The 144,179-nt window shown below is 42.0% G+C and overlaps 1 long non-coding RNA gene across 2 annotated transcripts; it reads right to left on the bottom strand.

Moving 5' to 3' along the window:
- Nucleotides 1-87,916: 87,916 nt before the first annotated feature.
- On the bottom strand, nucleotides 87,917-142,763 carry LOC120369668. 2 transcript variants are annotated; one of them, XR_005583313.1, is made up of 3 exons: nucleotides 142,662-142,763; nucleotides 92,699-92,781; nucleotides 87,917-88,039 (listed from the first exon to the last, which is right to left on the bottom strand). It is a non-coding gene; the product is annotated as an uncharacterized LOC120369668 (long non-coding RNA). The 2 variants fall into 2 exon arrangements; XR_005583312.1 differs by lacking the exon at nucleotides 142,662-142,763 and adding an exon at nucleotides 101,505-101,620.
- Nucleotides 142,764-144,179: the final 1,416 nt, after the last annotated feature.

Below are 144,179 nucleotides of genomic sequence, written 5' to 3'. Positions count from 1 at the left end.
TTTTCTCTCTTATTAGATTTACTCTGTCTATACTCCATCATATATGCACAAGTGATTCAAGTTATTACCATGTTTTACTCCAGCTAAGGCAGCAGAGTCAATGCAGTTCTGGGAGAATTAACTGACATCTATTCCTTACTGTGCATCATCCACAAAGTTGTTGACTGTATTCCACTGGTTACAACAGTGCAACCCTAGTGAAAAAAGTGGTGTTGCACAGGTATAACTGAGGGCAGAATGTGGCCTGCATTTACTAGTGATGATGAGCAAGCAGCAAAGAATCCAAGAGGAATAAGCACCCCATCTCAGCTCCCAGGATGAGTTAGCAGGGCTAATAGGTAAAGGAAGGGGAAAAAATCAGCACAGGATATCTGTCAACAAATCATTCACACACACACACACACACACACACACACACACACACACAGAGCCTCGTGACTTCATTTTTACAGGATAGAACCACATTTTAAACTTTGCTGATGATACTCAGGTTTGGCCTACACACAGAACTTGCATTGATATCTCATTATTTTGATGGGAGCTGGCATGTATCCATGCACATATTTGTTTCCATCAATAGATATCTCGACTTAAATGTATATAATTATTCTGGTTCAAAACTGGCGCAACTCTATTTTAGTGAAAAATAAAAATCAATGTAGGGGCAGTGTATTTGCGTCCCCGTGAACAGGGCTGCCCAGAGGATTCAGGGGGCCTGAGGCAAAGCAATTTCGGGGGGCCCTTCCATAAAAAAAAAGTTGCAAAACTATAGAACACTATATTCTCATGGGGACCCCTGTGGGGCCCAAGGTCTGGGGCAAATTGCCCCACTTGCTCTCCCCCTCCCTCCAGGTGGCCTTGCCCATGAAGAATGTTGGAATGACATACATTCATTTCTATTGATGTTATATATCTCTGTCACTACTATCTATGGGTTTGATGGTTATTGTATTGCTGGCAAACAAGTGTGTAAGGATTAAATCCTGCAAGACCCAAAACAATGTTCGGATACAGAATTCAACTACCTGATGCTCAAATGGACAATACCAGGAATCCACTGTATAAATATTACGTCCAGCTCCCCGCAGGAGAAATACAGGTGCAGGAGCCCTGCTTGAAACTTTTAGGATATCTTTGGATGAGAACTTTCAAACAAAGGACTTTTGAATGGATAAAAAAAAAGGCAGCCTGTGACCTGAGGGAACATACTGACAAGGGGGTCAGACAGAGAGGCAGCACTTACAAGGGCAAAGTTGCCTTGTCCAGCCCCAATATCTGGGGGGTGGGGGGGGTTGCCTGGGTTAAGGATACTAGCAATAAAAAGCTAAGTAGAGGTAAAACAAAAAGCTAAATATGCCTGTAGCGGGGTGATCACCTGCTCCTGCTCCTGCCCGGGAGGGCTTAAAACAGCCCTGGGAGAGGGCTGGGGCAGGGGAAAAGCTGGGCTGATTGGCAGAGCAGCCGCAGCTGGGGCCATGCCCCAAACGGAGTACAGCTGGCCCTTATAAAAGGGCTGTAAGCCAGGGGCTGAAAGAGTCTCCCTCTAGCTGAGGAGGGAGATGGACCTAGCTGCCTGAGGGTACTGGAGTGAAGCAGGGCTGGGGAAAAGCCAGAGGAGCTGGGGAGCTCTGGGCCAGCAACTCCCCAGGCTGTAGGGCCTTGTACAAGGCCCCTGGACGTACTGGGTTGCAGGGAAAGGCAGCAGGTCAAAAGCCGCCTTGCCTATGATGACTGGCTTATACAGACTGCAGTCAGCCCCAGTGAAATGGGGCTAGATGGTGACTGGCAGTAGCCCATAGGCTGAGGCTAGGTGGGGATAGAGGGTGGGGGTTCCCTGGGGAGGGAGATCCAGATCTGTGGGGTATTGCCTGGAGGGGCAGCACCCCAGGTAAAAGGACCCCGGTGTCCTGGGAAGGACATGGGGGCCAGCGACAGCAGGACACCAGCCTGCAGAGGGCACTCTGCACTGAAAAGAGCTAATTCCCTGAGACAACCAGCAGGTGGCACCGCAGATGTGAGTCCTGCCCCATTACAATGCCTATTGTCTTGCCTCTACTAAGCTTTATATTTCCAGTATAAGTAGAAACAAAGATCAGAGGCCTGGCTCACTCTTCAACCATAGCAATCCCACTTCCAGTTTAATAAACCAGTGAGAAGTCCTCCCACTGTTACACAACACTGCACGAGTCACTGCAGCACTGACCCACCCGTTTATCTATCTGAGCACTACAGTGCTAGGATCAGTGTGGTCACCCTGCAGCCAAGTGGCTCCAGAAAACCTACTTGGGTCAGAATTGTACTCAATTGTCTTTTATGACTGGCAAAGGAAGGAATGAGTTTGAGTGACATTTCAGTCATCTCCATGAGCCAACCACTCACATCCAATTGTAAGGCCCAGGGGAGGTAGGAAAAGGAAAGGGCTCATCTCGGTGCAAAGACCCCCATCTATGAAATTCATTAGGTTCAGTTCTCAGCCCTTTGAAAATCTACATTCTCCTTCCTGTTAACCTTATATCTATCTTTACCCTTACACACATCATTTTAAGCTGATGTTACTCAGCTGCTTGGACCTTTGACACTGTACAGACTCCTCCCTTTTTGCCATAAGCTCATGTGAATTAGTGTCTGTCTCTCATATTCCATCAATACATTGCTAACTGTTTGTATAACACACGCATCTGGAGGTGCCAAACAAGATCAGGGCCTGAGAGCACCAGTCGTTGTACTAACACTAGTAAAACAAGACACAGTCCCTGTCCCAATCTAAATAGACAAAACAAAGGTTGGAAAAAGGACGTGTAACTGTCAAATAAATGTCCTGGAGATGTAAGCGCTTCCCCTGGGCAAAAGGGGTACCTCATACACAACTGTGTCATAACCCTCACCCTCATCAATTCAAAGCACCTATTTGTCTCCTCTTTTTGACTATTACACCCCTTCTCTTCCTTCATATACATTTACCTCCTCTCTAATACCAAATGTTTAATATTTACCATTCACATCCTCCCACATTCACTACTGAAACATCCTCTCTTTTGGCACTCTCAAACCTCTGCTCACTAGTTGTCAATGTATGCATCTTGTCATATGTACCAAGGAATATGACATCATCTCCACTCACGCCAATTCATTTCAGGAACTAATTCAAAGTTCCATCATTTTCAGAACTTCGCATGGATTTCTTCTGCCCTCTCTCTGCTCTTACCTAGGTTTACTTCCTTCTCTGCTCCATCCATTAATCTAACAAGTGCTTGCCTCTCCCCACCACTGGAACAGGGACCACCATTTCATTGATCTTCATCTTTAAGATCTCATTTTAAAACAATTGGTTTCTCCCTTGCCTATTCTTTTACACCAACATTTTCAAAACTGGGTGCTTACAGTTAGTCAATCCATATAGAAATGCCTAAATCGGTGGCCTGATTTTCAACACAGCTAAGCACCCAGCATCTCTCACAGTATGATAGAAGATTAGGGTTGGAAGAGACCTCAGGAGGTCATCTAGTCCAACTCCCTGCTCAAAGCAGGAACAGCCAACACCAACTAAATCATCCCAGCCAGGGCTTTGTCAAGCCAGGCCTTAAAAACCTCTAAGAATGGAGATTCCACCACTTCCCTATGTAACTGATTCCAGTGCTTCACCACCCTCCTAGTGAAATAGTTTTACCTAATATCCAACCTAGACCTCCCACACTGCAACTTGAGACTATTTCTCCTTGTTGTGTCATCACCACCATTGAGAACAGCCTAGCTCCATCTTCTTTGGAACCCCCTTTCAGGTAGTTGATGGCTGCTATCAAATCCCCGCGCTCTCTTCTCTTCTGCAGACTAAATAAGTCCAGTTCCCTCAGCCTCTCCTCATAAGTCATGTGCCCCAGATCCCTAGTCATTTTCATTGCCCTCCACTGGACTGTCTCCAATTTGTCCATCCTTTCTGTAGTGCGGAGTCCAAACTGGACACAATACTCCAGATGTGGCCTCACCAGTGCTGAATAGAGGGGAATAATCACTTCCCTCGATCTGCTAGCAATGCTCTTACTAATGCAACCCAATATGCCCTTAGCCTTCTTGGCAACAAGGGTTCACTGTTGACTCATATCCAGATTCTAGTCCAATGTAATCCCCATGTCCTTTTCTGCAGAACTGCCGATTAGCCAGTCAGTCTCTAGCCTGTAGCAGTGCATGGGATTCTTCCGTCCTAAGTGCAGGACTCTGCACTTGGCCTTGTTGAACCTCAGATTTCTTTTGGTCCAATCCTCCAATTTGTTTAGGTCACTGTGGACTTATACCTACCTCTCCCCCAGCTTAGTATCATCCGTGAACTTGCTGAGGGTGCAATCTATCCCATCATCCAGATCATTAATGAAGATATTGAACAAAACTGGCCCCAGGACCAACCCCGGGGCACTCCTCTTGATACCGGCTGACAACTAGACATCGAGCCATTGATCACTACCCATTGAGCCCAAAGTTCTAGCCAGCTTTCTATCCACTTTATAGTCCATTCATCCAATCAATACTTCTTTAACTTTTTGGCAAGAATACCATGGGAGACCGTATCAAAAGCTTTTCTAAAGTCAAGGTATATCACATCCACCACTTTCCCCATATCCATAGAAGGCATCTCACCATAGAAGGCAATCAGGTTGGTCAGACTTGCTCTTGGTGAATCCATGTTGACTGTTCCTGATCACCTTCCTCTCCGCCAAGTGCTTCAAAATGGATTCCTTGAGGACCTGAGCCACGATTTTTCCAGGGACTGAGGTGAGGCTGACTGGTCTATGGATTCCCCTTCTTCCCTTTTTTAAAGATGGGCACTATATTTGCCTTTTTCCAATCGTCCAGGACCTCCCCCTATCACCATGAGTTTTCAGAGATAATAGCAAATGGCTCTGCAATCATATCAGCCAACTCTCTCAGCACCCTCAGATACATTGCATCCGGCCCAATGGACTTGTGCATGCCCAGCTTTTCTAAATAGTCCTTAACCTGTTCTTTCAGTACTGAGGCTGCTTACTTCCTCTCCACACTGTGCTGTCCAGTGCACCAGTCTGCGAGCCGACCTTGTCTGTGAAGACTGAGGCAAAAAAAGCATTGAGTACTTCAGCTTTTTCCACATCATCTATCACTAGGTTGCCTCCCCCATTCAGTAAGGGTTCCATGCTTTCCCTGACCTTCTTCTTGTTACTAACGTATCCGTATAAACCCTTCTTGTTACCCTTCACATTCCTTGCTAGCTGCAACTCCAGTTGTGCTTTGGCCTTCTTGATTACACCCCTGCATGCTCAAGCAATATCTTTATTCTCCTCCCTAGTCATCTGTCCAAGTTTCCACTTCTTGTAAGCTTTCTTTGTGTTTAAGCTCACTGAAGATTTCTCTGTTAAGCCAAGCTGGTTGCCTGCCAGATTTGCTATTCTTTCTGCACATGAGGATGGTTTGTTCCTGCGCCCTCAATAAGGCTTCTTTAAAATACAGCCTCATGAGATGCTGTCATAGGCTTCATCTCTAGAGTGCCCTCTTTGGGTGTTTATGGATGCTTCCTTTGTCGCCAGCAGCTCTCTCCTGCAGTGAGTAGGAGGTCACTATCGAATCAGTCTGAAGAGGGCAGTCTCCCTCCAGCTACAAGTATCAGGGAGATGGTTCATTTCACTCTTCTGGGATTAACAGTAGTCCAAATGAAAAGGCAAAATTGAGTAGTCCCACAGTCCACAAAAAAGTCCAGGGTCATCCCACTCCTGTTACAGGGGAAACAGGTCAGTAGTCTCTGAGGCAGGGCTATGTGTCTAAGGGAGCCCAGGCCAAACTTTCTGTGCTCTAAAGAAGAGAAAAAACAAAGTGAAGACAGTCTCTATACTAATCCAGAGGGACCAGGCAACAAAGGATCTTCAGCAACTTTCCTAACCAGCAATCCCTGGTCTGTGATTTATATCTGTCACCACTGAGTGTCATCACTTGTGAGCTTGGATCCCTTCTTGGAAGGAGCCACCCTTCTCCAGGTCCAGCAGGACTCACAGGTATACCAGGTTAGAGCTGATTGTGCCCAAAGGAGCTCTTTATCCCCTTCCTGCCTGGCATGAGAACCTGTCCCACCACACCACTTCTGTAGATGCCTAAATATGGCTTGAGGAGCTTAACATTAGTCACTCATTTTTTAAAATCTTGATTTTGGTTTGCTCTTGCTTATTGGCTTTATAGATATTTATTAACTACAGAATGCTATCAATGTCTTTAGATCACGTTACGTGGCTGATGCCCTACGCTGTCTTTGCTTCTTATGCTATAGCTATTTAGTTTTGTAATGCTTTTTGATATAGGGCTTGCATGAATACAAAATTCTTTTAAATAGTCACCGACTGGCACAAAAGGAAAAAAGAACAGACATCTCTATAGTATTTGTTTGACTTAAAAGCTGATTTATATTATTCCAAAAATATAAATAATATGTATGTGCACAGTCTAAATAACTTCCTGTTTTCCCCCCTGACTAATGCTGTTTGACAAACATTTTTAAATGTTCTACAAACACAAAAATCTGAGTCAGAGTTCTAGCAGAAAGTAAAGATAGTAACTCTGCTGGGGTTCTCCGAGACCTAATAACCATTTCCCTGGTTAACAAGATGCCATCTTGTACTGTACCTTGCAGTATATAGCATTTTATAGATGCTTACTTTTAAGACAACTACAGTATAAAAAGGTATGACGTGACCATTGAGTTATCTTCCTTTTTAAACACGCTAACCCAGGCTGGGGAGTTTCCAGCAAAACCCCCACATTTTCAGTCTTGTTATTTTCATATTTACTATGCAGCTCATGAGTACTGTTGTATTAGATAAAGGTTTGTGAACCATTGTGTAAGTGGCTCCCATTCAAGTGAATTACACATTTCCTATCAATAACCGTGCAGAAGCAAAATAGGTTCAGAAATAATGAATACATTTGCACAATGGCATTCTCGCCAGTCTTGGGCTTCTCACAACTGTACATTTTCCCCATGAGTACAGACAAGATTGCACTGTCATTATAATAGGTAATCATTAGATTTATCTTTTATATAATTTGCAGCATCTTATAGTATTAGATGTGCATTTATGTAGCCTCATTACTGCCAGGAGTCCTCTTTAACTGAGATGATAAGTAAATAAAGTAGAAATTATACACCAACAAGAACCTGGAATATGTTGTTTTACTGTCTGAGAGCTCCCTTCAGCAAAGCTAATCTGCACAGCAGTTACCATTATTTCTACCTCAATGAGCATTTCCTAATTGCTGTGTTATTGCTTGTGAAGAAAATATATTATTAAAGTCCACAATTTATGACTTGTTGCACATCTACACACGGGAGAAAAAAAACCCTTTCATTTCATCAGACCTTAATAGGTTTCGAATGGGGTGATCAGCTGAGGTTATTTTCCTCTTGAAGATCTGTTCATTACCGTTTCATAATGTCAATGTCTCCTTCTAACAGTCAAGATGCATTCATAATTTATTCAGAAACCTGAAGATATTATTAAACCAAATCTATTTAATTCTCTGTGAATCAGCTCAAGCCTATTTTGGTAGCTATTTGTAATGAAGAACAATTATAAATCCAAGGGAATTAGTACCCCTTTTAGTTGTTAATGTTCTATACCCTATTGTTGATTTGCTGCCAGATAATGATCCATAGAGCATTTGAAATGTGTATTAATATTATCTTTACAGATGCAATAATATTTAGTGGAGGATCAAGTTTTGATGAACCCCTCTTTTGCACTAGTTAAAGCTCTACATTAGGGTAGTCAATTATTTTGGGTCAAGGTCCAAATTTCTTGGTCAAGGTATAATCAAGGTCCAGACTCCAGAGAAACATTTTTCACACTACAGTAACAATAATGATAATAAATAAAAAGATTTGGGGGTCTGTTCAAAAGCGTCTGGCAGTCTGGATTCCGCCTACGGTCCATCTATTGACTACCATTGCTCTACATTGTCAAAAACGTCAGCATTACCGCTTAGCTCTGATGGGACTGCTGAGGAGACTGGGTGACCCTGAAGATTCAGTGACATTCCAAATGGCATAAGGCAGCCATTAAAGTTAAGACATGTTTCAGAGGTTGTTTGCCACTTTTGTATTTATTCAGATATGAACTGCCTGCAGGTAATGGGATGACAGGATGCTCTGCATTATTCTAGTCAGAGCAGTAATGATGGGGGATTTTTTTTTTTAATGGACAACCCAGCATTAAAAGATCCCTAAAGAGATGACCAACTACTGTGCAATTCAGACCAGACTGATACCCCGGCCTGTATTGAACAGTAAGTTTCACTATGAGGCTTCTCATTGTAACCAATAGAACCTCTTGTGGTACAAGATAATAATTGGTGTTCGTAAGGGATCACAATCCATCCTTTTCTGTTGATTACTAATGAATAATGTAGTACATCCATCTTAACAGTGCATATTTGCTATTCTTAAATCATCTTGACTGTGAAGCAAGATCTGAGCACACATAGAAAGAACCAGGTATCAAAAGAAAAACAGGAGCCAGTCCTTGCTTTTAATCTTATTCTTGTTATCTTGAGTGGTTTCTGTCCCTGAGGTAAAGTTTTGGAAGATGAAAGTAGGGCAGGAGTTCAGTAAAATAAAACAATCACAATATATAGTGACCATATTAATACTGAGAATCTCTCCAAATTTTGTGAAATATTTTAGTATATTTCCTATATTCCACAACAGAAATCTCAACTCTTGGGCTTTTTTCAGGATTAAACACACAGCTCCCAGCATAATAAAGTTTTGACAGATTTTGAACTATGAGTCTCATGAATGCTGCAAAACCCAGTGTGACGGTCCACGCCTCTAGGGTCAGGGCCGCAAAGTCTATCCATCACAGTCTATGAAGCAGCCTTTCAGTGCAGGGCAGCACGGCCTAGCAGCCAGAGTCTACAGCGCCACCCTTGGGTGCAGGGCAGCGCGGCCTAGCGGCCAGAGTCTACAGCGCCACCCTTGGGTGCAGGGCAGCGCGGCCTAGCGGCCAGAGTCTACAGCGCCGCCCTTGGGTGCAGGGCAGCACGGCCTAGCGGCCAGAGTCTACAAAGCATTGGGGCGCCCCTTTTGGGGTGGGGCAGACCCAGTAGTGGGGCCTGGGCCCACCTGACTCCACCAGGCCCTGACCCAGGGCCCTAACAGTGGCGTAGTGGCTTGCCACTGACTCAGCGGGGGGAGCCTACCGAAACACATTGAGTTTTCCCCGGTGGGAGGTACCACTCCGTCACCTTCCCTGGGTCACTTCCTACCAGAGTCTGTGTTGGGGTTTCCCATGAGATGTTGGGTCCTCTGTGTTCGGCAGGGCCAGTCATCTCCAAGGTCTCCTCCAGTCACCGGGGTGCAGGTGGGCCGTGGATGGCTTTGATTCCCGGTGCAGTCAGAGGCTGTGGCTGGCCCTCCACAGGCATTTCCCAGGCAGGTCCTTCATCTGCGGCCTCCAGCCCAGAATGAGCTGGCCTCCCTCCCTTTATACTACTAGAGCACTTGGAGCATGCCCAGTCTTGTTAGGGAGGTGGGACTTCCGCTGTCAATACCATGGGCTTAACCCTGTCTGGGCTAGTGCGGGGTAAGCAGACCCCATCACACCCAGCAAATTCAAAACTATTGGTGGAGAAGTAGTGGGAATAGTTTCTTCAGTGCTAGTAGTTTCTTCCAAGAAGACAGACAGACGTGTTTCTCTTATGACCAAAAATGAATGAAGTGTAGAGGTAACAAGCCATCATCTTCAGCAGCACTAAGGTTCAAACCAGGGATCTCCATAGGTGAAAGCAGGAGTATCTACAGCTTGAGCTAAAGGATTAAGTCCTGAACCTGGCAGCTGTGGCAGCCTCATATGCTCTGAGGATCAGGCTGAGGGTATGTCTACACTGCAATTAAAAACCTGCAACTGGCCCATGCCACCTGACTCAGACTCACAGGGCTCAGGGTAAGGGGCTGTTTAATTGAAATGGAGACATTTGGGCTTGAGCTCTAGGACTCTGTGAGGTGGGAGGGTCCCAGAGCCCAGGCTCCAGCCCAAGGTCTAGACCTCAATTAAACAGCCCCTTAACCCAAGCCCACAGCATATGGCACGGCCAGCTGCAGGTGTATTTTTGCAGTGTAGACATACCCATACAGGGAGATACAGAACATGCTGAAGAGTGAGTTCCCTAGACTTTTCATTACATTTTTGATTATGCTATTTTTAAAGACCTTGACGTCAACTGACAAGTCTTGAGCCTCAATACACCAAAGAGTTCACTAAGTCACATTTCTGTATACATTTAAGGAGTGCCCAACAAAAACTCTTTCATTTTCGGACCAAATTCTGTTCCTAAATACAATGGTGTAAGCATGGAGTTACACCCTGGAACAGTGCAGAATTAGACCACCAGATCAACACGTTTTGGAGGGTGGGCCTATAAAACAATTCTTTTCCACCTCCATCACCACCAAGATTTAACAGCTTCCTGTTCATTATGAACACAGCAGTATGCATAGAAGCAGTCTGAAAGATTTTGGGAAGGGTTAGTGAAAGGAATTGTTTAGATTCAATCCAACTTTAACTCACTTATCATATATAAAAGATGTGTTTATGGGAGGGGAATCTTTAGGTTCCAGACCTCCTCCCTCTCCCCACCTTCCTGCTGCAGAAGTGGAGCCCACCTCCTTGCTCCTCTAACTCTAGCAATCGCTTCATACCAATTTACATTTCCTACTGCAAGAAATCCTTAGAAAAGAGCTAGAAACTGACTCAAAACAAAATATGTGAAACCTGAGATTCTCCGTTACAATTCTTGCTCCTCCAGGTGAGTGTGTTTGGGAGGAAGTGGGGGTGTGGAAGGGAAAGGAGAGGAAAGCTGCAGCTCAAAAACCAGCTCTGTCTCTATGCAAGGCAATGTGTGAACAAAAGTACAAGCCCTGCCTGGAATGCAATTTGATCTATTGTGTGTGTGTATATATATGGTCCTATCTGAGTTTTGTATTACTGAAACCTATAGAACATGAAATGGAGCTAACATTATAGAGCATAGTCATTTCTTTCAGAGTGGGTTCCCTGCTAGTCCAATCACAGAACCTCCTCCTTGCATTTCAAATACTGCAAATCAGTAAAGCACCAAGCTCTAAAGAAATAAATAAAACCTTTTTTTAACCTCAGCTTATGCCAAAGCTCACTGCTATACTGCCCCAATGGAAATAATTAGGTTTTGTTTTTAAAGTGGTAAAAGGAAATAGGTTCTCTTAAGTGCAATTAAAACTACACCACATACTGAACCCATTGCTATTGATAAATCTGTTTTGATTGTCAGGTTTTAAATACAAGTTCCTAAGAAAGTATTATTAGTGATTATTACTTCATGTTAATATATTATAGGTAATGTCACAAGAATTCATGAGCTCCCTTGATCTTTAAAAAGAACCTGAGGCAAGCAGAGCACCTCTCCCAAGTAAAGGCTGCATTTATCGCATCATTATGATGCAGTATAAATGAAGCACATAAAAATTATCCGGTATCTTTTTTAACAAGCTAAGTTTCATCCATTAAAAAAATGGACTTACATTTTCTTGGCATATAAATGTGATTTTAAAAACAACAAAAAGCTTACAACTCTTCCACTTTAGCATGTCCTTATAAAAAATAATTCAGAAACTCCTCTGGCATTAATTGTGGGCTTTTTAAGGGTCGATTTGAAGATCAAAGAGAAGCCTTTAAGTATGAAGAAGCCTTTTGTTTGATGATGGTGTGGGCTCAGCATGACATCTACTGTTCTTCTATGTCCTGCTTTTATTTTGAATGTGCGATGATAAACAAAGTGCAGTTACAACAGGAAGATGAGTGAAAAAATCAGTGAGTTTCCAAATCTTACTTGTTACTAGTAGCCTTCTGCTTAGCAATGGAATAAGATTCCTAACCTGTAGCCAAACATTACTTCAGTTTAACCCTCCACTAACCAGCGAGCAGTTCCATTGGGATATTCTCATGACAGGAAATGAATCTGGCAACTTCATGTGATGAATAATGACACATGTATATAACATGGCAACCAAATTTATTTATTCTTTCAACTAGTTATTGCTTCCCCCCCCACCCTGTTCCCCATTGGAATGTGTTAATAATTAAAATGTTCATCTGCAATCTGGCAACAGACACTTGAGCTTGATTTAATTATGGTTTGCTTTGGTTTTGAACCAAAAACAATGGTGATTAAGGAGGCTAGCGGTGCCTCTTCTGCTATAATTCTTGAATCTTTTCTCAAGTTTAATGGGGAGGGAGAGAGAGACAAGGAAGATGAGAGAAAAAGAAATGAATAGCATGGGAAGTAAACAGCATTACTGCTAAAGCAAGCCCTATAATGTGTATATGCAGTTAGTGCTCGAGAAAGACACAAAAGGACAAAAACTGCATGTTTAGAATAATATAAGTGACAAAGAGTCCTATGGCACCTTATAGACTAACAGACGTATTGGAGCATGAGCTTTCGTGGGTGAATACCCACTTCTTCAGACGCATATGGTGGAAATTTCCAGAGGCAGGTATAGATATGCAGGCAAGAATCAGTCTAGAGATAACAAGGTTAGTTCAATCAGGGAGGATGAGGACCTCTTCTAGCAGATGAGGTGTGAACACCAAGGGAGAAGAAACTGCTTTTGTAGCTGGCAAGCCATTCACAGTCTTTGTTTAATCCTGAGCTGATGGTGTCAAATATGCAAATGAACTGAAGCTCAGCAGTTTCTTTTTGGAGTCTAGTCCTGAAGTTTTTTTGCTGCAGGATGGCTACCTTTAAATCCGCTATTGTGTGTCCAGGGAGGTTGAAGTGTTCTCCTACAGATTTCTGTATATTGCCATTCCTAATATCTGACTTGTGTTCATGTATCCTTTTATGAAGGGATTGTCCAGTTTGGCCAATATACATAGCAGAGGGGCATTGCTGGCACACGATGGTGTATATTACATTGGTGGACATGCAGGTGAATGAACTGGTGATGATGTGGCTGATCTAGTTAGATCCTGTGATGGTGTCGCTGGTGTAAAGATGTGGGCAGAGTTGGCATCAAGGTTTGTTGCATGGATTGGTTCCTGAGTTAGAGTGACTATGGTGCGGTGTGTGGTTGCTGGTGAGAATATGCTTAAGGTTGGCGGGTTGTCTGTAGGTGAGGACTGGCCTGCCTTCCAAGGCCTGTGAAAGTGAGGGATCGTTGTCCAGGATGGGTTGTAGATCACTGATGATACATCGGAGAGGTTTTAGCTGAGGACTGTAGGTGATGGCCAGTGGAGTTCTGTTGGTTTCTTTCTTGGGCTTGTCTTGCAGCAGGAGGCTTCTGGGTACACGTCTGGCTCTGTTGATTTGTTTCCTTATATTACAGCTCCAGACTAACATGGTTACCCCTCTGATACTAGAATAATATAGTTAGATCATGGACATGACAAAGATACTGGGGTTATAGGAGCTGAATATTGAGAGATATATAGACTATAAAAAAAGAAACAGGAATGAAAGGGGTAGGAGTACATCAAAAGAAAGATTGTTAGCATCCAAGAAACTGCATGAAGGTGGAACAGGAATCTTTATGGCCAGAAATTGAAAAGAGTAGTAGAAAAACAATTATGGCCAAAATCCTCTCCCCAGAGTCCACCCTGAGTAACTCCACCAGTGAAAACTGTTTCCACTTTTAACAGGGTGGCACCCACCTCTCACAAGTGCCCTCTGGATTAAGTGTGTGTATGCACCTCTCTCAATCTGTGGTGACCCGTCACGGGTTTCTCAGGCAGTTTGGTGACTCAGCCCTCCAGCTGAATCACACAAACTTTATGTGAAACAAACAAAGCAGATCCCTTCCAGGCTATTAGTCCAACAGCAGTCTATTGCAATGCCTCTCAGTCTTTAAGCAGTCTCACAGTCTTTACACAGTCCCAGCCCTGGTATCGGGGCATACCCCCAGGGCTTCTTCCTTGGAGGCAATGGTTTCACCCCCTCCAGGCCCTTCTGGACCCAGCTCTCCAGCTAGGTCACTAAGAAGTCAGGTTCCCTTCTGGGGGTGTATCACAGTTCAGTATTCAGGCCACTTCCCCAGTGGCTAATGTGGGGCAGGGGGGAACCTGGGGCCACCTGCTACTCCAGGTCCCAGCCCATGGACCCTATGAATAGCAGCCACATGCCACTGTGTCCCCTTTAACTCTTCACTATTCTGCTCCAGTTTTCTGGGCCACTTTCCCACACCCCCTGCACCTTCACAAATGCTTCACCATTACTGTAGGGCTTAAGTCTTGCACTCAGTCCCAGCAGCCAGCCAAGACTCCTTCTTGTTCCCTCAGTCCCTGACAGCTACTGCTCTGGCCACTGTACTGCAGTCCTTCAGCCCATTAGACGCACTGCCTTCATCCCTCAGGCTCCATGCAGCAACTGTCTGACTGACTCTGCAGCTCCTTTTATATGGCCCGCCTGTATCCTGATTGGCTACTCCCTGCAGCCACTCTAGGCTGCTTGGAGGATCTCCCTACTCCCCCTTTCTGGGACAGTGTGTGGTAGAACTCTGAGGCCTCCAGCAGGGGGCCTCTGGGCCTAGTACACCCTGTTTCACCACTTATCCCACTCACAAACATTGCTGTATTCTAAAGGAGCGCCAACCACTCAAGAAACAGACCTAAGTATTTTTGTGGACAAGTCAGTGAAAACTTCTGCTTAATAGCTGGCATTGATATTAGGAAAATACAAATATTGAGAAAGAGACAAAGGGATAAAGAACAACAGTGAAAAATGTCATCTAAACTGATGGTACTTTTCTCACCTTAAATATTCTCTTAAATCTTGGTAACTTGATCTAAAAAAGTATGGCAGAAACAAGAGAGGTCCAGGAAACAACAGTGAAAATTATTAGAGGCATGGAAAGATTTTATATGGAGAGGAATTGAAAAGATTAATGGTCAAATTTTCAAAAGTGACTGACTTAGAAGCCTGAGTCCCATTGACTTTCAATTACACTTAGGCGCCTAATGGCCAGATTTTCAAAGGTATTTAGGTTCCCAACATTGTAGACAGATACCTACTGGAATTTTCAAGAGTACCGATGCAGGATAGGTACCTAACTCTCATGGATTTCAATTGTGAAAATCCCACTATGCATCTTTAGACATCTAAATACCTTTAAAAATCTGGCCTTAACTAAGATTTGAAAGTGGGACTTAGATGCTTTTGACAAGTTTATCTTAAGACTATTTATTCTAGAGTAGAGACAAATAAGAGGACACAAGTTACAAATATATAAAGTAATGAATCATATACAGAAGGTAAATTAAATGCTTTAATCTACAATGTTGGATAATACAAGAAATTAACCCAGCTATTGTTTTAAATTATAGAATTTACCTTATGAAAGCTTTCAAGTGTTATGACTTCCCCAGTTTCCCAATGGTGAGGCATATTATTTTAGCCCTCTTTACTTCATTAAATTTTCAAGATTGTTAATTATTCTCTTTCATAACACTTAAGAACACTACTTTTGTTATTACTCTTCCAAATAATTCAGTACAATGATTACAATATATTTACATTACAACAGAGAATTTTTCCTTAAGTGACACAAATGATGTGATTGAAAGGAAAAATGTAAAGGAACATTGTTAAAAGGGAGATGTAAAATGCAGGGCCTGATTCAATAGGGTACAGAGTGATTCCTGGGGTATGCCAAGTGTCCTCATCTCCTACTGATAGATGTGAAAGTTGAAGGTGCTCAGCAGCTTGCAATATCAAGCCCCTGTTTGAAACTAAAACCTACATAAATCTTATCGGGTAGGGGGAAGAAGAGAAATGGAAAACTACCAATCACACCCAGTGGGAATGAATCAGAAGCATACGGAAGAGTAGTAAGAAGTGCTCAAAGGTTCCTAGGAGCTCATCAAATGGATGTACAGGTGCATGTGGAAATTCTGACAAATTTTGATTCAGGACAATTAAAATATTTTATCCAGACTTTTATATTAAAATAAAAGTATACACTATAGTTAATATTTAAAATAGTATATGTAAAATATTAAAATTAAATAAGTGCACAGAATAGATGTTGATCTCTTAATGAGCATCTACTTAATATTTTGTTTTATCCTCATTGTATTTACTGCATACTACTCAAAATCTGCTCTAAAGACAGAATTATTAATTTCCTTATGGCATTTTTCTAAAGACACTCAGCACTGTAGTAGCTGCTTCACAAGCATTAATCAGTCTATCTTCACAACACAGCTGTGAGGTGAGAGAATGGTGTTATCCCCATTTTACATATGGGGAACTGAGGCAAAGTCAGATGTATCCACTAATTTTGGGTGTCCAACTGGAGAGGCCTAGGACCTGAATTTGCAGAGTATTTATCATTATACAGTACTTGATATGTTCAAAAGCACAGCTCCTATTGACTTCAGTTGCAGAGAAGAGTGCTCAGCACTTCCGCAAATCAGACTCCAGGGCCTCACGTTCAGACCCAGAAAAGAACATACAATTAGTAACAATCTATGAAAAGATTGCTCTAAGTGACTTGCCTATTATCACGTAGGATGTCTGAGACAGAGGGGCAGGGCTAGAATCCACTTCTCCAGGGCAGCATTAAATTGCCTTAACTATGACATTGTCCTTTCTCTTCCTGCAATCCGTGCTCATTCACTACACACCTTCCAACTTCTGTAACAAATGAGGCAGCTTCCTTTACTACACAACCCTGATTCATTCCCAGAGCAGGGTCCCGCCTGTTCACTGAATTAGGTCCTCATTCAGAAGCCTCCACTGAGCATTTGCAAAGTGTAATTTTTCAAAGTCTCATAACCTGGGCAGATTTTCATATGGAGGGTGAAAGGCACAAAGCCCACTTCCCCTTAAATTTATAGTCCTGCTCCAAAGCATGGGAGTGGTAGATCAGTTCAAAGAAAAAGCTCACCAGTAATTTTGCCTAGCCTCGTTCTTATAATGGTATTATAATGGAGGTGTTGGGGAGCCTTAATACTAGGAAGCACAGCACTATCCGTCCTGCCTATAGGACAAATATTATCTAGAAATACAATATTGAAAATTAAATGTATACAAATATAAGAGCAAAAGAGAAAAAGCCACGGGGTGACAGTTCTGTATACAGTGCAGCAATAGGAGTGGTCCTCCTACAGGGGCAAAAGAGGCACCTACCTATCTCCATGCAAATCATTTTGAAGGAGATTAGCGTCAATGAAAACTAGAGGAGAGTAACCCACTCATTCTGCCATAAATGTCTCCCTATTTCAGTGAAGCATAAAACACAGAATAAGGAAAGTGATTATGGTGAAAAGATCATTACTAGCCAGCCCTGTGGATAGTATAGCCCCTGAGATTCATATGGGCACCTGCTTCCATGTTAGCTGCATAAAGAACAATTCATCATAAGTGAACATGTAGGAGTGGTGGAGGACTCAGTGGTCATTGCTTGCACTGGAATTTATGATGAAAAAGAAAGTTAATTAAGTTCTGCAGTCAAATGCTTAGGAGAGAAAATTGAAAAGCTCCCAAACGCAATTCCTTGCTAGGGTAGATATTTTTATATTTGCTAATCACTGTTAAAACAGTTAACTTTATCAACAGGGAGAAGTAACCATTTTCTTAAAATTAGTCTTGGAGGAATAAAACTGCATAGAAACAGTTTTGTCATCTGGTGATTTGCATTTCAAAACCAAACAAAAAAACAAAATTTACCAGGCATTGTCTCGACAAAGACCACAGTAACTCCACCACATGTGAAGAGGTTGCTGAAAACAGTGGAGAAAATGGTTAATTTCGTGAAAACACAGTTGGTTTTTTGAAGATATTAAAAAATTTTAAAATGGTACATATCTTACTCCTGGGAGGATTCTGTGTCAAAGCATTAAAAATTCTGCAAAATGTATTAGTCAAAATAATACATATAATCACACCCATTTCAATTGTTTTGGTAAGTTACTTAAACTACAATAAAGAAAAAAGTCACAATAACTATTCAGTATTTCCTAAACACATGAAAGCTAAGTTACAAATACTTGGTAACTAATACCCTGAATTCCAGTTAAAATCTTGGATTTTCATTTAAATTATACTACAGAACACCAAACAGGAGAAAAAAAAGTAGAATGTCATTTTAAATTGCTCAGACTTTCACACATGAAAGTCATACAGTTTTGCTAATCATTGTCCTGGACCTAGCTGGGTACTTTGGGAAGTGCTTGGTTCTGATTGTCCTGACATTTTATTGAGTGCTTGGTAAATGTTTCATTTGCCCTCAAATGCCTTTTTTTTTTTTAATGAGTAAGTAAACTCTAACCTCATTGTGCCACTTTGGCACATGAAAAAAAGTGAGAAAGCACCTAGATCTTCCTAGCTGATTCCCTTACTGTCATTTATAAGGCTTTATGTCACTCTGGCAATGTAGGGGCCTTAAAACTTCTACCAGGGCCGCCCGGGGGCGGAGGGGGAAAGTGGGGCAATTTGCCCCAGGCCCAGGCCCTGCAGGTGCCCCCATGAGAATATAGGGTTCTATAGTATTGCAACTTTTTTTTATGGAAGGGGCCCCAGAAATTGCTTTGCCCCAGGCCCCCTGAATCCTCTGGGCAGCCCTGACTTCTACAGGTTTTTATGCTCCTGAGGGAACTGACTGAGAATGGAAACAGTTAACTAACAATAACTAACAGTTAATTAACAATGTTACTATGAAGTCAGGTTGCTACATTTCTGCCTCAGATAATGAGATCAATTAACCATCAACAGCAACATTAACAAAATGTGGGTCCTTTTTTGTTTTTGTTTTTTTACAAAAGCTATTTTCTTTAACTTAAAAACAAATTTTTCAGTAACATGATACTAATATTTAAGTCAGTGTTTTTTTTTTCAGTTCTCAAGAAGTTACATTTTACTAGGCAGACAGGCTGCTACACTTCTGCCTCGGGGACAGAGCCTTCCTCCCGCATCACAAAAAGACCTACCCTCTTCCACCTCCCTCAAGCCACAGTATCAAGAGAGAAGGACAGAGTCTCTCTTGCTTGTTGGCCAACCCCGCCCCCTGACGGTGATCAACATCTCCCCCAAGGCACGCACGCCCTGTCCCCGCAGTGATTTGTGTATCTGAAGCTGCTCCAGGTACACTGGAACAGACGCGCTGCCCGGGCTGCTGGGGATGAGATGCGTGTCCCCCAACCCCCAGATTTCTTTTGCATTTTTCTGTGCAGGGGGCACAGAAATATGGGGGCCATATGAATTCTGCTCACCACATCAGTGCAGAATTCTGTCAGGAGTAATATATCTACAATAAACTAACAAACATTAGCTCATCACTGTGGGGTTTTTAAAACTGTAATGCAATCTTTTGCATGAAATGATTGACAAATATTTGCAATGCACAGTAAATAATAAAATAAGGCATATTATTATTTATTTGTATTTTAGTAGTGCCAGAAGTCCTAGTCATGAACAAGGACTCACTGTGCTAGACGCTGTAAAAATACAAAACAAAAACCTGGTCCCTGGCCCCTAAGAACTTACAATGGAAGTAGTACTCAGAATTGCCTGCATTAGTTCTTGTTAGTCCTTTTTCAATGAATTCGGGAGAGGGAGAGTAAGGATTTCATTTAATTAATCCAATGTACATATAATAACAAATCTGTCAACCAAACAAGAGACTTTGTTTCATGTGTTCGTCCAAATCTGAGATGAGCTTTAGTGGCTTTTAAAAAACATACTGTTTAATGGGACAAGCAATGCCGCACTGTGTAATGCACAAAAATAAAGACTTTACTGAACCAAAGAGCATACAATCTAAAAGACGAACACACAGAAGCGCAGATGTAGCGGGAAATCCAAAGGTGGGGTGGGATAGTGGGTTATTTGATTTAAGAGGAGTAATAGTTGTTACTGTTGTTTTCAGTAGTGCCCACAATGTGGCAAACATAAAAGGAGGCACAGTCCCTGCTCCAAAGAACTCAATCCATTTAAATTATAACCTAATGTTAAATTATAACCTCTGACAATGGGGAAATCCTCTGGCAGGGGGGATACAGGCTACAGCCATAGGTGCTGGGACTAGGGGTTCTGGGGGAGCTGCCACCATTATATACAGGGTTTACAGTTTGGTTCAACAGCTCTCAACACCCGCACTATACAAATGGTTTCAGCACCCCTGGATACAGCAGGGAAAAGCTGGGCAGCAGGGATCTGCCAGAGCCTTTTCCCACTGCCTCCCCCCTGCTAGAGCCTTTCCCTGCTGCTACATATAGATACACACTGCAGTGAGCGTGGACCCAGCCTGTCTTCAACTATGACTTGTAGCTACATGTACCCTACCTGCTGCTGCACGTGTAGACAGTCTTAGAGCTTGTCTACACAGACCAGCAATGTGCACTACACTGGGTGCGATTTCTACAGGGCACCAATGTGTCATGCACTAACTGGCCCATGTAGACCTTGCCGGCAAGAATTAAAAGTTTCCTAGTGTGTACTAACAGAACTACATTAATGTGCCCAAGGGAATGTCTAGTGCACACCAGCAGGATCTGCATAGGCCAGTTAGTGCGTGACATGCTGCTTCTCTTTAGAAATCACACCCCTCTAGTGCACATTGCTGGGCCACGTAGACAAGTCCTTTTGTAAGACTTTCCCAAGAAATTGTACTTAGTACTTTTGCAGTTTCACACATACAGCAATTTTTCCAGTGATCTTATGAGACTATTAAGGTCATCCATTTGGTGTAAAACACTTCAGATTTTACTAGATAACAAGGAGAAACCTTTGGAAAGACATACTACATAGCATTCATATTAATAAACATACACCAAAAGGACACCACTTTATGAAAAGTGCCAAGTAATTACATGTTTTTGTATTTATTATAACAAGTGGTCTAAATGAATAACAAATAGAAATTATGATGATGTTCCGTCGTTCAGTGCATTTACATGCCCTTTGAGTAATTTAAAATCCAAGTGACACATTCTGACCTGTTTGTCATTGGCAAATTCAACAAGTTAGCTCATAGGCTGCATCTTTATTCATAAATATCAAAACAAAAAAATAACAAACCACCATCATCATGGATGAATAGCCCACACAGCAGGAGAGACACCCTATTCTCCTTTATTGGATCACACCTGCCCACCTCTGCTCCTAGCATAGGACCTTGTGAGCCACTTCCTCTGTGAGATCCCTAGACTATCATCCTCATAAACCTCCAGTCTGAAGGGCTGATCTAAATTATCTCTAATTAGATGTTTTAGTGCTGACATAGGCATGAACCAAAACATTTCAATATGAATTCAAACTATTCTGTAACTTTGAGTGTGTTCAAATTCAGAGTTTTGGTTTAGGCCTATCACTCAGTCCCATAAGGGAATTGGGACCATCAGCAAGCAGCCACAGTATTTGCTAGCTCTCATGCAATGCTGTCTATCTACCACCACGTTTGCCAGTGACACCTGGTTTGGGAGGCCAGTTCCCCGGAATAAAAAAGTTAGACATTCATCCAAACCTCCTATGATGATTACCCAACCTCAAGAACTGGCATTCAACAATGAATACCAAAAATAAAAGGTCACCGAGTTGCCGTGAAAACATCAGTAAAACGTCCACACACATGGATAACAGACATTACATTCAGACAGGATGAGCCAATGGACAATACCAGTCTTCAAGAAGATGATTTCCCAGTGCATCAGCCTGGCCAAGCATGTGTGTGAAATGAAAAGGAAGTTGCATCATGTGTGGTGGGTGGAAAAAATGAGAGACATATGTAGCAGAACAAAATGGCCGTTCCCTTAGCCAGCCACACCTAAACTATTTACAATCCCAGAGCACGACCAATAAGGGAGTTCACATCTGAAACCACCATCACTAGCTGGCAAGCAGGCAGCCACAGGAAGGACACCTCATTGCTTAAACTGTTAGCTGCTGTGCTTACTGCTTACACATACTTTATGGCTCAAATTCTTCTGTTGGATATTCACAAACACTTCTATTGACTTCAGTGAGAGTTGTGGGCACAAATTCAAGCCAAGAGTTTTGCCCGTAAGGTACAATATACAAAGGCATAGCAAGTGAATATATGTTCCCTTAAGCTGTCACATGGTTTACTATAATTTATTGTGGTATTCTGTATACAACAAATTCATTAAATCATGACAACTTGTTACATGTAATGGGAGATCCACATGAACATTCAGTGGCAGAATTTGGCCTTCTCTTTTAGTGTTCCTTCTCTGCAGTACTACAACAGAGGCCAAAGTATTTCTTAATTTTAATGCATACCAATGTATTAAATGTGTTTTCTACTTGACTTTCAACAACTATACAACATGAAACCAAAAGATATTCCTCTTTATACATATTTTATAAATTGTTTCAAGTTGCACCTTGAAAGGTATTTAACTTTTTCTCTGGGATCTTGATTCTCGTTAATGGCAGTAGGAAAGTCATTGTCCTTGATCTAGAACTGTTTAGCAAGAAAGAGTCAGGGCTGGAGGCACATGAAAATATGTCAATCAGATGTAATTGCTTTCCAAGAGAAACCCTATCAGGCTGCACAACAAGAACTCATACAGAACACATGGATTCACTGCAGCACCTAATCTACTAATGAGCTCAGCTTGTTATTTTCAGACTCACTGTTCAAGAAGTTCAGCACAAGAAACATGACAGCGAAGGACAACACTGCTTAGATAGATTTAAATATTATTTATTATAGGTGAAGCTGATAGTGCAATGTATGGTTAAGGTTGCCTGACACTCCCCATTATAAAATCCTGTTTTCAGTTACTTATAACTTTGTCAAACTTTAATTGTTGAGCCTGAAATTTTCCATGCCGGGTGTCTGCCTCGGGCTGATTTTGATTTTTTTAATTCCAGCAAACATGGTTCAGCTGTTTCCAAGAATGAGATTAGAGCAAAATACATTGTTTTCCCCATATTAAAAATATTCTTACAAGCATTTTGTTAAGAAGCTATAGCACCTACATTCTTTGGAGCAGGGACTTGAAATTTGGCTGGGAGGAATCACACTGGAGCATAGGATATGCCTGTTGTTGTTCCCATTGCCCCGGGGGTGGGAAGGGGGAGGAGAGGGAAAAGGACTATGACAAGGAGCCATTTGGGGAAGCAGAGAAAGGACTGGGCCAGAAGCAGGCTGGGGAAAGAGCAGGGCAGAAGGAATCAGGCTTTTGACCACTAGAGCACAATCCCTTCAGAAACCTGGAATGGAACCAAAGATTCCCAAGTCTCCCCATTCCTCTGTTATAGCAAACAACTATAAAACCCACAGGCAAAGTGTGTGTTTCAACTCCTTCTAGGGGCCAGTCCATGCAGAGGATAACAACCTACTATTCCTATCGGTCACTCTATTATCTTTAGTGGCAGAAGTTGATGTAAAGGTTCCAGCCCTGCTAATGAAACATGTGGATATCAATATAATGCATGATGGAATCTCTCTCTCCTCCCCCCTCTCATCTGCTTTTTAAAAAAGCTACTGAATTGCACACAAAAATACTATGTTAAAAGGGCATTAGGGTTGCAAAGTTAAGCACTCAGAAGTTAGGAAATTCTAGAATTAAGATTTCTTGTACATTAATTCAGCTCCCTTGTGGATATGAATTATGATAGTATCTTTAATTACATGATCACATACTATCTTTTCTACAGAACTCCTGCCTCATTCAGTGAAAAGTATGGACCTTCTCAGGGGCAGAAAAATGGTGTATGGAGGAGGCTAATGTGTCAGACCTGTGTCTCACTTGTTGCTGAAGTTGGAAGGTGTGCAGTGAAAGAGATAGGGGTTTGCAGGAAAGAGCTCATGGGTAAAACAACTGAATGCTGCCCCAGAGAACTGGATTCTATCCCTGATTCTCATTTCCTGGGTGCCCAACTTGTTACTCTGGGTTCTGATTTGCAGAAGGCCTGAGCGCTCACAGTTGCAACTGAAGTCAATGGGAGCTGTGTTGTGAACATATGAAGTGTGATATGATAAGCACTCTGAAAAATCAGGTCCCAAATTGGGTGCCCAATCAGGTGTCTCAGATTGGGCACCCAAAATTAGTGGATACATTTAACGTTAACCTCTCTGTGCCCCAGCTCCCCATCTGTGAAATGGGGACAATAATGCTTCCTCACAGGGATGTTGTGAAAATAAATTCATTCATGTTGGTGAATCATTCAGATGCTGTAGTGATGAGCACCAGAGCTAAACCCATGAGGAAATTAATTCCATCTTCATAGCAGAGTTTGTATCGTGTGCAGTACATAAGGCCTGGGACCAGATATTGAACAATGAAGAGAAAACAGAACACTGAATAGCTGCTCGTCCAGCGAGCACCATTTGTCCTGTGCACGGAACGAGAGAGGGGTCCTGTGAGGAAAGAATTGTATGTGATCATGTAATGAATGACTTTATTATAATGCATACACACTTTATTATGGATGCTTACAATTCCCTCCCCCACTCCCCAAGTGTGATTTTTTTTTTAGTGTTTATAAAACATGGCAGAGAAATCTCTGAGGTCTGAAACTCTTCTACCATATGCGTCCTCAAAACAGAGTGTGAAAGCCTTGGGGCTGGGGCCATGTTTATTTTGTGTTTGTAGAGCACCGAGTGAACATTGATGACTGCCAGAAACAAAAGGAGGCTGTCTCTCCTCATTGTCTTGACAATGTTCTTCTACTAAAACCTGAAGTGATGTTTGAGAGAATACTTCAGTTTCATGCCCATTCAGTCCTCCATAGACTTCCTGGTGAGAATGTCAATGTGCACGCCAACTTATGTCAGTTTTAGTGCTGGTCTTTGTGATGTGGATGTCTATTGGCAACTGGGCTGTGACCCACCAACTCATTTCTAAGGGCCAAATTTGTGGTCCCTGCACCTAAACTGGTGAATGGGCTGTGTAAAGAGAAGTTCTGTGTGTGGAATGCTGCTTGTAGAAGGCCACTGAGCAATAGCTGACCCCATCAACCTTAAGGCTAAACTAACAGCTGCAGCTGCTGAGCCCCCATGCACAAGTGGATTAGGATGGTGCATTCACGCAGATGCAGAGGCACAGTGCACAAACTCCTCCTTCACTCATCCTTCATACTAGGATGAGATGGGAATAGAGACGAAGGCCAAACAGAGGGCTCAGAGCCCTTGCCCAAGGTCTTTGTTTTCTCCTCCCCTGCATCACAGAACTCCACCAGTTTTCCTACTTTAGGGACTTTATGTGACCTTAGTTGGATCAGAGAATTTGACCCTCATGCTGTACAAATCCCAAAGGGTTGTATTAATGTGAGCCAGACCTTCAGGGGTCATTTGCAGTGATTACCAGCAGTCAAACCCAAACCCACATAAAAATCCTAATGTGCCTCTCCTTGCAGGTACTTCTTCCTAGCCCTCTGAACCTTTTGAGATCTTCCGGTGTTTGGGGCCACTTCTAAATGCCCCTTCCTGCTCTCAGTGATCGCAGGTTGCACGCTCCTATTATCCCCCATGTATTTAATGCACACCCAGCACGTGGTTTGGGTCACCACCAGTTAGGGTCAAAAACAATCAGCTCAGGTTTTGCAACCTCATCAGGAACCTGAGCTGATCTACATGAAGGTAACACAACCTGATTGTGATTCTGGTTAGATTCCCTTATGAAGCTTTCCATAGTCCTACAGTCCACACAGGCTAGGAGGACCCATTATATAATAAACACTTGTGCATTTCATCCGTATTTCTGATGATTCTTTCTTCAGGTATGATGAGTAAAATAAACCAGAAGTCACCTTGACCTCATCTACTTTGATATCAGATCTGATGTAAATCATCATGATTCAGGGCATCAGCAAACACCAACAGACAAAGCTTAAGACGTTACTCCATGGGCAGGTTATTACATAAATTGTCCAATATGGAGTTTCATGCACCTTCCTCTGAAGAAAGTAGCATTAGCTAAAGTCAGAGACAGGACATCGGACTAAAATAAGGGGAACATTTTCTACAGTGCTCAAGTGCCATAGTCCCATTTTACCCTACACATTATTGCTGAAATCCAGTATGGCAATTCCTGCGTCCAGAGATAACCCATGCCAAAATCCTCAGGCTAACAAGATGAATCTCTAGGGCACAACAGAAACTGAACTGAAATTTGACATAGAAAGTATGTATTGTCTGGGTAGGTGGGATCTTTTTGTTCCTTCCCTCTGCAGAAGTGGCGTTCAGCTGCCTGTCTCCTTCAAGCCTCTCGATCAGTTGACAGTTTTAAGGCCAGCTTCATTCAAAAAAGGGCTAAAATCATCTTTTAAAAATAATCAGTAAGAGCTGAGTCTCCCTTCCTAAAGCTCAATGGCTGATCCTATTAACAACTGACTCATGCAGGGCCCTTTGAGTTCATCAGTGCACCTGTCCCTATCACTTAGCACAGAACTGCTACAGAGGCTTCTCTCTGCTGCTGCCAAGTGGGAATAAGAATGATTCCGAGCACCCCAGAATGAAGTATACTTCCGCTTGGCAGCTTCCCTGAAGCTAGGCAGTGGACTAGATAGATGACAGTTTGAAGACTCAGGAAAAGTGTCTGCTAGTCTAGGAGGCTGGCACTGGTGTAGAGACCAACAGGGCCACCAACCTCCCTTCCATTGGTGGAAATTAGGTGGTCTCTTGCAATTTCTTGGAAGGCATCTGTGGTAGAAAGGGAGGGTGTTTGAGCATGTGGTTTAGGGTTGGGACATTCAAGCACACCTCACGTATTTCTCTACCTTGCCAACACCTTCCCACCATATTTGTAAGACATGTCTGAGCCAGGAGCAGTGGAAGGCAGCTTGCTGATTAATCAGAATGGTGTGTGAAATAACAGGCACCATGCAAGGTAGAAGGAAGAAAGTCTCTACTACAGGAAGCTATGGACTATTCTATTGTATTTGGAGCAACAATTACAAACCCAGTGGAGAGTTAGAAAAAATTGCAGCAGCTTTGCTAGAAAGCTCATTTCAACTGCATGAGCAAAATGAAGCTGTGTGTTCTGGCTTATTCCAGAGCTGCAGCTTCACAACCCACCCACTTACCTTGTCATATTTATACTGAAGGCAGAACAAGGTAAGTTTAAAATAGAACAGTCCAAGAGAAGGGTTGCAAGGGAAGTTGTTTTTTTTAAACTTACCCAGAGAGAAAAAGCATTGTAAATAAATACTCATTATTTCATTATTAATACTCCCTTCATTCATTAAAATGTATCAGTTGCCCCAAAGATACCAGTCTGATACAGGGCCACATTGCTGATGTGCCCCTGATTTCAATGAAAGTTTCACATCAAAGAGAGAATTGGGCCCTTGCCGGTTTGCCCATAACAAAACCTTTGCCTGTCAACCCAATGTGCACCTATGGAGCCGTACATTTATTAATAGCAATAAAACCAGCTCAGCTTTGCTCTGCAGGCCATCCTATAGCCTGAACCAGAACTGCTCATGCAAAACCCTCTAACAGAAACGGTATTGTATTCACTGCATAACTGTATTAAAATTTGCTTAGAATATTCACCAGCTTACCTGACTGAAAGTAACTTTTACTTTATATGCATTGTACAGTATCATCACTTGAAGAGAAAGGCCTCGCAAATCTGCCTACGAGAGCCCAACTAGGAAGTCAAACACTGAGGTTTTACAAAGTCTCAAAAGCAACTGAGTGGCTTTGTTCCTCAGGGGAGTGAAGCCAGGAATTTGCAGTTCCTGTGAGATCACACAGACTACTAGAGATTATTCCACAGGTCTGATACTTTTTAAGCAACAGCTTTATATGCACACTCAAAATGACTGAATGTATGTCAAATGCCTGCTTTTTCACACTGGAATTGTAGGTACTGCAAGGACTTTCATGGTGGAGAGTGGGGTGGGGGGGACGAACCAACAAATCTTCTGTTGCCTTATTGTTGTGAAAGAGGATATCATTGAAATACATTTAACGAGGCATCTACTGTTTGGGGAATTCACAGTGATTGAGTTCCAGTTCATTACTTTCAGGGCTATGGTGCTATTGTCAAGGCCTTGAAACCAGTAAGATGGCCTAACCCCCAGGTTAGAAAGGCTACAATAGCACAAAGGCAATTATACTGCAAGAAAAATGTTGTCCACTAATCAGCTAGCAATCAATTACTAAGAAGAGAAGATAACCCTATCCCCACTCAAGCTCTTCAGTATTAATAGTGCCATCAAGTAATTACTTTAGGCATGGGCAGGTGCATGAAAGGACAGACTCTATAGTACACTGCATCGAAGATTAATGAGTTCTGTCAATTTGCCCAGCAGACATCTGATTCTTCTGCTTTATGTAGCTTCTAGTTTTACACATGCCTCAGGGTTTTCTCCCCTGAAAAAACTAGCTTGTAATTTAAATACATTCAGTAAGCTTATATCTTTTTTTTTAAAAAAAACACCCTAATTTTGTAAGTAAGACTGTACTAATTTGAATGAGAAACACAGCAAGTAGTTCCTAATGACTAATCATTTAGTCATGCTTTATTTTTAGTCGTAATTAGTGATGTACAGGATCCTGGGATCACATAAAAACCCTCAGAACAACCCAGAATCCAACAGTCACGTTATCCTTCATTTCACTCACACACTCTGCTAAACTGTCAATTTCAAGAGGTAAAAATCTGAAGACATTTCAGTAAATAAAGGCATTGCCCAGAAATCAAAACAAAGCAAATCACCTCTGCTAGGAAGTATATTGTTGTTAAGAGTTAGCACACATGCTGAATGAGCACAGCTGTCAAAAGCAGCAGCATTCTGCGTGACAAGCCCTGGCCTAGAGAGTTAAGTCAGGGATTCCCATCCATTTGTGTTAGGGCAGAAGTTCCTTAGATACTGAAATTAATATCTGGAAATTTCCAGCTTCCTTCTTAAAGGTTATATTTATACTGTAGCCAGCAGAGAATCTCAGTCTTTACATACAAAGGGCTGAGATTCTTTTAGAGGTTAAATTTCCAAGATAGCCTTCACCAAGATCTCCCAATGTTTTGAAGTGAACACACAACCATTAACACTTAGACCCTGTAAGCTATTCAGAACAAAGCTAGTCCCTCATTGTGTACCACACCAATTCAGCAAAACACTGAAGTACATGCTTAAGTCCTATTTAAATCAATACGCCCCCAGTTTTTAAAAGGTATTTAGACCCCTGAAGAAGCAGATAGATGCCTAGTGCTTTTGAAAAATCCCTTTAGGCGCCTAACTGCATTTTTATGTGCCTAACCACCTTTACAAATCTGGCCCTAAGTGCTCAACTGAATAGGAAAGAGATTACCCATGTGATAAAAGTTCAGCACATGCTAAAAGCACTCGGTTGAAGCTGGGTCTATACATACAGCCCCCAGCACAACAGGGACCTCATCTCAGTTTGGGTGTCCGGGTGTTACTGCACACTTCCATCACAACAACAAATAGGACAGTCATCTGCTTGTTTGGAGCTTGCAAATCAGGACACTATCCATGTGATAATATTTGATGTACCAAGCCTTCACCCCTCAAATTTTGTGGGTGGAAGTTGCACCCACAAATGAGGCCAGGCTGATATTTGGCTGGAAACTTAGCTCTCAATTGCTTATTCGTGGTGATGCAAGTACTGTCCTATTTATTTCTCCCCAGAGCCAAGGTCATACTGCTCCTTTCCTTTTCTGTCACTGCTATTGCTGTATAAAAAATAAAACAGCTCTGGGTTTTTGTTCTCTTACCTTCCATTTAATGTCACAGCTGACCACCCATGAAATCTTTCTTGAGACTGCATTTATTGGATATTAGATTTTGCTAATTAATTCTCTGGATTAATTTCTTCTGAAGTAATGTTATCAATTGTTTCCAGTAAAGGGAAGAAAACCAGACCAGCTGTAACTTGATTTTCACATAAATGGATTAAACCTACACAAATGCGGTGGCTGCAGATATCATTGATCCATGTTCATTGGCTGTTGCTGTTCCAATTGTTATTTGATATGGTAAGGGACAATGGAGTGGGAACTGGTTTTGATTTGGAGCAACTGTTTCTAAGAAGATATCAGCAACTTTACTACAATGTATAACTTACAAAATTCATTCTATGCATCTAAAGCCACTAATTCTTTAAGTCAGAAATATTTTTGAAACTCATAGTTTAGGGCTTCATCCTGAAAGATGCTGAAGACATTGGAAATAAAGGGCATGCAACACAGAATTCATTCAGTGCCCTAGCCATGAACTCTCCATACAGCAAAATATGCCAAGAATATTACTAAAAGGAGAAATAGTTTTACAAAATAAGGAAAGAAAAATAATAGCAAGTGTTCTTGAAAACCATGAACAGTATATTATCAACTAAATGATATAGCACACGAAGGCAAATATTTATATAATGTTTAACATTAAATAATATTTTAGTGGGTGATTTTCAAAGGCACAAAGGGTAGTTAGACACCCAACTTCCACTGAAAGTTAATGAGAGAGGAGCATCTAACTCATCTTTGTGCTTGTGAAAATTTCCTACTTTCATTTGATTGTGCTGGGGTGATTAGAAACGCAGCTTGTCCTACCAGAGTAAAGAAAAGCCAGTACGAATTTACAGAAGTCTAAAGTGCAGACTACTGGGTGTAATGTGGGATGGAGGACCTCAAAAGACGCAGTTGCAGGTACTCAATTCCGGTGCCTGTTCTATGCTAATCCTGACATAATTTAGGGCACCCTAAGGGCTGCTCTACGCTATGCTGTTGGCCAAAACCTCAAGTGGATAGCCACCAGCTGAGAATAAATGGAGACTGTTCCTCCTAACTCTTCCTGTACTGGAGACAGTGTGTGTATATGGGGAAGTGGTGTAAGAGTCCCTCCTCCCTGCGTGTCAAGAGGAACCTCAGCTGCAGTAGTCCAGTCACTTGCTGACCACTTTGTGCCAGCATGGTGCAAAGTGGTGAGAGAATGTGACCCTCTAGCCTGAAGCTGCAGGACATTAGAATAGGAGAAGGAGAAGAATAAAATAGAGAAAAACCAAACATTCAGAGATTATTAATGGTATTACTGCAATCTAGACACAGCCGTAATTTAGTCTCATTGAATTTTATGTTTTGCAGATTTATCCTAATGTTAGGAGACACTGGAGGCCAAATTCTGCCCTCACATCTGTTCACATTCCTCCCATTGACTTCTCCCCGGGCAGAACTTGATGCTAAAATGTGCATTGAGTTTGTGCCATCAGATAGCAACCTTTTATTCTGATTTCAGTGTCTTTGATCTGGCTGGTCCAACCAGCCGCTGCAAAATGCTATCTGAAAACATGTTTTTTGGCTCAATCTTTCCTAACATTTTTGAAAAAGCATGCCAGCAAATCTACCTTTGATAAATGAAGGACAATATATTTATTACAGATGCTGGATAATACTGTGTAATCTTCCCTTTGTTTAACTACATACTAGGGCTGTCAAGCGATTAAAAAAATTAATCATGATTAATCGCACAGTTAAACTGTAATAGAATACCATTTATTTAAATATTTGGGGATGTTTTCTACATTTTCAAATTACAACACAAAATACAAAAGTGTACATTACTCACTTTATATTTATTTTTTATTACAAGTATTTGCACTCAAAAAAACAAGAAATAATATTTTTCAATTCACCTAATACAAATACTGTAATGCAATCTCTTTAGCATGAAAGTTGAACTTACAAATGTAGAATTATGTACAAAAAAACTTCATTTAAAAATAAAACAATGTAAAATTTTAGAGCCTGCAAGTCCACTCAGTCCTACTTCTTGTTCAGCCAATCGCTCAGACAAACAAGCTGCCCGCTTCTTATTTACAATGTCAGCTGAAAGTGAAAACAGGCATTCTCATGGCACTCTTGTAGGCAATGTCACAAGATATTTACATGCAAGATGCACTAAAGATTCATCTGTCCCTTCACACTTCAACCACCATTCCAGGGGACATGCATCCACGCTGATGACAGGTTCTACTCGATAACTATCCAAAGCAGTGCAGACCGAGTCAGATGCCACCAGCAGAAGGTTGATTTTCTTTTTTGGTGGTTCTGTAGTTTCCGCATCGGAGTGTTGCTCTTTTAAGACTTCTGAAAGCATGCTCCATACCTCATCCCTCTCAGATTTTGGAAGGCACTTCAGATTCTTAAACCTTAGGTCGAGTGTTGTAGCTGTCTTTAAAAATCTCACATTGGTACCTTCTTTGCATTTTGTCAAATCTGCAGTGAAAGTGTTCTTAAAATGAACAACATGTGCTGGGTCATCATCCGAGACTGCTGTAACATGAAATATATGGCAGAATGTGAGTAAAACAGAGCAGGAGACAAATAATTCTCCTGCAAGGAGTTCAGTCACAAATTTAATTAACACATTATTATTTTTTTAACATGCGTTATGAGCATGGAAATGTGTCCTCTGGAATGGGTGCTGAAGCATGAAGGGGAATACAAATGTTTAGTATATCTGGCATGTAAATATCTTGCAATGCTGGCTACAAAAGTGCCAAGCAAATGCCTGTTCTCACTTTCTGGTGACATTGTAACTAAGAGGACACCATTATCTCCTGTAAATGTAAACAAACTTGTTTGTCTTAGCGATTGGCTGAACAAGAAGTAGGACTGAGTGGACTTGTAAGCTCTGAAGTTTTACATGGTTTTGTTTTTGAGTGCAGTTATGTAACAAAAAAAATCTACATTTGTAAGTTTCACTTTCACAACAAAGATTGCACTACAGTACTTGTATGAGGTGAACTGAAAAATACTATTCGTTTTATCATTTTTACAGTGCAAATATGTATAATAAAAAACAATATACGCTTTGATTTCAATTACAACACAGAATACAATATATATGAAAATGTAGAAAAACCATCCAAAATATGTAACAAATTTCAATTGGTATTCTATTGTTTAACAATGCAATTAAAACTGCTATAAATTGTGAATAATTTTTTTAATTATGATTAATTTTTTTAGTTAATCGTGTCAGTTAACTACTATTAATCAACAGCCCTACTATATACGAGATTGACCATATTTGTAATAGAAGTACTACATTTTTGCACTATGAAACTTTCTTCAGAGACATTCCAGTATTGCAAGTTCAAATGCTCTTCTCAAATTGCTGTAAAATTAGGATAGAGCAAGAGAGAGAGAGGTGCTATTAATGATAAGATAAATACTGAAAAGCTTTGAATGACTGTAATATTTACAGCTAGGGATATTTTGCACACATTACAGCTTAGTATTCACAATACTTTGCTAAGACAATGATCTGTTGCAAATCTGTTATCTGCATGCAGGAACCTTGCTGGACATTATAAATACAACAGCTGCACTTTTCTAGTGTACTAAAAAAAAATCAAATACTGTCTGTCACAAAGTTAATCCACAATGTCATCAATACATGAAACTCAAAGTATGTGTTAAAAATAGGTCACTACAAAAATAAAAAATTGGGCTTTGAGTAGTATATAGCTATATTTCTGACTCTGCTCAATAGAATATTGATGATATGGTCAATATACCTGGCCCATTTGAGTAATTAACATAAAATATGAGTGCAAATACTGCATTTGTTATGCAACCAGCTGTGGGTTTTGAATATTTATGTAGAAGTGACTATGAAACTGGACCTTCTTATTCAAGAGTTCCTCCTCTTCCCCTCCCCCGATGTATGTATTTAGATTTACATATGCTGACTTTAGTGTCAAAAATAATAATCAATATTAATTTTCAGTACTGTGAAGAGAAGCACAGCTAAAGAAGAGCAAGATAGATTTGATTCAGACACATCCATTGTTAATTAAGTTCCATAATTCCAACTGCAAGAACCAAATTTTACCAATCCAATCATTCCAATTCATAGAATCATAGAATACCAGGGTTGGAAGAGACCTCAGGAGGTCATCTAGTCTAACCCCCTGCTCAAAGCAGGACCAACCCCCAGCTAAATCATCCCAGCCAGGACTTTGTCAAACCTGACCTTAAAAACCTCTAAGGAAGGAGATTCCACTACCTCTCTAGGTAAGCATTTCCAGTGCTTCACCACTCTCCTAGTGAAAAAGTTTTTCCTAATATCCAACCTAAACCTCCCCCACTGCAACTTGAGACCATTGTTCCTTGTTCTATCATCTGGTACCACTGAGGACAATCTAGATCCATCCTCTTTGCAACCCCCTTTCAGGTAGTTGAAAGCAGCTATCAAATCCCCCCTCATTCTTCTCTTCTGCAGACTAAACAATCCCAGTTCCCTCAGCCTCTCCTCATAAGTCATGTGTTCCAGCCCCCTAATCATTTTTGTTGCTCTCCGCTGGACTCTTTTTCCACATCCTTCTTGTAGTGTGGGGCCCAAAACTGGACACAGTACTCCAGATGAGGCCTCACCAATGTCAAGTAGAGGGGAATGATCACATCCCTCGATCTGCTGACAATGCCCCTACTCATACAGCCAAAATGCCATTAGTCTTCTTGGCAACAAGGGCACACTGTTGACTCATATCCAGCTTCTCGTCCACTGTAACCCCTAGGTCCTTTTCTGCAGAACTGCTGCCTAGCCATTCAGTCCCTAGTCTGTAACGGTGAATGGGATTCTTCCGTCCTAAGTGCAGGACTCTGCACTGGTCCTTGTTGAACCTCATCAAGTTTCTTTTGGCCCAATCCTCTCATTTGTCTAGGTCCCTCTGTATCCTATCCCTACCCTCCAGCGTATCTACCACTCCTCCCAGTTTAGTGTCATCTGCAAACTTGTTGAGAGTGCAGTCCATGCCATCCTCCAGATCACTGAAGATATTGAACAAAACCAGCCCCAGGATCAACCCTTGGGGCACTCCCCTTGATACCGGCTGCTAACTAGACATGGAGCTATTGATCACTACCCGTTGAGCCCGACGATCTAGCCAGCTTTCTATCCACCTTATAGTCCATTCATCCAGCCCACACTTCTTTGACTTGCTGGCAAGAATACTGTAGGAGACCGTATCAAAAGCTTTGCTAAAGTGAAGGAATAACACACCCACTGTTTTCCCCTCATCCACAGAGCCATAAAAGGCAATTAGGTTAGTCAGGCATGACTTGCCCTTGTGAATCCATGCTGACTGTTCCTGATCATTTTCTTCTCCTCTAAGTGCTTCAGAATTGATTCCTTGAGGACCTGCTCCATGATTTTTCCAGGGACTGAGGTGAGGCCGACTGGCCAGTAGTTCCCCGGATCCTCCTTCCCTTTTTTAAAGATGGGCACTACATTAGCCTTTTTCCAGTCATCCGGAACCTTCCCCGATTGCCATGAGTTTTCAAAGATAATGGCCAACAGCTCTGCAATCACATCAGCCAACTCCTTTAGCACCCTCAGATGCAGTGCATCTGGCCCCATGGATTTCTGCTCATCCAGCTTTTCTAAATAGTCCCAAACCACTTCTTTCTCCACAGAGGGCTGGTCACCTCCTCCCCATGCTGTGCTGCCCAGTGCAGCAGTCTGGGAGCTGACCTTCTCCGTGAAGACAGAGGCAAAAAAAGCATTGAGTACATTAGCTTTTTCCACATCCTCTGTCACTAGGTTGCCTCCCTCATTCAGTAAGGGGCCCACACTTTCCTTGACTTTCTTCTTGTTGGTAACATACCCGAAGAAACCCTTCTTGTTACTCTTAACATCCCTTGCTAGCTGCAACTCCAAGTGTGATTTGGCCTTCCTGATTTCACTCCTGCATGCCTGAGCAATATTTTTATACTCCTCCCTGGTCATTTGTCTATCTTCCACTTCTTGTAAGCTTCTTTTTTGTGTTTAAGATCAGCAAGGATTTCACTGTTAAGCCCAGCTGGTTACCTGCCATATTTACTATTCTTTCTACACATCGGGATGGTTTATTCCTGCAACCTCAATAAGGATTCTTTAAAATACAGCCAGCTCTCCTGGACTCCTTTCCCCTTCATATTATTCTCCCAGGGGATTCTGCCCATCAGTTCCCTTAGGGAGTCAAAGTCTGCTTTTCTGAAGTCCAGGGTCCATATTCTGCTGCTCTCCTTTCTTCCTTGTGTCAGGATCCTGAACTCGACCATCTCATGGTAACTGCCTCTCAGGTTCCCATCCACTTTTGCTTCCCCTACTAATTCTTCCCTATTTGTGAGCAGCAGGTCAAGAAGAGCTCTGCCCCTAGTTGGTTCCTCCAGCACTTGCACCAGGAAATTGTCCCCTACGCTTTCCAAAAACTTCCTGGATTGTCTGTGCACCGCGGTATTACTCTCCCAGCAGATATCAGGGTGATTAAAATCTCCCATGAGAACCAGGGCCTGCGATCTAGCAACTTCTGTTAGTTGCCGGAAGAAAGCCTCGTCCACCTCATCCCCCTAGTCTGGTGGTCTATAGGAGACTCCCACCATGACATCACCCTTGTTGCTCACACTTCTAAACTTAATCCAGAGACTCTCAGGTTTTTCTGCAGTTTCATACCGGAGCTCTGAGCAGTCATACTGCTCTCTTAGGCCTGGTCTACACTAGGACTTTAATTCGAATTTAGCAGCTTTAATTCGAATTAACCGCGCACCCGTCCACACCAGGAAGCCATTTAATTCGACCTAGAGGGCTCTTTAGTTCGAATTCGGTACTCCACCCCGACGAGGGGAGTAGCGCTAAATTCGACATGGCTATGTCGAATTAGGCTAGGTGTGGATGCAAATTGAACTTAGTAGCTCCGGGAGCTATCCCACAGTGCACCACTGTGTTGACACTCTGGACAGCAGTCCGAGCTCAGATGTTCTGATCAGCCATACAGGAAAAGCCCCGGGAAAATTTGAATTCCTTTTCCTGTCTGGCCAGTTTGAATCTCATTTCCTGGTTGGACATCGTGGCGAGCTCAGCAGCACTGGCAGCGATACAGAGCTCTCCAGCAGAGGGGTCTATGCAATCTCAGAGTAGAAAGAGGGCCCCAGCATGGACTGACCGGGAAGTCTTGGATCTGATCGCTGTGTGGGGCGATGAGTTCAGGCTGGAGCTGCGCTCCAAAAAACGGAATGCAAAGACCTACGAGAAGGTCTCCAAAGCCATGGCACTCAGAGGATACAGCCGGGATGCAACGCAGTGCCGCATGAAAATCAAGGACCTGAGACAAGGCTACCAAAAAATCAAAGCGGCAAACGGACGCTCCGGAGCCCAGCCCCAGACATGCCGCTTCTACGAGGCACTGCATGCCATTCTCGGTGGGTCTGCCACCACTGCCCCACCAGTGACCGTGGACTCTGAGGATGGGATAGTGTCGACGGGCAGTTCCTCGGCGATGTTCGCGGATGGGGAAGATTAGGAAGGGTTTGTGGAGGACGAGGCAGGCGACAGCGCTTACAATACTGCTTTCCCCGACAGCCAGGATCTCTTCATCAGCCTCACAGAGATCCCCTACCAACCCTCCCCGGCCGTTAACCCTGACTCTGAATCAGGGGAAGGATCAGTCGGTAAGTGCTATAAACATGTAAACATTTATTTTTTAAAAAACAGGAATAAAAACTATATGAAAAGAAGGTCAATGCATATAGGGATCGAACAGAAATCCTCTTGGGACAGTTCCACAAAGCTCTCGTAGAGGTACTCGAAAAGCCTCCGCAGGAGGTTCCTGAGGAGAGGTGCCTTATTGGGTGCTCCGTGGAAGCACACTCTTCCGCGCCAGGCCATCCTGAGGTATAGTGGGAGCATTGCCTCGACCAGCATGGCAGCATAGGGCCCTGGTCTGTGCAGGGATTCACGCAGCATGCGCTCTCTGTTTCTCCTGGTGATCCGCCTCAGGGTGATCTCGCTCTGCGACTGCTGCATCTAATTAGGGGAATTACTTTAATGTTACTATTGTGAATGCTTGACTTTTCCTTTGCATAACAATGACCGTCGTTTAACAGCCACGTGGTGGAGGCTGCAGAGGAAAAGCATACAGGGATCTTTCCCGGGGACAGCCGCGAGGGGCTGGAACAGGGTCAGACTTTATGCTTTCCAGATTGCCTGCAGCAGGAGGGCACTGCTATCCATTAACTGTTAAGCAGCCTAAAGTTTACGGCTTACCAGGCCTGGCTGCTACACGGATTCTGCTGTCCTGCCCCGCTTGTCCGATCTCCAGTGCAAGACCCCAGGCAATGAAAGCGAATGCCGAAAATTCGAACTTGTCCTGAGAGCACATGAGATTAGGTGCCCTGTATGGTCTTGTTCACAGAAACTGAGTAGACTGTGTTCAGTGTTCGCAAACATGTATCTTTGCAAGGAAATCACTTCCTTTTTCCCATCACACAGCTGCGGCTCTTTCCTGAACTGCCCCGGCATCCCCCTCGCAGAGGCTGGCTCAGATTAGGCGGCGAAAGAAAAAGACTCGGGACGAGATGTTCGCTGAACTGATGGCCTGCTCCAGAGCTGAGGCGGCCCAGCAGAGCCAGTGGAGGGAGACCCTCTCAGCAGCAGCGCTCACACAGCGAACGGGAGGACAGGTGGCGGCAGGAAGACCAGCAGGCGACTCAAACGCTGCTTGGACTAATGAGGGAGCAAACGGACATGCTCCGGCGCCTTGTGGATGTTCTGCAGGACCGCAGGCAGGAGCACAGAGCCCCCCTGAACTGTATCTGCAACCGCCCTTCCCCGCCACAAAGTCCTGTCCCCCCCTCACCCAAAATCACAAGAAGGAGGGGCGCTAGGGGCCGTGAAAACTGTCACTCCACCCCAGCAGAGCGCTCATGTACCAAACAGCTCTCATTCCCTAAAATATGAGAATTGCTTCCCTTCCTGGCTCACCCGATCCCAAATCCCAGTTTCATCCCCCAACTGTGTAGTTGAGTATTAAAAATAGTTTGCTGTTCATTACTGTTTCCGTCATGTTTCTTTGCAGAAGACTTTGTGTGAAGGGGGGGGAGGGGGTTTTAATTGCATAGGACAGCCACCATTAACAGGGTACAGACATGGGGGCAGGATCAACAGCAGGTCACACACAGAGTGCAGTCACTAGGCACCCGGGTCACTGTGGGAGGTGTCTGCTGCCCCAGGTCAGTCTGGGAGGTGTATGATGCCCCAGGGTCCGAGCGCCTGGCATCCACAAATGGCAAGGCAGGCTGCCCGTACCATGCCCTTCCACCCTAGCCATGAACCTCTCCGATGCCCTGAGCCCCAGCCAGAGCCATCATCCCCCTACACCTACTCACCCTTCCCACACACCCCTCACCCCTTCCTGCAAACCCACCCCTTCCTGCACACCCTCCTGTAACCGTCCTCCCCCCAGAGACCGCTGTAGGAGCAGGAGCCTGTCAGTCCTCGAGTGTAGAAGCGGTCTGTACATCACTGCACACCGTATCCACCACAGTCTGCGTCCCTGTTTGAACCCTTTAATGAGAATTCGTTAGTAAAGAAAACTTTGTGAATTAAAAATGTTCCAATAAATTTATTTTTAAACGTCTGTTGGAAGGTGGGAAACCTAGGGAACGGGGTATGTAACCGCTGAAAAAAGTGAATAGTAAGTGAAACAGGGGCAGGTTCAGCTTCTCTGTAAAGAGACTGGACAGTCATAGGTTACCCTGCTCTCTGAGGAACCTAGCTTTCAAAGCCTCCCGGATGCACAGCGCTTCCCGCTGGGCTCTTCTAATCGCACGGGTGTCTGGCTGAGCGTAATCAGCAGCCAGGCGATTTGCCTCAACCTCCCATCCCGCCATAAAGGTCTCCCCCTTGCTCTCACAGAGATTGTGGAGCACACAGCAAGCTGCAATAACAATGGGGATATTGGTTTCGCTGAGATCCGAGCGAGTCAGTAAGCTCCTCCATCTCCCCTTGAGACGTCCGAAAGCACACTCCACCACCATTCTGCACTTGCTCAGCCGGTAGTTGAAGAGCTCCTTGTCACTGTCCAGGGCGCCTGTATAGGGCTTCATGAGCCAGGGCATTAGCGGGTAGGCTGGGTCCCCGAGGATCACTGTAGGCATCTCCACATCCCCAACACTTATATGGTGGTCCGGGAAGAAACTACCTTCCTGCAGGCGTCTAAACAGACCAGAGTTCCTGAAAACACGCGCATCATGAACCTTGCCCGGCCACCTGACGTAGATGTTGGTAAAACGTCCCCTATGGTCCACCAGTGCTTGCAGCACCATTGAAAAGTAGCCCTTTCAGTTAATATACTGGCTGGCCTGGTGGGCCAGTCCCAGGATAGGGATGTGAGTGCCATCTATAGCCCCTCCACAGTTTGGGAATCCCATCGCGGCGAAGCCATCTATGACGACCTGGACGTTTCCCAGGGTCACTACCTTTGAGAGCAGTAGGTCAACGATTGCGTGGGCTACTTGCATCACAGCAACCCCCACGGTAGATTTGCCCACGCCAAAGTGGTTCGCTACTGACCGGTAGCTGTCTGGCGTGGCAAGTTTCCAGAGGGCTATGGCCACTCGCTTCTGCACACTCAGGGCTGCTCGCATCTGGGTGTCCTGGCGCTTCAGGGCAGGGGACAGCAAGTCACACAGTTCAAGGAAAGTGCCCTTACGCATCCTGAAGTTTCGCAGCCACTGTGATTCATCCCAGACCTGCAGCACTATGCGGTCCCACCAGTCCGTGCTTGTTTCCCGGGCCCAGAATCACGGTCCCATAGCATGAACGTGACCCATTGCAACCATGATCTCCGCAGCGCGGGATCCCGTGCTTTGTGAGAGGTCTGTGCCACTCTGACACTTCATGTCCTCACCGCGCTGCCGGAGCCTCCTCGTCCGATTTCTCAGCAGCTGACTGTGGAAGAGGTGGACGATAAGGTGCGAGGAGTTGACAACGGCCATAAGTGCAGCGATGATCGCAGCGGGCTCCATACTCGCAGTGCTGTGGCGTCCGCGCTGTCACTGACCAGAAAAGTGCGGTAACAGATTTCCTGCCAGCGCTTTCAGGGAGAGAGGGCAGGAGTGACGGTTGAATGACAACAGTTACCCAAAACCACCCTCGACACATTTTTCCCCCAGCAGGCATTGGGGGCTCTACCCAGCATTCCAATGGGAAGCGGGGACTGCGGGAACTGTGGGATAGCTGCCCAGAATGCACCACTTCCAATGTAGACGCTTGCCCCGTTAGTGTGGACTCACAAAGTCGAATTAGTGTCCTTAGTGTGGATACACAAATTCGAATTCATAAGGTCGAATCCACAAATTCGACCTAAGTTAAATCGAACTACTCTTGTAGTATAGACATACCCTTACATACAATGCAACTCCCCCTGATGCTATAGTCCATGACTCCCACCCTTATTCATGGAATGCCCTCCAAAAAAAACAAAACAAAACAAAAACAACCCGACAATCCATGAAGCCACTATCCTTTTATCCTTCAAATCCCTCCTCAAGACACACTTATCCAGTGACCCCTAGAGAACACTGCTAGATATTAATGGCTAAGCAGGAGGTGAGCTGAGACTACTGATCTGCTTATTTGTCTCCATTAGACCCCAACAACATGGTATATATTACTACAAAACCATGCTTATTGTCAGTCCTCCCTCTCTTCACCTCTCCATTTCCTTCATTAATCCAACTTATATCTTGTCAAAAACTAAGACTGTAAACTCTTCGGGGCAGGGACTTTCTTTTACTATATCCCTGTACAGAACCTAGACTAATAGGGGGTGGTGACTGGGACTTCTAGTTGCTACCATATTACAAATAATAAATAAGACTAGGACACTACATAGGTTTACTTCTGAAGACCACTTGGACATTACAGCTAGTGCATCACACGGCTGCTCTCTTGTTCAGTGGAATCAGCTGTAGGGAGTACAAAACACCTGTTTCCCTACCAGCTTATCTGTTTCCAGATGCTGATTTTGATCTATATAGTTTGGGTCTTGGCTACCTGCTAAACTGCCTGGACTGCTTTGACAGCAGGAATCAACTGCTAACAGTCCCTGGGTGTCAAAGATAGGTGTCCGCAAGCAGAATATTTTCAGGAATGCAGCCCGTGATTCAAACTCCTTTCTCCAACTGGTGCATCAGAGCTTGGCTCTGTTGAATTCCAGAGCCTGGTCTAAAGCTCTCCTATTCCATCAGACCTCTGCTTGGGGAGCAGAGAGAAGTGAGATAGAAGTCAAGATACTCTATCCCAAGAATTGATATAGTTAATAAATTCTCCAGTGTTGTACATGCTGGTCAGATAAACCTAATTTATAAAAAACATAGATGAGCAACAGTTTGTGTGAACTCTCCAGTAAATGAATCATTTCCTTTCACAATATAGTTTTACCCTGTATGTTCTTGGCACTGAGTTGTTTCAGTCTGGTGACTGCTTTAGGCCAGGTTTCCTGACATTTGTTTTTTAATTAAGATTACTCTCAGTTTTCTCAAGAAGTCACCTCGTGGGGAACTATGCCATTTGGAGGCTCTCACTAGGCAAAGCAAAAATCTAAATAATATTCTGGGTAAATGGATAGAATTGGTAGATTGTAACAAAATTGGATTCGTATGGCAGTGACACATTTAAGGTGACAGAATCCACTAGGGCTAGAGAGGGAGAACTTTGAGCAATCCCTACAGTTAAGGCAATGCATGTGTAAAATCCTAGGCAGAGAGCTACTCAAGCACTGCAGTACTTAAGGCTTGCTTCAGCAGCTGGGAAACAGGAGTGCCCTGTTCACCCTTTCAAAGTGGTCAAACAGGGCCCACTTCTGCAAGCCCCTTAACAGTCTCCATGTGCTGGTGGGACTCACAAGACCAACCTATCCCCAGGGAATGGCAAAATAAGGGGGAAAGGAACAGCTCAGTATCAGGAATTTGTAGACGTGCCTGTGCTCAGGGGCGCTCATGTAACTGACTTCCCCACCTCCCTCACACTGCAAAAAGGCCACCACTTTAACTACAGCCCTCTCATCCACATCTAGGGTGACCAGACAGCAAATGTGAAAAATCAGGAGGGGGGGTAATAGGAGCCTATATAAGAAAAAGACCCAAAAATCGGGACTGTCCCTTTAAAATCGGGACATCTGGTCACTCTATTCACATCTCGAGCAGCAGAGAGTACAGGCAAGGCATTCTCCTCTGGCACATCTGTAAAAACAAGCATTTACTCAGGTGGTTGAGGCCTCCCCAACCCTTGATCCATGCAATGTGGCACTAAGGGATTCTTGCCCAAAATCATGATGAGGAAGAAGGAGCTACTTGTACTCCAATTGCTGTTGTGGATGCGGGAGCTTCATCCTCCATTGTCCAAATGCCATTTGTCAAGGGGGCAGGCTCCTACCAATATATAAGGCATTTTATGCAGTTGCTTCCAATGGAAAACAACCTCCTCTGATTAAGGAGCAGCCTCATTCTCTAAGCCTAGCCATGGGTTTACAGAAATTCTATAGCCCAGTTGCAACTACGGTAATTTGGAGCTGAACAGAGACCACTGGTGGTCTAATGTTTTGCTTTTTTTACTAGATGCTACTTTGTTTTGGAGCTGAACTCTTCTTGGTCAAACATTTTTGATCAGATTCTGTATGTAAAAGATTTATATCGAAAGAAGAGCCTGAATTTTACTCACTCTGGCTGGGATTATCAAAGGAACCTGAAGAAATTAGGATCCCAAATCCCACTGAATTTCACTGGGAACTGAGCACATAACTCTTGCAGGTCCATTTGAAAATCCCAGGCTTAAAATGAATATTGTACACTACAAAGTATTTGCCCTGAGTATTAAGGAAACAAAAAACTTCACCTTTTCTGTTCTGCTAGTTTAATTTTCTAAACATTCCTTCTCATAGATTGACTCGGTAGCCACATTAGAGTAAATCTAAGTGGAGTAAGAATAAGCTTCTCATTCAGCCACACAGTACACTTGATTGGAATGGATATTGTACATAATATGTCCCTGCAGATGTTTTCTCCAGTGGGGCACATTGAATTTCATTTAAATGCCAAGGCACAAAATCTAAAACAATGTGACTTTAACAAAAAATCTGATGAGGAATTTGATGAGAAAATGGCAAGAATTCCTGTGGCATTTGGGTAACAATTTCAAGCCTTCATTTTAATAGAATAAACAGGATCATATTTCATTCAAATCTGGCAATGAGATGAGCTTTGGGTATTACATTGATATAAACCAATAAAGAATTTGCAAATTTGAAGCACTAATTAACAGACACAATATTAAATGAAAAAAGTTTGCTCGAGGGGCAAATATATTTTGAAGACTTTCAACTTTTATTAAAAGACATTTTTGAATAGCTTCTTTTGCATTTGACTATTTTGTGAGTTTTCAAGGAGGAGGAGTATGGAGTTTTTAAACTAATACATTTAATATAGTAGGATCCGAACGACTAATATAAACGTTTCATTTCATCCATTTTGAAGCAATAATTCAATCTCATGTTACCTCAAGAGGTAAGAAAAATAAGTCAGAAGATGAACCTAAATATCAGTTACTAGGAGAGTTCTAGCCATGGTTATTTTCAGTTTAATGGGAATAATGTCACCTTCCAATGAACTGTATTTCTAAAACCTTGTATTAGTTTATTTTATTTCTAAAATAAAAAAGCAGCACCCTCTAGAATCAGTGTGTGCCATTATTGCAATTTTAGTGGGAAAGGGCTCTGAAGCTTTGGTTTACCAGTCACATATGTGCCATAGTAAGAGGATTTTCTCTATCTAATTGCAATGCTGCACATAGTAGCCTTCGTGATACTACAATATCTAAGACTTATGTATCTAAAGGCTCATACTTCAGAAAATGGGAATGTCAGCTAGAATATTAAGGAATCAAATCTATGAGACCGACCTTCACATAAGATATTAGAGTCTGTTTTTTGAAACAAGTGGTTATTTCATCCTACGCATATCATCAAAACTCTGCTGATGATAAAGTCACCTGCACTGACAATTCAGCAACTATACTGCACTTAAAAGTTGTCACATATTTAATTCATTAGCATGCCAGCAATCTACTTGTTTCAAGAATGAAAATATATGTTTTACATACCATTTCCTTCAGTATAGGGCTATGGGATTATTCAGCACAGGCATTTAATCCTATTATAGTTGGTCTGGACCTCCTCCCTTACACCTTCATCCTGGGCAACTTTTTTTTGTAATACCCCTTTCAACATCCCTATCTTCAGATGGCTGATTGTGGTATCATTTTTTTCTTTTTTATTTAAAGGAAAATTATGAGGTAACTTTTTAGAAAGGTAATTGATCTGCAGCTTGTAGATAAGAGGCCTGATCTTTTGTTCAGATACAGAATGTGCATCAAAGTCAAGTTTAAACACTTTGTGTGCACTGCTTAATTCTGCCAAATGAAAACTTGTAGAAAATGGAATATAAAAAAAGCCATTAGCCATAAAAATAAATGACAGGGAGTTGGGGACCTATTCACTGAAGATTTGTGTATCACTTGGATTCAAAATTCACAGAATTTACACATGCCCACAAAACTGCATGAATTTTATGAACTCCTTACTTATTGAATCCCACCTATCAGCCTGTGTCTAAAGGATGCACAGAATAGTAAGGAGTTAGGATTCTACAGGAGGTTGCTTACGTTTTTAAGGGAGAGATGAAGGAAACCCACATAGAACCCTGTGCAGGAGCTAGGGCGGTGAAATCCACTCCCTCTTCTCTAACCTGGGGGCATCTCTCAGGATTATAGCATGTACCCCATGAGGGCTAGAAAAGGGGCTGGTGAAGATCAGTACCTTGTAGGTGGGAATTTCCAGCCACAACTAGGGTGACCAGATAGCAAGTGTGAAAAATCGGGATGGGGTGGGGGGTAATGGGAGCCTATATAAGAAAAAGCCCCAAATATCTGGACCGTCCCTATAAAATCGGGACATCTGGTCACCCTAGCCACAACATCCATGTACAATTAGATCTAATGTCCCTCCCCAGTCCACCCCCAATCCAGAATGTGTTCAAAGCCAGCTGGAACCCATTTTTCTGGGACATAGAGATCCGGTGTGTGGATGTGCATATACATCATTTAAGCAAAAGGCCAGAACAAGCCCTGTGCAATAGGGAGAATTTCACCCTACTGTAAATGAACGCAATTTATTTTCCCAAGAACTCCACATAGAAGGCAAAGGTTTCAAATGCTTAGGTTCAAAAGTTAAGATTGCAAGGGCTTATCTCCTATGCTGGGTTTATCCCAGTAACAATACACTATTAGGGAAAGAGATAAAATTGTGTTCTGGATAAAAAACAGGTAGTTGAATTAAATGATCAATTTTGATATGGAAAGAGGTTAATCTATCCATCCATCTTAGGTACTTATATGGTCTCTATTACCTTAGAACAGAAAACTGGGTCAGACCAATGATCCACCTACCCCAGTATCTGTCTTTTGAGAGTGGACAGTGCCTGATGCTTCAGAGGGAATGAACAGAACAGGCCAATTTTCTAGTGATCCATCCCAACATCCAGTCCCAGCTTCTGGCAGTCAGAGGTTTAGGGATGCCCAAAGCATTGGGTTGCATCCCTGATGATTGTGGCTAATAGCCACTGATGGACCTATATTCCACTAATTTATCAAAATCTTTTTTGAACCCATTTATACTTTTGGCCTTTATAACATCCCACGGCAATGAGTTCCACAGGTTGACTATGCTTTTTGAGAAGTAGTACTTCCTTATGTCTGTTTTAATAGGGGTCCTATTCATTTCTTCATGTGACCCCTAGCTCTTGTATTATGTGAAAAGGTAAATAACAACACTTCTTTATTCACTTTCTCAATACCAGTCATGAATTTATAGACCTCTGTCAAATCCCTCTAGGCTGAACAGTCCCAGTCTTTGTAATCTCTCCTCATTCAGAAGCTGTTCCATAACCCTAATCATTTTTGTTGCTCTTCTCTGTGCCTTTTCCAATTCCAATATAACTTTTTTGAGATGGGACAACCAGAATTGCGTGTCGTATTCAAGGTGTGGGGTGTACAGTGGATTTACATAGTGACATATTTTCTGTTTTATCATCTATCCCTTTCCTAATGGTTCCTAACATAGCTCTTTTTACCACCACTGCTCAGTGAGCAGATCTTTTCAGAGTACTATTCATGATGATTCTAAGATCTCTTTCTTGAGTGGTAACAGCTCATTTAGACCCCATCATTATATATATATTGATGGAATTATTGTTTCCAATGTGCATTAATTTGCATTGATCAATATTGAATTTCAGTTGCCATTTTCTTGCCCACTCACCCAGTTTAGTGTGATCATTTTCTAACTCTTCTCAGTCAGCTGTGGACTTAACTAACTTCAGTAATTTTGTATCATCTACAAATTTTGCCACCTCACTCTTCACTCCCTTTTTCCAGATCATTTATGAATACTCTGAACAGTACAGATCCTATGCCTTGTTTCCTATCTTTTAACCAGTTACTGATGGGAAGAGGACCTTCCCTCTTATCCCATAATTGCTTACTTTGCTTATGAGCTTTTGGTGTGAGACTTTGTCAAAGGTTTTTTGAACATCCAAGTGTGCTAGATCACGCTTGTTGACACCCTCAAAGAATTCTAATAGATTGGTGAGGCACAATTTCTCTTTACAAAAGCTATGTTGACTGTTCTAACATATCATGTTTATCTAGGAGTCTAAGAATCCTGTTCTTTACTATAGTTTCAACCAATTTGCCCAGCACTGAAGTTAGACTTGCCATCCTGTAATTAGTGGGATTGCTTCTGGAGTTTCTAAAAAAAGTTGGCATTACATTAGAACATAAGAATGGTCATACTGGGTCAGACCAAAGGTCCATCTAGCCCAGTATCCCATCTTCCGACAGTGGCCAATGCCAGGTGCCCCAGAGGGAATGAACAGAACAGGTGATCCATTCCCTGTCGCTCATTCCCAGCTTCTGGCAAACAGAAGCTAGGCACACCATCCCTGCCCATCCTGGCTATAAGAGCCATTGATGGACCAATCCTCCATGAATTTATCTAGCTCTTTTTTGAACCCTGTTATAGTCTTGGCCTTCACAACATCCTCTGGCAAAGAGTTCCACAGGTTGATGGTGCATTGTATGAAGAAATACTTCTTTTTGTTTGTTTTAAACCTGCTGCCCATTAATTTCATTTGGTGCTCCCTTGTTCTTGTGTTATGAGGAGTAAATAACACTTCCTTATTTACTTTCTCCACACCTGTCATGATTTTATAGACCTCTATCATATCTGCCCTTAGTCGTCTCTTTTCCAAGCTGAAAAGTCCCAGTCTTATTAATCTCTCCTCATATGGAAGCCGTTCCATACCCCAATCATTTTTGTGGCCCTTTTCTGAACCTTTTCCAATTCCAGTATATCTTTTTTGAGATGAGACGACCACATCTGCATGCAGTATTCAAGATGTGGGCATACCATGGATTTATATAGTGGTAATTGATAATTTCTGTCTTATTATCTATCTCTTTCTTAATGATTCCCAACATTCTATTCGCTTTTTTGACTACTGCTGCATATTGAGTGCATGTTTTCAGAGAACTATCCACAATGACTCCAAGATCTGTTTTCTTGAGTCGTAACAGCTGACTTAGATCCCATCATTTTACGTGTGTAGTTGGGATTATGTTTTCCAATGTGGATTACTTTGCATTTATCAGCATTGAATTTCATTTGCCATTTTGTTGCCCAGTCACCCAGTTTTGAGAGATCCTTTTGTAGCTCTTCACAGTCTGCCCGGGACTTAACTATCTTGGGTAGTTTTGTATCATCTGCAAATTTTGACACTGCTTACCCCTTTTTCCATATCATTTATGAATATGTTGAATAGGACTGGTCTCAGTACAGACCTCTAGGGGACACTACTATTTACCTCTCTCCATTCTGAAAACTGACCATTTATTCCTACCCTTTGTTTCCTATCTTTTAACCAGTTACCAATCCCTGAGAGGATCTTCCTTCTTATCCCATGACAGCATACTTTGCTTAAGAGCCTTTGGCAAGGGACCTTGTCAAAGGCTTTCTGAAAATCTTAGTATACTATATCCACTGGATCCCCCTTGTCCACATGCTCGTTGGCCCCCCCTGAAAGAATTCTAGCAGATTGGTGAGGTATGATTTCCCTTTACAAAAACCACGTTGACTCTTCCCCAACAAATTATGTTCATCTATGTGTCTGACAATTTTGTTCTTTACTATAGTTTCAACCAGTTTGCCTGTTACTGAAATCAGGCTTACCAGCCTGTAATTGCCGGGATCACCTCTGGAGCCCTTTTTAAAAATTGGCGTCGTATTAGCTATCCTCCAGTCATTTGGTACAGAAGCTGATTTAAATGATAAGTTACAGACTACAGTTAGTAGTTCTGAAATTTCACATTTGAGTTCCTTCACAACTCTTGGGTAAATACCATCTGGTCCGGTGACTTATTATTGTTTAGTTTATCAATTTGTTCCAAAACCTCCTCTAATGACACCTCAATCTGGGACAGTTCCTCAGGACTAGCTTCTCCAAGAAGCAGTCATTTAAGGTGTCAAGAAACTTTATCGCTGCATCCCGTCCTGAGGTGACATGTACCCAGTCAATGTGGGAATAGTTGAAATCTCCTATTATTATTATTATTATTGAGTTTGTTTTAATAGCCTCTCTAATCTCCATGAGCATTTCACAGTCACTATCACTATCTTGTAGATGCTCTTTTAAAGTCTAGCAATAGCCTGAGTTCCCAGATGTATTTTCTTTTTTTTTAATTAATAAAATTTAACTTTTAAAGAACAGAATTGTGTCTTAAGAGGTGTGTGCACATTGTTTAATTAACTGGTGGCAACAGCTGATTTCCCTTTTTTTCCCCCCTTTTTCTCAGCGCTTCCCCGGAGAGCGGGTGAAAGGACTTGAGGGTACCCCACAGGAAGGAATTCCCAAGAGCACCTTCCTGGGCTCTCAAAGGAATTCTGCACTTGGGTGGTGTCAGCATCTACCAATCCAAGGTCACAGAGAAGCTGTAACCTTGGTAGTTTAATACAAGCCTGGAGTGGCCAGTATTAATTTTTAGAATCCTTGCGGGCCCTCACCTTCTGCACTCGAAGTGCCAGAGTGGAGAATTAGCCTTGACAGCCCCACTGATTGTTTCCAGCTTCTGATGTACTTAAAAAAATTGCTGTTAGTTTGTGTTTCTTTTGCTAGTTGCTTTTCAAGGTGGTTTGGGTTTTTTTTTTTTTTTGGCCTGCTCCTTACACTTGACTTGCCAGAGTTTATGCTTCCTTCTATTTTCCTCACTAAGAATGGACCTCCAAAATTTAAAGGATGCCGCTTTTACTCTTACTGCCTCTTTTACTCTGCTGGTCAGCTATCATAGCTTTTTTTAGGGGAGGAAGGGTGTCCTCTGACTGTTTTTTTTATTTGGGGTATACATTAGCTTGAAACTAATTATAGTGTTTTTAATTTGTCTTCATGGAATTTCCAAGGCATTTCACCCTTGTGACTGTTCCTTTTAATTTGTTTAACTAGCATCCTCACTTTTGTATAGTTTCCCTTTTTGAAGTTAAATGCTACTGTGGTGGATTTCTTTGGCATTTTTGCTCCTACAAGGATGTTAAATTTAATTACATCCTGGTTGCTATTACTGAGTAGTTCAGCTATACTTACCTCTTGAACAAGATCCTTTGCTCCACTTAGGACTAAATCAAGAATTGCCTCTCCACTTTTGGGTTCCAGGACAAGCTGCTCCAAGAAGCAGTCATCAATGGCATCTAAAAATTTTATCTCTGCATTCCGTCCTTAGGTGACATGTACCCAGTAAATATTAGATAGCTGAAATCCCCCATTATTATTGCATTTTCTGCCTTTTAGCCTCTCTAATCCCTGAGCTTTTCACAGTCTCAGTCACCATCTGCTTGGTAGTGTACGCCTATTGCTGTACTCTTATTGTTCAAGCATGGAATTTCTATCCACAGAGATTCTATGGTACAGTTTGATTAATTTAAGATTTTTACCTTATTTTACACTATGCTTTCTTTCACATATAGTGCCACTCCCCCACCAGTGCAACCTACTCTGTCATTCTTATATATTTTTTACCCTGGTATTACTGTTCCTCATTCCACCAAATTTCCACAATGCCTACTACATCAATATCCTCATTTAATGACAGCACTCAGACTGACCTATTTTAGCATTTAGCTTTCTAGCATTTGTACATTTTGTCAATATTCAGTTGCTTGTCTTCGTATGTTATTTTTTAAATGGGACTCTTTTACGTTTGATTGTTCTGCACTATCTCCTACTTCACCAACTTCTTTTCTATCCTCATTTACTAAGATTTAGAGTTGCCTCTTCAATAAATTCATACCTAAGGAATCTCTCTGCCCAGACTGCATCCTCCTCTAGGTCTATCAGCTTTTCCCTAACCCTTAGTTTAAAAAATCCTCTACAACCTTTTTAATTGTACATGCCAGCAATCTGGTTCCATTTTGGTTTAGGTAGAGCCACCCTTCCTGGGTAGGCTTCTCTTTTCCCAAAAGGTTGTCCAGTTTGTAATAAACCTAAAACCATCATCCTTGCACCATCTCATCCACTCACTAAAATCATGAAACCAGAAGCACTTCAGAGAATGCTACCATTAAGGTTCTGGACCTAGCAGCCTAAATTTGGCCTCTGGGACCTCACGCCTACCTGTCCTTATGTCTTTGGTACCTATATGTACTACAACCAGTTCCTCCCCAGCACTGCCTGTCTGTCTAGATGTCTTGTGAAATCCGCAATGTTCACTTAGTATCTGAGCACAAACAGTGGGGTATCCGAAGATGTAGTACCAGAGCCAGTAATGTTTAAGATTGTTACTAATGATCTGGAAGAAGAGGTGAACAATGAATTGACAAATTTGCATCTGACCAAAATATTTGACTAACCTCAATAATTTTGTAAGGATCTACAAATTAGCAACACAATGTCAGATGTATTTAAAGTACTATAGAAATGTGCTTATTGGAAGAAACAATTGAAACTACATATTGATGGGTTCTAAATTACACAGGAAAAGAGTGAGACATCACTGTGGATATCTCAGTGAAAAGGAGGAGGATCTGGGGAACTACAGGCCAGTCAGCCTCACGTCAGTCCCTGAAAAAATCATGGAGCAGGTCCTCAAGGAATCAATTCTGAAGCACTTAGAGGAGAGGAAAATGATCAGGAACAGTCAGCATGGATTCACAAGGGCAAGTCATGCGCAAGTCACAAGGGCAAGATTGGTCCCTTCCAACCCTGATATTCTATGATTCTATGAAGATATCAACTGTGCTAAGAAAGGAATATAGGGTTACATGGAGAATACTCTGTCATTATATAATACCAGTTGTGAACGTCTGTTTTTAATAATGAGTTCAGTTTTAGTAATTCCCATTACAAATGAAATGTATCAAAAAAGTAAGTGTTCAGAGTAGAGCAATGGAAGTTACAGGCATGGAAAGACTTCTAACATGTAGAGAGATTAAAATATTAGGACTAATTTAGTTTAAAAGATGATGAGTAAAGGGTACATCAGAGTGATACAAAAGAAAGAGTGGCATAAAGAATGTATATTAGCCACTCACATTTACCCTTCTGCATAATGCAATACCCAGATGATAATGAATTACATTAAAAGGAAACAAGTTTAAGTGATAAGTGAAATATTTTTAAAAGCAATACAATTTTAACTAGTGGAACTCACTGCCACATGATATCAATGAGGTCAAGCTCTTAGTAGGACTTTAAAAAAAGCAATTAGACATGGAAAATTATAATATACACAGCTATGTTATGCCCTGATCCTGCAATGATGTATGTAGGTGCTTAATTTTACATGTGTGAATAGACAAATTGGTATAGATTTGACTACCACATACATAAAGTTAACCATTCTAAGTTTCTGCAGGACTGGGGTCTTAGATAACATACAACATTTACAGAAAGGTATCAACTATCATGCGTTGGGATATAAATCAAGCACTACCTTCATGACCTTAGGTAGAAATTCCCCCTTAGGTGAGTTATGTGATTTCACACCTCTTTCTGAATCCCCAGATAGTGGCTACTGCCAGAGACAGGATTCTAGATTAGACTGATCATGATTCAATAAATCAGTTCCTACATATGTTGGACCCTAACACCTGCATCTCACCAATCCAATGGGATCTTAGCTATACAAAGCAGAGTACTTCTAAATTGGGTATTTATCAGCAGATTCTGCTAATAATCCAACTCCCATTGTTGAATTTGATCATTCAGCCTAACAGGTGACCAAATTTGTAAACTGAACCCATAGCATTCAATTCTATTGTAGATAATAAAGAATCTAAACATTTATTTTAGAAGCCTGAAATGTTTATGAACACAGAATCTTAAACCTCAGGGCCAAAAGGACAAATATAATATGATTTTACAAAATTATGCTTCAGGCTTTTGAAACACTTATAATTCTTGAGTAGCTATCTGAATCTAACAAAAAAAGCAAGTGCCCTGTGCATAATCTTCCTTTAAATACATAACTTCAGCAAAAACCCTACTCATCTATTTCCCCAAAGTAGCTCACTTACAATAGGACACATTTGCTATAAAACAAGGATATATTACATTTTAACCCTTTATTTCTTAAAATTCTTCATTATCAAGATGTTTCCTACAGACACATTAGAAGACGTGCTAAGAGACATACACAGGAAAGCCATTCAGGAACATGGTGCTAGGTTTTTTGCAATAGTTATGGCAATTGAGAAAAACACATTATTTGAATAATCCTATTCTAACCAACAAAATCATGTACAATGTCCCACCTTGTAGTAGGCTGGAGATGCAATCATCACAGGGAGACAAAGGAAAGTGGTAGTGTCAAATAAAAAACTCTTTAATCAAGGAATTGTACTTATTTTAAATTTTCAATAGCAGCAGCAGGCTTACGAGGTTCCACCATCTCAAGCATTTCATCAATGGCGCAGAAAAGAAATTGCTTAAGGGTGGGATTTTCAAAAGCTTTCAGTGTTGGTTTATCTCTACTCTCACTGAAGTCAATGGGAGTTACTATTGACTTCAATGGCAGCAGAGTTAAGCCGGCTGACACTAAGCACTTTTTTAAATTCTACCCTAAGCCTTTGCCACTTTAGTTTTTTTATTAGAAAATATATATACACACAAGTTTGCAGATCTGCAGTAAAACGTTCAGAGCTATGCATTCTAGAAACCAAGCCCTCAAGATATGGGCACTTGTATATACATCTGATCTCATATCTTCACAATCTTGAATGCACCAATATATTTTCTTTCTTTCAAGACTAAATCTGTTTTTAAAACATGTGCAATGACAATTAAGCAGACAGAAAGTGTAAGTTGTTACATGTGTGGGATTCCAGAAGAGCTACTCAAATAAATCAAAATGCTCAGAATGAACTCTGTATCATGATCTAGTTCTGAATATATGTGTTTTAAATAAATATAGAGCCTTTTCTCAACCACTCATTCCAAATTCACACTTACATGAATGAGATGCTATGCATATGTATCAACAGGTAAGTAGATTTTTAGCAAGGAAAAGAGATTGTGTGCATCAAGCACCAAAACACTAGAGCAAGTGCTCTGAGATGAAAAGAAAATTAGTTTGTATGAATTCTCAACAAAAACCACACAGATCTACAGGAAGTTACTGCAAGAAAACAAAGCCATTGCACTGTTATCACTCCCAGAAATACTGGCTCCAAACAGTCACACAAATCTCAGGCAACCAGTAACCAATGATTCCTTGAAACAAAGCTTTTAGTATCTTCTAAAAGACAAAATAATGAAGCCACAGTTGGCTCCCCCTCTTCACACTTACATTTTTAATTCCCAAGTAGGCACTTCACACAATTCATCTGGCTATAATCATGCCATGACACATGGGTTAACTTGAGTATAGCACTGCAGTTATACGACATCAGCACAAATTTGTCAATTCATTTTTTCCTATTTCATTTTGCATATTGTGTTCCTGAGTGTAAAGTCATCCTTACCACCCATTCCCATAAGCTATTTGCTAATAAAATTTGATACCTAACATAATCAAACAGGTGGGAAAGAAAGTTTCAAGAAGGCTCATCATTCAAGTAAGAATTAGTGAGGCATAGATTAATAGACTGCAAGGCCAGAAGGGACCATTACATCATCTAATCTGACCTCCTGCATACCACAGGACGTAGAATTTCACCCCATCACCTTTCCAATAACTTGTATTTGACTAAGCTACCACCTCACATCCGGTGCTGCTCCCCAGATTCCCTGAGACACAATGAAAAGAAACCTTCTGAAAATAGTCATATAGTGTCTGTGCTGACTGCCAGCATGAGTGTAGGGGGAAGGTCATTCTAGCGAACAACTACAGCATTGCCTCCTCCAGCAGCAAACTTCAGACTCTAGGACAAATAGTTAGTTTATAACCTCCACTAACCAGAGCATTTACAGCAAGTGCCAGGCAATTCTAGCACAAGCACTCTCTCCATCAGCTATGGAGACTCCCAGAGTGAATGAGAATCCAGGGGTAAGGGAGTTAATCACAGGAGTTGCTCTGGCTCAGTCACAATTCTTGTTGTGGGCTAATAGTAATAATTTGGACACAGACATCTTTCTCCATCTGTGTAACAACTGAGAGGGGGATTGGGGAACATCTCCTTCATCTCTCTCTCTGCTAGCCACCCAGCGAACAAAAAAGTTGTTAGCGACATTACATAAGCCAGGCAATAACACTAGTGGTACTTTTCTCAGATCTACATTTTGATTGTATTTGTCAATTCTGAAGAAACAAAAAGTTGAAAAGTTACTTTAAAAATTTTTAAAGTAACTTCAGGAATCACCACAACCCCACTTTTCCTTTTAGCCAACTGTTCAGCCACAGGCAGTACTGAAAAGTTATGTTTTCCCTTTTAGTACGACAGGTAGAATTGTCACTTAAGGCATCAAGACATTAAAATTGTTTTTTTAAAGTTTCATCCTGTAGATTCCATAACACTAGCATTCTAGATAATCTCCCATTGCCTTTTCAATCAAGGAAATCTGGCTAAAATTGCACTATCTGACCTTTGGATTAATGGCCCTGCCTCTTGCCTGTCATACTAATAGAGAGTTTGGGGAATAGTAAGGACTCATCTGGAAGCAATAGAATTTCTGTCTTTTTCTTTTCTGGACACTAATGGCTTTTGGTCTGTCCTCTTCACTCAGTGCATGACACATGTAGTCATTCTATTTTAGTTGTCCATTAACTTAAGCATTATGACAAGAACAAAGCAACCCCCTAAAGAAGGAGAGTTTGGGTACACAGATTAAATTTCTACAAATGCTTTGCTTATAAGGTGCTGTTTTCAATTGTCAGTAATGTTTATCTGAGTGCAACAGTATCCATTACTAATTAAAACGGGCTGCTTAAGCAAATACAAAAGGTCACAAGTCCTGCAGATCAACATATTGGTGTTACTGTTTAGTTTCCCTGTGTATCACTGTCTGATGATTTATTTGTGTCTTCAAGTCATCTATTTTTCTAAGTAAGAAGTGTGGAAAATCAACAAGCAGAGAGCCACAATAGGTGGTCTGAAGCCCAAAGCTCCAATGTGGCACTGGATATTGTTTCTTTAAGATCAAGTAATATACAGCATAACACTGCAAATGGAAGTGAAAAAGTAATTCATTCATTTCCCTGGAGGTTTAAATGATCAAAGGCATAAACTATATAGGAAGAGTAGTTTCTATTAGGAAAAGGGACACTGGTATTCTACCAGATTCTTAAACAAGATTTCATCTACTGTATAAATATTTGCCATTAGGGTACATATAAAATGTATAGTACACCACTGGTAGTGCTGTATAAAGGATAGTTCTTGGAGATGTAGCAATATACAGTATATATAGTTTGTTTATAAGAATTATATTCAGTTCTGTAATTTGCAGACATAGCTGGTCGATCTCTGTTTTACTACTGAAATTGGAAGGGTCTTTCAGTTCAAGATTTACCCCTTACACTGTATTAAATATTCCTTATAATTAAGACACTAATTAGAGAAGACATAGTCAAAAGAGTTGCTATGAGGTTTGATAAGTTGTGCTATACTTGCTGCAGCTTGTTTAGCAGAGAATTAGAAACATCATATTGAAAATTTGAACTTAACTGGTGTGTAGGCCTGATATGGAATGAAGGCTCTTTATTCAGTTCTGACTCAATTATAAAGACGATGGGTCTGACCCTGCTCCCATTGAAGTCAACAGCAAAATGCTCACAGCCAAATTTTCCAAGGACCAGCTGTGCACGTGCAGTGATCCCTGCAGCCATGCTTTGCTGTGTCCCCCACAATGCCGCCTCTATTCCAAAGCCCTATGGGCAAATGCAGGCAAGCTGAAAATTAAGCCTGACAAGAGCATGTCTATGGTTTGCTTGAAATGAGATTCTGAAGACTGCCAAGCTTCTTAAGAGTGAGAAGACAAGAAGGAGAACCCATAATTTTCCTGGCTGGCCCAAGAGCAGGAAAGACCCATACAAGTCTGCTCTCTGCTATGCTCTGGTGCCCTGTTGCCATTCTTTCAGTTTCTGATGGTCTGAATGAATCCAAGACATCACTCAGCTGCTCTCCATTTAGCTAGAAGATGGACTAAACAGGCAAAACATTTATCATCAACAATGTTAAACTTTTATAGCAAACAAAACCCAAATTATCCAGCTATTGCAGAAGACCCTATAATCAGCTTCTATCTGGCTTTGGGAAAGAAACAGAGCAAAGTGTTCATTAGCTACTCTAAAACTACACCTTTATCCTTATGCTAGTTTCAAACCACTAACCTATTGTACTTAGGTTTGAATGGCTCTGTTAGCTTCTCAGTCTGCCAAACAACATTCACAAGTTGCCTTATTTCATCAAAGCAAAAAGCAGAGGGGAAAATGTTGGTGAGTTTTAAAGGTATATTTAAAATTACATATAGTCCAAGACCTACCGGTGCTATTCTAAGCTAGATCTTCTCCCCAGCCCTCCCACCTCACCTGAATGCCTCCCCTCCAGTCCTAAATGATGAAAGATTCAAAGTCATTCTTCTATTGCCAGTACTTGTATCCTCCCCTTCTTGTGTGTGCCTCCTGCAGAGCTGAGACGTTCCTGTTGTGCTGGGGGAAAGAGGTATTGTCTGGGCCAGTGAGCAGCAACTGTTAACTTTGGATCCTCAATGCACTAGTCTCTGAACCCTAGAGGAAAAAGCAAGCGACTAGATAAAGAATATAAAGAGGGCTCAGGCTGTAGCACCCTCACTCAGCCATGCCTTTTGTCCAGAGAGTCGGGCCCACAATAGCACCAAAACACAAGTTCAGAAAAATAAGCAAGTATTTACCACCTGGAGCACTGTCGTCCTGATGTGGCGGTACTTGACTTGGTACATGCCCAGATACTAGGCTTCATGAGTCAGAAAAGTGACAGAGAACAGACTCCCCAAAATCCTCTGTCATTGTGGTTATCTGGCACTGTGGATATCACCCTCGAGATACTTGCCTAGAACCACAGGCTTAGTAGACTCAGTCACTGAAGGACCACCCCAGTACAGTTGCTAGGGTAACTAGATGTACCCCTCGACATCACTGAATACCTTCTGCTACAACCCTGTGCAGGCTCTTCCAGGGCAGGGCTGCATAGCAATGACCTTACCTGTGACATAGCATATATTAAGAGGATTAGCCTAATTCCTGATGCAAGCCTCAAAGCTCTCAGAGAGCTCTCAGGCTAAAAGCATGAGCTCACCAGCTCCCTGGTTGGCTCCAGTGTAGTCCCCTCAGTGTAGTCCCTCTAGACTTCTACTGCTTCTACTTTCCCTTCCAATCTCACCTCAGAATGAGCCAGCAAGAACCTTTATCTAACACAACCACCCTCTGCTCCCTTACCTTTCAAAAATGCTGCCTGCCTCTTTTTCCACATAACTACATGCTTAAGTACACTTGTTCCCACAGTTGCTGCTTCTTTTGTAGCAAAGAGACAGGCCCAGCAGACACTGGAGGGATGATGAGAGGACTCCCTCCATCCGCTCCTAATAGCTCACATCTGCCTGAGCAGTAACTACCTTGCATATGCCTAAATCAGCTTGGACCGGGCCTGTGTAATTCTGAAAATAGGTCAAGCAAGACTATCTGCATGACCCCCCCAACCCAGCCATTTGCACAAGGCCATGCTTTGGCATACAAATGCCCTGCGTGTGCCCAGCCACAACTCTTGAAAAACCTATGCACACCTGTCTCAAGGTTGAATCCCAAAATAAGCATCCATGTTGGAATTTGTAAATGCATGAACTTTTACAAATGTAACCCTGACTCACTTCAGTGGGGACAGGATCAGTCCCACTTCCCCTCTCCACAATGTCACTTTTCTTTCAACTTTATAGTACTGTGGCTGCAGAGTGAATAGAATGAAGCAGTGTCATGCACTGGCAATGTAGCTGACAATGTTAGCTTTGTCCTTCCGTGCAACCTCATTTTTTTCAGATGTTTGTATCTTAGGATCCATAACATTAAGACATATGAAAACCGTGATTCTTTATCATATTATGAAATTCTGCAAATGTGTAGCATTCATTTTAAAAATCCCATTAACCATTTGCACTGCACACAGGATAAAAAATACATTTGATGTTTAACATTACAGCTTTGTGCAGCAAGTGTTTCCAAAGATTCAGAACCATCTACAAGAGATTATATTAAAAGGTCATTCTAGGTTCTCTGTGTGTATCTGTGTCATTTACAGTTAAGACACTGAGCTATTTTCATCATTAATAGAAATAGTGAAAAATAAGCCTATATACAGGCACCAGAAATGCCACTGACCCGCATAAACAGGTGATGGAAATTGATGGGGCTGGTGATGAAAATGGGATAGTTCCAGTAGCAAGGGAGGGAAGCATTTGCCAAGTGACAACAGGTAACTCCTCCCACAGGAGTCTCTGGTACCCATTGGCCAGCTGAAGGAGATTGGCCAGCATTCCCCAGCTCCCAGGTTTTAGCCCAGTGCAGGGTCCATGTGGAACCTCTTTTGTCTCCATTCCAGCAGCCCACTCTACCCACCCACACTGGGAATGGGAACCCAGCCTGACAGATGCTGTGGGTCTAGCTCATTGCCTGTTTAGGGGGTCAGGACGGAATTGTTTCTCCCATGGGCCAATTGGCAGACAACAGGGAGTCTTTTGCCTTCCTTGTGGCTAGTTTCCAGTGCTGTTAAGATAATAAAATGAATGGTTCCCCAAAGTAAAAGATCTGGGATTTTGGTGATGGGCCTTGGGCTCACATAACAGGGTAAGACTTAGAGGCCTTTGCAGGCTAAGGTCAGACCTGGTGGACCTCACAGGTTGAGGTCCCCACCCTGCTGCACCTGCAGACTCCCTCACAGAGAGAGTTGAGTCCTCGGGATAGGCTGAGGAGATCCTATGCCACATTATGGGTTATATGGTAAGGCGCCCTGTAACCCCCACGCTGGAATCAACTAAGTGCCTTGTATAAGAGCGTATGGGTGATGGGCCAGTAGTGCCCCTCCCCTATGTTAATAAAAGTTGAGGCTTACTGCTTAATTCCATGCAGGCATCTGTCCCCATTTTGCTGCTGTGTCCACATCAAGTGTTATGAGCTACATAGCATTTTTCAAACCAAAATGCATACGTGGTTTCCTCTAGATGTACTCTCTACAGTCTATATATTCAAACTCATGGGACCAATTTTGTCCTTAATCCATGAGTACATCTCCCACGGACATCATAATAAGGGCCAACATGCTCAGGGAAAGCAGCACCAGCAGAGACAGACATTTCATGGTCAAATGGATTGTGTTAAGTGAATAAGAGAAAACTATAAGGATAAATTACAGCATGACGATGGAAATCAGTTTTTATTTGAAAAATCAGAAGACCAATTTATATGATATCCAAACATTATTTAAATTGACTCAGTAACATGAGAAAGTGTGACTAATTTATAGGATGGGAAGAGATCGGATATTTACAGGGACAGCCATTGATATTTAAAAAGAGGAGCGACATGAGCTAAAGAGAAAAAGTGTAGGATGATAAAGCAGTATATGCTATAGGTGGAATGATAGAGTTAACATGGTTATATTAACAGATAAGACCATAAAGTTTGACTACATAAGGCAAAAAAAATGAAATACGCAATGACATTTTGCTAGTCTATTACAAGCTAACAAAACATACATAATGCCATTCAAAGGAATGAGTATTAACTGGACATTGAAACTTTATGTTCTAGTAATGTAGATCATCTTGCCATAAATGTTTTTAGCAATATTGTGTATCATGAAACATGCTGCTCATGAAACATGCTGTTCAATGGAACAATAAGGTTGGTTGCAACTAAACTGTGACTAAACAGCTAGCTGGTAACATTTTCTTCTGATTACACAGGGTTGGCATAAATTATAATTATGTCAAGAACTAAGCAGGTTGTTAAAACTAATTTTAATAAACTGAAGTACATTGATTTATGGTAAATAACACCAATGCACACAAAACGTTGCTTATTCTTGCTTTGCTTTCAGCATGCAGTCTATATGAACCTATCCAATGTTTCGTACTGATTATGATTATTACAATCCATATAATTTATCAGATTTTTTTAAAATTAAATCCAAGCAACACCTTTCCATATGGCCAATTAGTGTAGTCATAAAATGCAGCAAATATATGATGCTGTATTGAACATCTGTGTTGGTTATCCTATGGGAATTTTTAATAAAGGACCAAACAGCACATTGATGTTAATTCTACGTTACCGGGACTTTAAATAAAAAAACTAAAATAAATAGCATCCATTAAACTGATCACACTGTTGTAACTCAAATTGTGTTTATTATGCTAATGGAACATGAAATTAAGAAAAAGACCTTTATGCCAGTGGAATTAATTAATGAGCTTTATGAAGGCATTGGGATGTAATTTATTTCTAGATAAGTAAGTCTAATTTGCAGTTCCATGGGTCTCTGCAATGCTGATTGTAATAGTTATTCCTGCAGATGTGCTGCTCACAGCATGTCTTTCCATTAGAACTGAACACCTCATTATATAAACTGTACCTAATTAAACATAATACAGTGGTGACTTGTTAAACTGGCCTTTTTAAGTCAGCAGCTGCCTAAGCTAATAATACCGTACACAAGATTTATATCATCTGCCATATAATACTGATATTAAAATATACTGCCCAAGGGACTGATAACTAATTTACTAGTATTTAACAGGTACACTTCAGATTCTGTGATAAGAAATTAAAGACTACTAGTCTATAAAAAAAGGAACTAAAATCTACTTGAAGCCTATAATAATTATGAAAGGGTTTTTTTTTAAAATAAAAATGTTATCTTTAACAGGCCATTTAAAAGATCATATTAGAAGAACCTTAGTCATGGAAGCCTGTCAACTTATCTATCTGGGTATTATTCTCACATGGCTCCATCACCACAGTATGTGAACACCTCCAAAAGATTTTATAAACTCTGTTTGGTTAAAAAAAATCATCTCAGACTAAAACCCCAGATCCAATCACTGCCCAAGGTTTGGCTCCAGATCCAAACATTGTAAATGTGGCCCTCCTCTCATCTAGATACAGTAAGTATCCAAATGTATTAATACTTGCCTCAGTACAGCCAAACTACTTTGGTCAGAAAGTCAGGCTGCATCTCATGAGAATGAACAAGTTCTCTCATGAGATTTCAAGTATCACCTGATACAGGCTAGGTCAGAAAGCGAGACTAGTCAGGAATGGATTACGGATAAATAATGCTTACAGCCACAAAACATTCATGTTCTATACAGAGTCTGTATGTGTTATGATGTGTTTTCTGGGTCTTGCACCTTTAAATGCAGAGCCAGCTGCCATTTGGTGTTCAGATATAGGGGCGGCATGCATACACTGTGCTCACCCATAGATTCCTTACTTTTCTGATTCCCCATTTTGTTGTTCTCAATATAAAATAAATGTTTTGACTGAAAGTATGAATGACAGTAGTTCAGGTCCCCCCCCAAATCTGTGGGGCCCTCATACACACTTTTCCTCCCACCCAGGCCACACCTTTTCAATACAGGCTCTCCTTTCCAGGGACTCCAAAACGGACCCATCTTCCACTAATCCTTATTCTTCCTCCCCAGAGACCTCACCCCAACAATCAGCAGTGAACTTTGCTGTCCCCCACTACTCTGCCTCCCTCTGACCTTGGGTCTCAAATCCCAAGCATCCCACCGTAAGATCTGATTCAGAACCACCTGTAAGCACATGCTTAACTTTATGCAAAGACTTAAGTCCATCCCTGTTGAGCAAAACATTTGGGCACGTGATTAAAGTTAAGCAGTGCTTAAGCAGTTTGGTAAATCAGGAACTTAATCTGCCCACAAGACAGGGCACTTGCCATATTCCAATACATCCCCTTCTGTCCAAAACTTAGGAAAGGCTAAAGCTCACAACAATACAAAAAGAAAAGGCAGCCATGTTATGTCAAGCCTCATAGGAAGTTTTGGTTTGGCTTCAGTTCAAGTGTTGGAGGAAGAAGAGATGAACATCTCTTATTTCATCTGAGCAACTCCCCCGCCCCCCACTCCTTACTAAGCACATAATAGAGAAACTGTGCTTTTATCCTGGTTTTCACTAGGCTGTTACAATTTAACCACAACCCGTTTCTAAAGGCTGCTACTCTAATGACCTGTCAGTCTCAACCACTCATCTTCCTAATGTCTGCAGTGTCATACTTGCAGGTCTTCTTAGAAAAGACAGACTGACAGTCATTTCCCCCACCCCTTATTGCTGGAAGTCTGAGATCATTTAAAATTGAAGATTCTGAAAAATTTTAACTACCAGAAAATTTAGGCAAGATTGCGGCGACAGCCAGAAGCTACACTTCCAGAGAAGCCAGAACTGTACCGTCTTATGGGGAGTAAATCTAGGAGCGCACAGACGACACAGGAACAGGTCAGACCGCGTTTTATTGGCAGAATTTCAATAGGAGGCTTCTCACATTATGTACAACTTACAGCTTATGTACAACTGACTGAATCTACCAGCAGAGCAAGGGTTCTTGAGTTACAGCTGACAGCGACCTTAAAAGGGACTTACCATTTTTAAGACCAAGAATGAAACAGGTATTTGCATGGGATCCCATGATTAGAAGGGAAGCCTGTAAGAAAAATAATTATACATGTAGAACTTGTACCATAATCATTCTGTTTGAACAGTGCCATTACCTAGGCTGCATTTTAATCTATTGAATATCATCAGCCATTTCACTCCTTAGAAAAAGAAAGTTTTCCGACTATCACGCAAAAAATCAGTATTGCTATTGCAGAGATGTAGTATCTTTTGACTTTTACTGTAGCATCCTTCAGGATGTTTTCTTTTAAAAAAAGGACACTTCTATCTAATTAAAACACAGAGCTAGTTGAGGCTACAAATACCATTTAACTCACTACAGTATCTGTCAGTACTCCTGTGTGAGGGTAACATTAGAAATATCTGCATCAAGTAAGAGTTAAAACTGCAGAATCAAATGACAGGAGGAAGAAACAGGAGTTTGGATGAACCAGGGGGTTTGCACTGATTATTAGTTTTAAGTGAATATACTCTGGGTACAGATTAATTTTCTTTGCTTAGTATTTTTATTGTTTCACCTGCCTTGAAATAGGAACTGAGAACTGATAAATGAATTGAAAGGTTGCATAGTTTCATTGTACATTCAGTAGTTATTTCTATAGTCTCTGCTGAAATGATACTTGGTTACTTATTACATTTAAACTCCCAGTCATCCCAAACATCCTTCTAGATTCTAGAGCAACAGGAAACTCAGAGAATATTTTTTCCTTTTTCTTCAGCAGTATAAGTACACAACACTATTACAAAAGACTGTTATAAATCAGAAGCACTGACCCGATGCATGCATGCCTGTAGATCTTGCCCTTGAAATGCAGATCTAAAATGTGACACCTTCTCCCTACCCCTCATTATGTTAAGTTACATAATTTTTTATGTAACTTTATTACAAGGCCTCAAAAGAAAAAAAATAGAGCGCCCCCAACCTGCACACCAAACCTAAAATTAGAAATGCACAAAGCAGCTTAGACAAAACAGGATAGATATCCAAATCTTTAAACAGAATCTGAATAGAAAGGTTTACGAAGTTCAACCAAATTTGAATGATTTTGACCCATTATTTTTCCACTGTAGTACCCCTCTGTACATCCTAATTCTGATTCTGACTGGAAGCAAATATGTCAAAATTCTACAAGAAAGGGTGACTTTTTGTTTCTGGTGTGACAGATTCTGGTCTAAATTTGGAGATTCGAGTAATACGGATAAACTTCAGAGAAGCAACAGATATCTGAGGTGCTTAGGTGAGCTGAACCTCCAAAACCTCTTGAGAAGGTCACTCCACATCTGGGATGATCTCACAGGCCAATTAGGTCTATTCACACAAGCAGTTGTCATGGGAACACTGACAACCAACCACCCAGGGTTGTCACCTGTAATTGACTGCTGCCTTTGCAGGATGACAAAAGAATAGACAACAACTGGGACTCAGACTGTCAATACCTCCTCTGGTGCAGGTAAATCTATCACCCACCCTAAAATATGCAACAGTGTGACCGTACTAAAGAAACCACCACTCCATACTAGAGACCTCACAAGCCACCAGCCATTGTCTTCCTTCCCTTTTCTAAGCAAACTAACTGAGAAGCTAGTCACCAATACATCCTGTCAGCTGGCAGTATCCTGGATCCCTCTCAGTCAAGCTTCAGATCAGTTCATGGTACCAAGCCAGCACTTTTTCCCCTAGTGGACTGAAGTACATCCACATTTATTCCTGTTCGATCTCTCTGTGGCACTTAATACCATCAATAACTAAACACTGCTACCCAACCTTCAAAGAAGATGAAGGGGTGAATGAAAATGCCTTGAAATTGCTCCAGTCCCTCCTCTCAGAGAGTTGTTACTGGCAACATTATCTCCATGTTGGAAGTCTCATCTGTGGAGTTCCTAAAGACTCAGTCTATATACAGCTGAGATAACAGGCCAAAGTGCCAGCAGTAAACAGTTGACACCCAGCTCCATTTCACAAGACATAAACAGCACCAAAATCCAGCTATCCCTACAACTACTCAAAATCTGCACCTGGGTGAAGGGCAGCTGCCTAAATCTGAAACCAGGCGCCTACATTTGAATGCAAGTAAACTTGATGTGATGCTAGTAGGAAAAGGAATGCATTTTGAAGAACTCCACCCACACTATCAAGGGCATTTGTCCTTGATTGTTAAAAGTCTGCTGTCTTGGGGCCCTTTTGGACTTTGAGATGATTGGATGCCCAATTTAAAAAAAAAATTTCAGCAAGACAGAATATTGCTCTACATTCTGCTATGTAACACCCAGCCATGGCAATCCATGTGTAGTATTGATTACTTCTACCAGATGTGCGTTTTGAAAAAGCTGCTGTATGGTAGTGAGACCTGGAACACCTACAGTAAGCATGAGTGAAGACTAAACAACTTTTCACCTGCTATATTCTAAATATCAAGTGGGAAACCAAAGTTCCTGACACCAAAGTAGTTGAGAAAGCAAAATTGCCAAGTCTAATCACTACTCTCAAACACAGATGTTTCCATTGGCATGGTTATCTCCACCAAAGGATCTCCTGAAAAGAGAACTTGAAGATGCTCCAAAGCCCCTGGGCCAATCTAGACTCAGGCTCAAGAGTGTTTGAAAGAGGGACTTGAAAACTTTCAAAATGTACAATGCAAGCTGCAAAGATGCAGCTAGCAACATGTCACACTGGAGGGCTGTGCTGTGCCAGGGAGCTCAAGAGGATGAAGAGAGGTGGTTGAGAGAGAGGAAAGTGCAGCAGCCCTCAAGGCCAAGTATTGCACCAGCTTCATCCTGTAGCCCTCGTGCCTTATGCCTGCGCTATTTGTGGCAAGGACTGTCGCTTGAGAATTAGACTTCTTAGCCACTAGCAATGCTGCAGTTTGACACACAGTAACTGAACTGCTTTGGCGCTTATACTACCATCTTTTGAGACCGACAGTTGCCACGTTGATCACTGCAACTCATCTGGAGGAACAAACCACTTCACCAAAAAAGCTCATACTAGAGCAAAACAACAAACAATCTAGGTATTCATGAATATACCGCTTGGATGCTCTGCTGTTTGTTCTGGCTCCCCAAAAAATCAATGGCTCCTTCCTGATGTTCAGTACTCTCCATGAGATTGGTGTTAGCCAACTGAGAGACCGCTGCTCCCTCTGTGGCTATAGACTCAGATTTTAATGCCAGAAAAGATCATTAGGATCATCAGCTCTGAACTCCTACATAAACTGTTGACTTGTGAGGATGGGAGACAGAACTTTCATAAGAGATTGATCTAGGCCAGTGGTTCCCAGACTTGTTCCGCCGCTTGTGCAGGGAAAGCCCCTGGCGGGCCGGGCCGGTTTGGGTACCTGCCGCGTCCGCAGGTTCGGCCGATTGTGGCTCCCAGTGGCCGCGGTTTGCTGCTCCACGCCAATGGGAGCTGCTGGAAGCGGCGGCCAGTATGTCCCTCGGCCCCCGCCACTTCCAGCAGCTCCCATTGGCCTGGAGCAGCGAACCGCGGCCACTGGGAGCCACCATCGGCCGAACCTGCGGACGCGGCAGGTACACAAACTGGCCCGGCCCGCCAGGGGCTTTCCCTGCACAAGCGGCGGAACAAGTTTGGGAACCGCTGCTCTAGGCTATGGAACTTGCTTCCACAGGATAACACAGATCTCGTCACTTTCAGAATTAAAAGATGAATTTCTTCAACTTTGCTTTTCCTCAAAAAGGTTTTTGCATTCATGACACCAAAGATACCCCTTTAATCCTTTAAAAAACAAACAAACCTTGAAACTAATCAAACCATTTCTCTCATAGACTGGGAAGGAAGAAAGAGGGAGAACATGCTATTTCTATTTAAATGTTTTGGAGATCCTCAGATGCTACAATGATGTGGGTTCTCATAAATACCTAGACAGAACAGAGTTGCTGGAGCTTTGCTCATTACTAACAAAGTTACAGCACTAAAACATGTAGCCTATGGTGCGATCTTTCCATTTGTAACAATTTTTTGTGATTTAGGAGCTCTTCTCCATTCCCTGTGTACATATAATACTGTAATTAACATTAATAGGATGTGTCTGACACCATTCAGGGGGCTGATTCTGCTCCTATTGAAGTCAATGACAAGAATCACCATCGACTTCAGTGGAAACGAGATCAGGCCCCTCATGTGCGTATCAAATGAAGCAGACACTCCTATCTTAATATTTTCTGAATGCAGCCTTTTGATGGAACAGAGGAGATAAGACAACCTGATAAAAGTAATAGATGAAAGCATATTATTATCTATATAATCTCTATTATAAGACATAAAAAACTCTACAGTATACACATATATTACTATACGCCGCTATGAAAGTTGACCTGGTTTCTGGAGGACATGTTTTTAAGTATGATGCTGCAGCAATTTTCAACTACACACATTTCTACAACATTTCTCATGCTACTGAAGATTAGATATGTCTGCAAAATACAATATAAATATAGCACCAGAATTTTATCTCATCCTTTCTTCACTGCTATCGGTAAAGTAAGTTCTTCAATATTCTTTTCTAAATAAGCATGAATCACTATGTTTGTTTCCTTAGAATTTTTGAAAGGAAAAAAAAAATAAACAGCCTTTTAATTGAATGCTCTCCCTCCTTCCTCCAAGAGCTTTCTGGAAGGCACACAGTAGTTTGGCTGTAATGCATTTTTAAGAGCTTTGGCACTTTGGGATAGATCCATCCACAGTCTACTCCAAATTCTCCCAGCCCAGGCCCTCAAGCAGCAGAATCTCCACAGGAAAGGAAATGTGCAGCACAATCTCCCTCTGCCAGGGAGACCCACACAGCCCCCCAAATGAGTGGTGGAGAGAAGTGAGTAGGAAAGTGGTAGGGTGACCAGATAGCAAAAATCAGGACCAGAGGGGCGGGGGCAAAAGGGTACTATATAAGACAAAGCCCCGAATATCAGGACCTCTGGTCACCCTAGAAAGTGGGTTGATTCTGCACATCCATTAAGTAGCCTCTAACAATGGGGCTTCTATAGAACCTCCGGCACAGATTTAGGCTGTTCCCCTTCAGGCATATCCCCCATGGGCACAGAAAGTCGTGCTGGCACAATGCAGTACATTTGCTTTCAAGACCTGTGACAGTATTACAAATTTAATACATTGTGATTTGTATTACAGTAGTGCCTATAGGCTCCAACTGAGATTGGATCCCCATTGTGCTAGGGAATGAACAATCACAAAGTAAGAAACAGTCCCTGCCCTGAAGAGCTTACAGTCCACATAGACAAGGCAAAAGGTGGGAGAAAGGAAGTGTTATTACCCCCTTGTACAGAAGGGGAACTGAGGCACAGAGAAATTATGTGACTTGCTCAAAGTCACCCATGGAGTCTCACTCGGTGCTTTGACCCCCAAGACCATCCTTTCTCCCAAAATAAGGCACCATCCCCAATTCTTCTGTACGCACAGGTGGGACAAAGCTGCCCTGAAGCCAAGCAATGGAGGATTCCTCCATGTAGGAGAATCCCATTTGGCCTAGATCACCACAGCAGTACTTATGTCAAACCCCAGCTTTTGCAATGGTTCTTTGGGAGCAGATGCAAGCTAGTGCTGAAAACCAGCTTGTCACAAGTACAGAGCAAAGACTGACGGGGGCAGTAATTGTAGCTTAAAGACACCTTTGCGTCCCACCATCCTGAGTTGTGCCTCAGCTCATGATCTGGACCACATTCTGAAACTAGTTTTACCATCATCGTCTACCAACAAATATGCATTTTCATTTGAAACAAACAAATGCATCTGTTTTGTGCCACTGTCTAATATCTATCCACATAAAATCTTACTAACTCTGCTGACAGTGGGAACTGCGTGTGCGTTCTGAATAGACTCTAAAGTTTCAGCGCTTGTACCGTCAGGGATTTGCCCTAGATTCCCCATCAAAGCAGCCCTATGTCGATAGTAACAATGGCCACACATTGCTATCAATTTTTAAATGAATTCAGTGTGGAGTTTTGCTTAAGAAGTGATGGCAAGTTCTGGCCCAGTTCTACAAGGGCTCTGTGCCCGAGTGCTGAGAGAAGCAGGCTCTATACATACTGAACCAGCTCCTCATCTAGCATAAATAGTCATTGCTCCATTGACTTCAACTCAGCTATGATCATTTACACAAGGTGGGGATTTGTCCCACTTATTATAGTCACTAATGTGACTATAAGGCTCAACGCATGGGGCCTGGCACTAGACCTTTCTTAATGCTAAAGGGAATTGCATATACAAATCCCTATACTTAGAGAGGAGAAAATGTGCACATTAGTGCTTCTTATTTTTATTGTTTTTCCACCAAATCTGTTCATTTTACTGTACTTTTCCTGGCATACTCCAAAAACACAAAATTTGAATAATTACATTTGCAGCTCTGCTAATTTTGCTGCATTGGGAACATAGTGAAATTTGGCTCCCACACATGTGATTTTTGTGTTCAAAACTGCACCACTCATGTATTTAAAAATACATATGATATTTATAAAGCCTACTCAAAACATTACCAAACTGTCCCTTTCTCATGTTTTCATGACAATTTATATGTTTTCCATATGGGCAAGCACTGACAATATGATACAAGCTTAATGGAACAAATTGTGGTTTCTCTTTATTGTCTTGGCATTGACATCTGCACTTGAATAAAAATAAATCTCTCTTCAATATTTTCCAGAAGAGATTTTTCATTAATTTATTACTAAGTAAGAACCCCCAGCTTTTTCCCCATACCCCTCCAAAATATACTAGGAATTTTTGCTGCTTCCTTCACCATAGTAGCTGAGTATCTTAGAAAATTATTCTGAGCAACTGTATTCTACAAAGTGTAAAACTAGTCAACTGAGAATTCTGTACTCTATTGTGAGTTCTACAGAGACCTGATTCTTTGCTTTGCCCCTTCTGTCCTGAGTCAGACTGTATTCATTCCTCCCATCTTACCCTTCTATTTTTGTTCTTCTCTCTCCTTCCAAGAGCATAAGATTTAATGCCTGTGTGCATTAGAGGAAGGCTGTGCCAAAAGGCTAAGGCTGAAAATGCCAAAAGCAAAAGATTTTCCATAAAAGTTCCCTGGGACATGGATATGGCACTGTAAAAAGCTATCCTTCTTCCACCCCAATGTTATTAATATTGCAGTCATCCCCATACAATTTCTGTCTCCCTCCCCCTATGTTACTGCAGTGCTGATCTTCCAGTCTGTATTCTCCTCCTCCCCCAATTACTGCAGTCATAATTAAAAGGATGCTCTCCCTGACTTGAAGCTGCTGGATAGGCAGTCAGATGAGCTAGCTTTCTCTTCATTTGATCTCGCTCCTGCACATTCTTCACGACATAATAGAATCATGTTAAATGAGCCATCTGCCAGGCCACTGACAGCAGGTTTTTGGGCATGAGAGGGCCTACTGGAGAGCAACCCAAACTCCAGGGAAGTTTTGAAGGTAGTCAGGAAGATGGTACAGAATGGGCAAAATCAGGAGCTCCCTGCTGAAATCTGAAGACTTAATGGATGTGATGTCATCATTTGGTTTATATACTTCAAGTTTGGGCTTGAATTATACTTTTGAGGAGAGAAGTCAGAGAGAGAATAGGATTTTTTTTCTCAGCATTCATGATAAAGACACTCTCTGTTGATGTTAGAGAATATAGGGTGACATATGGCTACCCACCTAAGGGTAGGTCCATACTCACCGCGCGGGTCAACGCAGTGAGTTCGACTTCTCCGAGTTCGAACTATCGCGTCTAATCAAGACGCGATAGTTCGAACTCCCCGCGAGCTCCGGTCGACTCCGGAACTCTACCACCACGAACAGCGGTGGCGGAGTCGACCTTGGAGCCACGGAGTTCGACCCCGCCGCGTCTGGACGGGTAAGTAAGTCGAACTAGGGTACTTCGAGTAGCTGAACTTGCGTACCCTAGTTCGACCCCCGCCCTTAGTGTAGACCAGGCCTTAGAGAGTCAGATTCTAAACCCAAGAACAAACTGACCATTCAGGAAAGTTGCTACATTGACAGAACTGGAAAACAATGTATCCACAAAATATGCAACTGAAACAGAAACTTTCCTTTCCTGCCTCACTCCTGTCTTAGATGGACACTTTCCAGAGTGGAGAGGCTCATTCAGTCCCTGTGACCATTCAATCTTTGGCCACTCTGCTAGTGGGAGAGGGGCAGAGCCCACCAGGAGATGGGTGGTTCAGGGAATTTCTTGGCCAGCCTCTGTAGGCTGAGCAGCTCCAGACCATCCACCAAAAATGAAACTGCCCTCATCGGTATAGGAAAGCAGTGATACCACAAACCGTTCTCTTCTGGGATGAATTCCCCCACTGGCACAGCTGCCCCTGTAGGTGCAGTGGGTCCCATGTGGACTTCTTGTGTCGTATGAGAGAATCTTTAATTAACCTAATTAATGACTGGGAGGGTATACAGATTGTAGATCTCTCCTTGTTCTTAGTGAGAGATGCTCTTCTTCATTTCTTTCATGTCATATTTCCTAGTTGCTGTCTATGCACCTAGTCCTGCTCTCACTGAAATCACTGACAACACTTCAATTGATACCAATGGGAACATTAACCTGAGACATTCAATCCTGATTTTCTTCTATTAATGCTCTCTATTTATTCCGATTCATGTTTTCATTAACTAGGATCTTCATTGTGCTCACTTTCATTACAGTTCCTGTTTGAGCTCCACATCCTCTTTCAACAGTTTGTGTTTGAGGTCTAAGAAAGTTCAGATGCTCGCTGCTAGGTCTTTTTCCTTAGCAGTTCCCTGTCAGAGAGGTCTCCTGAAAGATTTTTCCTAGACGAGCAATAATGTCTGATAGAACAGAGGTAAATGGTTCATTTGATTGTTTTTTATTGCTTTTATATTATGTAGAGTAAGTATGCACATTGAGCCAAGTTCTCTGCTGATTTTCACCCTCAAACTGTGCCAGCCTAGAGAAGACAATAGAATTGCATAGTGTATAAATCAATGTGGTATTTGCACCATCTCTCAGGAGATGAGCATGTTTTTGACTAAGATCTGTCACTAAAAAGCTCGTAACATGGAAGTTTTTTGGCACAGAACTGAGTGCGCTCTGTTGATGAGTGCTATACAGAATAGTAAGTTATATTCTTTTAGCTGCTGCATGGGTTCATTTATCATATGACAGAATCCTGATTAAACACTTTCTGTTCCCCTTGTTTGTCAACAGCTGATATTTCAGAGAACTGATTGCTCAGTAACGTGGGGGAAGTTTGCACACAGGAAGGTGCTGGGCCTATACTGTATTTCCTCAAGGTCTTCTTTGTCTCCTTTGTGTATGAAAATGTAAAATGTAATAGAATTAGTCAAATTACATAAGACTTCCCCTAACCCATACTATGACCATTATGGTTCATATGCATTACACCTAGAGCTGCCCAAATTGTTCATTTTGAATGATCTGTCTGAATTCAGCCCCTTTTTCAATTAGCAAATTGTTTTCAAACCAATCCTGATTTCTGCTTCTGTATTTGTCATTCATATGTATTTACCAAATGATTTCTTAAAATAAATTTCAACCTATAGGTCCTCAGTTTGCACCAGTGTAACACAGCAAAATTTGTCACTTGTGCAATTAGTTTTACTACCAATGACACCAAGTACTGAAATGTCATCAGGTGAAATGTTTACATTAATGCTTTGAAATGATAATCCTACTCCAGTAGAGGTAGATTTCCTACTAATTTTGAAAAATGTGAATATAAATATAAAGTAGAGAATGGCTAAAAGTAGCTTTGAGCTAACACTGTCTCTTCAATTTCTCCCACAGAAAAAATATAGATACCATGATTTGCCAGCATTTTCCCAGATACATCGATCATGCAAATGCTGACAGATACCATGACCCTATGAATTACAGCAAACCGAACTCAGCACTTTTCACAAAATATTTGTAAATCAGTTGTGTTTCCAGACTATTCTACAAAATTCTAATTATGTCATAAGCTGCAATGCACTTTCCTCGGGCATTTTTCCACTTGTCTTCCTCACAATTTGCTTTACAGTTAAAACATTTCCACTAAAAATGAGTTATAAAATATGGTCACTAGCTTTGTGTGCCACTTGCTACAAGTTTCTATAAAAACGTACCGAGTTATGGGTGTTTGGTATATAATAATATACCAAATATAGCTAATATAAAGGACTTCTACAGTGAAAAGAATATAGAGGTCACGTCACTTTCACTGTCACCAGGAATTCAACAGTTTTACCACTGGACAAGACAGCAGATTTGGCAGGCTCTGGTATTGGGAAGTATGCCAGATAGGAATAGCAGCTTTTTAAAACTAGACAATGCAGAGAAGAACCTCCAAAAGCAAAGGGTTTGTTGTGTTTATAAAGTGATTTTGAATAAATAAGAAAGGACTTTGTATATTTTCCAACATTTCCAAAGGATTCTAATTTTTTCCTTCCAGATTGATTTAAAGTGAACACTCAAAACCTAGACCCTATTTTTACAAAAACTGGATTTTTCTACCTTAATTATTGTTGATATTTTACCCCATTTCAGCATCATTATGTTATATTTAAGTATTCCTAAATTAATTCACATTAATTTAGTTACCCAAATACATTTGAAAATTTATTTTAAATGTGACAGCATGGTCATTTAGTACCTCACTTCTGTGTCCCTGGGTCAATGCAACTGCATCCCATCTCTAATGAAAGTCTCAGAGCTCCAATACATGCTACGAGTTTAGGAACATAGGCATTACCATATTGGATTGGATTCATGGTCCATCTAGTCTGTTATCCTGTTTCCAGCAATGGTGATGCTTCAGATTCAGGTACAAGAAACCCTTCAGTAGGCAGTTATGAGACATAACTTTCAATACCCTATTTTGCTTTGTGTAAGACGGGAAAACATCCACCTAGTGCTAGCTCCCCATGAAATCACAAGTGGAGATAGAACAATGCAACAGTTTCAAAGAACACAGAACACTGGAATGCTTCTCTTTTTTAAGTTTTCATTCCATTTGTACATAGAACACTTCTGATACTGTGGTACGAGCCATGAATAAAATTGCTGTTCAGGACATAGCTATATGAAAGAGAGCAAAATGTGCACTTATACCTTATGGTGCCTTTCATCAGACAGTCTCCAAATGGTCCAGAGCCAATTTCTGTTCTTACATCTGTCTTCATCAGGAGTAAATTTATTGAAGTTACTCTTGATTTACACTGGTGTGAGAATAGAATTCACCCCTTATCAAGCCTCATGCCAACCCACTGGGTAGGTAAGAACAGTTTCATTGTAAACTACAGAGGGATCAATGCTTTGCCTTTGTTGACAGTTGGATTACAGCAATGCTGGGCCCTGGGTACAGGCCTCATGCCTGAGTCCTTCTCTGAGGTAGGGTCTAGTGCTCCTCCTGCCCCAAAACAGAGTATTGGACTAAGGATAAATGAGGCCTTCCCCCAAGATGCCTTTCACACTAACTGAGGGCTCTTAGGGTTGGGGTGGGGAACCAACAGCACCCAACCCTAATCATTTATTATTTATCATACAATACCATACTTTCTTCTAGAAACTTAGATATGCATATAGCACCTTGAAATATTTTCCATTGTTATAATTGCCTAGTATACCTTTGCTAACAGACGTTTATATAATTAAATTCTGTTCTCTCTACGGTATGTTTTTCATTATTTTAGTCAGCAGCTACATACTGCCCAAGTTCTTTTCAACCAGTAATACTGCCTTTCTTAGGCCTAATTCAAGAAATGAGAGAGTTTACTATGAAACTAACTTTGCTATAAGCTAAGGTAAGCCTATATTTGCCAGTTACACCTCATAACCTGTCAATATGTGGTATAAGCCATCAAAATGAGTGACAAGTGACCAAAATACAGAACCCTTGTACTTTGCTGCATGCCACATGTAAGTAACAGATTACAATGTTTTTTAACTATAAAACCTATTTTAAGGAAATTTTCCCACTGTGTGAATTAAGTAATACTCTTATTTAAAATCTGGAAAGAAATTTCATCATGTGTAGCCACATGGGTTATTGGTGGGGTTTGAAACTTGGGTCTTCATTTCCACAACACATACTTCTACTACTTGAGCTAACAGCAAACTTCATCACTGAGTTTTAGAACTATTGACTAGACAACAGTAGAATGCCAGAAATCAAGAATCCTGTGAACTATTCCTAGCTGTGCAATTGGAATATGGGCATGTGAGTAGAGACAGTATAGCTAAGAATGCAGATTTGGCACTTTCAGCCTGAAAGGCACAGTGGCTGAGACAAACAATTGATTTCTGTATTTGTCATATAAGTGGCTAATGGACTTTATCTAGCATACATAGAGTATTACACAGTGCAAGATGCCACACATTAACTAAGGTGGTACATAATTATGTTGTACTTGAGAAATAGTATGTTTCATCTTAAAGGGCACAGAGTAAGTTAAGTTTAACATTTCCCAGGCTTTCAATCCTTAACTGTGTGACTGTAATGTTCTCTTAGCCTGCAGGTGTGTGCATGTAGAGGCAGGGTGTGTGGAAATGTTGGGGGGAGTTTTAAACATCATGTTGTTTGGTTATGAATTGATTCATTGAAGTTATGCAAAACTGTCTCCTAAATAATGTGTTATTTTTCATTTGTAGAACACCAACATCAGAAAATAAACTAAAAATACATAGTAATAAATATTTATCAGCTTCCTTCAGGAAACTGGCCCTCCTGGAAAGAAGTTAAGGCATTCAGGGTGCATCTACTCATGGCATGAGTGAGTGAAATCTACCCTGTCAGATCCTCTCTAGACTGGAAAGGGATGATTTAGCTCCTGTTGGTTTCTTCCCTCCAGAATCCCCTTAAAGCATGAATGTATAATAAATGGTTTCCCTTTCCTCTATCTTCCCCTATCCTTCTTTGAGGACTGACCATCTTTGGATGCTTTCACCTAGGTTGGAGAATTTACCAGCTCCACTACTTGTTAGACTATCCAGAACAGAACCATTTTCCTCTGTTACAATGTTTAATTTTAAATCCTTGTATTTGTACTTGTTAAAATGTTATCAATCTTTTTGGGGGTCTGAGACTGAGCATACTCACCTGCTTAGATAGTTGGCATAGCCACCTTCTTCTCTAAGGGTATTACTCCTTTGGCAAGGTTTAGTTTAAGGTATTAGCTTGTACCTTGAGAGAAGGAAATAAGCTTCCTGGGGAAAAGAATCTTAAATTAGAAGCTAAACCAAAGTACACAGTCACTGAGGTCAAAGTCAGTCCTGGGATAAGCAGAGTCAGCTCAGTTAAAGACAAAGAGCTTCTACTACCTAGAGAAAAATGCATTAGGACACAAAACTTTGTGAGAAGAAACTTAGGGAAACTACTCACTATGCATGGGTTTGAGTAAGACTTCACAGGGTTTCTTCAGCTGAAAGGAAAAACTACTATTATGCTGAGTCATTAGTGCCCCTGGGTTTGCACAGGTGTTACCAAGATCATAATCAGACAGCAATAGGATTGAGGAGGTGGAGCTAGTGGCCTAATTTGGTTACATAACATCAATTATTAGTGGTGATGTTTGGGATGGCAAGACCCAAGCTTGATAGTCAGAGCTCAAAGTGAGCTTCTGGGATTTGCATATAGAGAAGGATATTCTTAATTGCAAATTGGATAAGGACATTAGTGACACATGTTGAGTATGGCACCCCACAATGCCATTCTTACAGAATTACCTTTTAGGATAGGACCACACTCTAAGGGATATGCATTTCCAATTTTAACTCTCTTAATTTTTTCCTGAGTTTTATATACAGTAAATAACCTGTTGCAACAACATCTGTCTATAGCACCTACAGATGCTCAAGGACCAACTTTACAAAGATATTTAGGTGCCTAAAGATGCAGATAGCTTCTAGTGGCATTTACAAGAACTATGAGAGTTAGATGCCTAATTCGCTTAGGCACTTTTGTAAATTCCACTAGGTGACTATCAGCCTCCTCAGGTACCTAAATATATTTTTAAATCTGGCCCCAAATCTATAAATTCTGAATATTCTATACAATGTGACAATGATTCAGTTTCTGAATTGGATATTATAGCTATACATGTATCATAACTGAATACACTTAGGATGAATACATTCTCCTTATATATAACCAGGGCATTGAAAATATATCACCAGTGGCAGCTGAGATTAACAAACACTTGCTTTCCATCAGAAAAACCCTAACCCGACTCCATAAAGAAAATAACTTACTGTGAAATTAGGTTAAAAAGGAGAGTCCAAATGTTAGGAACTACACATGCCTCAAGACACTGGCTAATCTTAAGCAGTGCTCCTAATCTCTCAATTCCTTTAAACTAAATTTGGTCTTAAATTAATAGCTCTACTTTAAGATTTGTGTTGTGCAAAACATCTTTTAGCATGTTATTGGCACCTTATAATACAGCACTCTGGTGGACACATGGTGGGAATATCCCACCAGCAAAAGGCACATCGGTTAAGGTACTACAGGCACATGCTTCAAGTATTGCTTCTTTTTAAAGGAGCAGCATGCACCGCTGCCCAGTGCCTCCTAAATGCAACAGAATATGTGTAGATCCACAATGGGGCAATGGGCTGACCACATCCTAGCAAGCGGACCACACACCTTTTGTCTGCACCATTGCAACAGAGCAAAATTGCCATTTTCTTTGTATGCAATTAGCCTTATTATCAATGACGTGAAGTACTGAAATGTCATAAGGCAAAATGTTTACATGAATGCTCGGAAATGCTAATCCTGCCCTAGTAGAGGTAGAAGCAGCAAAGAATCCTGTGGCACTTTATAGACTAACAGACATTTTGCAGCATGAGCTTTCGTGGGTGAATACCCACTTCTTCGGATGCAAGTAGTGGAAATTTCCAGGGGCAGGTTTATATAGGCAAGCAAGAAGCAAGCTAGAGATAACGAGGTTAGTTCAATCAGGGAGGATGAGGCCCTGTTCTAGCAGTTGAGTGAAAACCAAGGGAGGAGAAACTGGTTCTGTAGTTGGCAAGCCATTCAAAGTCTTTGTTTAATCCTGAGCTGATGGTGTCAAATTTGCAGATGAACTGGAGCTCAGCAGTTTCTCTTTGAAGTCTGGTCCTGACGTTTTTTTGCTGCAGGATGGCCACCTTAAGATCTGCTATTGTGTGGCCAGGGAGGTTAAAGTGTTCTCCTACAGGTTTTTGTATATTGTCATTCCTAGTAGAGGTAGATTTTCTGCTAACTTTTAAAAATGTGAATATACATATAAAGTAGTGAATGGCTAAAGGGAGCTTTGAGCTAACATTGTCTCCTCAGTTCCCTCACAAAGAGTGATGTACGTTGTCCCCTTACTGAATGAAAAAGAGATCAGCATTTCAAAACACAGACCAAGATTTTCACAAGAGGCTAGTGATTTTGGGTGTCTAGCTCAAGAAACCTTAAAGGGACCTAATTTTCAGAAACGGCCAAGCATCATCAACTGTCTCAGAATCAGGGCTCTATAAACTAGGTACCCAAATCACTAGTCACTTTTGAAGCTCTTAGCCACCAGGAACAAATATGTTCTTCAAAACAAAGGACCTGATCCTGCAGACCTTACTCACCTACTTAGCCCCATGAAAGACAATGGGATTAACTCAGGCGACTAAAGCCACGTCTACACTACCCGCCAGATTGGCAGGTAGTAATCGATCCCCGAATCGATGCCCGTACTCCACTTCAGCAGGAGGAGTAAGCTGAGTCGACGGGGGAGCCGCAGCGGTCGACTTGCCACTGTGAGGACGGCCAGGTAAGTCGAACTAAGATACTTCGACTTCAGCTACGCAAATAGCATAGCTGAAGTTGCATATTTTAGATCAATCCTCCGCCCCCGCAGTGTAGACCAGCCCTAAGAGCTGACAATTAGCACAATACCATTGCTATTATAAACTGTGCTAATTCTGTCTACTTGTTATTAGTAGGGGCAGCAATGCTATGCCTAATAACTTGAGGTACATTTTAATGAAAGACCCTTGCATTGCTAGCACGGACCCTGATTACCACAAAGATGCTCTTGCAGCAGTGAGGATAAACAAAACAAACCATCACTGTTCTCCTCAGTTTGCAGCTTCTTGCAATGAAGTTAAAAGGAGGGGGGGTTTTTTATATAAGTCCATGTTACAAGATAATTCCTCCTCAAAAATAAACTCATAAAATTGCTCTTTAAAAAAAAAATCCTGATCTATGTTTTCAGCCCACATAGATATTAAACCTAGTTTCCTAGACCCTGAAAAGCTAATTATGCATTCAATTAGAGTTTCTTAATAAAGATTAAAACTCTGAAGTCTATTACAAGCCCATATTTAATTCAACTGCCATTTTATCCATGCCATGAAAGTGTGAGTGGTAACAATGAATGTAAATTATAATACATGCCATAGAGTGAATGCTATTTGTCCAAGTACGTTACTATAAAGAATTAAATTTTGCTATCGGTTCCATAATCTAGTTAAAATTGGTATTCTTTATTTGGTCTTTCAATGTAGTCCAATTTCCTACTTTGAAAAACAAATTCTAGGGAATAAAGAAAAGAGATTAATTTATCATTAAGACTCTGCTTAATTGAAGTCAATTCCGAACAAACTTGAATTCAATTTCTGCTCATTAAATTGAATGTGCTCTGCGTTTCTCTCTGCATTGCTTTGAGCAAGCAGCTGAGAACAAGGGACTAACATCAAAATTATTAAATTGAGGAGATTTTATTTGGTCTTCACATGCCAGAGCCGCTTTGATGAGGAGCTGTTTTGGCACTGAAAGGAAACGAGAGCAGCTGGAGGAAAAATCAAATGAAACTACGCCTTGGAAAATTGAAGAAAACGCAAGCTTAATAATATTTAATAATTAAATTTCCACAAACAATAGCGGCAAATGAAGTAATCTGCAAAGTCTGCGAGCTCATTTGCATAATTGATGCCGGTCCCCTGTAAATGAATAATGAAGATAATAAAAGATGTTGCTAAAAATGGGCACAATAACAGCAAATTTCATCAAGCCGCGCGCTCTGATTAATCTGCTCTTGCAAATCAGCCGCGAGAGGGGGACGCGTGATTAACCGCGCGGAGGCTGCGGCAGGCGGCAGGCTGCCCTTTCTCCCCGGCTCTCCGGGCGCCGCGCGAGCCCTTCTCCCCCGCGCTGCGCGAGCCGCCAGCTGCTGCCGCCGCCGGCCCCAGCCCAGCCGGGACGCCCCGCTCCGCCCTGGCAGCCCTGCTCCAGGAGCAGCGTGTTTGGTCATTTACCCCCGCCACATACACACCCTCGAATGTCTGCTGGGGCAAGAGCCTGTGTGGGCAGGGCGAGAAGTGATAGCTCCAGTGCAGGGCCGGTGCAACCATTTAGGCGACCTAGGCGGTGGCCTAGGGCACTGGGATTTGGGGGGGGGGGCACCATTTTCTTCGGCAGCGACTGCGGCGGCCGGATTTTCGGCCGCCCCGGTCGCCACCAGCGTTTAGGCGGAGGGAGCTGGGGCAGGGGAGCAGAGGGAGGGCAGCCTGCAGCAAGTAAGGGGGGCGGCACACAAGGGAGGTGGGAGAAGCCTCAGAGGCGGGAGAAGTGAAGCAGCCTCGGGGTGCTCGTGTGCGGAGCAGGGGTGAGCTGGGGCAGGGTGCATGTCTCAGGGGCGGAGGGTGGTGAGCTGCCGCGGGGGAGGGGGGCGCCTCAGGGCAGAGGGGGCCCAAGTGCTGGCCCTTCTGTCCGCCACAGCCCTCGCCTAGACAGCTCTCTCCCAGCTGTGGCAGTAACTGCATGAGGCCTGAACATCTGTCTAGCAGGGCCTGCAAAGGCTGGGGTTGGTGCCCGCATTTGAACTTTGCACCTGTCATATCTGCAGTGGCTAACCCCACTGATGTATGCACCAGAGTAAGGTCAGGGAAATGTGCAGCCCTCTAACTATTGTTATGGCCAGGGCACCACTCAGGAACCAAGACCCCATGTGTAAGGCCTAGTATAAACACCTAACAAGAAAGACCATCCCTCCCCTGAAGCATTTACAATCTAAATAATTATCTGTGCCCTGCTTCTAAACTTTCAGCCAATTCCCAGCCAGGGAAGCCATTTGGGCCATCTTCTTCATCTGTGGTTTATATTATTATTTTCATGTTGTTCAATTAGAAGGGCATTTCTGAGACATTTTTTGGTTTTTGTTTGTTTTTTGCAGCTTCCCATATTCCAAAGATTTCAAATATAAATCACTAACAAGCCCCAGAGATCTGGTTGAACTCAGCTACTAGATAGGGGGAAATGGTCACACACTAGAAAACCAGCCAGTGTTGACCCTCTGAGGAGTACAATCCCCAAAGCTGGCAAGCTCACTAATCATCTTCATCACCTAAGGGCTGGTCTGATCCTGACCTCCCTTTGTCGCCCTCCCCCCGCAAAAAAAATCATATCCGCAAACCCATGGAGAAGGCAAATTTTTCCATGAACCTTCAGGTGATGTGGATGGCGGTGGAAAGCAAGAGCGTTCAGCACCTTGCTGGATGAGGCTGCCAAACAGCAACTTTAAATACCATTATTTTTCCCAATAAAAGGATTGAGATGGGATAAAGTGGTGGATTGATTAATCATCTTTAAAAACAATAGAGCTGTAATAAGAATTAAAGGGGTGCAAAACAAACCCTGTGGATATAAATTGTTGGCCAGTTTGTATTCTGCCTCAAAATGTTGTTTGCTCTAACTGATTTCTGGTTTTGATCTTCATAGTCATGCTCAGTTGGAAATGTATTGGCTCATTCTGCAAGGGACCAAGTCTGCAAAAATCTTACCGGCATTAGTATTTTTCACGGATCAGGCCCAAAAGAGCTCTGAGAAATCAGTTACGCTACTAGTCATACTGAATCCTCCTCATCCAAGTAGCTCAATTCCATCACCAGAACTACTCACACATGTAAGAGTCTGCAAGATTGGGCCCAATACTCTTACACCGTTGAATTTGTTTTATTTACTTAAATTTGTAATCTATCACTTCATCAAATTACTGCAACTAATGAGAGATTTTCACTATTTAAAATATCTTGTGTATTAAATCCAAAATGCAACATACCATCTATTTGACTTGTGTTATTTTGTTCAAATTCTGGATCCACCTTGACAACTGGCATTTGTTTGAGGTAAAGGGCATGTATTTTATTATAGAATGGAAATTTCAATACTCTACACATCAAAAGAGGAGCCTTTTATTCCACCCAGTCAGAAAGAAAAAAGACAGATACATATTCTCCTGTTTACACTCATTTGCAAACTGCAATTCAGTTTATTTAACTAGGCCAGCTTTAATCAAGTCTCATAAAACACAGTCTCACTCCTTTAAACACAAAGCCTCCCCCTTTGCAGCAAATACATCACCTTCATCTTCCTTTTGCACAGGTATTAAACAAGGTCCTAGATCTGGTTGTTTAAATTTACATACAGCATTGTATATATGTAGTGCAATTTGTTTGATGTACTATAATTCATACAAAAGTATCACAGAATGCTTCGCAGCAAATTTCATTCAATACATGTACAAACAAGTAAACCGTAAAACATCATGCAAGTAGTTTCTGCAGGAGAGGGACAAGGAGGGCAATGCCTAAGTTTCTAAGAGAATAACAGAGCATGGGGAAATTGGAGTGGGGGTGGGAAAGAGTGGGATTTGATTGGTTTCTCAGGGCTGGTCTACACTGGGGGGGGATCGATGTAAGATACGCAACTTCAGCTACGTGAATAGCGTAGCTGAAGTCGAAGTACCTTAAATCGAATTACTTACCGTCCTCACGACGCGGGATCGACATCGGCGGCTCCCCCTGTCGACTCCGCTACCGCCGTTCGCGTTGGTGGAGTTCCGGAGTCGACAGGAGCGCGTTCAGGGATCGATATATCGCGTCTAGATCAGACGCGATATATCGATCCCCGAGAAATCGATTGCTACCCGCTGATATGGCCAGTAGTGAAGACGTACCCTCAGAGCTATAGGGGGACAGATCTTCATAGTGGAATCAGAGACACAGGCAGGGGCAGCTCCAAGCGCGTGCCTGGGGTGGCAAGCCACGGGGGGCACTCTGCCGGTCGCCGCTAGGGCTTGCCTGCGGAGGCACGCCTGCGGGAGGTCCGCCGAAGCCATGGGACCAGTGGACCCTCCGTGCTTGGGGCGGCAAAATGTCTAGAGCCGCCCCTGGACACAGGGACATTCATAGATTCCAAGGCCAGAAGGGAACCACTGTGATCATCTAGTCTGACATCCTGTATACCACAGGCCATATAACTTCCCCAAAATAATTCCTGGAAAACACATCCAATCCTGATTTTAAAATTGCCAGTGATGGAGAATCCACCACAATCCCTTTGGAAATTGTTCCAATGGTTAGTTATACTCACTATTAAAAAATACATCTTATTTCCAATGTGAATTTGTCTAGCTTTAACTTCCAGACATTAGATTGTGTTATATCTTTCTCTGCTAGATTGAAGAGCTCATTATTAAATATTTGTTCCCAATGTATAGACAGACTGTAATCATGTCACCCTTTAACCTTATCTTTGTTCAACTAAATAGATGGAGCTCCTTGAATCTATCACTATGATGCAGGTTTATAATCCTTTATTCATGCTTGTGGCCCTTCTCTGGACCCCCTCCAATTTTTCAACATCCTTCTTGCTATGTGAACATCAGAACTGGACACAGTATTCCAGCAGCAGTTGTGCCACTCCCAAATACAGAGGTAAATTTACCTCTCTACTCCTGTTTATGCATCCCAGGATCTCATTAGCCATTTGGGACACAGCATCACACTGGGAGCACATAGTGACCCCTAGGAGTCATAATAAGGTGCTGAATTTACAGCAGTCCAAAGAAACAATATGCATTTTAATAAGGATAAATGTATACATCTAGAAACAAAGAATGTAGGCCATACTTTTAGGATGAGGGACTCTATCCTGGGAAGCAGTGACTCTGAAAAAGATTTGGGGGCACTGGACAGTGTCTCAGGAGAGCTGGGTACTTGTCCTGGTTCTGCCACTGCTTTGCTGGGTGACATTCAGCAATAATGTCTGTAAAATAATGATACTAACCTCCTTTGTAAAATGCTTTGAGATCTACTGATAATGTTTTCTTATGTGTTGTTTTTTAAATAAAACATTTCTAGCAAAAAATTTTGCTAATCCATTTCACAAGCTTTTGTACTCCCAAAAAAGTTGATTTTTCCAAACATTTTTCCAAGATAGGCCACAGCCAAAGCTTGGAAAGCTAATTGTATGTGAACTTTCAAGCTAGGAAAGTACTAGTGGGAAATTTTTAGGGGAAAGAGAAAAAAAATCAGGCTTGTGGTCATGTCCATTTGCATAAAATGTCACGAGTTAGTAGGTTAAGTACAGGTCTCCTTGTGTTTCATTCCCTCCTTCATCACTAACAGGCAAACATCAGAAACTGCCCAGGCCCAAATGTGGGACACAACATGTGACAAAGATTCAAAGTTATTTCCATACATTCAGGTTCCTGATTCTTAGAAGTTGGCTACCCAGAAGGGTATGTGCTGTACGGGTGTGTGATTTCTGAAGCACACTATCATGCTGCACATTAATTGGTCCATGCTTCAATATTGTATTGTTTCAAACAGCACTATGTTAAAGTGCACCAGCAGTGGGGCGGGGGGTCTACACAGACCAATGAATGCACAACACATTAGTGTACTTAAGAAATCACATCCCCACAGCATATTACTCCACCGTGTAGACAAGCCCTTTGTTTGCAATGTAAACAATGTTCAACAATAGGTGCCAAATGTGTGTGGAACATGGGTAACTTTGGAGCTAAAGTGAGCGTCCTGCTTGAAATGAATACATTTTTGAAGTATGTCGACAGGCCTGAATAATACCTTTTGCAGTCAGACTAAACAGTAAAGTTAATGAGCTAGGATGAATGAAAATGTTCATGGATGTGGAAATCAGGAAACAGATCTTCGACTGAGTCCTTTAAGAAAGGGAGGTCACAGTCTTTAAATAATAATGTATGTTGATATAAATTGTTGTTTTGAAGAACAAAATTCTCCTTTCTTCTTTTTAGCCTTGCCTCTGCCACTCTTTGTTAGAGAGAACTATCAAGAAATCTTTGTCCAGGAGTAGGACTGGGAGTAATCAGATTTAGTGTAGTCCAGTCTGAGGAATTGGATGCATCAACTCAAGACCTGACCTCTGTTGGCTAATTAATTAGAAGGACTCTCAGATGCGAGTGCTATGGTAGTTTGTAATGTCCTACAGCAATCATACTTCAGAAAAAAAGATTGCTGTAGTGTGATAGTCGCAGCCTTGAACACTGATGAGAGAATAAGGTATAGGTATTTCATTCTCTGGTTATTATTAGTACAGGGGTTTTTGTATTTTTAAACATGAAGACATCTGAACAAATTAGTATCAATTATCTTCCCACCCAAAATATTGCCTAGAAACATATTAGGTATGCCCTCACTTCCGAGGAAGTCATCAATAATTCAGTAATTCTGAGATGTTCAGATTGGTACAGTTTCTTGCTAAAAGCGTATGATCTAAAAGAACCCATACAATTTGTCCAACTGTAAAAACTTCATCCAAAGGCCCACCTAGCCCAACTGAGGATCTCTGTGTAGGTCTAACCACACATTGGTACTGAATCAACATATATTTCAACCTCCCAAGAAAGGGTAGTTCTGCAAATACCTGTTTAGTTCTCCAGTGTGTCATAGAAAGATTGGCAGGATTTAGCAAGTCTCACAGGAAAATGTTCCATTTATAAGTTTCACTTGATTTCAGCACATCATTTTTCAGGGAGGAGGCATGTTCCATTGCTCCTTATTGCCAACGGAGTAACATATTTTTAAAAGATTATTTGACACCTATCTATTAGTGGAAAATTGGTGGGATGGGTTATCTGGGCAATACAGGTAGTTTTTAAAGCACCTAAGCAAAGCTTCTGAGTTAGTATCTGCATATATACTCAACAAACTTAGCCAATGTCTTTTCCCAATTCCCCAGTCTGCAGCTCAAACAGATGTGGGCCATGTCTATTTAATAAGTTGTGTTAGTCCTTTTGCCTTCTGTAGTGTCTCTCTCTCAGCTGCCAGGATCCCCAGAGTAATCCATAGCCAACTAGTCAATTTAATTGCTAGGAAATAGGCTTTCTTGTGATAATTCCAATTGTTTATTTTAGCTGAAGATTTAAATTGTGTATGATAGACTTCATACGGATTGCCCCTAAAGACAGACTTTTTCTAAGAGCTTTGTAGGGATACTAAAAAGAAATAGTTTTTGACTTGCTGAAAGCACATATCTTTTTAAGCTTGAGTTCCTCCTGTAGGAAGTTTCTCTTCAAGTCCTATGCCATTACATTTCCTATGTTGAGTTTTGTTGGACTTCAAATATGAAGAGAAAGGAAACATTTAAAATGTTAATTTACTTCATTGTTGCTTTTACTAGACATGGGATTACACAGGTACAAAATTATAGTAGGCACCTCTGAACATGGCAGTAAAAAATGCTGGATATGACACTAGAGATTGAATTCCTTCTCTTAAGTCTCATTACAGAATTCTGCTCATTCAATCATATTTTCAAGTATAGATGGTGAAGTTTAATCAACTAAACTGCTTTTCACCTCTTCTAATAAGGAGGAGGCTGCAACTGAACATCAGAGAGCAAAGTTCTGTCTCTTCTTTCTGTCATCTTTATAAAAATCAAACTACTGGTTGTCATCCTATCCCACCCTCCATACCCCAAGGATAGCATTGAGCAGTTAAAATAACCTATTAACACTGTCTTTCTGATAAAGTGATTTTTTTCCAAAGGAGTGAACATGTTAACAACTTTATATGGAACTGAGAAAAACCTTGGAATAAAAAAAATAAATCAGACCTATTTTGTATTTAAAAATACCGTAGTCACTGTAAAATGTGAGGTTCCGGAGCTATTTTTTCTGGTTTGTTCAGCTTTCTTGTGTCATTAATTCTAGGTGGTGTTTTGAATGTCGCTTCCTCAGAGGAACAATATTATATATTCACTTGTATGATCTTCACCTTGTATGAAGAGAATGAATAAAAATGAAGTTTTTAGCTGTGAACTATTCCAGACTAGCTATTTTAATTTATAAAACTGTTTATTTTACTTTGTCAGTTGAAAGGTTAACTTAACTCGGAGTTGTTTGCTGTTCTACTGTGATGCGTATGGGAAGACTTAGGTCACACTAAGCCTCTTAAAACGTAAAGGAAGTCATAGTATGGCCCAGATATTACTATTCTATGTTAGAACATGTCTTGAAATCTCTTAGTCTCAAATGGAGCTTTTGGTGCAGTTATATCATACTCCTGGCAATAATGCCCATTACATGTACAGGTCAGATGGCTTCTTGATTTGTTTATAATTCTGTTTCAAAATAGATAAACATTCTAGGCGATATATTTTGAGGGGATTATTGCACTTCTTAGGCATTGTATCTTCATTAGATGCCTGTTTTCTCATTGATGATTTATGTTAACCTATTCAGCTCACTCAGTTGATTAAAGAAAAGTTTAAAAAAAAGACCCATGGGTCAGTAGTCATGTTCTCCACCATGACTTGCCCTTCCCTGTGCAGCAGAATGATTCTGAGGTGAGGCTGAGGGCAAGATTTAGGCCATGCAATTACTACTTTTTTATTGCTACTAAAAAATGTCAAGCGTCATCTTTAACACACATACACACCCTACCTCTTTCAGTAGTAAATTGGGGGTAGAATTTGGTTCAGACTATGCATTACAGATTTATCAAATACAACCTCAACATCATTAGTTGATCTTTAAGCAATCAGGTTAGGATAAACAATTTTGCAACTATGGTAGTTTATAAACTAGCTACAGTTAAATAGAGTAACACTGAAGGTGCTTGGTTGCATACAAATTATTGTAGTGCCCTTTGACATCTTACATCCAGAGCTATAGATAGTAAACTGTGGCATGTTTGTTATATATTAATTTGTCATTGTTCAAAATGTATTATTGAAGGATGCTATATTGGAACTAAATGTGATTTATCCTTTTAAATACACAGGAAGTCCGACATTAACTATCTGTAGAGTATTTTAAAAGCAAGTTTTTTCATATCTCCATTTAGAAACTAACTGTACTTGCCTTAATTTATGCAAGTGTAGCCTATAGCTAACAGCTTTGTATATTTGTTTCCCTATGGTATTAGCGTTCAAAAAATAGGACACTCTTTCAAGGGCACCTTATAAACACAGGACTATCATTTATATAGCAAATTAAAGCTCATATAAAATGTGCACACTGAGGTATAGATTAACATATTTAATTTCAATATTACCTGGAAACCTATTTTTTCCCATGCACTGCTCTAATTAGTCATATAAAATCAAGCCTGTGTACTGTAAGCAATTATTTTAGTGGAAGTAGAAGGATCTGAATTAAACATACTGTAAGAGATAATATCTTATGGAAATTAATACACCCATTTGTATCAAGGAAAAATTAGTTCTAGTTAAATGTTATAAGATTGTTTAGAATTGAAAAACTGTGACTCAAATAAAAGTTGTACTTTTATAGTTACTAACATGACATAATATGGAATTTTTTAAGATCCTAACTTATGTGCCTGTGCCCTTAATTTGGTATCTACAAGTTACAGATCAGAAACTGATGCTAGGAGTTACTGAGGATGTGGAATTTCTTCTATTATGAATATTCACTCCCCCTACAGTCAAATGTGCAAATTGTTAGCAACAGCAAATTATAGAAAATGATTTTCCTTCACTTATTTAAATATATGCCATGCTGAGTTATTTATATTTCTTCATGTAAATATACATTTAAAAATAATTAAAGATTCAAGATGGACTTCGCAGGATACTTTTAGGTTTTGATGAACAGAAAAGAGTAAATCTGCCTTTTTCATTTTGCCCAGGAAAGGATCTCAAACTTGAATAGGAAAATAATTTGTAAAGCGTGGCAAGGGAATTAAATGGCTGTCCATATGGTACTGAGCTGTCATCATCTCCTAGTGCAGCCTCCTAGTTTTGCTGAGAGAAGAGCAACATGGGACACTTTCTAATAAGAAAATTTGCCCCATCAAATTGCTGTAATTCAGACCTTAGGTTAGATTTCAATTGCAGTGTCAGCAATGAGAGATCAATGCCATAGCTATGCTCCCTTCACAAGCAGAGGAGGATATCTGGATATCTGGAACTCACTGGTTTCAGTGGATCAGACAGAGTCCAGGAGCATCTGCGCAAAGGCCTTGTGCCTGCACAGTGAGCTCTATGCCTGCCTGCAGTTTTCTCTTCTTTCTTGGCAGAGCAGTTCCAAACTTCCAGGGCTGTTCCACTGCCAGCTGTCCCTGGGACTATGAGGAGGAGTCCTACTGCCTGGAGAGGCTCACAAAAAAGGCCATATAGGTAATAATGCCATTTCAGCAGAATTTCTACTTGGTGCTGCAAGAATTATGAAGATCCCCTCACTCTGGCCCTAGTCTACCTTGCTCCTGCCTCAGCCAGCCATATCTTTTCCTACCACTCTCTGCATGCATAGCTCTGGACTTGTGGCGGTTGCTCCAAAGAGTAAGGGATAGGGTGAGTAAATGCCACCAGATAGGCACACAGTTTTCATCTCTGTAATTTTATGTATACAACTTAGAGAAAACAAGGGTTTGCACACATAAACTGTTGAATACATGTGCACACACTGGGCAGATAGACATTATGTCTAGCAGGTACAGCCTAAAATCTTGTGCACCAGAATTTAGGTGCACTATTATGAGCTCACATATTTTAAAGACCATCTTTGAGACTTTGACCCTGCACTAAAAAGGGTAATGCGTCAAACTACATAAAAATTACCACTACCATGGAGTACCAACACAGATCAATAGTCAGACTAATCCAGTATTCCATCAGTAGCTCCGGCTAACAACTGATATCCTACCAGAAGTTCTAATGTTGCTCAGCTGCCCTATAAAATAACTAATCGGGCAATACTGTGACACGTAATTGTGTCCCAGCTAATGTGCTGCAGATTCATTATAAATGACTTTTAAGGTAGCGAGTTCCACAGGCCAACAGCATGTTGCCTAAAAATATTTTCCTTTTATCCATTTTTAAAATTGCAGACTTGATTTCAAGTCATTTACTTGTGTTAAAGATAAAATGGAGCAACTTTTACTGTATGCTCCATTCATAACCAAATGAACCAGTATAGCATTATTTTTTCTCTTTTCATAGCTTTTCTGATGCTGCTTTCCAAACTAAATAGCTGTAATATTTCAAATCTCTCCTCAGATGGAAGGCCTCCATTCTTTTAATCCTTTATCATCATTTACCCCTCTCTGAATTTTTGTTAAGATGCTGTTGGAATTCATACTTTCCTCAGCTGAGACTAAATTTCATGTGGCAACTAGGGAAGGTTTCCAACTCACAGGTAAAAGATATCGAGGCAGAGTTAAGGTTATTTGGGGCCTTAATTGAAATTACTTGACCATATAATGTTTAGATTTTTTAAAGCTATAATATTCTCTTCTTGTATTGCTTTAAAGGGCAATATATACAAGCTGTAATAAAAAATAGATTTCAGTTTGTTCCTCTAGTAGTCTGAGAAGCCTTCTCAGTTGGATTCACACTCAAAGTCTAAAGAGCTTTTTGGGAGTTTTCTTGCCAGCACATCAGTAAAAAAAAATTTTTTTTGCACGGGGTCGGGGGGAGAAGGAGGTAGGAATCAAAATATGACAGCTAAACCTTGGGCTCACCATAAAGTGCAGTCAGAGTGGCAGAAAAATGGCAGACAAATTAAAGAGCAAGCTTTGTTTTAGCAATTTTTTTTGTGACAGCATTTTTTAAAATTTGTGGCACAATTACTTTAAAATGACAGTATGCAGCTGAGCAAAGTAGTGTACTGAGTACATAAAGTAACTGCCCTGTGGATATTTAAATAGGGACTTTTACCTACATCATTGAAATATTAATTCATTTAATCTTTCACAGATTTAAGACTTTGCTAATTATCCATGAAATTTGTGTTTATAAAAATAATAATTTTATCGTCTCAGACATGCTTGCTTCACCTCTTACTTGATGCTACAGTCAAGTCAGAATGCTGAATTTGAGAGGTTATGATGTTAGAACAGTCGACTAGAAGTTGAGATACATAGGATTTTAATCCTGGCTATGCAACCTTGGACAAGTTGCTTAACCTTTTTGCCTAATTTTCTCCTTCTGTCAAACCCCTACTTTTCAGCAGTATTGTGAGGGTTAGTTATGTCCATGAAGTGCTATGAAAGCATAAAAGACTAGATCACAGTTTCTTCCATAGCCACAGATCGTGATTCAGATGTGAGCATGAGTTGTGACTGTACTTCAAGATCAAACATCAGGAAAAAATGGCCTGACAAGAAAGCATTTTGTACAAACACAAATTTCTTCACCTAACAGAAAATGGGTTATAGAAAAGTTCAGTTAGTAAGGAGATGTAGAATCAAGCCTGTAAGGAAATGACTTACATCTCCAGTATGTTTTTGCTATTTCAGTACTTTTGGAGGTGGGGGCAGATTTTTTTGTTTTTGTTTTCCTTCTTCTAATGCATTTGCTCATATTTAGCAAGTTAGCATTTGTTTTGAAATTTTGGAAGGCAGTCAGTCTTGCTATAGGAGTTGTACATATTTTATAATAAGCTCAAGCAATAATAATGGAATTCTTACCCAAAGGTTTTCCAGCCATTTCCTCTAGTGCTGTCTTGCTCTTCTCAGCCAGACTCTGACAGCAAATAACAGTCAAGATGTTTCTGTTGATGAGATGCTGGAGTGAGAATATTCCAAACAGGACAATATGGTTTACAGCCTCCCATATCCTCCTTGGAGGACAAAGTAGAAACACTTTCCTCTAAATTTAATCTGAGAGAAGAAACCTTTCTGCTTCCTCCTATCCCCAAGGGAAGGTTGAGAACACAGTACTATGATTAGCCAAAATGGAGTAAAATTTCTTCTGGGACTCTATTGTGCAATGCAACCTCTAGAACAGGGGTAGGCAACCTATGGCACACGTGCCAAAGGTGGCACACGAGCTGATTTTCAGTGGCACTCACACTGCCCTGGTCCTGGCCACCAGTCCAGGGGGGCTCTGCATTTTAATTTAATTTTAAATGAAGCTTCTTAAACATTTTAAAAACCTTATTTACTTTATATACAACAATAGTTTAGTTATATATATTATAGACGTCTAGAAAGAGACCTTCTAAAAACGTTAAAATGTATGACTGGCACGCGAAACCTTAAATTAGAGTGAATAAATGATGACTCGGCACACCACTTCTGAAAGGTTGCCGACCCCTGCTCTAGAAAAATAATGGACAATAATGTGTCAAAGGGACACTTCTAGAGTGTCTTATCAAGTTATAGCTCATGTTTTTGAGAATGGGTGGTATTTCCTGTTATACTGAAATTCTATTAGTTTTTGCTTAAATGTTTAACATTGAATTCCTTTTGCAGTTGTTATACACTTAACTTGTGTGAGACGAGGTGGATGAGATAATATCTTTTATTGGACCAATTTCTGTTGGTGTGAGAGACAAGCTTGATCTCTCACAAACAGAAGTTGGTCCAATGAAACACTCCTTCTCCCACCTTGTCTCTGTAATATCCTGGGACTGACGTGGCTACAACTACACTGCATACTTCTTAGCTTGTGTGTCACAGCTTCTCCTGAAGACAGTCAAGCTTGCGCAAAAGATTGTAATGACCTTGGCCGTTAGTGGCAAAACTGAACAAAGAATAAACTCTTCTCCTGAAGGGGGATTCTACGGCTGAAGAGATTGATAATTAGATACAAAAAATTTTCCACCTCCATGTCTCCAGTCTGAATCTACTTCATATAAATAGTGACCAAAAGTCATTACCTCTACAGACTGTTCATTTGCTGGCCAATATGAGGCAAGTCAGTGGGCTTACTATACAGATGTCCAACTGGTATCCTCACCACCACACTCAGAAAGGCCAAGGTCTGAAGGGGTACAAAAATGAACTCTATTGTCATATACTGAGGTGATCCTCTAGGAAAGGGCTGAGACACACCTTATCTCCCACCACACACACACACCATATCTATTTTTATCATCTGGAAAACCAAAAAAGGGAAAAAAGTGATATTTCAGTTGATTTCCTACCAATCACAGCTACAACAGTTTGACAATCATCCCTTTACTGTATGCTTATCTTTTATGTGGGCAGGTACCTTTGGATAAAGTACAACCAGAAGCAATGTGTGATGACCTGGAGCCAGTTTACAGAAATTGGCTCTGTGAAACATCTGTCTCTTTATAGAAACCCAAACAGAGGTTGTTGTGTTAGTGAATGTTCAGTATTTTCTGAACATAAAAGAATTCTGCAAAATATTTTAAAATAAAATACATGCGATGAAGTTTACATCATCTGACTAAAGCAACCAGGCTGCGATCTGGAGTCACACTTTCTCCAGGTTACAGCTGGGTTTGGTCAGCCTCTATTTATTTAAAAAACAAACAAAAAACACAATGTCTCATATGTGCCATAGGCATCAGGCCTGCTGAGCTTTACTTCGCATCCTGTTACCCATGCATCACAAAACTATACCCATATCAGAAGTAGTATCTCCAACTATGAGCTAAATTACGCAGTCTCTAATGGTGCAAAACTTCCTTTACACAAAGATGGACTGAAGAATCTGGCTTCACATCCATATAGGCTACATCTACACTATGAGCTTGGGGGGGGCGGGATTCCCAGTTTGCCTATACATACTTGCACTAGCTCTCAGTGAGTTGTGTGAGTATGAATAACAGTATAGTCATGTTAGCACAGGTAGCAGCAGCAGCACCATTTAGCTGTGCTGAGTACAAATTTGCCTTAAACTGGCAGTTCTAAGCCGTGCCATCACGGTCTGTATCACCGCAGCTATATTATTAGTAATATGCATGCTAGCTCAATGAGAGCTAACGCAAGTACACATACACAAGCTGGGAATCAGGCCTTTAGCTTGCAGTGTAGATGTAGCCTAATTCAGCACTGTAATAAAATCACCAAGCTATCAATAGAACCCTTGCAGCATTTATTTCCATATCTACTTTTAGGTAGTTAGAACAATATGCAATACAATTATATTGAGAGCTTGCTCTTGATCTCACAGTGGCTTCACCCAACCATAACTATTGACTTCAATGAGTTACTCATGATTTTCCCTAATGTGATATCAGAATCAGACTCCTGATGTTGAGTCATACCCAGGGGCGGCTCTAGGATTTCCGCCGCCCCAAGCACGGCGGCACGCCGCGGGGGGCGCTCTGCTGGTCACCGGTCCCGCAGCACCGGTGGACCTCTCGCAGCCATGCCTGCGGAGGGTTCACTGGTCCCGCGGCTCCAGTGGACCTCCCGCAGGCATGCTCCACCGGCACCGCGGGACCAGCGGCCCCTCCACAGGCACATCTGCTGGAGGTCCACCGGAGCCGCAGGACCAGCGGACCCTCCGCAGGCATGCCTACGGGAGGTCCGCCGGAGCCGCCTGCCGCCCTCCCGCGGGATGCCGCCCCAAGCGCGCGCTTGGCACGCTGGGGTCTGGAGCCAGCCCTGGTCATACCATGCCATCAGATTTTCACCAGTACTTCTTGTTTGTGATTAGGATTACAATTCTGACCACACTGGTGGTCAGTAGCTTTACTATGTATTTTAATATGCAAGATCTTGTGAAAGTGAATGGAATGTTTGAACCATTGATATCAGTGGGATTCGTTCAGTTATTTTTATTACATTCTGGAGAGAAGTACACTGAATAAAGTACTTACTTAAGTGATATAAAGATTACACAGTAGCATTTATATTTGCCACATATTATAGCAATGGAAAGTTGAATATAAATGAGGGAATAGCTGCACTATTGATTTCAGTTCATTTATCTCGATGGAGAAAAAAATCTAAAAGCAGTATTACATACTATGGGTGACATGACAAAAATATATTCAATAAGATTGCTACTAACTACAGTTCCTGTGTATTTTATGAGAGAAGAGCAACAGGGAACTGTCCTCTGAATTTCTTTTTCACCAATAAATCAGTAAAAACAATAATTTTTAAATCTATTTTACAATAGTTTTAAAGGGCAAACCTAAACACATACAACCAAAGAAATACATAGCCTAGGAAGTCCTTTTCTGTGGCTCATCAAAAACTATGTGATTGTGCTATGTCCTTGACTCACCTTTTGACTAGTTAGTACAGTCCAAATGCAGCATCACACGGGCCCAATCTTCTCTCAGGCAAAACTCTCATTGAAATAAATGGGAATCTCATGTATAGCTTTGCTTCTGCAAACACTTACATATGTGCTTAACTTTAGGCTTGAGTAGTGTCACTGAAATCCATGGGATCACACGCGTAAAATTATACTGATATATATTTGCAGAATCAGAGTCTAATCAATGACTGCAGGACTGGGCCCTATATAAACAGTGGTTGGGAGTTTGAGAGAGACCTACTTACACTGGTATTTGGATACCTAGCTTCTTTTCCCCCTTTGAAAATCTTAGCCAGCACATTTATAATGCCTTGTTCCTAGGGATGGGAGAGCCATATTAGATCATCTAAGAACTGACCCAACCCACTCACCATCCCTCTCAAACTGAACCTCTTTAGATTAAACATTCAAGTTGATCTTGCTCTGGCACTTTTCAGGTTCTTCCAAATTACAATGAAACAGGCTTTTTCTTGTGACATTTTTGAAGTGGCAGAAAAAGTGTGCTGCAATTCTTGCAGGAAAAGCCTATTATCACAAGATTTGCAGACAGATTTTCTTCTGCATTTAGACAGTATTCTCTCATTTCAGAGAAAGGAGAAGAAGTTATCACCAGTTTGCAACATAGCTTCTTTACTTTTATGTAGCCTTACAAAACTAAGCAAGGGACCAGGCAACCTCAACAGTAAAATAATAATAAAGCTGAACACACACACAAAAAAAGCAGTAGTTGCCTCTAATATGATTCCACTTTGAATAGTGACTATAAAAATAGCATTTGGGGTTCAACATGTATTACCTCTCAGTCCTTGGTTTACAAATAAAGAGATTTTTTTTTACTAACTGCCATCCTTACAAACACAGCCTTGAAGCTGACACTATCATCAGTAATAAAGGTTCTGCACCAGGAGCAGTGGAAGTGCCCTGAAAGTGAGGCAGCCACAGGTGCCTGAACCGTGGCCCCGCCCCATGCTGCCCTCCTGAGGCCCCGCCCTGATATCACCCATTCCCCCGAGTCCCTTTCCCTGCACTGCCCCTTCCCCCCAGACCTTGTCCCTGCACTGCCCCTTCCCGCTCAAGACCCCATCATCTGCTCCCATCATCTGCTCACCCTTATGGCCAGTAAAAGGTGGAAGGGCCATTGCTCCCTTCCCACCCCCATTCCGGCACCTCTGCTCTGCACACCAAATTCTGCCCTCAGTTAGACATGTGCATCTTCTTTGTCTTCAATGGAATTGCAGAGGTGTGACTGACTGGAGCTTGGTTGTTTGCAGTGATGTTGTAGCCAGGTTGGTCCCAGAATGTTAGAGAGACAAGGTGAGTGAGGTAGTACCTTTTACTGGACCAACTTCTGTTGGTTAAAGGGACAGCTTTTGAGCTACACAGAGCTCTTCTTCAGGAGCTTGGTTGCACTAGGATAAATGGAATCCAGCTCATACTCTCCTAGCTGAATGATTCTGTAGGGCAGTGGTCCCCAACGCGGTGCCCGCGGGCGCCATGGTGCCTGCCGCGGCATTTCTGTGTGCCCGCCTAGTGCTCAGCAGGGGAAAGAAGCTACGGCCCTATGGTTGCCAGGGACAGAGAACTCCAGGGCTGTGGGCACCGGTGCTCTCTGTCCCCGGCAGGCGCAGGGCTTCTCTCCGGCTTCAAGAAGAGAAGCCGCAGCCCTGCGCCTGCCAGGCACAGAGAACTCCAGGGCTGCAGGCACCGGTGCTCTCAGTCCCGGCAGGCGCAGGGCTTCTCTCTGGCTTCAAGAAGAGAAGCCGCAGCCCCATGCCTGCCAGGCACAGAGAACTCTGGGGCTGCAGAGAAGCCACAGCCCCGCGCCTGCCGGGCACAGAGAACTCTGGGGCTGCAGAGAAGCCACAGCCCCGCGCCTGCCGGGCACAGAGAAGTCCAGGGCTGCAGGCGCCGGTGCTCTCAGTCCCCGGCAGGCGCAGGGTCCACCTAGTGCCCAGCAGGGGAGAGATGCAAGGGCCCCCCACCTGCTGGGAACAGAGTACTCCGGGGTTGCAGGCTGCGCAGCTTCTCTCAGGCTTCTCGCTGCACTGCCCAGAACTGCCGCCGAAAAAACCCCAAAAAACGCTCCGCCTTTGCAGAATGGACCGAATGCTGCCCCAGAGCATGTGCTGACACAGGCACCTGCTTGCTCCACTGGTGCCTGGAGCCGGCCCTGTACTGATACTTCTTGTACTGATACTGCTGTTTTCTTGTGCTTTGCAATTTATTATTTTTTTAACATTTTGCTCCAAAATGAGTGGTTCAAATAAGAGACAACATATGTATTATTTCAACCCAGAGTGGGAAGAATATTAAGTATGATGTACAAATACAAAATAAGCCTTGAATAATCGTTGGCGCCCGCCACACTCTTCTGAAAACATGAATGTTCTACTGGACACAAAAAAGCTGGGGACCACTGCTGTAGGGCTACGAGAATTAAACATTAACATTGACGTTTTGTAACTCAAGTCAGAAGAGCAGACTATGATTATACAAAGTAGCAGATCCATTGAGTAAGAAGGTGTCATTTTTAAATAGTAATTTTCCAAAATGTAAGTACAACTTAAGGAGGGAGTCAGTACAGAAATCACAATCTGTGGGCCATGATTTTAAAGGATATTTATATTGTGGATGTCTGCTCTTTATTGTTGTGTCTTTTAGTTACTGTGGGTGAAGCTCCCACTGGCAGAGAGAGCAAGGCTGAATCTGGTGCAGACCCACCACAGAAAGTTGGTTTCAAGCATAGGGTGACCAGACAGCAAACATGAAAAATCGGGACAGGGATGGGAGGGTAATAAGAGTCTATATAAAAAAAAGACCCAAAAATCAGGTTTGTCTGTATAAAACTGGGACATCTGGTCACCCGATTCAAGCATGTTAATGAAGTGATAATGAGAAAGAATGAGGAAGCCATGTTGTGGAGTATTAGCAGGACTGGATCAACAAATTCACACAGTATGGCCTTAAGCTGCCAGGGGTAACTGGGGATTGCTTTGAAATGGGCCAGAAGTTCAAAAAGCACTCCTGCTCTGCTCATAACCCTGTCTTCTGGACATCTTTTCTTATAATAAATAGATGAGTATTATAAAAAAGAGCAGTAGTTTATTATTTTGTATTATACTAAATAGAGGAGTATTTCAAATCCAAATATCACTCTCTGTTTTGCAGATAGCTTGCTGTTGCCCCAAGCATGTTATTATGAAGATTCTTCCAAACTGTATCCTCATTTCATTAACAAACATTTCTGAAAGCCAATATTTTAGCATTCTTCCCCTCCAAATTTATTTTAGTGGCATGAGCACTCCTAAAACCCAGTACCATTAACCATGACCATGATAGGCAAGGTACAATAACACTATTAAAGAAGATTCTCTCAGAGAAGGAGACCCCATTCAAACTAATGCATTTGTGCTGAGTTCTATTTACAATGCGTATATCAAACTGATGTGGGGAGGAGGGGGGGCGTGTTTGCGGAGCCGCCAGGTGGAGCAGAAACATAATGAAACACAATATGAATACAGCCAGGGTCCTCTAAATCTCTTTTAAAAAATGATTCTGGTCTGCTTTCAACTATTCCGTTCAGAACATATGTATCCTATTTGTGAAGGTCTGAAATGTGCCCTTCAGATACAAAGGTAATATTTACACATAGCCTCAGGACTGTATGAATTTCCAAATCTTATATAAGCCTCACAAACACTTAATCTTTCAGTGATCTCTCACACCCTCCATACATGCATCTTACGAATTTGAACCATCATTTTTTTGCCTTGAGCTGTTACCTAAACTCCTGCATATATATAACCATCTCCGAGTTCAGACTGTGGCTTGCTGCAAAATGGCCACAAGTACAACCAGCAAGTGCACCGTCACAAGTACAAATGGCGGGGCTGCCCTTGATTTAGCACCTCTCACAATCAGTTTTGCTTCCTAAACGGCACAATGTCTGTATTGAATTACCCACTGACCACTGAGCTGTAGAAAATTCACTGACCACTGAACACTATTTCAAACTCAATTTTAAAGGTCCTTTTTATGGTGGGTAATATGGGGCGGGGAGAGTGTTAGCTGTTTATTATAAAAAACGAATAATATTCCAGAATGAAAGTAATTTTGCTTTAACATTGACATTGGATAAAACTTTCTGCTTTTGGCCTATCACCTCACAGTTTGGTGCCTCAGATAAAGTGCAACCCAGACGGGAACTGCTCCATGCCAGAATTCAAATCAATGAGGTTTTTCAAAACCGAATTCCAGCCTCCTGCCCCTCTCTACTTGAAAGTTTTCTGTAGTTCTCTTGCCTAATTCTTTATTAAAGGAAAGATTTGGTTGTTTCTTAAACCTTTATCTTTTCCTTCTGCAGATTTCGCCACCTGAAGCTGTACTCCTAGTGTGACATTACAATCGGTTGTTTCTTGGGGCAACAGATGATGTACTCTTAAGAAACAAAGATCCTATTTTTGATAGTCTGTAATAGAATACAATACAATAAAATACTGACGCTGCCTGGTGTCAAAGGACTATACATTATAAATTGTCAGAAAGATACAAGTCTTTAAGAAAAATATACTTCCCTTTACTGACAAAAAAAGTCTGAACTTTTTATTTTTATTCCAGAATAAGGAGTTTAGCGGTCTATAGCAGCACATGAAAAACTGCTAAACACTTCCAAATAATCTACTTTAAAATGATCTAGCAAAATTAGTTCCAATCCTCCTTAGAATTGTTAGATATTCATCTGCACTTCATTGCAGCCACCTTTTGAAGTCATAATGGCAAGAGTGAAGCCCAACAAGAAGCCTGTCAGCTGATATACATTATCAAAATCAGATAATGCAGTTCAGCAATAGGATGGGTCATACTGCAGTTCAGATAGACTTATCTATATCTCAACTCAAGCAAGTTTCGACTTTATCTTGACTTAACCTTGAACCAGATGGCCTTCTAAAAAAAAATACAGATACTGTACATGTTTACAATGTATTATAGCTATACTGGAACACGACTTTTACAATTAAAGATTTAAAATTGGAAAGGGGAGGGAAAGACTAGAAAGCCTTGCATTTAATTGAACTTTTCAAGCTATTTTTCATCTGAGTCTTTAAGTCACTTTTTTAAACAGCACAAGTAGAAACAAATAGATTGACTAGCTGGGTACTAGAGCAGAGCCAGGTATTTTCAAGAAATCCAGGTACAGAAGAATTTCAGTCATACTCTGAAGTTTATCACCTAAATAGCAAACTCCACCTTTTATCCAATTAAATGTCATGTTCCTTACTCCATTTGAATACATGCTCTGCAAGGAAAATTAAAGATGGCCAAAATAGGCAGGCAGGTATGTTAATTAGCCTTTCCAACCTGTGAATTGTTAGCATGTAAGTCATCTCTTGTGATGTCAGATAGTAACAGAATGCCAGTCCCCTCCATATTCCTTTCCCTCCTCTGTTATTTGGTCTCCAGTCTGCCTTTTAGTGTAATTACCCCCTCCAAGTCATGCCTTTATTACTCCTCTTCTCCTTTTCTATCTACCTTCTTCATCTCCTAGAGTGTCTTTTTTCTCATAGTTCTTTCTCACTTTGGCTTCTGCTTTTCATTCCCTTCTCTCACCCTCAAGCTAGCACTGGCCTGAAAGGTCCTTCACTTGCCTGTTTTATCTGCTCCTATTTCCCAATCTCTGCCCCCTCCAGATCTGCTCTTTCCTCATCCCATTTCCCTTTCAGGGTCTCATTCTCTGCTTCTTCATTCTCAAGGCCACTTCTCTCTTCTCTCCTATCTGAATGAACACTGTTACACACTTACATATAAATGGACAACATTCATTATTTCAAAGTCACCCTGCATCTCCAAACTATGCCTCTTAGTTTATCTGAGGCTGCCATAGCATTCTCTGTCAGCTGCAGAAACCAGAAAACCTTGCCACTGAATATTCAGGGCCCTGGCTATATATTAAATTTTGGTCTCCATGATTATTCCCCTTGAGTTAGATTAGCAGGGTGAGTTAGGGAGAAAAGAGGAATCAATTGCTCCCATTTCTTTCCTCTGACGTTTATCTAAAGGAAACCTGAATTACCCTTGGACATCATAGGACATTGGTTGGTTCTCTTGGCAGAAAATTCACAAATTGCTGGTCATCCCAATGCACGGCTCTGTGGATCACTCCATTATGAAGACAATAAAAAATGATGGTGTTCTATATTCTGTAGCTATAGTTTTATGGTTGAACATGTTATGTTATGTATCCCAGTTACATCAGTGGCTTTATGTTTAGTTCTGACAAACAGCAACACAATGCAGTTATAGCAAACTACCTAGTAATATTTCACATGCTACTTTTCACATGCTGTGATTTTCAACACAGAGCATGCTAAATTCTGCTCCCATGTAAACTGATGTAAATCCAGAGTAACACCTCTGATTTTTTTTAATTTAAAAGACTTGTAGCTCAGCTCAGTTGAATTATTGCAGACTTACACTGATGTAACAGTAAAATTTAGCCTATTGTTAAGTGCATACACACACATGTATGTATACATAGTAGCTGAGGGTCAGTCATAGGATGGAATGTGAACATCACTAAATTGAGACAGGGCAGCTTATATGACCTAACTCTGTAAGCATCTACACTAAAATGTTGCCCCCGCCGTTGTAACTGGCCCACTACGCTAACTTAATAACTTCACTTCCGGGAGAGATGTAGCACTTAGGTCGACATTGTTAGCTCAACGCAGTGTCAGCGCTGCTGCTGGTTTTCAGAAGCCATCCCACAATGCCCCACACTGAAAGTTAAATCAGTGCAAGCACTCCTGGTGAGGATGGGCACCGTTGACACAAAAAGCATAGCATAGACATGCAAAAGCGACTGAATTACTGTGGTGGCTGTATGTCGATATAACTTTGGTTAACATAATTTTGTAGGATAGACATATCCTAAGTCATGTGGCATTATTTCAGCATCTACAGCATTTCGCTGAATGACTGGAGCAGGTTTGTGAAGTGATGAGACACACATAAATGAACATTTACTGACAACAGAACCATGGAGCATGCATTATGTCTATTCAAAGTACAGCCAGACTGTGATTTCAGCTCCTGAGGCTCTTATGGAGACTTACTCCAACCATCCTCCAGGACCTCATTGCAGCTCCTGCCTGATGTGAACTGCAGGCTGTAGCTGCAGGTCCTTTGTGCGAAAGAATATTCACACCGACTTAGTTCCTGCTGGCTGGGTTATTGCTGCACCTGTGACTTGTTAAATTAGCCACAGCTGGACTAGCTGGGACCTATTGGCTGCCAGTTGTCAGGAAGTGACAGACAGATTCAGCTGGTGGCAAGGGATAACTGCTTATTTCTCAGTCAGGTCTTCATAAACTGTGAAACATAACAACAAAAGAAGGGAAGAGGTAAACTCTCTCTCTCTCCTTCCTCCTCCTCTATCAGGCAACACTCTTTCCAGCTTTGGAAAAGCTGGACGCATACCGCTTCACCCAGTTCTCATTTTCCCTTTTCTCCACCCTCAGTCAAATAGGCATATTCAAAAAATAAAACAGGGCATTTTCCTTTCTACTTTGGGAAAGGGCTGGAAAGACAGAGCACAGCAGCCATTTAGAAATGAAAGAAGAGGGTTAGTTAAATATTTTTTCATTCATCATCTCTATCTTCTCTCCCACACTTAAGAATGAATTTCCAGTTCAGAAAAGGAACCAGAAAAGTCAATGGGGAAAATCCATAGGATCCTGGGGTAGGGTAAGAGTGATGTTCCCTTCCCCACCAGGGCGTTCTGTCATCAGGGTTCCTTAAAAACAAAACACAATAAAAACCACGCCACTTGTAGACAGCAAGAAAACCGCATCTTCTAACCAACTATTGCTTGAGAGCTCTTCTAAATCAAACCTCAGATAATGTAAAAAAGAGTGAATAGAATATGTTCTTAATGCATCTGATTGGCATGATGGGAGGTAGCCCTCCCCCCTCCAACTTGGAATTGCTCCATCTGAGATTGAGTGCCTGCAGCTTTCTTTGAAATTTACAAGATTAGTGGTATCAGTCTACTTGTGCTGCCATGCAGAGAATGTAACTTCAGGACTTGAGCTGGGTCCTTCATTCCCAATCCAATAGCAAGTGGGAGTTGGAAGCTATGTGTAACCAGGATTGGAGCACACCACTATCTAATAACTCCATGATTTCCAAACTTCTTTTTCCCACTTTTCCTTTCATCTACAGTATAGATGCAAGTCAACTTGTGTTTCCAGTGAACAATAGTTATACCCAGCAGAAAAACTGACATTTCTTTCAGGTTAAATCAGTGCTTAAAGTGATCTTCACTTTGAGCAAGCAAAAAAACCCAAAAACCCAACGGACAAACAAACCAACTCTTCTCCTTTGTAAATGTGGACAGATATTCACATATGAAAATAAAACCTAGCAGATTAGTGTTTAGCAAGCCAACATTTGTAATCAGCACTGTATCTATATTTACCAAAACCAGAACAGGCCAAAACCTGTTCACCTTTCTCATTCTCACAATCCTATTGATGTAAATAGAACTGCTTGTATAAGTAAGGTGTGTTGGATTTGACCCTAGTTTTAGTTGCAACCTCCTGCACTACCAAGAATGAAAAAGGAAAATTTGAAATAAATCTAAGGCTTTGGGATACAAAGACATGGTCCCATTAAGCAGGGAATGCAGTGTGGCTAGTTGGTTGCTCCATAGTTCTTGCAAGTCTGTCATTAGCACTTTATTCCTATTTACATAGTCAGCTTCAAATTGTAAAGATTTGAAGAAAAATAGAGAAAAGGAGAATCACAAATACTAGATGTTTATTTTGTGCACTTTTAAATGACTATTACTCAAACAGACCTGCTCATTTGGAAAGACTGTCTGTATTCAAATCATTCTGCAATTGAATTCCAGCACAGATTTCATGGAAAGCTGGACTTCTATCTATAACAGTTGCTCAGAAGAGAGTAAAAAAAAAAACCCACTGCCAATTAAATCTTTAGAAAATAATTTTTTTAATATCCTATCTAATTTTCAAGTTTTGGCAAGATGGCAGTTCTCCCTTTGGATAGAGTGCAGGGCTTTTCCTGTCTACCTGGCCAGTGCATCTGAGTTGAGAGTGCTGTCCAGAGCGGTCACAATGAAGCACTCTGGGATAGCTTCTGGAGGCCAATACCATCAAATTGCATCCACACTACCCCAAATTCGACCCAGCAGGGTCAATTTCAGCACTAATCCCCTCGTCGGGGAGGAGTACAGAAATCGATTTTAAGAGCCCTTTAAGTCAACAAAAATGGCTTTGTTGTGTGGACAGGTACAGGGTTAAATCGATCTAACACTGCTAAATTCAACCTAATCTCATAGCGTAGACCAGGGCTGAGTGTGTGCAACAGAACAAAAAAAAAAACCCACAGACAGTGTGTGGGAGGAAGTGATGTCAGCTATTCATTTATGGCATTCCAAGGTGGAAGGGCCTCATACCATTTTCATACCAGTGTAACTCCATTGAATACCATGTAAAACTGGTATAGGGCAGTGAAGAATCAGGACCCACATGTTATGCCATCCTATCAGCCTAGTTGCACTGCCATGCAAGGTTCAGGTGCGAACATTCCTAGCAATCATCTAGGAGTACTCAGTAGGTGGAAGCTCTTCTAGAAACTGCCTAGTTGAATGACAGAGCTACAGGTGGCCACATACAGTCCTTCTAGAGAGGGAGAACAGATAAATACAATTACCCAAAGAAGAGCAAACATGAGGGAATTCTTGACTCTCCAACACACGTGCCCAGAACTCCCCAGAAACAGGAAAAGATAACAGCCCTACAGTGTGGTTCTTATTGACCAGGACAATGAAATTCCCACACAGCCCTTAGGAAGTAAAATCAGAGCTTTTGTATTTACTAACTGTGTTGTTGCCTCTGGCACCCACATTCCTCTGACCATGTTCAGTAACATCTGCAGAATGTAAATAGAGACAACTGTGCACTCCATGGTGTGTATATGCTACTTTAATTCCTGAATCATGGGTTAGCATTTAGCTGTAACTTTTGTACCTGTTTCTAAACCAGTTTTTAAACAACCATGTATGATTGCATCTCTTGTCTGTATGTCACACTTAACATTGTCAAATTTTTAAAAGATTGTTCTAAAATTGCACCTGCAATTTTATGAATGCAAATACAGGATTTTTACACGCAAATTTAGAAGACTTGAGTCATCTTAAAAAATTGGGTCCCGGTTCTTTGAAAGCCAAAGCAGGCAAAGGCTGCACTAATGAATATAATATGGGTATGGAATAAATTTTAGTGGCAGCAGAATGCAAAAGAAAAAAAGGTGCACCCGTGAGACAAGTTTCAGCTTGATGCGCATCATTTTTAAGGAGCTTGCTGATGACCAGTTGTGGGGCTTTGTGGAAAAACGTAGTGAGCATTCTTGGTAACTAGCAATGGTCATAACAAAAAAGGAATGAGACCCTTGACATTTCCTCCATACAGTTACAAGTTTTCATGCAGGATTCCATTGTTGTTCAATGGAAGGCGCTCATCCCCATCAATGTGCATCACATGGAAACTCTTTCACTATTGGTAGCTCTTCTTATACTTTCCAGAAGGTAAGGAAAAGACTAGTGGTAGTAAAAGGTGCTGAATTGAGACCAAGGGAATAGAATCCTTCCATTTCTCCATATAACACTTACATCTTGGTGAGAAGTATTTTTAGCTTTCCCCTGTATCCAATGTGCCTCAGCTATGACCTAGAACAGGGGTAGGCAACCTATGGCATGCGTGCCGAAGGCAGCATGCGAGCTGAATTCACAGTGCCTGGGTCCTGGCTACCGGTCAGGGAGGCTCTGCATTTTAATTTAATTTTAAAAGAAGCTTCTTAAACATTTTAAAAAACTTACTTACTTTACATACAACAATAGTTTAGTTATATATTATAGACTTATAGAAAGAGACCTTCTAAAAACGTTAAAATGTATGACTGGCACGCGAAACCTTAAATTAGAGTGAATAAATGAAGACTCGGCACACCACTTCTGAAAGGTTGCCGACCCCTGGCCTAGGACTATGTACATGTATCAAGAGATGTAGGGGTTTCCATTTTCATTCAGTTGGTGGCCTTTCTGTTGGAACTGTCAACAGTGATAGTAATTATTATTATTCAAATACTTCTCCAGTAGGGAATGGTCTGAGATAACCTGCTCATTTCACATAAACCACTGAATAACCACTAGAATGTAATGATTTTCAATCTCTATTTCACTTTTTCCAGGTTATCTTGCAACTGTAAGGACTACACAAGTATTTATTTTTAAATACTCGGGCTCTGGAGCACAATATTTCAGCAAGGTGTGAATTCTACGGCAAGTTCCACAGATGTGGAATCACAAAATACACAGGACCCGCTCTGTGTGAAATTATTGGTGGTCTCAGTCCAGTTCCTAGTAGATAAATTCCCAAAATCATTATACAATCCCTAATCTGGCACTAATGGGCATCTTCATTGCCAGTCTCAGCAGAGAATTTAAGGAATGAGTAGAATGAGAGACAGTATTATGTCTAGATGGATTAAGGCATGGTAGCTAGGGCACGGTTGAGACGCCTGTACTGCTCCTACCTATATAGGACCTGTTCTGTGGATAGGCAACTTGATATTCTAGGATCTGAAGTTCAGCAACTTTCACACCTTTTGCTTCCATTACAGTACAAATATCCCAGTGGGCTAGACTTAAGTCCACCATGATTCCACAGCCCACAGGGGACACCAGTTGGTGGCTCCTCCAGAGGGTTGTGAGGAGGTGGCACAGTTCACCAATTCCCTTGACACTTGCCATTTCTGTGGTGAGTGGCAGATACTAGCACATGCCCATTTTCAGTGTGCCAGGCCGCAGTCCCTTTTTCAACGCTTCTAGAGCCTTTTGCTGAGGTACTAGCTTCATTTTTTCTCTGGACTTTATTTTTAAACCAGTCTATCCCCAACCCCACGAAGTCCAGAGATCTCATCAGCCTTCTCCTGGCACTGCCCAGAATCGCCATCCAACTGTCCTGGAGAAGGAATCAGAATAGAGAGACTCTCTGGGTTTTCATTCTAGCCCCGATAGAGCATCTTCAGAGTTCCACTGAGCAGCATCCACTGACTCCCTTGGTACCTTCTCAGAACAGTGGTCATTGTCCAGAGTTCTCGACATTTTTTGGTTCTATGATCCCACTCCCATCCCTGCCCCTGTGTTATTTGTCCCATGTATTTAGTTGACCTCTGAGACTTTGTGGCCCTTCTCCTCTTTTGTCATTCCTTGGGTAGTCTTCTTTAGAGGCTCCTCCCTGATCCCAGAGGTCAAATACACTGGCACCTTTCACAGACTCTCAGTTCACTTTACAGAAGCTTTGTGTGTGATTTGTGTTGAAATTTACACTGCACAAAGTTGATCTTTCTCTTAGTACGTATTCCAGGTTAAAAAGAGAGAGAAGGGCAATAGTTTATTATTCTGAGGCAAAGTTTAAGGCAAGGAAATGCTGGTACCTCTTTTGTAATGGCAACAAGCTGTTCCAGTTCATCACTGGAGATCATTTTGGTAATGGCAGAGGAACCAATAGGACCCAGATTAGCAATATTACCCCCCTTCCCCATTTTATTTTTTGATTAACTTTTCTCAGCCATAGCTAGGGGAGGGAAGAACCTACCACAATAACAAGGCAAGGTTCTGTAATTAGATCAGATTGCCCAGGGGGGAGAATAAAAAAAAAAAAGCTAGCAAGATTGAAATACTGTGGTTCAGCTGCTAGGTGAATCATTTGCACACAAAAGTAAATGGACATTTTCTACATACTTTTTTTTAATTTGTTTTTTGTAAATGTCGACACTTTCCTTCACTCGCTAGCTATTACATAGGGGTGAGAGGCTCTCATTAAACATCATTCACAGCTTTACAAAAATATAAAATTTTATTTGGAGAAACACAGACACGCTGAGGAAAGCAGTGCAGATCACTAAGCTAAGAAAAAGAGGCTTAAAATCAAACTCTATTGAGACGCAGTAAAAACAGAACTGAGGACAGATTGTGCTTGGCCTTCACAAGCAGGGGCTGCTCTAGCCATTTCTCCGCCCCAAGCACGGCGGCACGCCGCGGGGGGCGCTCTGCCGGTTACCGGTCCCGCGGCTCCGGTGGACCTCCTGCAGACGTGCCTGCGGATGCTCCACCGAACCCGCGGGACCAGCGGACCCTCCGCAGGGACGCCTCCCTGCCCTCCCGGTGACCGGCAGAGCGCCCCCCCGCGGCATGCCGCCCCAAGCACACGTTTGGCGTGCTGGGGCCTGGAGCCGCCCCGGTTCACAAGGGTAGAGAAGCGGGCAGGGGACTGCAGTCAAGGAGCTATCTCCCCTTATGTCCCTACACTCTGGCAGGCACAGTTGGAGTCCTCATGCTCTTCTGAGCACAGGGAATGCTCCCTGCCACCAACCCACAGATATTGGCCACTTCAAAAGGGCAAGGAGAAAATGGGGTTATTGCCTTACCCCTCCATCTACACCAGCCAGTACAAATGGCCAACAGGGAAGGGCACGTTGCACCTCCAAATTGGGGGTACCAGGGACACACTCCCCTACAGACTCGGAGCTCTAGGAGTCATTGTAAGGCACAGTTCTGAGGTATAACACCTCTCAACTTGCCCCCATGATGGAGTGTGGAACATGGCGATGAAGATGCAGCACCCTCGTAGCACAATCTGACCCACAATACTAAAAGTAACATTCTACAGACAAGGGCAACACTGTCTTGGGCATTCAACTGGAACCCGGCCAACCATAAATTACTGCCCACAACTCATAAGCCATTTTTACAGTAAGTCTGAATATTAAATGTCAAAACATTTCTCCAAACACTTCAACATCCATTGCCATTACACTCAGACCCTCTTTAATACCAAAGGAAGAGAGATTTGAACAACATGCAGAAAGGCTCCAACTCTATAATTAGTCCTTCTAAATCAGTGGTTCTCAAAGCCGGTTCGCCACTTGTTCAGGGAAAGCCCCGGGCGGGCCGGGCCAGTTTGTTTACTTGCCACGTCCGCAGGTTTGGCCGATCGTGGCTGTCACTGGCTGTGGTTTGCCGCTCCAGGCCAATGGGGCTGCGGGAAGCAGCATGGGCAGAGGGATGTGCTGGCCGCCCTTCCCGCAGCCCCCCCCTTGGCCTGGAGCAGCGAACCATGGCCAGTGGGAGCCGCAATCAGCCGAACCTGAGGATGTGGCAAGTAAACAAACCGGCCCGGCCTGCCAGGGGCTTTCCCTGAACAAGCGGTGGACCAGCATTAAGAACTACTGTTCTAAATTACTTGTGGTAAAGTGTTACATTCAAAGACACCAAAGGCCATGCCTTGATTCTCACTAAGGCCTGGTCTACACTACAAAGTTAAGTCAATGTAAGCGGCCTTGCATCAGCCTAGTTGTGCATGTGTCTACACTTAAATTTGTCTCCTGCTGATGTAAATGCCCCGTTACAGTGATACAGTAACACCACTTCAACCATGGCTCAATGCAGCTTGGGGATGTCTAAACTCATTGATGCTGCATGAGTTTAGACATGGTGTCACTTATGTCAAGCCTAATAATTCTTCAACAGCTGTCCCACAATGCCCAACACTGGACACTCTGGTCACAATTGTGAACTCCACTGCTTAGAATTCATGGAGACCAGAAGGTTCCCCTCCCCTTTAAAGTCTCACAAATTTTTGAAATGCCTTTTCCCAATTGTCCAGCCTGACAAGCACACCTAGCAGCTCTCCATTGTTGTGTGTGCAATTGTCCAGGTGACCATGCCAACTACATGCTCCTGACACACTCCAAGTTGGATTAGACAGGAAATATTGACTCTCCTGGGCCTGTGTGGAGAAGAGGCTGTGCATGCACAGCTTTGGACCAGCTGTAGAAACATGGATATCTATGAGCCGATAGCACAGAGGATGCAGGAGAAGGGCTACAACAGGGACCAGCAGCAGTGCCAAGTGAAAGCAAAGGAGCTGCATCAAGCATATCAGAAGGTCAGAGAGCCCAACAGTCCATCTGGTGCCAAGCCACAGACCTGCCTCTTTTACAAAGAGCTGCATGCCCCCACTACCACCTTGGAGACCATCATGGATACCTCTGAGGAGCCCAAGTCATGGGACCCTGTAGTGAACAGTAAGGACAAGGAGGAGGATGGGGGGACATGCAACTGAGGAAGGAGGGGGTCCAGCTATAGTCTGAGCTAGAACCTGTTATGACTCTCCACCACCAGTCAGTCCCAGCAGTTGAGCAAGGGCAAGCCCAACGCAGGGGAAGTATCCTCAGGTAAGGCTGGAAATTGATTTCCCATTATAGTGATAGTGCCCCCAGCTTAACAGAACACAGCTATCAATTTTTCATTAATTTTCTCATACCAGAAGTAGTAGTACTACAACAAAGAGAGGTAGCATTATCAGCTTTTCGTTCTCCTGTGGAGTTAGGCAAGGTGGGCATGTGGAGCTGTTTGTTTATGTACCCAGGGATGTCCCTTGAATCTTCCTGAGTGATCTTGATTAAACTTTCGTAGAAGTACTCTGCAATCTTCTCCCAAAGGTTTCTAGCAATGGCCGTCTTATTTCTCCTCTGGGGTAGGACATTTACCACACCACTCTGCAAACACCATTGCAGCACACAGGCTAGCAGCATACAGGCCCAGGAGGCTTTGGGATGCCAGCAGCAGCTGTGCTCTCTGTGTCTTTGTTACCCTCAGGAGTGAAATATCAGCTAAAATGACCACTGCCTGTGGAAAATGGTGCCAATATTCAGTGCCATCATAGTTTCATATAACAGAGCAATTCCCTCCTCATTTCCCTCACCTCCGGCTGGTGCTGTGAGTGGTGTCATGCACACACACTCCAAAGTGGAAGTGTCAATAAGCAAGTCTTGTTTAAAAACTTTGGGGAGCAAGGGAAGGGAGTTCTGAATCTGAACTTTCACTTTCCATTGTGACTATACTGGCAATGTTTATCTGCGTGTGTTATCAGCAGCTGCCACCATTGTGGCCTCGAAGTGCTCCCCCTCCACACCCATAGAATGTCTGATCCAGGAGGAGAAAGTGGAGCAGTCGGGCTGATATATTCAATCAGCTCCTGCAAGCCAGTGCTGCATCAGACAGCAAGAGAAGAGCCTCCAAGGTGACCATTACAGACAATCTGGAGAAGGAAAAAGTGGACAGGAGAAAGGCCCAGGAGTCAGAGCAGGACGAAGAGAGAGATCCACCAAGACATAACGGGGGTTCTCTAGCAGCAAACCCAGATGCTGCAGACTCTTGTGGACCTACAGGTTTAACAATCGCAGGCTCACCTCCCTTTGCAGCCCATGGAGAACTCCATTACAGCACCTCCCTACACCCCACCCCCACATTCCAAATGGCATCAGGGCCCACATCCCTACCACTTCACCCCAGAGGACAATAAGGACAACCACAGCTTCACATAGAGCAACCATGGCTTTCACAGCTCAATGTATGGGTAGGTAAGATAGACATGAATGTTCTTTCCCCTTGTTAAGGTCTGTTTCATTAATAAGTTATGTTTTTAATGTTTTTTCTTTCAAATTGAACAGATTTTTCTTTGCACTATTTTTGTTTCTGAATAAAATTTTATTTTTTTTAAAAGAATTCATCTTTATTAGTTCACAGCATATGCTGTAGAGGGCCTAGAAGTTCTGAAAGCACCCAATGTACAGTGACAACTCATAGGATCAGTGACAAGCAGTATAATAATCAAATGTACAGCAAGCACCACAAAATTAATAGGTGCATTGACAGAGTTCTACTGATAGACGTACACCAAGCACCACACCATTACTAGGAGGCACCAAATCAGCAGGGCCAGATAAAGCACAGTCCGCCACGATGCATTATTGTGGCACACTGTTAAAGTGCTCGTTCTAAGCCTCCCTGAGTGGTATAGCTCCACGCTGAGCTCTTCCAATAGCCCTTGTGTCTGGCTGTTCAAACTCAACACTCATTTTCTCCACCTCTGCCCTCCACCCCATGGAACCTTTCCTCCCTTTGCTTCACAGATATGATGCAAGATGCAGCAAGCAGCTATAACCATTAGCATACTTTTTCACTGAGATCTAATCTTGTGAGTAAACAACGCCAGTGTCCTTTCAATCTACCAAAAGCATAGTCAACCATCATTCTGTGCTTGGTGTATGGGTCTAAGGGAGCAAGGGGTAGGCTGGGTCCCCCAGGCTTACCACTGGTGATTCTGAAATGCCAATAGTGATCCACTGGTTGAGAAAGAAAATCCCTGCTTATAGCTTTCTGAACAGTCCTGTGTTCTTAGATGTGAGCATCATGCACCTTCCCTAACCAGCCAGCACTGATGTCAATGAAGCATCCCCAGTGATCCACCAATGCTTGCATAACCATAGAATAGTGCTTTCGGTTGATGTACTCTGTGGCAAGGCGGGCTGGTGCCAAAATAGGGATACAAGTGCCCTCTATTGCTGCACTACTGTTCAGGAACCCCATTGCTGCAGATCCATTCACCATGTCTTGCCCATTGCCAAGAATCACAGTACTGTGTAGCAGAACACAATTAATGCCCCTGCAATGCATGACAATGGGCCCCACAGTGGATTTTCCAACTCCAAAATGATTTACCGCTGCCCAGTAGCAATCCAGCTTTGGGAGTTTCCACAGTACGATCACCACTTACTTCACCGTCAGTGCAGCTGCCATTTTAGTGTCCCTGCACTGATTGGCTGCGGTGAGCTTGGAACAGATCCAGGAGCAGCATGGCCCGGCACAACCAAAAGTTCTGTGGCCATTCTTGTCATCCAGTCTGTGTTCATTTCTTGGGCCCAGAAAGGGCGCTCCCCCCTCTGCAGCTGTTACATGAATGTTTGTTTATGTACACAGCAACCTTGAACTGGTTCTTGCTATGTTCCCCAGCATTCTGTTCCCCCAAGAAATTGTCAAGTTCCATGTTGCTTTGGTTCTTCTTACAGCTCTGCAAATATGGAAGGATCACGTGCCCTGTGCTTGCAACGCTTATGACAATAGCGCAGAGCTGTGCAGGCGCCATGCTTCTGTCAGAGATGGCAGACAGTGAGGAGGGCCACGTGGGTTCGTGGAATTTTTTTTTTTAAAAGCTGTGACTATTATGGGACATATATGACATTATGGGATGGAGACAGTTACCTGCTGGGAAGTTGACCCCTTGCTCCCAGTCACTCCTGCACGACTTGTTTCTGCTCCACCATGCATTGCCCAAACTTCCCAAAAGACAGGGTGCTGGACAGAGGTGGGTTGCACACTGGATACGTACCCATGGTGCACTGCACTGTGCATCAACACAAGCACTCCTGGTGAGTATGGGTAGTGCCAACATAAGGAACCAAGTATGCACACACAATATACTAACGTGGTGGCTTTATGCTGAAGTAACATGCACCGACCAAAGCTTGTAATGCAGACATGGCCTGAGGCTGGTTTGAACTGCATGAATGGACCTAAAAGTGGTCATAAAGCTCCGTTACACTGCCAGTGCCATGTCACGCAGCCTTCAGCTCCAAAACTACAAGCCTCTAGGACTTGTACTTAGCAAGCAGTAATAGTGGGTGCTTTATCCTTTCTGCGGGCCAGTCACTAGAGAGCAGCATCTTACCCCTATTCATAGTTGGTACATTACAATGTGCCACTTCATTGGTGAGCTTATAGCACAGGGTATTCCAGCATGACATCTCAACAGCCTTACTACATGTACAGTCAGCGATTCAGGTTTGTACCTCGGTGCAGTGGTCCTAACAAAATGTTGCATGCAGCTACTGAATGGTCTGTTCCCTGCCAAGTGGCACTAGACTGCTATCCAGGCACATGTCTATTTGGACCAATACACCAGCCAATATACATTCAGTATCGTCACTCAAACCACAGTGAACACTGGTGTCAATTGCTCTCTGGGAACAAATAAGAAATGGTGAAATTCATCCACGGATGGGTGTGGAACCCTGGCTCAGGGACAGAAGGAGGTTGCTTGAGCCCTACAGCCTGGAGCTGATGGGGTCTGTTCAGCTCTGGAGCTGGTTAAGGCAGGCCCCTGGGGTCCGTTCTAACTTGTACCTGGCTGGTCCAGGCCCAGAGGAGCCTTGATCTTTCCAAGAAATAGCTGGGACCTAGGTACACCTGCTCCCACTTGCCCCCAACAAGGCAAGTTGCAGTGTTTAATATGTGCCAGGGCTGAGTCCCAGCATCTCTAGACGTGGCAGCTCATAGCGCTGCCATCTCTGGGCTTGCTGTATCAGTAATGAACATACAAAAATTTGCTTCAGCCCCAGAACCTAATGGCTTGAGTCCCAGCACCTCTTTCAAATTCAGCACTGGCAAGTTGCCAATGGCAACTATGTGCGCATCCAATTCTGAAAGCTGTTGGAATGGGACAGCAGGTGGGGGGAAAAAGCCAGCAATCACAATCAACAAGGTTTCCTGAAAGCATAAACAAATCAAAATATGTCCTCCCTCCTTAAACTCAGTAAAATGGGAATAACTCCCTAGTTTGGATTTCAGTCCTGTCCTGCTGAATGTGTCCCCCGTCCTGGGTATGTAGCGTTGTCTTCCCAAAGGCAATTCAAACTGGAACAGGTACAGAGAAAGGCTATTAGGATGATCCAAGGAATGGAAAACCTGTCTTATGAAAGGAGACTCAAAGAGCTTGGCTTGTTTAACCTAACCAAAAGAAGGCTGAGGGAAGATACGATTACTCTTTATAAGTATATCAGAGGGATAAATATCAGGGAGGGAGAGGAATTATTTAAGCTCAGTACCAATGTGGACACAAGAACAAATGGATATAAACTGGCCATCAGGAAGTTTAGACTTGAAATTAGATGAAGGTTTCTAACCATCAGAGGAGTGAAGTTCTGGAACAGCCTTCCAAGGGGAGCAGTGGGGGCAAAAGACATATCTGGCTTCAGGATTAAGCTTGATAAGTTTATGGAGAGGATGGTATGATTTGGCAATTAATTGATCATTGCCTATGATGGGATATTAGATGGGGTGGGATCTGAGTTACTACAGAGAATTCTTTCCTGGATGTCTGGCTGGTGAGTCTTGCCCACATGCTCAGGGTTTAGCTGATTGCCATATTTGGGGTCGGGAAGGAATTTTCCTCCAGGGAAGATTGGCAGAAGCTTCGGGGGTTTTTCGCCTTCCTCTGCAGCGTCGGGCACAGGTCATTTGCTGGAGGATTCTCTGCACCTTGAAGTCTTTAAACCATGATTTAAGGACTTCAATAGTCAGACATAGGTTAGGAGTTTATTACAGGAGTGGGTGGGTGAGATTCTGTGGCCTGCACTGTGCAGGAGGTCAGACTAGATGATCATAATGGTCCCTTCTGACTCTAGTCCAGGGATTAGCAACCTTTGGCACACGGCCCCCCAAGGTAAGCACCCTGGTGGGCCAGGCCAGTTTATTTACCTGCCGCGTCTGCAGGTTCAACCGATCGCAGCTCCAACTGTCTGCAGTTCGCTGCTCCAGGCCAATGGTGGCTGCGGGAAGCAGCGCAGCTGAGGGATATGCTGGCCACCGCTTCCCACAGCCCCCATTGGCCTGAAGCAATGAATCGCGGCCAGTGGGAGCCACGATCAACCACAAAAAAAACAGAAGTTAAGGGTCTAGACCAAAGGGTGTTGCATTCAGTTATCAGTATCTATCTACTGTGTCAATAGCTAGAAACATTTATATCAGAGCTCCTCAGCTGCAACTTGAATTTAGATTAAATGCAAGAGTATGACCTACTGAACCCCAACCCACACCCAAAAATACCCTTATTCCAAAGCACATACTTCTGTGAGATTTAATTCCCTCAATTCCTTTATTTTAACATTGTCAAATACAATTCAAGTTTCATGGCAGATATTATACAGTGTGCAATATCTGCAGCTGTTATTTGACTTTATTTTTTGTCATATGTTATGTCAATTTTCCTAAAACAAGACTAGAACATTGTTTATGTGATAGGCCCTGATCTAGTTTTCATTTAGCTTCTGAATATTAAGGGAAATCCAAAGCTCAGCAGTAAACATTATGACAGTTACCATTTAAAATGTATTTATGTTTAAGATGACCTATATAAATTGTCGTCTAAACCTCAGTATAAGCTATCAGTAGTTCAATATAAACATATTTAGCAGAAGCCTGTCATCTTCCTATGTATTTATTCATTTAAAAATTAGTTTTACTATTCATCGGAGCAGTCTACAGAAGCCTTCTTCTGAGTTATTAAAAAAACTGGTGAAATAATACATGCAGGTACAAAAGCTGACATTATAAACAGGGTCAGTGTTAGGACAAACTGGCCAAAAGGAGCAGCTTTGGTATCACTATAATAAGTCTTTGGGTACATGAAAAGTCATGGAGTTTCATACAAAGTGAAATTATTCCTTTCAGCTTGTTTCTGTTCCAACTAATCTTCCAACTCTTTATTAAACATGATCTTTACCATCTGCTCTGGGTGAATGTTCAACACCTTGCAGAAGAACAACTCTGGGCTGATTGGATTTTATGGGCAACATGATGTGAGTTTTATGAACATATTTAGGATTATATCAAGGACAAAGAGAATGAATAACCCATTAACTATAATAAGCAGGTACACACCAGTGTAACTAGAATATGTGTTTGATTTCAACAGCACAAGCTGAATTAGGGATGTATGTATCCTAGAATACCCACCACCCCACCATGCTATAATAGCATTTTCATAGACACATGCTCCACTGAACAGTACTTCTGTAAATGAAATTTCAGTCTCAATGCATCAGTCTTTCTAGCGATGAAATATCATTTCCACATCTGCTACATCCATAGAAATGGCCCTTTTGAATATGACAACTGGCTCAACACAATATTTGTCACAAAATATTTATCCTGAGTACAGTTAGTGGGTCTATGGACTTCTTACATCCCCACTTTGATAAGAGAATGACATGTCTTCCCGCCCCATTTTCATGGCAGTAAACATCACTGAAGCCAAATCTGTGTGTTTTCAAGACATTTCTCAGTCATGCTGTAACAAAAAACTTACATTTAAAAATAATCATTCCAGTAATTATGGAAGGTTAGTCAAATGTACCTATCATTTAAAGCCAGTTATTACTTCTAGTCTTGGATAACCACAAACATTAAAATAACATTATTACTATTAATCATAATATTTAATGTAATGTGTATCAGCCTACCAGGACCTCATTTGCCACAAAATACATAATTGTAAGAGTCTGGTTTCGTGCTTATCACAACAACAATTTCATGTAATTACCCATCTTTCATGTCTATGCGTCTGTTGTGATAATTTTGTCTTCCTTTGGTTGACCTTTCAGACCAATGTACTTACCCTCTCTCTTATTATGAAGCTTTATGATCCCATAATGAACAACAATTATGATGGGATCTGATCAGCGTGCATATATTAATGACACAAAATATCTGGCCAATATGTCTTCACTGATCTCATTGCTGAAGGCTGTCAGCAGATATCCTTGGAGCTTGCACTGCAAGGTAATTAAAGATTAGTTTCCCTCCCTTCTTTTAAAAGCAATTTTAAACTTTATTTTCCAATGAATATCCTCATCACAAATAGAAGTCAATATACTTTACTGTCACATGGTGTATTATATATGCATATATAGTGGTTAGATCTTCCACTGGTTTAAATCAGAATAGCTCCACTGAAACCTATAGAGTCTGACAATTTATACCAGAAATGGATCTGGACCATATATTATTGGAGTTAGGGCAAAGAGCATATGTAGTCCTTGAGGTGGCCATGGAAACAGTGACCAAGACACCATAGTGTGGTTACATTCGGATGCTGAAACTGTATTTAAAACTATTACCCAGCTGGTGTAAAGTTCCCTAACTCCCCAGCAGGGTTATTCCAATGCAAACCTCAACTGGCACCAACAGCCCAGGGGATGACAAACCAGAGAAAGAATGAAGGTTGTGCCCCTTTTACACCCCCAGATCTGCCTAGGAAGCTAGGCTGCAAGCCAGAGTCCCAACCTGCTTCCCTCCTCCACACTGGAGGGAAGGGATTAGATGAGGGGAGCCACATGTTGCGCCTGGAGGCATAACCCTCACCGTTAATTACTGTGCCCAAGACCAATGTCCAAAGAGCCCACTGGCTTACAGGGACCTCTAATCGGATGCTTTCTAACTCACTAAGCGCTCTAGAACCTGACAAAGTTGTACCCCTCAAAGCCAGACTGAGGATTTCAGATAGGAGGAAACCCCACACAGCTGTCCCAATTTTACTATGAGAAAAAAAAAATATCCCTTCCAGGTCCCAAAACTGGTGATCAGCCTAGCCCCCAGCAATGCAGGAGATCCAGTCTGCTAGCTTAAGAGCGGGGTTGAAAGAGGAAGCCCAAAATGGCTTCTCGCATAGGCAGCCAACAGTAGCCATTTCCATTCTCCTCCATCTCCTCCAGGAAAGAACCAATCACCCAGTACCCAGTGGTAGCCAGGGCCGCCCAGAGGGGGGGCAAGGGGGCATTTGCAGGCAGGCCCGCAGGCAGCCCCCCCGAGGGGCCCCAGTTTCCTGGGGCCCCGCGTTCATGAGCGCAGCTCATGCAGGCGGCAGGTCCGGGGGAGCCCGGGAACCGTGGACCATGCACAGGGGGGCGCGCTGCGCGCGGGCGCGGCCCGGCGGGGCCGCCGCACACCCGCACCCGCCGGGCTCTCTTCGGCCCGGCGCCGACCCGCCGCAGGCGCTCCACCGAGCCAAATGCCGCCCCAGGCCTTGCGCGCTGGGGGTCTAGCTTGCCGCCGCCTGGGGCCCCCCCGGCCCCCCCCCCGGCCCCCCCCGGGCCCCCCCGGTGGTAGCACTGGTGTATAGGACAGGATCCAGAGCCAGGAAACAACATCGGATATCCTACTCCTCCTCCCGACACCCTGGAAAAAAAGTAAGGAGAAAAGAGGTGGGGGGAGGAGGAAAGAAAAAACCTCACACCAACCTCCCATTGAAAGCAAGTGAGTGGGAAGCAGAGAAGCACATGGAACAACCTTGCTGCTCCTGCACCCAGGTGTCTCCACTGCTCCCAGCCCAAATCAAAGCCACACTCCAGCTAGCAAGGTGAGCATTTTGTGAGCACCCAGATGTCAAACAGATTCAGAAATGCAAGTTAACCATGAAATTTTTTTTGATTGTTTTCTGATTCATTACCATCTGCACTGGGGACAAACATACTGTGATGCAATACTATACATCATCTTTAAAATGCAACACAGTTCTGTTTAAGTCTGAGCAATAGTCAGTGTTTAAATCTCAGCAATATTCAATATTAGAAATTCTGAGGTAAACAAATAGCCTCTGTCTCTACATCTTAAATTGCAATCTTCTATTTGTGATCATCCCAATCCAGAAAATAGCCAAGGATATTAGTGCAGTGAAGAGGTAACTTTAAACTAAAAGAAACCACCCTGCATCTAGTCTGCAGATTTAAATATGAGGTATTTCTACCCATGATTGTACAGAAACCTGTGTTCCAGATACCCATGGAACTCTGGAAATCTACCAGAGTCAAGAATATTCCCAGGGAGGCCCTATAATTCTGCTTTGCCTCATCTGCTCCCACTGCATTCTGAAGAGCGATGCGCCCATGGGCTCCTCTGGTGGCCACTGCCCCTCAAAAACTCACTTGGCAAATACTCACAAATTTTTCTGCTAATCTTTCCATTAACCTCCCCTTACATTCAGGGGTTTTTCTTTAGTGATGAAATTCCCTCTGGGCTGAAATTTGGCAATCAGTCTCAGGCAGAATGATTTTTTAAACCAAATATTACATATGTATACATAATTGGTTTAGCTGTTTTTTAATTATAAGACCAGGGACGTGGAAAACGATTTCTGAAATGAGGAACTAGGAAGTATAAGGGTGAGGAAGCAAAGGAGAGTCATGGAAAGTGTCCAGGAAAAAAGATTATGTATAAACCATAACTGATAACATCAGCCATACACAAAATGGATTTGGTTTGAGTAACCAGCTTTCATCCAGATTATTCGGACAATCAGCATCTGGCTTAAGTAAAGTTCACTATCTGTCCATCTGTAGTAGTGTCACATGAAGGATTAGCCTTATCTGACATTGTAACAAGTGTATGGATGGGGGGAGGGCGGAAATGTGAAATGAAGTACAACTGTTACAGCTGAAAAATTCAGATGGAACAACAGCCTCATTTGCTGCTTCTGACAGGGCACTGATCTGCAAAACTTTAAAATGAATGATTATCTTCATCTGATCTTTTAACACAATGTCATCTACAAAAACATCATATTGAAGACTAGCTTCATCTGATTTTTTTTTTGAGTGGACACATTGGGGAAAAACACGAAATTAAGTACAATTATTTGACCTTCTTATACATAACTAGACCATCAAATGAAAATGAAGGCTAGTTCTCCGGGTGCAGTTATGACAGATTGCTACGGCCATAAAACCATCAAAGGAAGGCTTATCCTAATCCTGTAAGTGCTAACTGCCTCCTGAGGGATGCTGAGTACTTTCTACCCTTATTGAGGATGGGCTGGAAGTGCATCATGAGGAAGTAATGTGAATAAAATTTCTGATCCCTGCCATCTGGTGGACCAACCTAATAGCTCTCTGGTACAGAAGGTCCTGAATTTTAGAGTGCAGGGCACAGAACTTTGAAAATTCCTAGGAGAATAGGCCACTTCCAGATCAGCTCCAAAAGTGAGGGGTTCATTTTTGAAAAAAGGCAAAGGAGGAGCCAATGCCTAAAGAGAAACTGTACTGCTTTCTTGGAGATCTGCTCCAAATGAAAGAAAATTATGGTCTGGACCATTAGAGGAATAGATCTTTACAGGACTCAGAGTATACCTTGGTGATTCTTCAAAGGACTTGATCACCTCTGAGGGCAGCTAAGCAAGCTTGGATTTTGCATCCATCATAATGTTCCAGTTCCTCAATAAAATGTGGCAACATCCCACTTACTGTCCTGGCTCCATTGAAGGTGGAGTCTCAGAGAAAGGAAGAGATTGAATGGGAAAAGAGATGCTGCATATGGTCTCATAGCCTGGTTCTAATAGGGTGTCAACTCAGCAAGTGAGACACCATTTCCAGGTCCAAGTGGGTGCAAAAGCTGAGTTGATAACATGGAGAGGTATGGCCATTATTTCATAGACCTTGCAACATGCTAGGTCAGCTTTCCAGTTCAGAGGGAGTAGACAAGAACCTTAGTTTCCACCCTGGATGCAGGGAATATCCTGATCCATCTAGAGTCACCGAATACCTCTATCATGAGACAAGAATTGAGAAGTTGTCTGTGCATGTGTTTCTATCCAATGAGACTATATCTAATGTGATACGACCTAGTGGGTAGAGCACTGGACTGGGACTCAGGAGGCCTGGGTTCTAATCCTAGCTCTGTTACTAGTGTGATGGTGAGCGTGTCAGTCTGCCTCAGAGTTCCCAATTGTAAAATAGGGACAATGATACCCATCTTCAGTGTAGAGTGCTTTGAGAGCTACTGATAACTGCATTAATAATACACAGCTTTTGAGAGTCAAGAAAGAGCAAATCATCTTTAAAATGATAAAGGGACCTCTTGGAGACTGAGGCCCAGATAGCCTCTTGGGAGGCTTTACTGCAAAGGTATATTAGAGTGTCTAAGATGGGGAGCTGAAGTTCCAGGGCACTGTAAACATGGAGGGGTGGTGGGGGAGGATATAATTCTTGAGTTGTCTCTGGATCACATCAACATCATGTAACATGATTTGGTATTTTAGGGGATAGGGAAAGAGGTCTAACTCAGATTGGAGCCCTGCTGCATTAGGTACTATAAGAACACATAATAAAAGACAATACCTGCCCTGAAGATCTTACAGACTAAATGCTTACAGAAGGCAAATAAAAGGTGGAGAATCCAAGTATTCTTATCCCCATTATACACATGGGGAACTGAGGCACATAGCAATTGCATGTCTTTTTCCATGGTCACAGAGCTGAAAATTGGGACCCAGGGGACCAGGCGCCAACCAAGTGTCTTAACCACAAGCATCCTCCTTCTTTAGGGTGGTTCCTAATTGTTACGTATTAAACAGGCACCTGGCCTAATGAAGTTGCTAATAGTTGGAGTAGGTTTCACTGTACGTGTATTACTAGATATATCACATGTCTGCACAGTAGCCCACCACAGTTTTTGGGCCTTGGTGTTCCTGTTACTAGGCAGAAAGCTACTAATGACTACATTTTGTAAATTCATGTGAAGCATCTTTTTATACCACATGCTGTGTTGGCACCATTGCCCAGTACTGGATGCAATTACTTTTTGTTGTTGTTGCTGAGGGCCAAGCTCTAACAAATTAAATTTAGAGAAGGGAAATAGGCTTATATGCAAATGGAATTAAATGCTGACACAAGGACAAGACAGCACTGGATTTAAGCAGGGTTTTTTACTCAATCACTAGATTTAAAATTGAGGGGACAAATTCATCCTTCATGTAACTCCATTTTACTCAGTGGAGCTGCAGCAGGGATGAATTTGGGCCGAAAGGTGTTTAACAGTTTGGAAGCAGTGGTTATGCAGAATGAAGTGGATAAGATGGAATATTTCTTTTTGTGCTTATTTGTTAAATTAAGGAAATGACTTAGTACATAAGAGGGATAGAGTCAATTGATGCCAATCACTCAACACACATTATGAGCCCCCACACTGCATTAAAAGCACAGCTAAAATACATTCAGAACGTTCCTAATATTAGTTTTCCATATAAGCAATTGCAGCAGTTGCCAAAGGGATGTTATTTGATCTCCTATGGGAATGGGTGGTCTGCACTGGAGAAAAAGCAGCCTGTGAAAAGTTGGTGCCTCCTCATGGCCAAGGGTGGCATGGCAGTTCTCTTCATTGGTGTCTTCTGCTGCTGGTTGCTCTGCCTCTGCATGGGCCGGTCACTTCCAAGTCTCTCCCAGTTTGTTTGACTACCTCTCCCCAAAGTAGTCAAACAAAAAGCCAGGGGAATTAACACAAACTGAGTTAATACAAGGGAGCAAGGAATGACTCCCTCTCAGAATGTATTAGGGAGGGACCTTCAGACAGTGGTTGTTGGGGAAGTTCCTGCCTTTCCTCAGGAGGAGAGGGTTGATACGCTGTTCTCTTCCCTGGTCTGCCCACAAGTGAGCTGTTCTGCTTCCCTTTTAATTCCTCCTCCATCCTGTGCATGTCTAGCAGGTGCAGTGAGGCTGGCTGGTTGAACCCAGAGCAGCTCCTTAACTCCTTGCTGTGCAGTTTGTATACCCCAATCTCTGTATTAAGAGGAAGCCCATGCTATTGAAAAGTTTGGGAATACCCAGGTGTTTAGCATGTTCTGCCTTTATGACAAGACAATATGGATATGACTCTTCCCCCCGCTCCCCCCCACCTGTCTCCACTGACGCTTCTTGCGGAAAGAACATATCGCTTGGCAAGTGCTTTGGAAATCAATGTAAAACAAAATCTCTTGGAATATGTACAGCTAATGGGTAACTAGGGATCTTTGCACTCATTGCTAATACTAATTTGACAGCTCTTGATTTTTTGGCACTTGCTTTTTGGCAGTTATTCTCTTCATCTCTCTCACCTCTTTCTATTTTTCCATTGCCTCTTTCTACCGGCAACTCATTACTTATTTACTCTTGGCCTTTTTATTCTTCTTTTGGATTGGAGGATGATTTCAATGGTGAGTTTGGAGGAACTGCACTTGGCACTCTACATCACTTACACCTGTCTTACCTTCAAGTGGCATAGAGGGCCTTGAGCAGGTCGTCTGTACTGGATTGAATTTCACCCTAATTGCATCATGCCTTGAGTTCTTCCTGTGTTCCACACACAAACGGGTCCAGATTATCTTCACTCCACCCCTCTTGTGCCACGACTCCAGCAATATAAGGAGCTATAAAGCCAGTGGCTCTCCCCAACAGAGGAGTTCCCTGCTATGGAACAGTCTCCACCTGGCATAACTGGCTTGTATGTCATGCCCACCAGCAGCCTGGCATAGTAGTCTGAGAGGATCTGGTTGGAGCACTGTTGCACTACCAGGATACTCAGCTGGCCCCTGGGTACCATAGTCAGTCAGCATAATTCAGAGCAGCCCCAACTTTGCTCTAATGTATGGCAGAATTTGCCGCCAGAGGGAACAGAGGATAGACTGGAGAATTGCACCATCACCAGGAAAAGGCAGGTCTACATGATTGGGGACTCCTTACTGAGAAGAATAGATAGGCCTGTAACCAGAGCTGATCCAGAGAACAAAAGGGTGTGCTATCTTCTGGGTGCTAAGATATGGGATGTGGACCTGAGGCTGCAGGGGATCCTAATGGTAGCGGGAAAGAATCCATTCATCGTCCTTCATGTGGGAAGGAATGATATGGCTAGATTCTCACTGTAACATAGCAAGGGAGACTATGCCAGACTGGGGAAGACGCTTAAGGAAATCGAGGCTCAGGTAATCTTCAGTGGGATTCTGCCTGTTCCTAGAGAAAGGCAACAAAGGTGTGACAAGATTATGACAATCAACAGATGGCTTAGGCACTGGTGCTATAGGGAGGGTTTTCAGATGTATGACAACTGGGAGGCATTCATGGACAGAGGACTGTTCTCTCAGGATGGACTTCACCTGAGGAGGGAGGGAAATAGAATTCTAGGATGGAGGCTGGCACAACTGATTAAGAGAGCTTTAAACTAGGAATTTGAGGAAGATGGTTGGGAGATGTTCAGGTAATCTCCATGCCAGATTAACACTGAGAGGGAAGAAAATGAAGTAAGAAAGGATACAGCCATGGGTAGGAGAATGGACATAAGGAGGAAGGGTAGTGTAGATACCAGTCTAATAGGTGATACTGGTAGTAGAATGTCTGTGCCTAACCAGCTAAAGAATGTGAGCAAAGCCAAACTGCAAAAATTAAGATATTTGTACACCAATGCAAGAAGCCTAGGTAACAAAATGGAGGAACTAGAGTTACTAGTGCAAGAAGTGAAATCAGATATTATAGGGCTAACAGAAACATGGTGGAATAGTAGTCATGACTGGAATACAGGTATTGAAGGGTATATGCTGTTTAGGAAAGACAGAAATAAAGGCAAAGGTGATGGAGTAGCATTGTATATCAATGATGAGATAGACTAAAGAAATAAGAAGTGATGGAATGGATAAGACAGAGTCTGTCTGGGCAAAAATCACATTGGGGAAGAAAGCTGCTAGACCCTCCCCTAGGATAGTGCTTGGGGTGTGCTATAGACCACCGGGATCTGATTTGGATATGGATAAAGACCTCTTTAATGTTTTTTATGAAGTAAATACTAATGGGAATTGTGTGATCATGGGAGATTTTAACTTCCCAGATATAGACCGGAGGACAAGTGCTAGTAATAATAATAGGGCTCAGATTTTCCTGGATGCGATAGCTGATGGATTCCTTCACCAAGTAGTTGCTGAACCAACAAGAGGGGATGCCATTTTAGATTTGGTTGTGGGGAGTAGTGAAGACCTCATAGAAGAAACGGTTGTAGGGGACAACCTTGGTTCGAGCAATCATGAGCTAACTCAGTTCAAACTAAATGGAAGGATAAACAAAAATAGATCTGTGACTAGGGTTTTTTATTTCAAAAGGGCTAACTTTAAAAAATTAAGGAAATTATTTAGGGGAGTGGATTGGACTAAAGAACTTGTGGATCTAAAGGCAGAGGAGGCCTGGAATTACTTCAAGTCAAAGGTGCAGAAACTATCAGAAGCCTGCATCCCAAGAAAGGGGGGGAAATTCATAGGTAGGAGTTCTAGACCAAGCTGGATGAGCAAGCATCTCAGAGAGGTGATTAAGAAAAAGCAGAAAGCCTACAAGGAGTGGAAGATGGGAGGGATTAGCAAGGAAAGCTACCTTATTGAGGTCAGAACATGTAGGGATAAAGTGAGAAAGGCCAAAAGCCACATAGAGTTGGACCTTGTAAAGACAATTAAAACCAATAGTAAAAGGTTCTATAGCCATATAAATAAGAAGAAAACAAAGAAAGAAGAAGTGGGACCGCTAAACACTGAGGATGGAGTGGAGGTTAAGGATAATTTAGGCATGGCCCAATATCTAAACAAATACTTTGCCTCAGTCTTTAATGAGGAGCTTTAGGGATAATGGCAGGATGACAAATGGGAATGAGGATATGGAGGTAGATATTACCACATCTGAGGTAGAAGCCAAACTCGAACAGCTTAATGAGACTAAATCGGGGGGTCCAGATAATCTTCATCCAAGAATATTAAAGGAACTGGCACATGAAATTGCAAGCCCATTAGCAAGAATTTTTAATGAATCTGTAAACTCAGGGGTTGTATCGTACGACTGGAGAATTGCTAACATAGTTGCTATTTTTAAGAAAGGGAAAAAACGTGATCCGGCTAACTACAGGCCTGTCAGTTTGACATCTATAGTATGCAAGGTCTTGAAAAAATTTTGAAGGAGAAAGTAGTTAAGGACATTGAAGTCAATGGTAATTGGGACAAAATACAACATGGTTTTACAAAAGGTAGATCATGCCAAACCAACCTGATCTCCTTATCTGAGAAGGTAACCATAGTGTAGTGTAGACATACCCAAAGAAGACACAGTGGATCTAATTTACCTCAATTTCAGTAAGGCATTTGGTACGGTTCCACATGGGGAATTATTAGTTACTTTGTAAAAGATGGGGATCAATATAAAAATTGAAAGGTGGATAAGGAACTGGTTAAAGGGGAGACTACAACGGGTCATACTGAAAAGTGAACTGTCAGGCTGGAGGGAGGTTACTAGTGGAGTTCCTTAGGGACTGGTTTTGGGACCAATCTTATTTAATCTTTTTATTACTGACCTTGACACAAAAAGTGAGAGTGTGCTAATAAAGTTTGCAGATGACACAAAACTGGGAGGTATTGCCAATACAGAGGATGACTGGGCTATCATACAGGAAGATCTGGATTACCTTGTAAACTGGAATAGTAGTAATAGGATGAATTTTAATAGTGAAAAGTGCAAGGTCATGCATTTAGGGATTAATAACAAGAATTTTTGTTATAAGCTGGTGACTCATCAGTTGGAAGTAACAGAGGAGGAAAAGGACTTCGGAGTACTGGTTGACTATGACTATGACAGGATGACTATGAGCTGCCAATGTGATATGGCTGTGAAAAAATATAAGGCGGTCTTGGGATGCACCAGGCGAGGTATTTCCAGTAGAGATAAGGAGGTGTTAGTACCATTATACCAGGCACTGATGAGACCTCATCTGGAATACTGTGTGCAGTTCTAGTCTCACATGTTTAAGAAGGATGAATTCAAACTGGAACAGGTACAGTGAAGGGCTACTAGGATGATCCGAGGAATGGAAAACCTGTCTTATGAAAGGAGGCTCAAAGAGCTTGGCTTGTTTAGCCTAACCAAAGGAAGGCTGAAGGGAGATGATTGCTCTCTATAAATATATCAGAGGGATAAATACCAGGGAGAGAGAGGAACTATTTAAGCTCAGTACCAATGTGGACACAAGAACAAATGAATATAAACTGGCCTTCAGGAAGTTTAGACTTGAAATTAGATGAAGGTTTCTAACCATTAGAGGAGTGAAGTTCTGGAACAGCCTTCCAAGGGGAGCAGTGGAGTATCCCTCTGCCCATGCCGCTTCCCTCAGCCACCATTGGCCTGGAGCAGTGAACCGCGGCCCGTGGGAGCCGCGATCGGCTGAACCTGTGGACACGGCAGGTAAATAAACAGGCCCAGTCCGCCAGGGTGCTTACCCTGGCGAGCCGCGTGCCAACTGTTGCCAATCCCTGCTCTAGTCTATACTAAAGCAGAGGTTAATTTTGCTTTCAGAAAAAGATTTTCAGAGCAACTCACTGTAGACAAAATGGGCACAGGCACTACATTTCATTTCTTACAGTTGGAAGTGACTGAAAATTCCCTAGTTCTTATTTAAGTTTTATACATTTTGGTGTACACATTAGAAAATGGCAAAGCCAAACATTTGCCTTATTAGCTATTTTTGTACCTGATGTCCCTAGTGATTCCCCACAGAGCAGCAACAAAGGCCCTATTAGAAAGCAGTGCCCTGAATGTTATCAGCTGAGTTACTTGTAGCCATATTATATAGTACAAATGTGCTAGACTCATGCCAGACGCACTAGTAAAATTTTCTTGTGTTCCTTTTTAGGTTTATTTGCAGCTTTCCCAGATCTAAAGATACTAGGCAGTTGCCATCAGCATTTCATTTTGTAGAAATTTCAGAAAGAAATATATTAAAGAGTTTTTATTAAATATTGTATTGGTCCTAGTTTTGATTTCCCTTCATCTCTGAAACCAGGTGTCTCCATACCACTAGTCCAACTGCACAAATCTTGGTTGGGCATGGTGGGGAGGAGGCGAACCAGCAAAGAAATAGAAATCTTAAAAAAATAGCTTTCCTGTACATTATGTTATGATTTTATGGCCCAGTATCTGGGTACTTTCAAGAGCATAAAGCATTTTGTTGTGTAGCCAAGTGAAAAGCCAGGAATCTCTCCCCTCAGAGTTGAGGTGTCTGACCATAAATTATGGATAAGTATTAACAGCAGCTTCATATTCTGTAGGTTTTAAAATATGGAAAAGGGCCACTTAAAATAGGAAATGCACATTTTAAAAAAATATTAAAATATTGTGAAGCCCAGTATCTCCTCTCTGAATTTTCTCTACTGAATTCGCTACTTCAAAACTGCAGTCAGTTTTTGAAATACAGCAATGTACTTATTTCCTGTAATGCCAGTATTATACACTTTGATCTGTTTGGTGAATCAATATGATCTAATAGTATGAAGTTCACACAACCCTATGGCGCACATGTTTTCCATTCTTTTCACATGATTAGGCCAAGTTTAAAGTCTGTAAGTAGGAACAAAAGATAGATCTTTACTATTGCAAGATTCAAATCCTGTTGTACAAATGCTGCCTTGAATAGAATAACTAGGTAGCGTTTCAAACTGGTAAACACAGTCTGAAGTTTCTTAGAGTTTTATCAGGTGGAAAATGCTACCTGTTCTAGGCAGGGAAAACAATGTTATCACAAGTATCTCTCATCTCAAGGTAAAGCCCTTCCTTCTGGCTCTCTCATGAGTTGAACTTGCCAAACACTGATCACTCTCATTGGATGACATACAGAGCATGCCTGGAGACCTCTGTGTGTGTGTAGTCCATTAGCTTTTAGCTCTGTTTCAAATTCCATTTTAGCACCAGGTCTGGAATTTTTCCTCCCTCTCTTTATTGACTACCAAAATTGCTGAAAGTTTCCTAATATGTTCTTCTCAGTAAGCTCCTTAGTTGGTAAGGAATCAAAGCAAGCTAAATTGATGTAAGGCACTCTTAAACAGAATAAAAGCATCCACATGAGGAGGGGGGATGTACCCATTTAGCTCAATCAGTTTGTAAAGCATTTACTTAAATTGATGCAACTTTGTGTTTAGACAAGGCCTTGTCTTCAGCTTACTCTGATGATGCACTACTCAGCTGTTTTGCACCCCTTCTAGATAGCTCAAAGCTTATGAAGCCTGAAGCGACACATTTTGTTGCTGCTTTTATTTTTACTGTTGTGGTTAGTGGAATGCCTAGAGTTCCAGATAGGCATTTTAAGATTTTTAATTAAAATAAATAAGTAAATAAAATGAGTATACTTGGCATTTGGACATTTTTTAAAGTGCCCTTCAGTGTTGGCCAGCTGTTCAGGGAAGCTTCTCTGCTGCGCTGGAGTCTCCTGCTGTAGTGTGAACATGCTCATTATATATCCTGAAGTCACACTGAAGCAGCAGTCTTTGCACAGCCCCTACAGCTAGAAGAGCTAGTCAATTAAATCAACAGCTGTGAATGGCGCACAGGTATAGGATGAAGGCAGCATCATTTTCCTTTGATTCTCCCCTTGTTTTCTGAGTGGACAATGCCCCAACGGTGGAGTTTTCTCTGCTAAGTGGTGTAAAATTCTAGGCCTGTCAACCAACCTAGAGAGTGTTCCTTGAAGAAGGCCTTGCAGAGGGGTGGGATGATGAGTCATACAAAATCTTATTAATTTTTAAAATCGAGGGGTGAAATAAAATCAGAGAACAGTCCTGTATGCATAAGGGCATGAAGTAACCCTTCAGAGGGAGGGCAAAAATAACCACAAACACTGGCAACTAAAAGCTGGCCTAATAGTAAAAACCCCTGAATATTTTCACAAATAAAAGCTCTGAGTTTGATTCAGTGTGAGACAATAGCACATGACTTAGATGACCAAACATACAACATGGATAATGATTAGTGAATAGTTAGAAATAACTCCATGAACACAGTCTGTTGGAGCTATTCAGCCAAACTATTAAACCTTATTTCCCCACCACCACCACCATAATACATGAATGTAGTTTGGGAAAGTGGAGTTTGAAGAGTGAAAAAATGTGGCAAGCAGAAGTAATGGCAATGGAGAAGGTAGCATGGATAGTGTGTTGGACTGGGAGCCGGGGAACCTGGGTTCTATTCTCAACGCTGCCTCTGAGCTATTATGTGACTTGTGCAAGTCACTTCATCCCTTCGTTCTGCCATTTCCTGTTTGTCTTATCTAGATTGTAAGCTCTTCAGAGCAGGGCCTGTCCCTTACTATGGGTATGTCTACTCTGCAGCAGGAGGGGTCATTTCCAGCTGTGGTAGACATAGCTTGATCAAAGCTAATTGCAGGTAACACACTAGAAATAGCAGTATAGGCATGAGTGGCAGGACAGACTAGCCACCTAAGTACATACATAGGGTCTCCAATGGGATCATACTCAGGATGGATACCCAGCCCACACTGCTCAAGCTACACTTCTATTTTTACCACATTAGCTTGATTAGTGCTAGCATGGATATGTCTACCCAAGATGAAATTTACACCTCCAGGCACAGTGTAGACACATACAGTTTGTACAATTCCTACCCAAATGGGACCCCTTATTTCAGTTGGATCCTCTAGGCCTATCTGTAACATAACTAATAAAAATAGGTGCTGTTGTAATACAAAATGATATATTTGTAACAAATGTCTTTTTTGATCAGTGGCTTGTTCACAAACCAATCCCAGTTTTCTTTGAAATAATTATTTAGAACTATTCATTCTGAACCTGAGCAATTCATGCACCATTTGCATGGCATATTAAGGCCTCTGCAGCTGTGGTTCTTTGTCTGGTTCACTTCCCTCACTGCCCTCTGAACCACCCTTTGTGGGGCAGGTGCAGAGAAAGAGAGAGAGCCACTACACACCGCACAGGGGATGCGGAGGCCCCAAGAGAGGCGTCCCGCCAGTGGCAACTCCTTATAGGTGCCCCATAAAGATTTTAAGTGGTGCCAAGGATCTGATACAAGCTTCCTGCACTGAGGTGAATTTCACTCTTCAGGAATAGTTCAGAATCTGGCAAAAAATTAACAGAGCTGTGGAGAGCATATTTCAATAGAAGTGAGCTAATTATAATTCTGGCTCCTAATATTTCCTAACAGCCAGGATATAAAGTCCAGCTGGCATATTCTTCCGCAGGCCTAAGGAAATAATCCCAATTTATAGCATAATCAAAAATCATGTTTCCATATTTTGTTGGGTTTATGTTATTGCCAATACATCGGCCTATGGAAAAACCTCTGATTGCTTTCCAAGTGATGGAATGCCAGGAAAAAATGTTTTCATATAACTGCATTTCACCATTTCAACATGGGTTAAAAAATAACGGATTGCCTAGATACAAGTGTGGGGAGTAGAGTATCAGTCAAGTATGGGCTTTGTGAATCACACAGCCCAGTGCAATTAAGGGGCCATTGTTAATTTTCAGATTGTCATAAATCCATTTGAGACAATTCAAAAAAACAATTATGATAGAATGAAAAGTGGATTAGGCAATCAGCTGAAATGAAATCCATCCCACAGAAACAAAATGCTGCAAAAACCAGCCCTGAAATATGTTGGAAGAATAAAAGGCATATGGAACTGACTGATTGAGCAAGCATGGTCTTTTACAGACCAAGGTTATTTGGCAGTCAGGCAGAGGGGTTTGCATAGCTCTAAATACCCTTCTTCTATTTTACTAAATGCAGGTCTTTTTTGTTTCATCCAATTATAAGGTAAAATGTTGAAACCGATACAGATGCACAGGGAAAACAGCTGTGTGGTTTTTACTTACTATATCTGTAGCAGCAAATGAACAAAACATCAATTAAAATTATAGTGCTGCATGCAGTGAAGTAGCTTTTTGATTGGTTACTCTGCACCCGCAAGGACAGATGAATCTCTATAGCCCTCATATCCAAAATATTGTAGTTCAACTCGCAGGTTACAGTGCTCAAAGCAGATTACGGACATGTTGATGTCATACTGATAGCTACTTATTTCTATTAAAAAAAATCCATGTTAGGCTAGATTCTGGTTATTGTTTCACTAGCGTAAAATTAGGAGTAAATTCAGTAAAGCAGGATCTGATTTTTTTAGTGAAACAGTTGGAGGCTTGATCCTGTCCACCTTTACTCACACAACTGCCACCATTGACGTTAAGGGGTCTCTTCACATTGAGTAGGGTTTGATGAACCAGTCCTAAGTGATTTACAGCTTGCAGACATATCATATTGGACAGTGATCACATCAGATCTCACAGACTAAGCACTGGCTAAGGAGGCTTGGTTATTATTTGTGTGGAAGGCTTCATGGGAACATCGATAGGACAAGGGGTAGCTTCACTTTGACTAGGTACTCGGATTTAAAACAACCTCCCATTTTCTGTGGCATGCTCTATTTTAAATGCAATCTTCTGGCCCCCCAGTTTCATCCTCTCTTCATATTTGCATGTGTACATAGTTAAGCGCCTCCAAACTGAGCCAATACCTGCCCACTATACTCTATCAGCGACATAAATTGAGATGTAAAAGGATTCATTAACTATGTGCTTGAAGTGACTGCTGGCCTCCACTTATCTCTCTGCAATCCCAGCCTTGCAGCTGTGTCCTCATAATATTTCAGAGCTAATGCAAACTCAAAGCAATCTTGAGATTGAAGAAGAGCAGAATGGAGGCCTCCTATTACAAATTGCCTACTACTGCAATTATTGGCCACCATGGAAACCAGTTCCCAGATTTCTCTCCATCCCTCTCTCTCCAGCTCCTATTGGAAGGTTGCATTTTACATCAGTGAATCTCCAAACAGGGGGTCACTGGTAGCCAACGCAGTACATCCACACTGTCCAGAGCACTATATTCTATTACAACAGTGAAACACCTGTCAGTCATACAGCAGTAACACTTGCTTCTATATTGGTAGCCATATACAGGACTGTTAGGATTTTTAGATCCCCCTCTCCCCCGCACCACCAATTAAAACACAAAAAGCCAAGTACATCTCTTGATCCTTTGTGGTGACCTTATGGCTGTCTTTGTTGTGTCTTCCTTTGGTGTATCACATCTTCTCAACAGAGATCAAATGTATGGACAACTACTGGATTGAAGAAGTAGCTAAAAGGAAGAATCAAATAGCAAATTAAGAATGAGAGATTAGAACAGTGAGAGCGATAGGTGATGATGTGACAAATAAAGTGCTACACCCAAGGAGAGAAAATAAGCCACTCAGACACAAACTGGGGGGACATAACAGCTGGACCTACCACGTTAAAGTGAGATTGTTTCCAGATTTTAGCACAATATTGTGTTAATCACTTTTTCATGTACTCAAACTCTCTAGGGGCCAATTCCAGCTTCTATTAGTGCTGTTGGAAAGATTCTCATTGACTTAACAGAACCTGGATCAGTCCCTAGCTGCCAAAGGGACAATATGGGTTTGGAAGGGGAAATTTCTGAAGAGACTTAGGCCATGTCTACACATACAGCACTGCAGCAGCATAGCTGTACCAATGCAGCTGGTGAAATCACTATGTCAACGGGAGAGAGCTTTCCCTTCGGCATAATAAACCCACCTCAGTGAACTGCAGAAGCTGCGGCAGCGGGAGAAGCTCTCTCACCAACATAGCACAGTCCACATGAGCACTTATGTCAGGGTAACTTATGTCACTCAGGAGGGTGGTTCATTCACACCGCTGAGCATGATAACTTATGCTGAGTAGGCTCTAGTGTAGACATAGCCTTAGTCTTCACAAATGGACCACAAATCTGAGAACTACTGAGTCAGTAGGTACTAAAAATTGTGTGCAAAATATGAATAAAATATTGATTTCATTAAAAATGTTAAGGACTACTTAATTCAACAACATTTTATATGTTTGCATATTTATTTCCAAATTTGCATATCTGTTTGCATATATCTTGTAAAGATGAATGTTAATTAGACTTTAAAATCATGTATAAATTGTAACTAAGAATGTTGAGTGTCTCTCTTTTTTTCAAAAATTCATACAAGTACCATTAATTATAAACTGTCATTTAAAGCACAGTGAAGATCTCATATTGAAAAAATATTGAGCCCTTGACAAATAAAAAAAGCAGCAAGAGTTATTAACTGGTCTAGCTGATTAAATGACATCTCCTACGAGCACAGCACTGATCTTTTCAAAGCATCCTTTTACTTTTGCCCAGCAAAGACTGCTGTGTGACACTGCAGGTCAGTATAAGTGATTCACCTACATTTTCTGCATAGGAGGATTCTCTTCTGAGGTGGTTTTAATAAAGGACATGCAGTAATATGGAATCACAAACAACTACAGTGTTTATAATACAACTTCAACAGCATCAAGTGTGGTGAGCAGAAGTGATTTTACCAAACACTAACTGGATTTGTAAAATTAAATAATTAAAAAAAATAAAGTGTTTACACAAGGTCAGATCTGAACTAGTTTTCAAAAAGAACCACAGGGAAGAATGAAACATCTTAGGCCTGGTCTACACTAGGACTTTAATTCGAATTTATCAGCGTACACACGTTCACCACTCTGTTGACGCCTGGACAGCATTTCGAGCTTGATTTCTCTGGCCAGCACACATGACCCTGCAACGATGCAGAGCTCTCAGCAGAGGAGTCCGGCAATCCCAGAATGAAAAGAGGTCCCCCCATGGCATGGTGGGAAGAAGTCATCCCCAGACATGCCGCTTCTACGAGGCACTGCATGCCATTCTAGGTGGAAACATTTATTTTTTTAAGAAACAGGGATTTATAAAAAAAATAAAATATATATAAAACATTTTTATATGAAAAACTAACAAACAGCAGTCTACACAAACAAAGCAATGGCAATAGTCCTCCTCTGATATTTCAAAAAAAAGCTCTCAGAGCAGCTGGAAAGCCTCAGCAAGAGGGTTTCTTGAGGTGGGAAGTGCTGCATCTAATTAGTGGAATTAGTGTACTGTTACTATTGTGCATGTAGACATCTGATAAGCAGTCTGTACTGTAAGGCTTACCAGACTTTGTGCAAGAGGGGATGCAGCTGTTAGATGTTCTGCAAGACCACAGGCAGAGGAAGAAACAGAAATGCAAAGTCAATGAAAGATTTATTATTAATTACTAAAACATGTCCTTAGTTTTAAAACGTCCTTGGAAAGTGGGAAAAACTTGTTTTGATCAGGCTCTTCTTTAAAATCAGTGACAGTCACAGGTTTAAACAGACCAGAGTTCCTGAACACTTGAATGACAGTCTGTGTCATCCCAGACCTGCAGCACTATGCGGTCCCAGTCTGTATTTCTCAGCATCTGACTGTGTGGACTCAGAAGTCAATTTGTGTATTTAGTATGGATACAAAATTATAGTCCTGTAGTGTAGACAAGCCCTTAGTTTTGACACCAGACATGTAGCTCTACACAGTCTCTCCTAACCTGGGCATCAAATTGGACTTTTCTTTGAAAAGTCTTAGACTATACATCTATAGCCTGCTGTCCTATATTTCTGACAAAACTTCATATCAAAAGCCAAAGTTTGCTATCTGATGCTTCCTTCAACAAGATTATTGTATGAACATTTAGTACTGTTTGCTTGAAAGAATTCTCTCAAATTAGCAACTACTGTGGAGAGGATCTCTTACTAAAAAATGGCCAAATTCAGACTTAGGGTACATCTACACTGCAATCAGAACATGTGACTGCAGCATGTGTAGACCTACACAAAGCTAGCTTTGAGCTAGAGAGCTCAAACAATAGCAATGAAGCCACAGCAGCTTGGCTGTACAAGCCCGCTAGGGGCCCTGGGGATGTGCTCAAGAGGCTAGACCATGCTGCCATGCGCTGGGGTATATCCCTAGGGTCCCCGGCAGGCTTGTACAGCCCATGCTGCCGTGGCTTCACTGCTATTATTTGAGCTAGCTAGATCCAAGCTTTTGATTGCAGTGTAGACGTACCCTTAGTGTAAGCAGGATCAGCTCCACTGATTTTAATTCAGTTACACAGACTGTCTGAATTTAGCCTTAAAGGGTTTAGCATAACAGTGATAGAATGTTATGTTCTGAGGCCTAGTTCCTGCCCCTTAAAACTGTACATGGACGGGAACTTCCATTTGATACCATCATCTCTCTGAACTTGCAGAAACATCTGTGGTGCATAGTCTGTGGTCCATGCTCTGTGGTCCATGCTGGGGATAAGAGTGGTGAGGATGAATACACAGACATGAATACACATTGGAGGGGGAAGGACAATCCCACAAAAAATTAGTCTGAGGCTTTACTATCCCTTTGCCTATAGTCTCTTTTCCACTCAGAAGCCACCATGACTCCAGTGGAGCACTGCTGTATGGCTACTAAGTTACTCCTGTCCATTTGCAAGAGTGAGTAGCTAAGTATCTCATTTGTTCAAGGATCATTTATGCCCCTGTCTTGTGAGAGATGTCTATGCTCTGCCAACACCCTACCTCTTAACCCTGTGTTTGAGGATAAGCAAGTGGGTGCTTAAGAGGATTGATTTATTTCAGTGCTGAGAACTATGCCTAGTGTTTAACTTTACTTGTCCCCTTGTGTAACCTTTGCTCATATTTCCGATGGGGTTCAACAGCCTTGTGATGCCTGCTATGCATTATGCAAATCATGCCCAACTCACAAAGATGAATCCAAAGTTGGGGGAGATCTCTGGATTCAGGCTTTCCATTACTTTTACTGACTGCTTTCAGGATGATACTTCTCCATTTTAGTAAATGTGGAATTAATATGATAAAGTGATAGGTAAATCATTGGTGCACATGCTCAGCTAATCTGTTTCTGTCTTTAATTCTCAGCTGTTCTATTGCATCAAATTGCTTTCACACTCTGAATTGTGTCCTGTATCAAAGCCAGGACTAGGTAAATAAATGAATAGATGGTTGTTGTATTTGTTAATAATGGTTCATAATTGTTACATGACAATTCACTCTTACATTTGTTTTCTTTGTTTAGTTAAAGAATTACATGTGCCCTTATAAGGTCTGCTAATAATCAATGTAGTCTGGCATTTCCAAGAGTAATGTTGGTAAGCCAACTTCTAACTGGAATCTTTTTCTTGATTTCTTGAGACAAGTTATCCAATTAGATGTTTTCACATCACATAAGGTTCTTAGCAGAAGACAATTTCCACTTATGCAAACCCCATGCACAATAGCCAGTGTATGTCATTAATCTTGATACATTGCACACCTTGAGGGCATGAGGCCAAGAGGAAGAAAGTTGAACTACCTGAAAAAAGTATTAATCCCTTATAAACTTGCAATTTGTGTTTCTCACTGCTGTTTTGAAATAGAACTTACAATTAAAACAGAAAATCAGAACAATTTATTTACAAACAGGGCTGGCCAAAGTTCATAAAAGGGAACCCCTGAAAACATCAACACACTGATAGGCCCTCTCCTCTTCCACTTGATCATATCGATATTCTGTGCTTGCTTCCATTCAGATACCCTTGGCACTTACATCCTGGCCAGGACTCAGGAGATACAGGGTCTATTCCTTGCTCCACCACTGCCCTGCTGTGTGACCTTGGACATATCACTTCACCTCTCTGTGCAGTTGTTTCCACTCCCACCATTTGTTTCCTTAGATTGTAGACTCTTCAGAGACAGGCATTCTCTTACTGTATTTATGTACAGGGCCTAGCACAGTGGGGCTCCAGTCTCATTTGTGGCCCTAGGGGATAAAGTAATAATAATGGAGCCACCTCTATCTTCTTGCATTAGGCAAACTTCAGAAGAGACAGTCGTTTGGATAAATACTAAAACATCAGTGGAGAAATGCTGGCCCTCTTGAAGTAAACAGGGCAGGATTTCACCACAGATATCTACTGAACTTCATCAAAATCTTTCAGTCTCAAAAACAAGACTGACATTCTCATACCAAAAGGGTTTCAGGAAAGATTTCTGGCACTTTCTGCTTCTGCTGGGGTCAAAAGTAGCACAGCAGGAGGAGCTTTCCCTATATTTTGGCACATCCATTTTTTAAACTTGAACCAAGAAGGGCTGATACATACAAAAATGAAAGATAAAGGAAAAAACTGATCCAAGCTTTTTCAAGCCTCAAAGAAGGTTCAGTTTGAGTTCTGGTATAGTGTTCAATATCTATGTCTATCTTATGCAATCCTTAATACTTCCCAGGTGTTATTAGCATCAGTGTGATTTCACTGATAGCCAGATATAGAAAGTCTAATCCCTAACACCACCTCATATATTTACTTGATATTTTAATAGTGTTCTTGAGCATGTTGTAATGAAATCTTATGTTTTATTGTAATATGTGGTTCTTCCTTAAAGGTACTCACAATAAAACAATTCTTCTCACTGTCATTCACACAGGTCTCCCTCTGCTTAAACTATAAGATAAATTTGGTTTGCAAATGGTGTCATGTTTTACTCTATCAATATTTCTAATAAACTCATCTCTGTACTATCCAAGCACTGGCACTAGTAGTTCTATACTGGTAGAATACTAGAGTTCAGCTAAAATCTACAATTATCTTGTCTGCTATTTCCATTCTTCCTATTGGTCTGAAGCTGATGTTTAAGGCCAGACTTTTAGCTATATGCATTTTTGCAGGTGCAAAAATTAGAGCTTATGCATTCATTTGCATATGCAAGTTTTCCATGTACAAAATGTAGAGGCCAGTTTGTAAATGGCTGAAAAGGTGACCTTTAAAATTTAATACTTCATGATGGCCCATAGGTTTCCTTAATGGAGAAAGAGGGTCCAATCAAACCACCACTGAAACAGCCACAGTCTTTTCATCAGTTTCAATGGAAGTTAGATCAGGCCAATGGTGAGAAAAAAAAAATATCCCCCAGCTGAGATACCATTCAATACAACTCATCTTGTGAATGAAAGAAAAAGGAGATGGAATCTCTACTATATAAAACTTCGTTGTGCAAGAAAAAAAATATTTTCAGTTACCAGTGTAAACTTAAACAAGTTTCCCCTGAAATTCCAGAATCTAGCAAGATGTTTTGCGAAACGGTATGATTTAGGACTAAAAATGTAATGACAAAACCTGCAGGATTCTTTTGGTTCTTGCTCTATAACGTTTAAAGGAGACATGACTTTCAACCAGTTGGATTTTATTGGCTTCTACACTGAGTACCTGTAGGCCAAATTTCAGGCTACAGTGAATGTTAAGGTCTATTTTTCAGTGGAGATGGGGTGGACCTAAATACTGCCAGGTGTTTCTAAATCACTAATAGAGTGGACAGTCAGTCAAGGAAGAGTAATGCTTTACTAAGGTAATTCCACTTACAAAACCCAACTGAGACATTTTAGGTCAGAGACTTCTCACAGCGCTTCTAATCACTCAGACTTGTGGGTAAGTGGCTTTCTAGGCAGAGTACATCTACCCCCATTCACCACTGCAAGGCTTCTTTTGGTTTTAAATACAGAATGTATGTTGGGCCCAAAGGGAAGTGGTTTATCTGGAATTCTCCATTCTGACAAGGAGATTATTCATGGATTATCCCAGGTAGCAATAGTGGGAATGCCAATATAGACTGAGCCCCTTCCTCCCCTAGCATTTTTACCAGCATGTCACCTCATCCAGCAGTCAGCATAGAATAGTGCTTCCATCACTGCTACCACCCATGGAGTTGCATTGGTAATAAAGCAACTGGGAATTGGGCAAGGGTTGGGAAATTCATTTCTACCCACTGGGAATGAATCAGAGATAGGCAATACTTCACCCACCAGTATAATTGGCAACTTCTAGGGTGAAACATGATTTAATGTTAACATTACATAACAATAAGGCAGGAGGTAAGGAACTCCTTGTCCCAAATTCAGAGGGAATTTGAGATAGATTCAATCTAATTATTCCAAATTGGAATTTGGGCATGTAACAGGGCAGGGCTTGTCAACAGCCTATGACTGACCAACTGCCATAAAGCAGCCTCAAGGAGACTGTGGGTATCTCTCAAACACAGACCAAAACAGAAGATAGTGTCGGGTGAGCTGCAGAACTAACTCAGAGGACTTCCCCCACCCCCACTTTACCTTTCAGGGTCTCATTGTCTTCCCTCCCAGGGGACTCGACAGTCCTGCTGTTTCTGCAGCTTCCTAGCTGGACTCACCAGGTCTCCCTGCTACCAAGTCCCTTCATTCCACCCCCAGGGACCATCTTTTAAAGACTAATTGGGTCAGTTGATGCAGCACATTTGCACTGGCTCTGTTCCCTCCTAAACTGCCAGTGTCACCTGTGACATTCCTCCTCACTCCTTAAGGCATTGCCCTCCCCTAATGCAAGCATCACAAAACCCATCCTAACTCCAGGCCCCCTTCCCAAAGGAGAACCCTAAACTTTTCCAAACCAAAACCTTTCCTCACAATATGTTTTACACCAAATATTCCATGCAAACACATGCCAGTCCATACTACTCTCATCCATACTTTTGGAACCAGCCAGTATCACTCAATCTCTGCTGTTTTTGTGCTCCACTTCCCAAAGTTAGCCTTAACATCAGTCACACAGAGCAAGCCCTTCTTGGATGTCCCAGTCAGAGCATATCCATGACTCAGCCTCAGAGTACATTTTCTGGTCTCTAGACCTATGAGTGCTGATGTGTGCTCTTAGCAAAATCACCATCAGTTCTCTTCTAGTACCACCAGAGCCAACTAATCTGCTGCTGCCTCTTTTGATTCTGCTGGCAGACTACCTAGGTCTGCTGTGCCTGCTGGTTCGCCACTACGTGAATCTGAAGAACCCCTTCAGTTACTGTTCCCCTATACACCAATTAGGGAGAATAAGCATTTCACTGCTGAAGAACACCTCACTGCTTTTCAGCTCCCTCATCTCTTCCTCCCCACCCATAAACCTGTACCAGGGCTGATCAAAGTGCCTGCTTTCTCCACCATGTGCAACACGGCTGGGCTTCCCACCAGCCTGCAAGCATCCTACTGCCACACCCACAATATCTTTTGAGCAGTTATTTTTCATCTACAGGGAGAGAATAAAATAGTTCAACTCACCCTGGGATGTAACTCCCAGGGTCTCACTGGCTCTGCTCTAAGGAGACTCTGGCAAGCCTACGACTCCTGCTTCCCAGCTCTGAGTCCCCAGGTCTCCCTTTTACCAGGTCCCTTTTTCCCATACCAGGCCCTCTTTTAAAGCCTAACCTAGGTCAGCTGATGCAGCACAAGTGCATTGGCTCTGCTCCCTGTTAAAGAGCCGGTGTCATTCTGTCACAGGGTAAAGCACTACAGTTAACTCCCTACTCTTGTGAAAACTGCACTGAGATCTTTAATGACCGGAAGTGGTAAAGATCTGTTTTACACATCCTCCATATCACATCTTCTGTGCTAACCTAGCCCTGTGCTGAGACACACTCATTCAATGCTGACTCAGAGACACAAGTAATAACCACAAATGCCAATTGAAATGCGGACCCCTACTTAGCTTATTAGATTGCAGCTTGAGGAGGTATGGTTGTACAGGAACTCTGAGGATACCACATTATTGCCTATGTATTCACACAAAGGAAAAAGTTCATCAGCTGTATAAACTCTCATACCCTACATATGATGATAATATGCTAATACAATAATTACAGTGAGAGAGCTACCATATGTAAATATTAATGTTACCATAAACCCTTTTTATTAGTTTACTTGTTTGAGAAGTCAATTTTTCCTCCACTCTTGTAGCAGTGTGGTGCCTTTAAAGAGACATATGCAATTTCAACTGCCTACCCTTAGGTAATGCTGCAGAGCAGAGCTGGTCAGAATCCAGCCTGACATTTTGCTACAACCTTCTCAGAATAGTTTTGATAAAGTGTTCATCAAAAATTGACAAAAATCAGCAGGATCCTGCAGAATGTTTCATTGAATCCAGGTTTTCTGATGGAAAAAATATTCCATGGGAAAAAAATTTGGCCTGTTGGGCAACTAAATATTGCTCTGTGCTGAGTGCATTCAGTCAGTCCATAGCTCCTTCCCATCCTGCTGGGCTTCACTGAGATGAGCAGGGAGCCATAACATAGAGCACTGAGCCATTAGCCAGGAGAACCAGCTTTCAGCTGGCTTGGGAAGTCAGTGGTAAGTAGCCCAGTTTACCCTCCCTCTTTGACCCTATCTAGCACATCCCTTTGCTGCTGCTCCTCTGACCCAGGGAAGTCAGTCAGTAAACCCCTCTTGCTGCTCCTCTTGCCTTCAGCCTTCCCCCAGGAAACACTTTCTGCTTCTTTCTGGGACCTTCCATAGTCCCACTAGCAGCTCTCACTCTCCCCAACTCCTACTCAGACAGCTCTGATTCACTGGTTTCCTCCCATCTCTAGTTCTCTCTTATCCTCTATAGCTCTAGCTGCTGCCCCACCCTCTCAACTGGCCACGCTGGATACTGGCACAGAGGAACGGAACCTATTTCATTTACAGGGGCCAGCCACACTTAACTGCCAGGATGGCTTCTTGTGGGTCTTTCTAGGCCATCTTAAAATAGACCAGGAACCAGGCTGCTTCCCAGTCAGCCTCAGAAACCAGAGAACTGCAGAG

Source organism: Mauremys reevesii, linkage group 8, assembly GCF_016161935.1.
Source record: "Mauremys reevesii isolate NIE-2019 linkage group 8, ASM1616193v1, whole genome shotgun sequence".
NCBI classification, from domain to species: domain Eukaryota; kingdom Metazoa; phylum Chordata; order Testudines; family Geoemydidae; genus Mauremys; species Mauremys reevesii.
Note: the sequence above shows the minus strand (reverse complement) of the source record. Positions and strands in the feature narration are given on the sequence as shown.